The sequence below is a fragment of the Ranitomeya variabilis genome, chromosome 1 (assembly GCF_051348905.1).
Source record: "Ranitomeya variabilis isolate aRanVar5 chromosome 1, aRanVar5.hap1, whole genome shotgun sequence".
Classification (NCBI taxonomy): Eukaryota; Metazoa; Chordata; class Amphibia; order Anura; family Dendrobatidae; genus Ranitomeya; species Ranitomeya variabilis.
The window spans coordinates 966,689,715-966,833,893 of record NC_135232.1 but is presented as its reverse complement, the minus strand read 5'-3'; the positions used below and the strand labels follow the sequence as shown (position 1 = coordinate 966,833,893).

Here is a 144,179-nt window from a genome sequence, read left to right as displayed (position 1 = left end):
TGCGTACAGCACTTCTGGACGGCAACTGGCGGTGTTGGAGCCCAGGGACAGGTGGAGGAGGAGGAGGTTGGAGGAGGTTGGAGGAGGTAGGAGGGATTGCCACACACACAGCAGGGGAACAGCTGACGTTACTGAACCCCAATAACAGAGGAGCGACTGTTGACTGTGCGTACAGCACTTCTGGACGGCAACTGGCGGTGTTGGAGCCCAGGGACAGGTGGAGGAGGAGGAGGTTGGAGGAGGTTGGAGGAGGTAGGAGGGATTGCCACACACACAGCAGGGGAACAGCTGACGTTACTGAACCCCAATAACAGAGGAGTGACTGTTGACTGTGCGTACAGCACTTCTGGACGGCAACTGGCGGTGTTGGAGCCCAGGGACAGGTGGAGGAGGAGGAGGTTGGAGGAGGTTGGAGGAGGTAGGAGGGATTGCCACACACACAGCAGGGGAACAGCTGACGTTACTGAACCCCAATAACAGAGGAGCGACTGTTGACTGTGCGTACAGCACTTCTGGACGGCAACTGGCGGTGTTGGAGCCCAGGGACAGGTGGAGGAGGAGGAGGTTGGAGGAGGTTGGAGGAGGTAGGAGGGATTGCCACACACACAGCAGGGGAACAGCTGACGTTACTGAACCCCAATAACAGAGGAGCGACTGTTGACTGTGCGTACAGCACTTCTGGACGGCAACTGGCGGTGTTGGAGCCCAGGGACAGGTGGAGGAGGAGGAGGTTGGAGGAGGTTGGAGGAGGTAGGAGGGATTGCCACACACACAGCAGGGGAACAGCTGACGTTACTGAACCCCAATAACAGAGGAGCGACTGTTGACTGTGCGTACAGCACTTCTGGACGGCAACTGGCGGTGTTGGAGCCCAGGGACAGGTGGAGGAGGAGGAGGTTGGAGGAGGTTGGAGGAGGTAGGAGGGATTGCCACACACACAGCAGGGGAACAGCTGACGTTACTGAACCCCAATAACAGAGGAGCGACTGTTGACTGTGCGTACAGCACTTCTGGACGGCAACTGGCGGTGTTGGAGCCCAGGGACAGGTGGAGGAGGAGGAGGAGGTTGGAGGAGGTAGGAGGGATTGCCACACACACAGCAGGGGAACAGCTGACGTTACTGAACCCCAATAACAGAGGAGGGACTGTTGACTGTGCGTACAGCACTTCTGGATGGCAACTGGCGGTGTTGGAGCCCAGGGACAGGTGGAGGAGGAGGAGGAGGTTGGAGGAGGTAGGAGGGATTGCCACACACACAGCAGGGGAACAGCTGACGTTACTGAACCCCAATAACAGAGGAGGGACTGTTGACTGTGCGTACAGCACTTCTGGACGGCAACTGGCGGTGTTGGAGCCCAGGGACAGGTGGAGGAGGAGGAGGTTGGAGGAGGTTGGAGGAGGTAGGAGGGATTGCCACACACACAGCAGGGGAACAGCTGACGTTACTGAACCCCAATAACAGAGGAGCGACTGTTGACTGTGCGTACAGCACTTCTGGACGGCAACTGGCGGTGTTGGAGCCCAGGGACAGGTGGAGGAGGAGGAGGTTGGAGGAGGTTGGAGGAGGTAGGAGGGATTGCCACACACACAGCAGGGGAACAGCTGACGTTACTGAACCCCAATAACAGAGGAGCGACTGTTGACTGTGCGTACAGCACTTCTGGACGGCAACTGGCGGTGTTGGAGCCCAGGGACAGGTGGAGGAGGAGGTTGGAGGAGGTAGGAGGGATTGCCACACACACAGCAGGGGAACAGCTGACGTTACTGAACCCCAATAACAGAGGAGCGACTGTTGACTGTGCGTACAGCACTTCTGGACGGCAACTGGCGGTGTTGGAGCCCAGGGACAGGTGGAAAAGCAGAGGAACACAATGTAGGCCGAAGCCTGAGAAAGTCGAAAGGGAACCTTTAACCCCCCCCCAAGGCGTTTGTAGCTGAAAGAGCCAGCTTGTGCAGCACAAAAGATGCAAAAGGAAAAGGTGGCTCTTTTCATCATGCTCCTTGCAAACACAGAACTAAACACTTATAAAATGTGTCCCCTGCAACCGTAAAACCGTCCTGGAGGTGGGACTTTCCTTCGTAATGTGGCGCAGCACAGCCGTCATTCCTACCCCCCAGGCGACGCGCACTGGCTCCTCAGCGTTGTTTGATTCCGTCCCGGAGCCTGCGCTGTTATGTTATCCCGTGGCCAGGCACACTTAGCGCTGCCCGTCTTCTGGCATCATTTGGTGTCAGGATGGCTGCGCCTGTGCGGCCGCGCTGGCCGAGAGCCCGCCTCGCAGTGTCTTCTGATTTAATCCCACTGGGGGCCTGGGATCCATGGACATGCGCAGTGCATATCCTCGCCTCTCACTCCCCTCCCTACGGCTTCTTAAGACTGTGCGGTGTCACGGCCGTGGCATGCTATTAGGGACCAGCTGACACCGAACAGTCTGAAGAAGCCATAGGGAGATGAGTGAGAGGTGGAGGTTCAGATATGCACTGCGCATGTCCATGGATCCCAGGCCCCCAGTGGGATTAAATCAGAAGACACTGCGAGGCGGGCTCTCTGCCAGCGCGGCCGCACAGGCGCAGCCATCCTGACACCAAATGATGCCAGAAGATGGGCAGCGCTAAGTGTGCCTGGCCACGGGATAACATAACAGCGCAGGCTCCGGGACGGAATCAAACAACGCTGAGGAGCGGGTGCGCGGCGCCGGGGGGGTAGGAATGATGGCTGTGCTGCGTCACATTACGAAGGAAAGTCCCACCTCCGGGACGGTGTTACGGTATCAGTGGACACATTTTATAAGTGTTAAGTTCTGCGTGTGCAAGGTGCTAAACAAAAATATCTACCTTTTCCTTGTGCAGCATTACTGCTGCACAAGGTGGCTCTTTCAGTAACAAACGCCTTGGGGGGGGGGACAGATTCCCTTACATTTCAGTTGTTGTGTCAGCGTGGCGGTCGCATGACACATTGCCGGCTACACAGCTGGGGATCAGCTGACGTTACTGAAACCCAATTACACTGGGTCGTATGTTTTGACTGTGCAGACGGCACTTCTGAGCCTCAACTGGCGGTGTTGGAGCCCAGGAATTTAAGTTCAGGTGGTAGAAAGATAAACACAACAGGAGACCTGGATAACGTATACAGTGACCTAATTATTTAATCAGGAGGAGGAGTGGCAAATTCCTGCGAGATCCAGGCCTTGTTCATTTTCAGGAAAGTAAGCCGGTCAACGTTATCGGAGGATAGTCGCATGCGACGGTCAGTTAGTACACCACCTGCAGCACTAAAGACACGTTCCGATAATAAACTGGCCGCAGGGCAAGACAGCACCTCCAATGCATACTGGCTTAGCTCTGGCCATGTATCCAGCTTTGAGACCCAAAACTTGAAAGGGGAAGAGCCGTCTGGGAGTACAGCAAGAGGGCAAGACATGTAGTCTGTCACCATCTGACGGAACCGTTGCCTCCTGCTGACTGGAGCCGTCTGTGATGGTGTAGACTTTTGTGGGGGGCACAGAAAACTGTGCCACAGTTGGGCCATACTGGTCTTGCCTTGGGCAGAGGCACTGCTTCTGCTCCCTCTTTGTGCAGAGCCTCCACCACTGCCTGGACGCACTGAGCTGCTTTGGAATGCACTAGCAGAACTTCTCTCAGTTGGAATGGAGAAGATGATGGAATTGACCAGTGTGTCTTGGTACTCCCGCATTTTTCGCTCCCGGTTCAACGGTGTGATGAGGCTTTCTACGTTGTCCCGGTAGCGAGGATCGAGGAGGGTGAACACCCAATAATCAGACATGTTGAGAATGTGGGCGATGCGGCGGTCGTTTCTCAGGCACTGCAGCATGTAATCCACCATGTGCTGCAGACTGCCAACTGCCCAAGAAACGCTGTCCCCTGCTGGAGGCGTGATCTCTGCCTGCTCGTCATCACCCCACCCTCGCTGTACACACTGAGTACTGGACAATTCGGTAACTCCCTCCTCTGGATGGACGTCTTCCTCCTCCATTGACTCCTCCTCATCCTCCTCACAAACTGTCCCCTGCCTACGCGTTTGTGAGGAACCACGTGGCGCTGACTGTCCAGAAGATGATGGAAATGGTGAATCCTCATCCTCCACCTCTTCCACAACATCATCCCTTAGCGCTTGCAGTGATTTTTCAAGCAGGCAGATAAGGGGGACAGTCATGCTGACTAGTGCATCATCTGCACTCGCCATCCGCGTGGAATAATCAAAGGGACGCAAAACCTGGCAGACGTCATTCATAGTGGCCCACTCTGTGGTTGTGAAGTCTGTACGGCGCTGACTGCGACTTTTTTGCGCCTGAAGCAGCTGGTACTCCATTACAGCTTGCTGCTGCTCACACAACCGCTCCAACATATGTAACGTGGAATTCCACCTGGTAGGTAGGTCACATATGATGCGATGTTCCGGCAGGCGGTGTCGGCGCTGCAGAGCCGCAATGCGCGCTTTTGCCGTGCTGGAACGCCGCAAGTGAGCACACTCTAGGCGGACCTTGTGCAGCAGTGCATCAAGATCCGGATAGTCCCTCAAAAAGCTCTGCACGACCAAATTGAGCACATGTGCCAGACATGGGATGTGAGTGAGGTTGCCGAGGCCCAGAGCTGCCACCAGATTTCGGCCATTATCACACACTACCATGCCTGGCTGGAGATTCGCTGGCACAAACCACACATCGCTCTCCTGCTTGATGGCATTCCAGAGCTCCTGCGCTGTGTGGCTACGATTCCCCCAAAAAATTAATTTCAACACGGCCTGTTGACGTTTGGCCACGGCTGTGCTCATGTCGGTCGTAACAGGTACACGTTCATCACGGGTCCATGTGGAGGTGGACTGTGACGGCTCCTGCAGCGATGATTCTGAGGAACTGGTGTAAGAGGAGGAGTCAATGCGTACAGAATGGATTCCTGCAATCCTTGGAGTGGGCAGGACACGTCCTGCGCCACTCGCACGGTCTGTACCCGGCTCAACGACATTAACCCAATGGGCAGTGAGGGAAAGGTATCGCCCCTGTCCATGTTGACTGGTCCACGCATCGGTGGTGAGGTGGACCTTGCTACTGACGGCGTTCAGTAGCGCGTGTTTTATGTGTCCCTCCACATGCTTGTGCAGGGCAGGGACGGCTTGCCTGCTGAAGTAAAAGCGGCTGGGCACATTGTACTGTGGGACTGCCAATGACATCAAGTCACGGAAGCTGTCAGTCTCCACCAGCCTGAATGACAGCATTTCCAGTGACAGAAGTTTGGCAATGCCTGCAGTCAGAGCCTGTGCTCGTGGGTGGTTTGACGAGAAAGGCCGCCTTTTCTCCCATGCCTGTACTACCGATGGCTGTAGACTGGGCTGGGAGTGTGTGGATGACTGGGAAAGTGGTGCTGCGGGTGGAATTACAGCGGGTCTCTGGACAACAGGGCCAGAGGTTCTTCCACGGCGATCCTGGGAGGAAGCCGAACCAGCTGCGTGTGAGCTAGAGGAAGAGGCAACACGAGCTGAAGAGGTGGTAGCTGCCGCTGTTGGTTGGCCTACCTCTTCAGTGTGTTTTTCTAACTCCGCCGGGTGCCTGTTGCGCACATGTTTCCACATGTTGGAGGTATTGAGGTTGCTGACATTTTTCCCTCTTTTGACTTTTTGATGACACACCTTGCATCTGACATAGCAAATGTCATCTGCAACTGTGTCAAAAAAGGACCAGGCACTGCAAGTCTTGGGAGCGCCCTTTTTGGCTTTTGGAAGAGACATGCTCCTAACGGGTGCCAAAGTGGAGGCTGCAGGATCCGCAGTCTTCCCCCTCCCTCTCCCTCTTTGGGCCGTACGGGGAATCTCTTCCTCAGAGCTGCTCCCACCACCTTCCTGTCCCTCACGCCAAGATGGGTCGAGGACCTCATCATCTACACTACCCTCTGCCCCCAACTGCTCCTCCTGGGTAGTCTCAGCAGCAGAGCACGCACCAGTAAGTGGCACCTGAGTGTCATCATCAGCTGATGCGGCCTGCGATGTGGTGACCGGAGCCACTGGCCCACCCGCCTCTTCAGAGGAAGACAGAAAAAGCTGTTGGGCATCACTGCACCCTGCCTCTTCTTCCATTTCTCCAATGCTGCTTGGCTGGCCCCCTGTTTCCAAGCCAAGAGATTCAGAGAACAGAAGTAGAGACGGCTCCTGTCCTGGGCTCTCTGTCTGCCTGGGCAATTTGGCAGGTGGTGAAGAGACAGATGGCTGCTCTCCAGTGCTCTGTGTCTGAGAGGATGTGGCACTAATGGAAGTTGATGCATTAGCTGCCATCCATCCGACAACAGCTTCAATTTGTTCTTGACGCAGCAGCGGTGTACGGCGCTCTGACACAAAGCTGCGCATGAACGACTGTTGCCTGGTGAAAGTGGGTGCTGATGAGTCACCGGTGCCCGCAGCAGGCACAGAATCCCCACGTCCCCTCCCTGCTCCGCGCCCACGCCCACGCCCACGTGCCTTACTCACTGCCTTCTTCATCTTGGTTGACTGATAAAGATAAGCAGAAAAGTACTAACGGATTTGTGTGCTTATTCCTGAGCAACTCCTCCTAACAGGTATAAGAAACACTAATTTTCTAAAGTGTGGACTAGACTTTAATATGAGCTAATGTGGCCTACACAAATGTAAAGTGGTGTAACTGGTGTGTTTGGTGAACTTTATTATTTATTTATTTTTTGGGGGCTGAACTGACAACAGATAGAGCTGCAGTCACACAGAGACCGTGCAGACAGACGTAAACGGCGCTGCAAGGCCCAAAAACCCTCCTCTACGTTATCCTATGTAGTGTTTTTCCACAAGTTAGCTGGAGACGGGTGGAAAGACACTAATAGGATTTTTTAAAATAAATTAGCAGCAACCTACACTACTTGGAAAAAAAAGAAAATTGATTTGGCGGTATGACGCAGTGAACAACCCTGAGCTGGAGACAACCAGGCTATGGCTGCTCACAGACTACAGGGCGAGCTGCAATCACACGGAGACCGTGCAGACAGCCGTAAACGGCGCTGCAAGGCCCAAAAACCCTCCTCTACTTTATCCTATGTAGTGTTTTTCCACAAATTAGCTGGAGACGGGTGGAAAGACACTAATAGGATTTTTTTAAATAAATTAGCAGCAGACTACACTACTTGAAAAAAAATTAAAATTGATTTGGCGGTATGACGCAGTGAACAACCCTGAGCTGGAGACAACCAGGCTATGGCTGCTCACAGACTACAGGGCGAGCTGCAATCACACGGAGACCGTGCAGACAGCCGTAAACGGCGCTGCAAGGCCCAAAAACCCTCCTCTACTTTATCCTATGTAGTGTTTTTCCACAAATTAGCTGGAGACGGGTGGAAAGACACTAATAGGATTTTTTTAAATAAATTAGCAGCAGACTACACTACTTGAATAAAAATTAAAATTGATTTGGCGGTATGACGCAGTGAACAACCCTGAGCTGGAGACAACCAGGCTATGGCTGCTCACAGACTACAGGGCGAGCTGCAGTCACACGGAGACCGTGCAGACAGCCGTAAACGGCGCTGCAAGGCCCAAAAACCCTCCTCTACTTTATCCTATGTAGTGTTTTTCCACAAATTAGCTGGAGACGGGTGGAAAGACACTAATAGGATTTTTTTGAATAAATTAGCAGCAGACTACACTACTTGAAAAAAAAAAAAAAAAAAAGAACAGTATGAGGCAATGAACCACCCTCCCTGAACTGAATACAACCAGCTATGGATGGCCTATGTGGCTGCACTCAGACTAGAGAGTGGGCTGCACTCACACACACACACACACAGACCTTGCAGATCGCTGTGAAAACAGCGCTACAAGGCAAAAGCAAGGTGAATAGTAGGTGAACACAGCGGTTGCTAAATTAGCCTTTGGAAAGCACAAAGAAGCAAATCGCTATCTCTAAACTGTCCCTCAGTCAGCAAACAGCATCCTGTCACTAACTGAATTCACAGCAGAGTGATCGCAAAATGGCGCCAGCGACTTTTAAACTGCAGCATGACATCATTTCAGCAGCCAATCACAGCCTTGCCAGTAGTTTCATGCCCTCCATGCTAAACAGGATGTGCCCACACTTGGAATCATTCTCATTGGCTGAATTTCTGCATTTTGAATCTTGGAACTTCCGATTCCGGTATCCGATACGCGGCAAGTATCGGAATCCCGGTATCGGAATTCCGATACCGCAAGTATCGGCCGATACCCGATACTTGCGGTATCGGAATGCTCAACACTAACTGCTAGTGCGTCGTATATCAGGCAGCCACTTTCTGCCACGTTCATAGTGTTGTGTTATACCACAGGGCCAGAGTTAGGGTTTAGTGTCTCCCCCCAAAAAATGGAGATTAAAATTCTCACACAGTGTATATTCAGCTGTACTGCTAGTGCATCGTATATCAGGCAGCCACTTTCTGCCACGTTCATAGTGTTGTGTTATACCACAGGGCCAGAGTTAGGCCATGTGCACACGTTCAGTATTTTTCGCGTTTTTTTCGCTATAAAAACATGATAAAAACACGAAAAAAACGCTAACATATGCCTCCCATTATTTTCAGTGTATTCCGCATTTTTTGTGCAAATGTAGCCTTTTTTTCCGCGAAAAAATCCATCGCGGAAAAAAAAGCAACATGTTCATTAAAATGCGGAATTGCAGGGGATTCCGCACACCTAGAAGTCCATTGATCTGCTTACTTCCCGCACGGGGCTGTGCACACCATGCGGGAAGTAAGCAGATTATGTGCGGTTGGTACCCAGGGTGGAGGAGAGGAGACTCTCCTCCACGCACTGGGCACCATATAAGTGGTAAAAAATAAGAATTAAAATAAAAAATAGTCCTATACTCACCCTCGATGTCTTCCCGCCTCTCCGCTACATGCTGCCGCTTCGGTTTCTGTAGCTGGTGTGCGGTGAAGGACCTGCCGATGACGTCACTTTCTTGTGATTGGTCGTGAGCGGTCATGTGACCGCTCACGTGACCGTGACGTCATGGAAGGTCCTGCGCGCACACACCAGCTATAGGAAGAGGAACGGACGCCGCCGAGGAGATGTCTGGGTGAGTATAAGCATTTTTTTATTTTTTTTATTATTTTTAAACATTCTATCTTTTACTATAGATGCGGCATAAGCAGCATCTATAGTAAAAAGTTGGTCACACTTGTCAAACAGTATGTTTGACAAGTGTGACCAACCTGTCAGTCAGTTTTCCAAGCGATGCTACAGATCGCTTAGAAAACTTTAGCATTCTGCAAGCTAATTACGCTTGCTGAATGCTAAAAAAAACGCGAAAAAAAACGAAAAAAAAACGCAAAAAAAAAATGCGGATTTCTTGCAGAAAATTTCCGGATTTCTTCAGGACATTTCTGCAAGAAATCCGGACGTGTGCACATACCCTTAGGGTTCAGTGTCTCCCCCCAAAAAATGGAAATTCAAATTCTCACACAGTATATATTCAGCTGTACTGCTAGTGCGTCGTATATCAGGCAGCCACTTTCTGCCACGTTCATAGTGTTGTGTTATACCACAGGGCCAGAGTTGGGGTTCTGTGTCTCCCCCCAAAAGCAAGTCATCTTTCAGGCAAGCTATGTGTCAGCAGGGGAAGGTGGGGCAAAAGAATGTGAAATCCATGATTGGTTAATTTAAATGAAGGTTAGCTAATCAACATTTTTGGTAGCCAGACGTGTCCTTTTTTCGGTCAGTATTGAACCAGCAGCACTGAACACTCTTTCTGAAGGCACACTGACAGCAGGGCAATCGAGGTCCTGTAATCCATATTCTGGCAATTCAGGCCAGGAGTCTAGTTTAGATGCCCAGTAATCAAAGGGGAATGACCTATGAGGGAGAACATCGATAAGGGCGGAAAAGTAGTTTGTAACCATACTGGACAAATGCTGTCTCCTGTCACTTTGAATCGATGCAGCTGTCCCTGTCGTGTCAGCGGTCATTGCGAAATCATTCCACAACCTTGTCATAAAGCCCCTCTGTCCAACGCCACTTCGGATTTCTGCACCTCTAGCACCTCTGCCATGTTGACCCTGCAGCTCGTGTGAGAACCATCACCGCCGCTGTGTGCTGGGAATGCCTGAACCAAACGGTCTACAAGAGTTGCTTGTTTGGTAGCCAATATTTGACCTAGCTTCTCATGTGGCATGATATTTTGCAGTTTTCCTTTTTATCTTGTATCCATGAGGCAGGCCAACCAGTTGTCGTCATCGGTCATCATTTAAACAATGCGGGGGTCCCTTTTTAGGATACGCAAGGCATACTCAGCCATGTGGGCCAATGTTCCAGGTGTCAATTAACTGTTTCTGCTGGGTTGAGGACCACTTTCTTGCAAATCAACATCACAAGTGTCCCGCAATAAACCTGTACCAGACCTTGCAATGCCACCAGTTTCTATTGCCACCTGAGAATCATCCTCCTCCCATGCATATTCATCCCCATCATCCTCCTCCTCATCCTCTTCGGCCTCCAATTTGTCCTGGACAGTTCCCTGAGCAGACAATGGCTGACTGTCATCAAGGCTTCCCTCCTCCTCGGCTGCAGACGCCTGCTCTTTAATGTGCGTCAAACTTTGCATCAGTAGACGCATAAATGGGATGTTAATGCTTATGATGGCGTCGACCACTGCACACCAGACAACTCCATGTCTGCCATCCAACTGCCTGCCCGTGTATCCTCCCACAAATTAATTACAGCACGCCTCTGTTCACACAGCCTCTGAATCATGTGCAGTGTGGAGTTCCACCTTGTTGCAACGTCGATTATTAGGAAGTGCTGGGGAAGATTCAGCGATCGCTGATAGTTCAGCATACGGCTGGAGTGTATGGGCATCCGGCGGGTGTGCGAGCAAAGTCTTCGCACCTTCAGGAGCAGGGCTGGTAACTTTGGATAATTTTTGAGAAAGCCCTGCACCACCAGGTTCAAGGTGTGAGCCAGGCAAGGTATGTGTTTCAGTTCTGAAAGGGCTATGGCAGCCATAAAATTCCTTCCGTTATCACTGAATACCTTGCCTGCCTCAAGATGTACACTGCCCAGCCATGACTGAGTTTGTTGCTGCAAGTACTCCACCAGTACTTCCGCGGTGTGTCTGTTGTCACCCAAACACTTCATTTGAAACACAGCCTGCTGACGCTTACCACTAGCTGTTCGATAATGGGACACCCCGTGTGCAACACTGGCAGCTGTGGATGGAGTGGTAGGGCCACTGCGCTCTGTGCACGAGCTTTCGCTTCTGGAGGAAGAGGAGGAGTGGCGAACGCCTTATGCCAACTGTTTCCTGAGACTGAGGGATAGGCTGAACTGTCCCACTATAGCTGCCCCCTGTGGACCCTGCATCCTACACATTAACCCAGTGCGCCGTGATGGACACCTAACTTCCCCGGCCATGCCTACTGGTCCATGCATCTGTTGTGAGGTGCACCTTTTCACTGACTGATTGCCTCAAGGCATGGAAAATGCGGTCTTTGACATGCTGGTGGAGGGCTGGGATGGCTTTTCTCGCAAAGAAGTGGCGACTGGGTAGGTCATAGCGTGGTACTGCGTGGGCCATCATGTCTTTGAAAGCTTCGCTTTCAACCAAACGGTAGGGCATCATCTGTAATTAGATTAGTATAGCAATGTGGGCGTTTAAATCCTGTGTACGCGGATGAGAGGATGAGTACTTTCTTTTCCTAACGAGAGTCTCTTGTAGGGTGAGCTGGACTGGAGAGCTGCATATGGTGGAACTAGCGGTGGTGGTGGTGGACATGGCGGATTGAGAGAGAGTTTGTTATGGTGTTCTTGTTGTTGGCCTACATACAGTCTTTCCTACCAATAACCTTGTGATTCCCTGACTGCTTTGGCCTTACGACGATACCTCCACATTTGCTGCTGGTGGTGTCCTAACCGGTGGGCTTACAGTGAGGGAAGCAATGTAGCATTGCTGACTACCTTCATTCCGAGCAGGTGCACCAACGGTACGGGACGTTTGGTAGTTAGTCCAGGCTTGCAAGTGCATGCTGGTTAAATGTCTAAGCATGCACGTTGTATTTAAATTTTGAAGATTCTTCTCTCTGCTAAAGGTCTTTGAGCATTTCTTACAGATAACTTTTGACTGATCATTCTGATCTTGGTTAAAAATTTACTACACTACACTCTTCCTACTATCGAAAACCTTTTCAGGCATTGTGCGCTGTGCTACTTTCACCGAATGGCCACGCTCTCCTAAAACTGTTTTTGTTTTTCGCAAACATTTTTGGCCTGATACGGGCCTGCCAGATGACAGCTGTTGCAATGTAGATGGCTGCTGCGGATCATCCTCCTCTTTTCTGAGCTCGTGGCAGCGGCACCCTCTTCCCCCAATGGCTGCCAATCTGGGTCAACAACTGGGTCATCTATCACCTCCTCCTCAATGTCATGTGCACCTTCCTCAGTGTCACCGTGTAAGGTGCTATAGCGTTTGGGACAGGGCACCATAGTCTCATCAGGGTCACATTCTGGCTCAGTAAACTGCGAGGGCAATGTAGTGATCAGAGTCAATGGAACAGCATCACAATCTAGCTGTGGCTGTGCATCAGTGCACTCCATGTCCGATTCTTCTTGTAATTGGCAGTGTACAATTTCCCTTTCTAACCCAGGCACGGTATGTGTAAAGAGCTCCATGGAGTAACCTGTAGTGTCACCTGATGCATCCTTCACTTTTGGTTTGGGAGAAGAACACAAGGAAACGTCTTTTTCCTGACCAGGAGCATCCACTGACCACTGGCTGCTCTTACATTTAGAACTTTGGGAATAGGAGGCGAAAGAGCTAGAGCGTGAGTCAGCAAGGAAAGACAACACTTTTTCCTGCTTCTCCAGCTTTAAAAGCTGTTTTCCTACTTCCAGGTAAGGGAGCCTTCGAGGCCTTGTGTAGCCAGACGATGATGCAGGCTGAACACCTCCAGCCTTAGTTGCTACTGTGCTTTTGCCACTACCACGAGATGCAGCACCACCAGCACCATCAGTACCAGCTGTCAACCCCCTCCCACGGCCTCTTCCACCAGACTTCCTCATTTTTTGGGGGGAGACACTGAACCACAACTCATATTACACCGGCGTAATATGAGGGGCCCTGTGCCAGTACCGCCGCCCGCGAGAGAGTGTTCCCCCCCAGCTTGAACAGTGCTCTACCACTTGCAATACTACCTCTCCCAGCTCCACCACTGTGTAGTCTGTGCAGTTAAAATCTTAAATGGCACTGCCAATACTAATTATTTGAAATGATAGATGATAGTTAAAATATACAGGGGCCCTGGCCTCCATTTAATACTTTGCGCCTACTACCACTGTCTTTATTATTTGGGCGTAATAACGGTGTCTGCCGCTGCTTCTTTTTTTTCCTTCACTGAACAAAGCTGAACTTCAACTGTTGTCCCGTTTCAAATATTAAACTGTATTTGGCCTACTTGTTGGGTATTTGGCCTAGTAACATTGTCTGCTACCGCCTCTTGTTTTCCTCTACTAAACAAAGCTGAGCTTGAAGCTTCAGGCTTTCGGCCTGTAACAACAATATGAAACTACATTTGGCCTACTTGTTGGGTTGGGCCTAGTAACATTGTCTGCTACCGCCTCTTGTTTTCCTCTACTACACAAAGCTGAGCTTCAATCTTCAGGCTTTCGGCCTATATTTAGAATATGAAACTGCATTTGGCATACTTGTTTGGTTGAGCCTACTAACGGTGTCTGCCGCTGATTGTTGTTCTCCACTGAACAAACCAATGCCGCCTGTTTACTCCTGTTACCAATTTTTAACAGCTTTTAGCCTACTTTTTTTTATTTTGGGCCTATATCTGTGTTTCCTCCTCATTCCTGCCCACTGCCCAGCCACTGCTAGATGAGTCTGCTGGTACATTGACACAGACCACTACATTCCCTGTTATGATCCGGTGACCTAGGAGCCGCATGAGAGACTTTCTCAGGAGTAAGTGGTATCTGTACTGACCGCAAACCCTAAACTGACACCGCAACTAGAAGTAGCCGTGGGGTGTGCCTGACCCATCCTAGACACCTCGACACAGCCGGAGGACTAAATACCCCTATAGGTGGAAATGGGAATTCTATCTTGCCTCAGAGCAGAGCCCCAAAGTATAGGCAGCCCCCCACAAATATTGACTGTGAGTATAAGAGGAAAGACACACGCAGGCAGAAAAACAGAATTTAGCAAAAGAGGCACTTCTAGCTAAATAGAAAAGGATAGGACAGAATTCTAAGCGGTCAGTATTAAAACCCTAAAAATATCCACAGCAGAAAATACAAATATACTACATCTAACTAAAGACATAGCAAGTATATCTGCAACTCCTGAGAATCCAGCATGACTGAAAAATCCAAACAAAGTCTAAGCTGGACAAAAACACAATGAATTGCACTGAATTACAAAGCACACTGCATGTGTGCACAGAGACAAAAAAACAGACACTTATCTTAGCTGAATTGGCAGCAGAGCATGAGGAACCAGAGAGAGATGCAATCCCTCCAAGAACAATGGACAACTGGCCAGGAGTAATGGATCCTGCAAACCTAAATACCTAGTAGAGCTGCCATCAGCAGAAACACCTGCCCTGGATTACAACCCCAAGACAACTGCACTACCACTAACAACCACCGGAGGGAGCCCAAGAACAGAATTCACAACAGTACCCCCCCTTGAGGAGGGGGCACCGAACCCTCACCAGAGCCCCAAGGCTGATCAGGACGAGCCAGATGAAAGGCACGGACCAAATCAGCAGCATGGACATCAGAGGCAAAAACCCAAGAATTATCCTCCTGGCCATAACCCTTCCATTTGACAAGGTACTGAAGCCTCCGCCTCGAAAGGCGAGAATCCAAAATCTTCTCAACCACATACTCCAACTCCCCATCAACCAACACAGGAGCAGGAGGATCAACAGAGGGAACAAACGGGCACCACATATTTCCGCAATAAAGATCTATGGAAAAGATTATGGATGGCAAAAGAGGCCGGAAGGGTCAAACGAAAAGACACCGGATTGATGATCTCAGAAATCCTATAAGGACCAATAAACCGAGGCTTAAACTTAGGGGAAGAAACCTTCATAGGAACATGACGGGAAGACAACCAGACCAAAACAACAACCCGAAGCCGGGAACCAACACACCGACGACGGTTAGCAAAACGCTGAGCCTCCTCCTGAGACAACACCAAATTGTCAACAACATGAGCCCAAATCCACTGCAACCTGTCAACCACAGAATCCACACCAGGACAATCAGAAGGCACAACCTGCCCCGAAGAAAAACGAGGATAAAAACCAAAATTACAAAAGAAGGGTGAAACCAAGGTAGCAGAACTAGCTCGATTATTAAGGGCGAACTCGGCCAATGGCAAGAAAGCCACCCAATCATCCTAATCAGCAGACACAAAGCATCTCAAATACATTTCCAAAGTCTGATTAGTTCGCTCGGTCTGGCCATTTGTCTGCGGATGAAATGCGGGAACAAAAAAGACAAATCAATGCCCAGCCTAGCACAAAAGGCACGCCAAAACCTAGAAACAAACTGGGAACCTCTCTCGGACACAATATTCTCCAGAATACCATGCAAACGAACCACATGCTGGAAAAACAACGGAACCAAATCAGAAGAGGAAGGCAATTTAGGCAAAGGCACCAAATGAACCATCTTAGAGAACCGGTCACAAACCACCCAGATAACCGACATCCTTTGGGAAACCGGAAGATCTGAAATAAAATCCATAGAAATATGCGTCCAGGGCCTCTCAGGGACCGGCAAAGGCAAAAGCAACCCACTAGCACGGGAACAACAAGGCTTGGCCCGCGCACAAGTCCCACAGGACTGCACAAAAGAACGCACATCACGCGACAAAGAAGGCCACCAATAGGACCTACCAACCAAATCTCTGGTACCAAAAATACCAGGATGGCCAGCCAATACAGAACAATGGACCTCAGAAATCACTCTACTAGTCCATCTGTCAGGAACAAACAGTTTGCCCACTGGACAGCGGTCAGGTTTGTCAGCCTGAAATTCCTGCAGAACCCTTCGCAAATCAGGAGAAATGGCAGAAAGGACCACCCCTTCCTTCAGAATGCCGGCCGGTTCCAGTACCTCAGGAGAATCAGGCAAAAAACTCCTAGAGAGGGCATCAGCCTTAATATTTTTAGAACACGGAAGATACGAGACCACGAAATCAAAACGGGAGAAAAACAAGGACCATCGAGCCTGTCTAGGATTCAGCCGTTTGGCAGACTCGAGGTAAATCAGATTTTTATGATCGGTCAAGACCACAATACGGTGCTTGGCTCCCTCAAGCCAATGTCGCCATTCCTCAAACGCCCACTTCATAGCCAACAACTCCCGATTGCCGACATCATAATTGTGTTCAGTAGGCGAAAACTTACGGGAAAAGAAGGCACACGGTTTCATCAAGGAACCAACAGGATCCCTCTGGGACAAAACTGCCCCTGCGCCAATCTCAGAAGCGTCAACCTCAACCTGAAACGGAAGAGAAACATCCGGCTGACGCAACACTGGGGCAGAAGTAAATCGGTGTTTAAGCTCCTGAAAGGCAGAGACAGCCACAGAGGACCAACTCATTACATCAGCGCCTTTCTTCGTCAAATCGGTCAGGGGTTTAACCACACTGGAGAAGTTAGCAATGAAACGGCGATAAAAATTAGCAAAGCCCAAAAATTTCTGAAGGCTCTTCACGGATGTGGGCTGAATCCAATCATGAATAGCCTGAACCTTAACCGGATCCATCTCTATAGATGAGGGAGAAAAAATGAAGCCCAAAAAAGAAACCTTCTGCACTCCAAAGAGACACTTAGACCCCTTCACAAACAAAGCATTATCACGAAGGATCTGAAATACCATCCTGACCTGTTTCACATGAGACTCCCAATCATCGGAAAAAATCAAGATGTCATCCAAATATACAATCATGAATTTATCAAAGTAATTCCGGAAGATATCATGCATGAAGGACTGAAAAACAGATGGAGCATTAGAGAGTCCGAATGGCATCACAAGGTATTCAAAATGGCCTTATTAAACGCAGTTTTCCATTCATCACCCTGCTTGATACGAACAAGATTATATGCCCCCCGAAGGTCAAACTTAGTAAACCAACTAGCCCCCTTAATCCTGGCAAACAAATCAGAAAGCAAGGCCAAGGGGTATTGAAACTTGACCGTGATCTTATTCAAGAGGCGTTAATCAATACAGGGTCTCAGGGAGCCATCCTTCTTAGCAACAAAAAAAAATCCCGCTCCCAACGGTGAAGAAGATGGCCGAATATGCCCTTTCTCCAAAGACTCCTTAACATAACTCCGCATGGCGGTATGGTCAGGCACAGACAGGTTGAAAAGTCGGCCCTTGGGAAACTTACAGCCTGGAATCAAGTCAATAGCACAATCACAGTCCCTATGCGGTGGAAGGGAACTGGACTTGGGCTCATCGAATACATCCTGAAAATCAGACAAAAACTCTGGAACTTCAGAAGAGGTGGAAGAGGAGATTGACATCAAAGGAACGTCATTATGAACCCCCTGACAACCCCAACTAGTCACAGACATAGACTTCCAATCCAACACAGGATTATGTATCTGCAACCATGGAAAACCCAGCACAATAGCATCATGCAAATTATGCAACACCAGAAAACGACAATCTTCTTGATGGGCTGGCGCCATACACATGGTCACCTGTGTCCAAAACTGGGGTTTATTTTTAGCCAAAGGTGTAGCATCAATGCCCCTTAAAGGAATAGGATTCTGTAAAGACTGCAAGGGGAAACCACAAAGCCTGGGAAATTCAAAGTCCATTAAGTTCAAAGCGGCGCCTGAATCCACAAACGCCATGACAGAAAATGACGACAATGAGCAGATCAAGGTCACAGATAACAGAAATTTAGGTTGTACAGTACTGATGGTAACTGAACTAGCGATTCTCTTTGTACGCTTAGAGCAGACTGAAATTACAAGAGAGGCATCGCCACAATAAAAACACAACCTATTCTGACGTCTGAATCCCTGTTGTTCCGTTCTAGACAGAATCCTATCACACTGCATAGGCTCAAGCATCTGCTCTGAGGACAATGCCACAGCGCGCACAGTTCTGCGCTCCCACAAGCGCCGATCAATCTGAATGGCCAAAGACATAGAATCACTCAGACCAACAGGCGTGGGAAACCCCACCATAACATCTTTAACAGATTCAGAAAGACCCTTTCTGAAAATTGCAGCCAAAGCTTCATCATTCCATTTAGTCAGCACAGACCATTTTCTAAATTTCTGACAAAACAATTCTGCCGCTTCTTGATCATGAGACGGGGCCAACAAGGTCTTTTCCGCTTGATCCACAGAATTTGGTTCATCATATAATAATCCTAGAGCCTGAAAAAAGGCATCTACATTAAACAAGGCCGGATTCCCAGATTCCAGTGAAAATGCCCAATCCTGAGGGTCGCCACGCAACAGGGAGATGACAATTTTAACCTGCTGAATGGGATCACCAGAGGAACGAGGTTTCAGAGCAAAAAACAGTTTACAGTTGTTTTTAAAACTCATAAATTTGGACCTGTCCCCAAAAAACAAATCAGGAGTAGGAATCTTAGGCTCTAAAAGCGGAGTCTGAACAATATAATCCGAAATACTCTGTACCCTAGCAGCAAGCTGGTCTACACGAGAAACTAATTTCTGAACATCCATGCTAGCACAAGTCTCTTCAGTCACCCAGAGGAAAAGAGGGAAGGAAAGAAAAAACAGACTATAGAAAAAAAAATGGCTCAGCACCTTTCTTCCCTTCTTCTGAGATGCATTTAACTCATTGTTGGCCAGTTGTACTGTTATGATCCGGTGACCTAGGAGCAGCATGAGAGACTTTCTCAGGAGTAGTGGTATCTGTACTGACCGCAAACCCTAAACTGACACCGCAACTAGAAGTAGCCGTGGGGTGTGCCTGACCCATCCTATACACCTCGACACAGCCGGAGGACTAAATACCCCTATAGGTGGAAATGGGAATTCTATCTTGCCTCAGAGCAGAGCCCCAAAGGATAGGCAGCCCCCCACAAATATTGACTGTGAGTATAAGCGGAAAGACACACGCAGGCAGAAAAACAGACTTTAGCAAAAGAGGCACTTCTAGCTAAATAGAAAAGGATAGGACAGAATTCTAAGCGGTCAGTATTAAAATCCTAAAAATATCCACAGCAGAAAATACAAATATACTACATCTAACTAAAGACATAGCAAGTATATCTGCAACTCCTGAGAATCCAGCATGACTGAAAAATCCAAACAAAGTCTAAGCTGGACAAAAACACAATGAATTGCACTGAATTACAAAGCACACTGCATGTGTGCACAGAGACAAAAAAACAGACACTTATCTTAGCTGAATTGGCAGCAGAGCATGAGGAACCAGAGAGAGATGCAATCCCTCCAAGAACAATGGACAACTGGCCAGGAGTAATGGATCCTGCAAACCTAAATACGTAGTAGAGCTGCCATCATCAGAAACACTTGCCCTGGATTACAACCCCAAGACAACTGCACTACCACTAACAACCACCGGAGGGAGCCCAAGAGCAGAATTCACAACAATTCCCCTTGCACTCTAAACAGCCTGAATCTGACCCTGCTGAAACTCAGGTTCCCCTTCCCGCATACTATACCACCTTACATGGGGAGAAAGAGGAAGGTGCAGATGAAAGTGCAGGTTCCTTCAACAGGTGGGGGGGCATACTCATTGGCAACGTCACTATCACAGGGCCCCTCATAGTACGCAAAAGTGTCTCTGCCGGTGGGAGGCGCCCCCGCCGTCAATCACAACGCCGTACTTTGAGGGGCCCTGTACCAGTGGCAATGCGAACGAGTGTGCCCCCCCCCCTGCTTGCTCAGGATCACAGCACTTGCAAAGTTGAAATACTTACCTCTCCCTGCTCCACCGCCGTGATGTAGTCCGCGTTTCCTGGGCCCACAAAAAACTTGAGCCAGCCCTACTCCCCCCACAACTGTTGCCAAATGACCCCCAAATTTTCAATGGCTAACTATTATTATAAGGTAAATTAAGATTGACAAGCTTAAGTAACAAGAATTGATGTTTTTGGCATTAAAATGGGCTCTGTTGGTGTTTTCCTGTCCTCCACTCACTGCCGACTTTGATTCTCCATTGACTTGCATTGGGTTTCGGTCGGATCCCCGACTTTTTTAAATAATCGGCCGATTTCACCCGACCCGACTTTTGACAAAATCGGGTTTCGCGAAACCCGACTCGATCCTGAAAAAGTAAAAGTCGCTCAACCCTACCATTTATGTCCATAAATATTGGAACAGTTCATAGATAAGGCGTGTGAATGTTTTATTGTCCTCTGATTGGGGTCTGGTTCTATGTTGTGATGACCCCAAGGGTCTGAGGAGCAAATTCCTTAATTGATGTAAAAAGACATAAATCCATGCAACACATTCATTCCTGCACGGAGTTTGTCAAATGTCATCATCAGCTTATACTTCCAGATTCTTCTGTCTCTCTGAGATTTGAAGTTACCTTTCAATACAAGTAATTTCATATCCATAATGCTGTGATCTGGGAGACAAAAAGATACATTTAAATTTGAACTTTTTATGAATGTCCTAATATGTAGTCAGTACATATTCCAAAGAAATATTCAAAATCCAGAAAGTGTTCCAGAAAAGCTAAACATCACGTATTGTAGCAGTTCCTTTCCTTAATAAGTCATATTGACCAAGCAGTTCCCTGGCATCATAAACTATATTCCAAAAGACCTTTTCTTATCTAACTGAATGGCCAAATGGACTTAATGCCATATTTTTACCAAACAATCTAAAACTTTTTTAGATCATTATGTAGACACATGGTCAAAATTGTTGGTACCCCTCGTTCAATGACAGAAAAATTCACAATGGTCACAGAAATTACTTGAATCTGACAAAAGTAATCTTTGAAAATGAATAAATGACAGTCAGACATTGCTTTTCAACCATGATTCCACAGAATTAAAAAAAAAAATAAAACTCATGAAATAGGCCTGGACAGAAATGATGGTACCCTTAACTTAATATTTTGTTGCACAAACTTTTGAGGCAATCAATCGATGGCTGTAACAGTCAATGGGACTTCTGCACCTCTCGACAGGTATTTTGGCCCACTCCTCAAGAGCAAACTACTCCAGTTGTCTCGTGTTTGAAGGTTGCCTTTTCCAGACAGCATGTTTCAGCTCTTTCCTAATATGCTCAATAGGATTTAGGTCAGGGCTCATAGAAGGCCACTTCAGAATAGTCCAATGTTTTCCTCTTAGCTATTCTTGGGTGTTTTTAGCTGTGTGTTTTGGGTCATTATCCTGTTGCAAGACCCATGACCTATGACTGAGACCATGTTTTCTGACACTTGGCAGCACATTTCTTTCTAGAATCCCTTGATTGTCTCGAATTTGTGCAGGGTACAATGAAATCTCAAGACTCTCTGTGCCAGATGCAGCAAAGCAGTCCCAGAACATAACAGAGCCTCCTCCCTGTTTCACAGTAGGGACAGTGTTCTTTTCTTGATATGCTTCATTTTTCCATCTGTGAACTTAGAGCTGATGTGCCTTGCAAAAAAAGTTCAATTTTTGTCTCATCTGTCCATAGGACATTCTCCCAGAAGTTTTGTGGCTGTCAACATAAAGTTTGGCAAATTCAACAATGGTGTCCTCCTTGGTCGTCTCCCATGACGTCCACTTTGGCTCATACAATGATGGTGCGCTCTGACACTGATGTTCCTTGAGATTGAAGTTTGCCTTTATCCTGTCTAGAAGTTTTGCTGTGCTCTTTTATTGCCATTTGTATTATCCGTCTCTTTGATTTGTCATCAATTTTCCTCCTGCGGCCATGTCCAGGGAGGTTGGGTACAGCCCCATGAATCTGGAGCGCCCCCACTGTCGCAGGGCCGAGGGGTACCCGGTACCGGGCCTCTCTGTCTCGGTTCTGGGATTGTCACGGTGGCTAGACCCGGTCCGTGACCCTGCTAAGGGGCGTCCAGTAAAAGTTAAGAGTGATGATATGTGGTGCAGGGTGCAACGAATAACGAGGACACAGGGTTGCAGTCTCTTTACCTCTTTACTGAAGGCTTCAGGATCCTCAATCCAGAGTACGGTTAATAAGGGCTGTCTGAGACTGGCCGGTCCGATGGCACCTCCAGAGTTCCCTTTGCAGGTGGAAATCGGTGCCTTCCTTCTAGCGCTTGTGTGTTGTAGTCCTTCCCTGCTGAGCACCACAGGATAGTCCTCACAACTGTTGTGTCTGTTTCTGATGTTCCCTCACAACTGATTTTGATGTTCTTCTCCGTCCCCCAGATGATATGGCTAGGACGCACCCGTATGACGGGTAGGCCTGGAGTTCTTCCGGGACCCTAGAGTCGCCCCTCTCCCACTGTTGCCCCCTATGTCTGCTTAGGTGATTTAGGTGAGACAGCCCGCCTATAACTGACTGTCCTGCCGTTGGTTTGAAATAAGGCTTGGAGCCAGTACTTCCTCGGCGTTTCCGGCCACCGGCTACGCGCCTCAGTAGGATGTTACCTCGATCTTACAGCACGACTCCTACTGGTGTTTTCTCCTTGTTGCTTTGATCTCGTTTCTCACTCTTCACAATAAACCTCGCTTCTTGTCCTTTCTTGGGGTACCGCCGCAATGAAGTGCAGGTGCGGTCCCGAAACGTTCTTTCTGTTCGCTAGGCCTCTGTCAGGATCGCACCCCTGACAGGGACCCCCCTGAATCTTCCCCTGCAACACCCTCTGCCTCAGGATGTTGCTTGGTTCCAACCCAGTCAGCTTTCTGTCTAACTTTCTATCTAACCCCCAGTTTTACTAGATTGTGAGGAGTGGCCTAATACATAGCACCCTTAGTTCCCCTGGAGGCCAGACTATGAAATGTATTGGTGTCTGTGATACCTGGTCAGGTGAACTCCTTCAGTGCCATCAGATGTACCATAGCCCCCCTTAGTGGCGGAGCAACAGTACTGCAATGACCAGGACTCTGGGGAGCTGCACTCTCCCCCCCCCCGGTTAAATCCAGTACTCCTGGACTGGGAAGAAAACAACAATACATGTCAGCAAAAAGACATACAATTTTGAAATGCAATAACAATTAATAAGAACAGTGCTTCCCTTTATGGGAGGTGAGGACTCTTAAACGTTACAAACATGGTTAAATATTTTAAATAACAAACTATAAATAACTTATATTACCCAACCGGGTATTCTACTAAGTGCAATTTCTGAACAATAATTTAACATTGCCTTTAAGGACGTATAAGCTGAATCCACTAAAGGCTTACTATAAAACACTACAATGCTAATCAACTTTTCTTCATTTTTCCAACTTTACATTCGCAGGACCGCCTGTCTATCTGCCCCAGGCCTACTGCCTCTCGCTCTTTTGCATGACCTCCTCGTTCCTCGTCTGGGCCTACTGCCTTTCTCTTTCTATACACAGTATAGGACTTATCAACCTTCTCTCAGCACAAGATCACTGAGCCATCTCTGTATGGCTCCTAGGAAGACTCACCGACTAACCCCGTACGGGTTCACTTCCTGTCCTCATTCTCTAACACATTATTAAACATTTCCTACAATCAACTAACTAACTACATATAACTTTTACATATAAACAGTATTACTACTTCTTTTAAGGCAACATTATACTTTAAGTGCTATTGGTGAATGTTCCCTTTAAGAGGGAACCAAGTCTCTTGGAGGTAGTGCAACTTCTCAAGCTGCAAGTTCGTGTAAGGCAGGGACTCCTGTACTGTTTCCAGGAACAGTTTCTTCGCAAAGAGTCCTTTTCCTTGTAAAACCAGTAGGGGGCACCTTTAAGAAGGTGCAAACTATTTACAATAAGTTTGTAATCATGCAGTGTTCATGATCCAGCAGTTCTTTGTAACAGTGATAAACAAAAACAAAACAAAAAGGCAAAAATAGGGATCCCGGGTAAACTAAGGGATCCCTTTAAGAGTTAACCCAGCAGGAAAGTAAACAATTAACTATTTACATTTTGTAAAGCATTTATGCTTACTCAGGTTCTGGCTGATCCGGAGGTGGCCTCCTTCCGGGCCTCACCCGGCAAATGGCCCGTGACGGTATAGAAAGGCCCGATCCTCGTCCAGGCAGAGGCAACACTCCTCTCTGGGCCACCTTCCTCGACCGGGAGCGGGCGCGACCCATAGGTGTACTGTGGGCTGGGATATCCTGGGGTTCCGCAGTGGCGGGTTCCGCTGCCTTTTCTGCAGGGGATTCGTCCTCTGGCGTTCCGGCAGCAGCCTGGAGAGTGACGCACCGCTGAATGCCCCGAGCCATCCAGCAGACCTCCCTCCTCCATCGGGTGTAGGTCACTGCGTCTCCGGGCTCTAAATTGCGGTCTCTGTCATATCTTCCACCGCAGGGCTCCACTTCCCTCCGGTCAACGCGGACCTGCAGCGGCTCTCCAATTTCCTGAATGACTCCCCTGCCCTCTCGGGAATTAAAGAATACCACTACACCCCAGTGTGACGGGGGAACCTCCTCAGCACCCGTCAGGTCGATCTGGACCGCAGGTTGGGGTCTATTCCTCCACGCCGTCATCAGGCGCCGCAGGTGTTCTGCCTCTGGCAGGATTTTCAGGCCCTGTGTCTGCAGCTCGCACGCTGCCGCGGCCGGGATGGAGGAGGCAAGGGACACCGGAGATAGGCGGACCTCCGTAGGCTGGCCCAGCCGAGCGGTCACACGAGCGTCGGCCTCCCGGCGGCGTGCTATCTGCCGGGCCTCAGCTGCAGCCACACACTCCTCAGATGGTGGCCAGTTGGGTCTGCCCGGCGGTAACTCTGTGAGGGCCAGTCCCTGCAACGATGGCGAGTCTGGGGCTGTGATGGGTAGTGCAGCCTCATGCTGGGTCGGGTCGTCCCCATGCGGTGCTTCCGACGTCGCCATCTTTGCCTCCTCCTCAGTATCTTCTTCCCGCGCTCTCTTTCGTGGGCGGCCCCGTCTCCATGGTCTCCACCCTCCAAAGAGAATGAGGAGGCGGACTGTTGTGAATTCCGTTCTTGGGCTCCCTCTTGTGGCCTTTAGCGATACGGCTGGTCTGTAGGTGGCTCAGCTGTCTCGTTTCATAGATTTATGATTGTGTACCTGGATGATATTTTGGTCTTTTCTGATGACTGGGAATCTCATGTGAAGCAGGTCAGGATGGTATTTCAGGTCCTGCGAGCCATGTCTCTTTGGAGTCCAGAAGGTTTCCTTTTTGGGCTTTATTTTTTCTCCTTCTACTATTGAGATGGATCCAGTCAAGATCCAGGCTATTCATGACTGGAATCAACCTACATCGGTGAAGAGTCTTCAGAAGTTCTTGGGTTTTGCTAATTTTTACCGTCGCTTCATCACTAATTTTTCCAGTGTGGTTAAGCCTTTGACGGATTTGACCAAGAAGGGTTCTGATGTGACGAATTGGTCTCCTGCGGCCGTGGAGGCCTTTCAGGAGCTGAAAAGTCGGTTTTCTTTGGCTCCTGTTTTGCGGAAGCCGGATGTCTCTCTTCCCTTCCAGGTCGAGGTTGATGCTTCTGAGATAGGAGCAGGGGCTGTCTTGTCACAGAGAAGCTCTGATGGCTCTGTGATGAGACCATGTGCTTTCTTTTCAAGAAAGTTTTCGCCTGCCGAGCGGAATTATGATGTTGGTAATCGGGAGTTGTTGGCAATGCAGTGGGCATTTGAGGAGTGGCGACATTGGCTTGAGGGAGCCAAACATCGTGTGGTGGTCTTGACGGATCACAAGAATTTGACTTATCTCGAGTCTGCCAAGCGGTTAAATCCTAGACAGGCTTGTTGGTCGCTGTTTTTCTCCCGTTTCGATTTTGTGGTTTCGTACCTTCCGGGTTCGAAGAACGTGAAGGCTGATGCCCTTTCTAGGAGTTTTGTGCCTGACTCTCCGGGAGTTTCGAAACCGGCTGGTATCCTCAGAGAGGGGGTGATTTTGTCTGCCATCCCCTGATTTGCGACGGGTGCTGCAGGAATTTCAGGCCAATAGACCTGACCGTTGTCCACTGGAGAGACTGTTTGTCCCGGATAGATGGACCAGTAGAGTCATAATTGAGGTTCATTCTTCAGTTTTGGTGGGTCATCCTGGGATTTTTGGCACCAGGGATTTGGTGGCTAGGTCCTTTTGGTGGCCTTCCTTGTCGCGGGATGTGCGTTCCTTTGTGCAGTCCTGTGGGATTTGTGCTTGGGCCAAGCCTTGCTGTTCTTGTGCCAGTGGATTGCTTTTGCCCTTGCCTGTCCCGAAGAGGCCCTGGATGCATATTTCCATGGATTTTATTTCGGATCTTCCAGTCTCTCAGACAATGTCTGTCATCTGGGTGGTTTGTGATCGTTTTTCTAAAATGGTCCATTTGGTGCCCTTGCCTAAGCTGCCTTCCTCCTCCGATTTGGTTCCACTGTTTTTTCAGAATGTGGTTCGTTTGCATGGTATTCCGGAGAACATTGTGTCTGACAGAGGATCCCAGTTTGTGTCCAGATTTTGGCGGTCCTTTTGTGCTAAGATGGGCATTGAATTATCTTTTTCGTCAGCCTTCCATCCTCAGACGAATGGCCAAACCGAACGAACTAATCAGACCTTGGAAACTTATCTGAGATGTTTTGTTTCTGCTGATCAGGATGATTGGGTGACTTTTTTGCCTTTGGCTGAGTTCGCCCTCAATAATCGGGCTAGTTCTGCTACTTTGGTTTCGCCTTTTTTTTGCAATTTTCATCCTCGTTTTTCCTCGGGTCAGGTTGAGCCTTCTGACTGTCCTGGGGTGGATTCTGTGGTAGATAGGTTGCAGCAGATTTGGGACCACGTGGTGGACAATTTGACGCTGTAACAAGAGAAGGCTCAGCGCTTTGCCAACCGCCGTCGCTGTGTGGGTCCCCGACTTCGTGTGGGGGATTTGGTATGGTTGTCTTCTCGTTATGTTCCTATGAAGGTTTCCTCTCCTAAGTTCAAGCCTCGGTTCATCGGCCCTTATAAGATTCTCGAAATCCTCAGCCCTGTGTCATTTCGTTTGGACCTCCCAGCATCGTTTGCCATTCATAATGTGTTCCATAGTTCTTTGTTGCGGAGGTATGTGGTGCCAGTGGTTCCTTCGGTTGATCCTCCTGCTCCGGTCTTGTTCGAGGGAGAATTGGAGTATGTGGTGGAGAAGATCTTGGATTCTCGTGTTTCAAGACGGAAGCTTCAGTATTTGGTCAAATGGAAGGGCTATGGTCAGGAGGATAATTCCTGGGTTGTCGCCTCTGATGTCCATGCGGCCGATTTGGTTCGTGCCTTTCATTTGGCTCGTCCTGATCGGCCTGGGGGCTCTGGTGAGGGTTCGGTGACCCCTCCTCAAGGGGGGGTACTGTTATGAATTCCGTTCTCAGGCTCCCTCCTGTGGTCATGAGTGGTACTGTGTGAGTTCTGTTCTTGGGCTCCCTCTTGTGGCCTTTAGCGATACGGCTGGTCTGTAGGTGGCTCAGCTGTCTCGTTTCCTGCTATTTTGGTTCCTATTTAATTCACCTGGACCTTTACTGGTTGCCTGCTGTCGTTGTATTCAGTACTGGTTCTGATCTCTCCTGGACTTCACTTGTGACCTGTCTCCTCTTTGAGAAGCTAAGTCTTGCTAGTTCATTTGCTCATTGTTTCATTGAAAATGTTTCTCACTATCTGATGAGTTCAGTCCAGCTTGCTTATATGTGATTTTCTCGCTTGCTGGTAGCTCTGGGGTGCGGAGTGCGCCCCTCACATTGTGAGTCGGTGTGGGGGTTCTTGTATTCTCTGCAGGGATAGTTTTTGATAGTGTTTTTTACTGACCGCACAGATCCCTTGCTATCTTCTGTCTATTTAGTATTAGCGGGCCTCATTTTGCTAAAACCTGTTTTCATTTCTATGTTTGTGCTTTCCCCTTAACTCACCGTTATTATTTGTGGGGGGCTGTCTAAAAACTTTGGGGTTATTTCTCTGAGGCAAGTGAGGCTTGCTTTCTCTCTAGGGGTAGCTAGTTTCTCAGGCTGTGAAGAGGCGTCTAGGATTTTAGGTAATGCTCCACGGCTGCCTTTAGTGTGTTTGGATAGGATCAGTGTTGCGGTCAGTATAGTTCCCACATCCCCAGAGCTTGTCCTATATTCCGTTTACCTATCAGGTCAGTTTTGTGATCCTTGCCACCAGGATCCATAACAGCGGACCTCAGCTGCTGACGGACACGTCCTCAGGATATAGAAATACTTAGATTGGGTGGCCATTGTCTTTCGCGCTCTCCAGCTTGTCTACGCCCACTCCACGCCCTTCTTCTTCTCCTGCGCTCTCCTTAGCGCTGTAATGGCGGCGGTTTTCGTGGGAGCTTCTGGCGGCAAGTGGCAATACACAGTCTTTGCAATAAGTCACAGTCCAAGCACAATAAATCACAGTTCCAAGGCACACATGACCTGATTCTTCAGGCTTAAGTAGATCCTGTTTGTGATGCCAAGTTGGAGCACCCCCACTGTCGCAGGGCCGAGGGGTACCCGGTACCGGGCCTCTCTGTCTCGGTTCTGGGATTGTCACGGTGGCTAGACCCAGTCCGTGACCCTGGTAAGGGGCGTCCAGTAAAAGTTGAGAGTGATGATATGTGGTGCAGGGTGCGACGAATAACGAGGACACAGGGTTGCAGTCTCTTTACCTCTTTACTGAAGGCTTCAGGATCCTCAATCCAGAGTATGGTTAGCAGGGCTGTCTGAGACCGGCCGGTCTGATGGCACCTCCAGAGTTCCCTTTGCAGGTGGAAATCGGTGCCTTCCTTCTAGCGCTTGTGTGTTGTAGTCCTTCCCTGCTGAGCACCACGGGATAGTCCTCACAACTGTTGTGTCTGTTTCTGATGTTCCCTCACAACTGATTCTGATTCTGGAGTTCTTCCGGGACCCTGGAGTCGCCCCTCTCCCACTGTTGCCCCCTATGTCTGCTTAGGTGATTTAGGTGAGACAGCCCGCCTATAACTGACTGTCCTGCCGTTGGTTTGAAGTAAGGCTTGGCCTGCAACACCCTCTGCCACAGGATGTTGCCTGGTTCCAACCCAGTCAGCTTTCTGTCTAACTTTCTATCTAACCCCCAGTTTTACCAGATTGTGAGGAGTGGCCTAATACATAGCACCCTTAGCTCCCCCTGGAGGCCAGACTATGAAGTGTATTGGTGTCTGTGATACCTGGTCAGGTGAACTCCTTCAGTGCCATCAGTCCTACCATAGCCCCCCTTAGTGGCGGAGCAACAGTACTGCAACGACCAGGACTCTGTGGCGCTGCAGATCACTCCCCTGGATAGCGCCACCCCCTGATGAAGGCAGGCGCTGAAACGCACGTTGGGTTGGAAGCATCTTTGGGACAGACTCGGATCCCCCTCTTCCTCCTCTATCTCTCTGCAGGTAATACACTATGTGATGCTATGGCAGCAATTTTTCACTTTGTGGTCACATATTCATTTGGCACAGTCCATGGCCTTTAGTGTGTTAAAGTGAAACCATTTGCACATGCACTTTAGTTATTTATCCATTGTATTTCACATCAATTGCTTACTACACTGCATATTTATTTACTTATTTATTCATGTGGGTCCATTTTTCTACACTTTATCAAATCTTTGATATGATAGCAGCACTATATTTATTACCACAAGAAAAAACACGTCTCATGGAGACAGAAGCACTAACAGTGTCCCCAGAGGAATCGATTGTTAATTTAACCGAACATACATTGACATCTGCACATTGTTCTTTGTTATCGAAAGGTTTGGGTTATTGTATCCCGGAGGAGTTTAATTTAACTGACTTTAAAATCGATTTATTTAAGGCAGTCAGAAAGATTCATTTATATAAAACATTCAGCTATAAGTCAATTACTAATCCAGCATTGGAAGGAGAGCATCCGTGTGCAATTGGCCTCTTAGGCTTTATGGCTGGGACTGAAGCATTATCAGATAACAGGGATGATGCAAGATTATTACTTTAAAGGTACCGTCATATTAATCGACGCTGCAGCGATATAGACAACGATGCCGATCGCTGCAGCGTCGCTGTTTCATCGTTGTGTGGTCGCTGGAGAGCTGTCACACAGACAGCTCTCCAGCGACCAATGATGCCGAAGTCCCCGGGTAACCAGGGTAAACATCGGGTTACTAAGCGCAGGGCCGCGCTTAGTAACCCGATGTTTACCCTGGTTACCAGTGTAAATGTAAAATGTAAAAAAAAACCACTACATTCTTACATTCTGGTGTCTGTCGGGTCCCCCGGTGTCCGCTTCCCTGCACTGTGTAAGCGCCGGCCCTAAAGCAGAGCGGTGACGTCACCGCTGTGCTCTGCTTTACGGCCGGCCGGCGCTGACACAGTGCAGGGAAGCGGACGCCGGGGGACCCTACAGACACCAGAATGTAAGTATGTAGTGTTTTTTTTACATTTACACTGGTAACCAGGGTAAACATCGGGTTACTAAGCACGGCCCTGCGCTTAGTAACCCGATGTTTACCCTGGTTACCAGTGAAGACATCGCTGAATCTGCGTCACACACACCGATTCAGTGATGTCAGCGGGTGATCCAGCGATGAAATAAGGTGCTGGTCTTCTAGCTCCGACCAGCGATGTCATAGCAGGATCCTGATCGCTGCTGCGTGTCAAACACAACAATATCGCTATCCAAGATGCTGCAACGTCACGGATCGCTATCGTTATCGTTGTTAAGTTGTTCAGTGTAAAGGTACCTTTAGTCTAACTGAGATGCAAACAGAGGTAATGTCAGGTGAATCTGATGAAATTGCTCCCTTCATAGGGGGTGTACCTTCTACTTATATGCCCCTTGTGTCTCCAGGCAATTTGGTAGATCTTTTTGAGGCACAGGTGATTAAAGACATGGAAGCATTGATATATTTGAAAGCCCCACCTAATTTAACAACTGCAGAAAAGGATGCTATGATGGAAATCAAAGGCTGGTCTGATATTATAGTCAGATCGGCGGACAAGGGTGGCAAAATAGTATTGCTACCCAGGCCCTTATATGTGGCGGAGGCAGTCAGGCAGTTGTCTGATGTAAACACCTAAGTCAGGTTAAAAAAGGATCCCACCTATTCATTTGGTGTTGAGCTTAGATCTTTGTTTAGGAAGTATGTAGATTTGAATGTCATTTCACAGAAAAAAGCGGAGAAGCTCCTGCCGGAGTTCCCCACCACCCCCACTGGTACCACATTCCTAAGATACACAAATCCCTGGTCTCCCCTCCTGGATGACCCATCATGCCCGGGATAGGGTCGCTCACTGAGTCCCTATCTTGGTACATGGATTGGTTGTTACGTCCATTGTTGAGGGGAATACCATCTTATTTGAAGGATACAAACGCATTTTTCGATAGTATACACAGTTTCACATGGCAACCTGGTTTTTCGTTAGTGTCAATTGATGTGGAAAATCTTTATACGAAAATTCCCCAGCAAATGGGGGTGGAGGTAATGGGAGAAATTCTGAATAACACTGATAAAAATAAGGATTTTGTCGATTTTGTTTGTGATAGTATGCATTTCATTCTTACAAATAATGCGTTTGTTTATGGATACGTGGTATATACAAAAGGTGAGGACCACGATGGGGACTCCGGCAGCATGCACCTTCGCTAATTTATTTTTGAGTTACTTGGTGGAGAAATTCGTATATTCCCTCAACAATCCATTTTTGAAGCACATCAGATTATATCTTAGATACATTGATGATGTATTAATGGTATGGGATTGCTCGGAGCAGCTATTCCAAGATTTTGTGCAATTCTTGAATCAGACTAATTCTATGAATGTCTTTTACGTCTGTTTTTGGTGGGTCACGATTAGAATTTCTTGATGTTTTGGTGGAGGGGGGTCAATCAGTACATCAGTGTATCGCAAACCTACAGCAACGAATTCTATGATGCACTATAATAGTTTCCATCCGATGTACACCAAGCAATCGCTGCCTTACAGTCAGTTCCTGCGAGTTCAAAGAGTTAATAATACACAGAAGGGCTTTGTGGAACAATCTGCCGACCTGTTTGGTAGGTTTAGACAGAGAGGATACCCTGAGATGGTATTGCAAGCAGCTATGGATAGAGTAGAAGGGGGAACGATGAAACAGATGGAGGGAAGGCAATGGCTAGGAAGAAGAAAGGAAAAAGACTGACTTTTTGCTTCCAGTATAGTCCTATGGACAGGCACATACGCTTGGTAATTAGGAAGAATTGGCATATTTTGGTAAGGGATAAAGAACTAGCAGACATTGTAGCAAGGGGGCCACTTATCTCGTGTAGGCGTAGTACTAGATTAAGGGACATATTAGTCCAAAATTGTATTAAGAAACAGAGTACTAATTGGTTGTAAACAGGAATACCAAAGGAAAATCACAGATGTGGACATTGTCCATTCTGTAGGTTTCACCTGACGGATCGGATTATCTGTATGGGTGCAATAAGTCATGTAGTTTCACAGGTTATATCTTGTAAAACGGATTTTGTGGTTTACGTAGTTTTTTGTCCGTGTAGATTTTTTTATATTGGCAAGACAATATGGCCCTTGTATGTAAGATTTAGGGAGCATTATAAATCTATTCTGTCAGGCAAAGGAGTGCTGCGATTAATCAGTCACATCAGAGACGCACATGGAGGAGATCCCGATGTCATGACTTTTGCGGGTATAGAAAAAGTTGTCTTACCCCCACAGGGGGGCGATCTACACAAATTACTGCTTAGACAGGAGGCAAAGTGGATCATGCGTTCAGATGCGGTAGGTCCCATGGGACTGAATGACAGAGTAGATATGTCCATCTTTTTGTAGAATGAAGTAAGGTGTGATCTAAGCAACGTGAGCCGCATGTAATTGCTGCACAGATTGATTATAATAGTCACCTGACCGCTCACATGACCGCGACGTCATCGAAGGACCTTCACTCACTGCATTCTTAGGAACGGAGGCAGACGCTTGCAGCGGTGACAGCCAGGGTTCGTCGGAGGGGTGAGTATATCCATATTTTTTATTTTTAGTCTTTATTTTTTACATGAATATGGATCCCAGGGCCTGAAGGAGAGTCTCCTCTCCTCCAGACCCTGCGATCCACATGCCGTATAAGATGACTGGGTGTATAAGATGACCCCCGTCTTATGCGGCGGGCATATCCCAAATTCGATATTTTATATGGAAAAGTTGGGGGTCGTCTTATACGCCCAGTCGTCTTATACACCAGAAAATACGGTACATTGGTTCATTTTAAAAGATTTTTAATTTATTATTACTGTTGTCAGATTCAAAGTTACTTCTGTGACCATTGTTTGTTTTTCTGTCATTAAACGAGGGGTACCAACAATTTTCACCGTGTGTATGTTTTCTGACTGTAAGTTAAATGCACTTTCTGAAACAAAGAAAGCAGTCTCCTTCTTTCTACAATTAAAAGGCGTCTGTCAACACAAAATTACTGTTCAAACCAAGCACTTGCACTCAGTCGGCAGAACAGTTCAGTGTACCTTCCCACCTACTTGATTTTCATCATTCAACCATCTCTGACTCCTGCAAAGCCAGAGATGCCTTGAACTGTTTTTGTGACCAAGGCCGGAGTCACACGAGCATAAGAATCAGATGAGTGAAATCCGTTAAAAACTTGGATTGCACTAGGACCAATGTTCTTCAATGATGCAGGTCAGATCTGTGTATTTTTCCTCAGCTCTAAGCAGACTCAGGAAAAAATCATGCGTACAGTGTATAGAGCAAAACTCGCCAATGCAAGTCTATGGGTGCAAGAAAAAAAATGGATGGCTTAAGAACCATGTATACTATTTTTGCACACACATCTCAAAGTAACCACAAAACATCATCATCATCAAGTTTTTTAAATTCACAGCCAGAATTGTCAAAAATCACAGCTGGCATCGAGTCCTGGTCTTAGTAATGTAGAGACACCTTCACTACTAAATAAGTAATCAAAAATAAAAAAACACACAAAAAATAATTTATTTAAAAAAACTCTCCCCCATACATTCCATAGTTCACCAATTTATTAAAAAAAATGTGCAGCTCCACTGTAGTCCAAGGAATCCGACGTAGTGCACTAAATCTGACGTAGTCCATCAATGGATACCTTAATCCCATAATGACCAAGCTAATTTTGACCTTAATGACCAGGCTGCATTTTTAAAATCTGATTAGTGTCAATTTATGTGGTAATAACTCTGGGACACTTCAATGAATCCCTCTGATTCTAAGATTGTGTTTTCATGACATATTGTACTTCATAATAGTGGTAAACATTTGTTCTGTATGACTTATGTTTATTTGTGAAAATATCGGAAATTTAGCAAAAATTTAAAAAAAAAATTGCATTTTTCAAACTTTATTCTTATGCCCCTAAATCAGAAACTTATGTTACACAAAATAGTTTATAAATAACATTTTTTCCATATGTCTACTTTACATCAGCACAATTTGGAAATATATTTTTTAAGTTAAAAAGGTTAATAGTTGATCTGCAATTTCTCATTTTTTCAACAACATTTAAAAAACCATTTTTAATGGACCACATCACATTTGAAGTGACTTTGAGGGGCCAAATGACAGAAAATAACCAAAAGTGACACCATTCTAAAAACTGCACTCCTCATATGTACTAAAGCAATGTGGAAGGAAAAAATTAAAATTTTACTTTTTTTACCAAAATTTTACTTTAACCTCAATTTTTTTATTTTCACAATGGTATCAAAAATTTGTTTTGCAATTTCTCCTGAGTATGACGATAAACCACATGTGGGGAAATACTATTATTTGGGAGCACTGTTTGACTTTTTGAATGCAAAAATGGCTGGAATGGAGAGCGGACAACCTATCACGTTTGGAGAACTCTTGAAGTGCCTAAACAGTAGAAAACCCCAACAAGTGATCTCATTTTGGAAACTATACCCCTCAAGGAATGTATCTATATGTGTGGTGAACACCTTGAACCCCCAGGTGCTTCACAGACGTTTATAACGTAGAGCTGTGAAAATAAAAAATCTTGTTTTGCCCACAAAAATGTACTTTTAGCCCCAATTTTTTTATTTTTACAAAAAATGTACCCTCAAATTTATTGTGCAATTTCTCCAGAGTATGCCGATACCCCATATGTGGAGGAAAACTACTGCTGGGTGCATAGCAGGAATCGCAAAGGTAGGAGTTACGTTTTGGAAAGCAGACTTTGCTGGAATGGTCTGTGGGCATCATGTCACATTTGGAGAGCCCCTGATGTGACTAAACAGTGAAAAAAACCACAGGTTACCCCATTTTTGAGACAGCTCTCCTCAAGGATTTTATCCAGTGGTATAGTGAGCATCTTGAAGCCACAGGTACAACACAGAATTTGATAATATTAGGTCATCAAATTGAAAATTGTCATTTTTTTTGCACGAAAGTGTTTCTTTAGCCCCAAATTTGTAATTTTCACAATAGATAATAGGAGAAAACAGACCACATAATTTGTTGTGTAATTTCTCTCACACACAACAATACCCCATATGTGGTCAAAAACTTCTGCTTGGGCATATGGCAGGGATAGGAAAGGAAAGAATGCTATTTACCTGGGATAGATTATCAATGGCATGTTTCATTTGAAGAGCACCTGACATGTGAAAACAACAGAAACCCTCCAAAATGACCCTATTTTGTAAATTAGACCCTTCAAGGACTTCATATAGGGGTGTAGTGAGTATTTGAACCCATAGGTGCCACACAGAATTTTCTAACATAGAGATCTGGAAATATGACATTTCAATTGTAAAAATGTAATTTTTGCATTTGCTGCAAATTTGACCCCACAATTTATTGTGCAATTTCTCCTGGACTAGGTGCTGCCCCACATGTTGTCAGAAATTACTGTTAGGCCACACATCAAGGCTAAGAAGGATGGAGCACTATTTGGATTTTGGAGCACAAAATGTGTTAGAATAGTTTGTCAGTGACATTTGTGGAGCCCCGAAGTGACAGAACAGCAGAAAAAACTCCAAAGAGACCCCATTGTAGAAACTGCACCTCTCAATGAATTAATCTTCAGCTGCAGTGACTATTTTGTAATATCCCTTATTTTCTGAAGAATTGCCAATCTGGCAGTCTAGTATCCATACATTGTGTCCCCATGCAGCATAAATCCCCCATATATTGTGGAGCCCCTTTTCTTTGTGCCCACCTTGTGCTTCTTACGATATGCACCCGTAAATTAAGTGCCTTCTCTCCATTGCATTAATGCCAAACATGTGGCTGATTACTGTGCTTTATGCACAGTAGGGCTCAGAAGGAAGGGGGCATTTGGATTTGGGAGCACAGAATTCACTGGATTTTATTTGAGGGGGTGGGAGCCATGTTGCTTTTTCAAAGTCTTTGTTCTGTAACATGAAAGCCTACTATAGTTCCACTGACAGATGACTGACCTGAGTGGGGGCTTGTTTTGTGTGTGATAAATTAGGGATTTATTTGTAACATTTTGGGGTGCATAATATTTTTCGAATGCTTCCACTATAAGGCTGGAATCATGTTCATGTGTTCTACGCTAATCACTTACATTGGAGTTTCAGTGAAAATCCCAAAAGAATGCGATTCAGATGAAACCCCCAACGGAACCACCCACCAGGCAGATGGAGACACTTCGCACTTCATTTGTTGTTAGCTCCGAAGGTATCCATCTTTCTAGGTGTGCACAGATCTGTAGTTGTCTATACTTGTGCGTTAAAAAGACACATAAAATGATGGGACACCACCAGAAGACAGACCAGTCCAAACTGACTCCATCTGCATAATAAGTAAGTGGTTCCATTGAGGGTTTTGCCTTAATCATAGTTTTGGTGGAATTTACATGGAAACCCCGACATAACTGCTCATCAGAGAGTGCAGGATAAATATAAGCAGAGCCTTATTCTGATTTTTGGGAGGTTGAATGAACAAGTAAACAACAGTACTTTGGAAATGCTGCAGCAGTGTCTACAACTTCCAGCTCGCTGACTGGCGTGAGATGTCACCACGCTTTGGAACTCAATGTTACATATGTTGGCAAGGCTTTGTGAGCAGCAGAGGGCAGTAGTTGAACACCAGCTACACCATGCATGTCAGTATTCTGGTCATCCTCTGCACACAAGAGCTGATGAGTGGGCATGGATGTCTGACATCTGTGCGGTTCTCCAAAACTTTGAGGACTCAACTAAGATAGTGTGCGGTGATGATGCAGTAATCAGCATCACTATCCCACTTCTCTGTCCACTGAAACACTCGCTGCTCACAATTAAAGAGCAGACTTTGCAGGCAGAGCAAGTTGAGATGGAGCAATAAACTATACTGGGTAATGCTACACAGCACAGCCTTATCTCATCTTCTCAATGTGGATTGGGTGACAATGAGGAGGAGGAGGAGGAGGAGGAGGAGGAACAGGAGCTGGTTGGCTGCCCTACAGATGGTACTACCCTCAACATATTCATCCCGTCTGTTCAGTGTGGATGGCCTGAAGATGAGGAGGAGAGGGAGGATGAAGAGGAGGACAAGGATGACAACATTGACAGGGCGACAGGGAAATTTTAGCTGTTGGCAGTCTGGGACACATGGCCGAGTTTTTATTCCGTTGCCTTTCCTGTGACCCCTACATTGGCCAACACTAATTCCTGGTTGGTCACCCTTCTAGACCCAGACTACAAGGAGAACTTTAAATCTCTCTTTCAGAGAAAAACATACTTTAAAGGCAATTGGGACCAAGCCACACTGTAGACTAGTTGGACAGGTGAATCCCCAGTGCTTTCTCCCCACCCAATGCCTTAAATTGACAGGTCTTTGCCTATGTGCCAGCATAGACAGAAATGTGTCAATCCAGGGCAGCAGGTGGGAGGAAGCCAATGAGTGCTCACATGTCTGACTGAAAAGGAAAATAGGAAAAAAAATTAATGTTAAAAATGGGGGTCCGACTTATAATCTAAATTTAGTTTACCGGGGGATGTGGCGGTGTTGGAACAGGGTAACAGGAGACAACCTTGTTGCTGCAGGAAGCCAGAAGCCAGAGCCTGGGAGACGGGCACACCCCTTCATCCCAACCCAGGGGCTGCAGCATCACCCCACTCCTGCCGCCACCGGCTTCCTGTAGCAGCTACCATTACCCTTGTGACCCCACTCCACTGATGTCCCCTCCCCATTTGGACTATAAGATACTCCCCATTTTGCCCCCCCCCCAAAAAAAAGTGCATCTTATAGGCCAAAATATATGATATGTTTTTCTCTGGAATGCCACAGCATTTCTTAGTCAAACATAACTGGCCGAATTCATACAGCCAGTGCCTGACTCATGCAGCCTATAGACAGGTTCACGTTAAAAAGAACATCTAGAAAGTAATTTAAAAAAAAATATTAATAGCTTAATTTTTATTAGACTCCTTACATCTAATCCTATACTATATTATAGTGATATTTAAAATGTAGAATGATTTGATTTTGTTAACTCATAGTTTAGTTTAAAGACAGCATTACCAAAACATATTAAAAATATTAGCTATATTAGTTTTCTAATGCTAGGTTTTCTGTAAAATATTACAGTAATTTCATTAACTTTCTTAATACTTATTTTATCTAGATTGTTGGAGAAAGTATTTTCTATTTATATGTTAAAACCAGGGTGAAATGTAAAAAAAAGCAAAGTAGTTTAGTGTATACAAGTAGTGTTGAGCATTCCGATACCGCAAGTATCGGGTATCGGCCGATACTTGCGGTATCGGAATTCCGATACCGAGATCCGATACTTTTGTGGTATCGGGAATCGGAATCGGAAGTTCCCAGTGTATGGTTCCCAGGGTCTGAAGGAGAGGAAACTCTCCTTCAGGCCCTGGGATCCATATAAAAAATAAAGAATTAAAATAAAAAATAGGGATATACTCACCCTCTGACGCGCCCTGGTAGTAACCGGCAGCCTGCTTGGCTTAAAATGAGCGCGTTCAGCACCTTCCATGACGTCACGGCTTCTGATTGGTCGCGTGCCGCTCATGTGACCGCCACGCGACCAATCACAAGCCGTGACGTCATTCTCAGGTCCTAAATTCCTAGAAGGAGGAGTGTAACAGGGAGTTAACTGATGTTTCTTTACGAAACAAATCCGTATGGATTGTTCCATCATTACCAATGATTATTGAAACATCCAGAAAATCAATTTTCTTCATTTCATACTTGTAGGTCAATTTTATGTTTTTATCATTGGAATTTAATTCACCCATAAACAATTTGAGATCCTCCTGTGTCCCCTGCCACACCATAATGACATCGTCAATATATCTCCACCAGGAAATTACTCCCTGACTCAGTGGATGTGGATTGGTCAAAAAAACATCCCGCTCCCATAAACCCAAAAACAAATTAGCATAAGAGGGCGCACAAGATGCCCCCATTGCAGTACCCTGTAACTGAAGAAAAAAAGAATCCCGAAATAAGAAAAAATTGTGCGTACATTAATCAAAAAGACACAAAGATCATGATCCAAACCACTGTTGTTAAGAAAGAAAGACGTAGCTTCCAAACCATCCTGGTGTCGAATGGAGGTATACAACGACTCTACGTCACAAGTGACCAGAGCCATGTTATCCTCCAGTTGTAGGCCATCCAGCTTTCTCAGGACATCAGTGGTGTCCTTGAGAAACGACGGTAATTCCTCTACCAGTGGTTTTAAATAAAAATCAATCAATTTTGAAATCGGATCACACAAACTATTCACTCCAGACACAATTGGCCTACCTGGGGGTGTGACTGGGTCTTTGTGTACTTTTGGTAATAAGTATATGCTTGCTATTGTAGGGTCCTCATTCCACAAGCCATTCCTCTGCTTTGATGTTAACACACCACTTGAGACAGCTTCCTCAAGTAAGTCAAAAAGCTCACTCCTAAATTTAGATAGAGGGTTAAAAGTTAGTTTTTTATAGCATGAAGGGTTCCTCAACTGTCTCATCATTTCCTTCTCATAGGCTTTAATCGACCATACCACAACATTACCTCCCTTGTCCGATGGCTTAATAATTACCTCTTTAAGATCTTTCAATTCCTTTAGGGCCTGTCTTTCAACATGACTGAGGTTATCCCTCTTGATGGATTCCGGGATGATTGCGATTTCCTTCATAACCAGCTGAACGAAAAAATCAATGACAGGCACTGAACTTATCTGTGGGAATTTTTTGGACTTGGGGAGGAGATACTTAGGGTATTGTTTGGACATGTCAGACTCCTCGGCTAGCTCCTCTAGAATCTGGAGTACTTCCGCCTCTGTTTCTATAGAAGAAGAGTCAACAGTTGGTTGTTGGTAATACAATTTCCTAAAAAACAACTTACGTGCAAAAAGTTGTAAGTCCTTCAAGATAGAGAAATGATCCGGAGCAGATGATGGGGAGAAAGTGAGACCCTTATTCAAAACTGCTAAATGGTGCTCTGTTAGTTTCACATTGGAGAGGTTAATTACCTTCATTACATTTCTTTGTGGTGGCTCGTCCCCATTTTCAGAGCTGGCCTTCAGCCTCCTTCTGGTGTTATACCCCTGAAAACGGTCGTCCTTCCTCCTCTGGTTAAACCGCATATGGCTCTGTTCACCCATACTGGAGGATGAAACAGATGTACCGGTACTTGACGTACTGGCCATTTCTGACACAGGATCACCTCTGTCTTGAGTATTCACATGACTCCATTTATAAATCCTATTATCATTTTTATCCTGGAGATCTCTTTGAAATTTTTTATTTTTACTGGCAGAAATTTCCTTCTCCCATCCGTCACATAAACCATCAACCTCTTTTTTGAAATTATCAAACTCATCCTGAGTACACTCCTTCTGGAGTTTATTATAAATCTCATCAATTTGCAAACCAAGATCATTGATGGATTTAGTATTGATGTCAATGAGGATAGTCATAAAAGTCACAGAACAGGTGTGGCATGCTGCCTCCCAACGAGTCCTTAAAACCACATCATTGACAGGAAAGGAAGGAAAAATTTGTACTCGTAATCCCCTTGGGGTCAAGTTTTTTGACACATAGTTTTCCAGGGACATCTTGTTCCACCATATACGCGTACGGCGATTCAATAAATTTCTAAAAGTCTTTTTCAATGCAGTCTTCTGTACTGGTTCCTGTGCTTGAGGGTTACCCTCACTAAAAACATTCTGGGCAAAAACTGTCCTAGAGGCATCTCTGCTTCTGAAATCCATATTGGACCGGGATATATACTTGACCTACAAGTAATGACAATAATACAACACCTAATGATATCCACTTAGTAAAGCCATGAAGTGAAATAATGCAGCACCAAAAAACCAACTTCACATAGGGCAATAAAAATAAAAAGCTTTATTAACCACATTACAATAAATAACACTCAAAGTCTGGGTAAACTCCTAAGACACAGGAACGCGGAGGGCTAACCAAAAAGACACTCCATAAACATAAGTATCACAAATACAGGCAATAATATGTCCATGTGATTAAATAATTGTGCAGATGATCACGATCACTTTTGTAATGGTGCATTAAGGATGTATTTTGCACATATATTGTATACATATTTTTGTTTTCACTTTATATCTTCGATATTATATAGTTATGTCTTAATTATTACTTGTACCTCTGATATGAGGCATGGCAGGTGCACTAGTATGTACAGTTAACTACGTATCTATATGTCTTGTGTTATGTTCATTTTTATTTTTATTTTATTTTCTTTGTACTTTTGTCTTTGTTGTATTTATAATGTATATAATAATTTTTTCTAGGTTCGTTTTTCGTTCACTGCGCACTTTCTTTCACTTTCACATTTTTGTCTACAGTCATTATTTATTATTTTTTGTGCTATTAGATCATACTTAATACTTACGTCTTTTGCGTTTTATTCTGGACACTTTTGTGTCTACTCCGGGCTCTTACACTGGCTCCGTGCCAATGTGTGCGGTTGCCAGGACTACGGCATCTGGATGCTCCGGATGTGACGTCGGTAAACTTTTTTTGCGTCCATACCGTATGCTTGCGCTGATTCCACATGGTTGATTACCGTTGTCCTGACTACAAGCAGGCTCTTGGACGCACCGGATGTGACGCCAGCGGACATTGTGAAGCCGTATGTTTGCATTGGCCTCACATGGTTGATCACCGTTGTCCTGACTACAAGCAGGGACGCACAGGATATGACGTTGGTATTCTGTAGTGATTGTGCTTCCGTATTCCACCTTTGCTCCGGTGCTTGTGTTCTTGCAGGTACACGTGGCATTGTTATCTTTCATGGCTGTATGTGTTCCGGTTTTGGATGTGAGGATTTGTTGCTTTATGTTAGCGGTTGCTATGTGGTTCTGCGCATGTGCGCACAGCAGTTTGAAATTTTCAATCCCAGGGTTGGCATCTTACTATTGGGTCCCTCTTATATATATACCATCTATGGCCAGTGCCTAACCACCCCCCAGACGAAGCATTTCAGTGCGAAACGCGCGTCGGGTGATGGTGGGCTTTCAACAGTGCTCCTCTTGGTAACTATACCTTTACTCTCCTGCACATATATATATGCTTTACCTGTGTAAGGTTTTTACTATTTAGTATTACTCATTTGCACGTGATCATCTGCACAATTATTTAATCACATGGACATATTATTGCCTGTATTTGTGATACTTATGTTTATGGAGTGTCTTTTTGGTTAGCCCTCCGCGTTCCTGTGTCTTAGGAGTTTACCCAGACTTTGAGTGTTATTTATTGTAATGTGGTTAATAAAGCTTTTTATTTTTATTGCCCTATGTGAAGTTTATATGCTATTTGATTGCTAGCTGGAAGCTCTGGGGTGCGGAGTTGCGCCCCTCACATCGTGAGTCGGTGTTGGGGTCTTTTTGTATTCTCTGCGTGGATACTTTTGTAGTATTTTATACTGACCGCACAGATTCCTTGCTATCTTCTGACTTTTTAGTTATTAGCGGGCCTCATTTCCTAAAACCTATTTTCATTTCTATGTTTGTGTTTTCCCCTTAAACTCACCGTTATTATTTGTGGGGGGCTGCTTACACTTTGGGGAAATTTTCTCTGAGGCAAGTGAGGCTTTGTTTCTCTCTAGGGGTAGCTAGTTTCTCAGGCTGTGAACGAGGCGTCTAGGCCGAGTTAGGAACGCTCCACGGCTGCCTATAGTGTGGTTTGATAGGATCAGAATTGCGGTCAGTAAAGTTCCCACATTCCCAGAGCTTGTCCGTATTTTTGGGTTTACTTATCAGGTCAGTTCATGTGTTCTAACCACCAGGATCATAACAGTACAGCAGGCCCGTAAAGTGTTAATGCATCGCAAAAGAGGGATAAGAGAAGCTCTGAGGTTTTTTTTTTTTCCTCTGCAGTGTGTTTAGCCTCTCTCCTCCCCTTAATCTCTGGGTGGTTCAGGACTCAGCTGCAGATATGGACATTCAAGGTCTGTCCTCTTGTGTGGATCAGCTTGCTACAAGGATACAAAGCATTCAGGATTATGTAGTTCGCAGTCCTATGTCAGAACCTAAAATACCAATTCCTGAGCTGTTCTCTGGAGATAGATCTAGGTTTTTGAATTTCAAAAATAATTGCAAATTGTTTCTTTCTCTGAGACCTCATTCCTCTGGTGACCCTGCTCAGCAAGTTAAAATTATTATTTCTTTGTTACGTGGTGACTAGTGTTGAGCGATACCGTCCGATACTTGAAAGTATCGGTATCGGAAAGTATCGGCCGATACCGGCAAAGTATCGGATCCAATCCGATACCGATACCCGATACCAATACAAGTCAATGGGACTCAGGTATCGGACGGTATTCCTGATGGTTCCCAGGGTCTGAAGGAGAGGAAACTCTCCTTCAGGCCCTGGGAACCATATTAATGTGTAAAAGAAAGAATTAAAATAAAAAATATTGCTATACTCACCTGTCCGATGCAGCCGGGACCTCAGCGAGGTAACCGGCAGCGTTGTTTGTTTAAAATTCGCGCTTTTACTTGGTTACGTGAGGTCCCGGCTTGTGATTGGTCAGGGCGGCCATGTTGCCGGGACGCGGACCAATCACAGCAAGCCGTGACGAAATTACGTCACGGCTTGCTCTGATTGGTCCGCGTCCCGGCAACATGGCCGCCATTAACCAATCACAAGCCGTGACGTCACGGGAGGCTGGACATGCGCGTATTTTGAAAAGCGCGCGTGTCCAGCCTCCAGTGACGTCCCGGCTTATGATTGGTCACGGCGCCATGTTGCCGGGACGCGGACCAATCACAGCAAGCCGTGACGAAATTACGTCACGGCTTGCTGTGATTGGTCCGCGTCCCGGCAACATGGCCGCCATTAACCAATCACAAGCCGTGACGTCACGGGAGGCTGGACACGCGCGCTTTTCAAAATACGCGCATGTCCAGCCTCCCGTGACGTCCCGGCTTGTGATTGGTTAATGGCGGCCATGTTGCCGGGACGTCACTGGAGGCTGGACACGCGCGCTTTTCAAAATACGCGCATGTCCAGCCTCCCGTGACGTCCCGGCTTGTGATTGGTTAATGGCGGCCATGTTGCCGGGACGTCACTGGAGGCTGGACATGCGCGCTTTTCAAAATACGCGCATGTCCAGCCTCCCGTGACGTCACGGCTTGTGATTGGTTAATGGCGGCCATGTTGCTGGGACGCGGACCAATCACAGCAAGCCGTGACGTAATTTCGTCACGGCTTGCTGTGATTGGTCCGCGTCCCGGCAACATGGCCGCCCTGACCAATCACAAGCCGGGACTTCACGTAACCAAGTAAAAGCGCGAAATTTAAACAAACAACGCTGCCGGTTCCCTCGCTGAGGTCCCGGCTGCGTCGGACAGGTGAGTATAGCGATATTTTTTATTTTAATTCTCTTTTTTACACATTATTACATTAATGTTGTTGCGATACCCGATACCCGATACCACAAAAGTATCGGATCTCGGTATCGGAAATTCCGATACAGCAAGTATCGGCCGATACCCGATACTTGCAGTATCGGAATGCTCAACACTAGTGGTGACCCTCAAGATTGGGCATTCTCCCTGGCGCCAGGAGATCCTGCATTGCTAAATGTGGGTGCGTTTTTTCTGGCACTTGGATTGCTTTATGAGGAACCTAATCTAGTAGACCAGGCAGAAAAGATTTTGCTGGCTCTCTCTCAGGGTCAGGATGAAGCAGAGGTTTACTGTCAGAAGTTTAGGAAGTGGTCTGTGCTCACTCAGTGGAATGAGTGTGCCCTGGCAGCGATTTTCAGAAAAGGTCTTTCTGAAGCCCTTAAGGATGTTATGGTGGGGTTCCCCACGCCTGCGGGTCTGAATGAGTCAATGTCTTTGGCCATTCAGATTGATCGGCGTTTGCGGGAGCGCAAACCTGTGCACCATCTGGCGGTGTTTTCTGAACAGAAGCCTGAGTCTATGCAATGTGACAGAATTCTGACCAGAATTGAACGGCAAAATCACAGACGTCAGAATGGGTTGTGCTTTTACTGTGGTGACTCCACTCATGTTATCTCTGATTGTTGTAAGCGCACAAAGAGGTTCGCTAAGTCTGTCACCATTGGTACTGTACAGCCTAAATTCATTTTGTCTGTTACTTTGATTTGCTCTCTGTCATCCTACTCTGTTATGGCTTTTGTGGATTCAGGCGCTGCCCTGAATTTGATGGATTTGTCATTTGCCAGGCGCTGTGGTTTTATCTTGGAGCCATTGCAATTCCCTATTCCACTAAAGGGAATTGATGCTACGCCATTGGCCAAGAATAAGCCTCAATACTGGACTCAAGTGACTATGAGCATGACTCCTGCACATCAGGAGGTTATTCGCTTTCTGGTGTTACATAATTTGCATGATGTTGTCGTGTTGGGTCTGCCATGGCTGCAGGTTCATAATCCAGTCCTGGATTGGAAAGCAATGTCTGTGTCAAGTTGGGGTTGTCAAGGGGTACATGGCGATGTTCCTTTGGTGTCAATTGCTTCTTCTACTCCTTCTGAAGTCCCTGAATTTTTGTCGGATTACCAGGATGTATTTGATGAGCCCAAATCCAGTGCCCTACCTCCTCATAGGGATTGTGATTGTGCCATAAATTTGATTCCTGGTAGTAAGTTCCCTAAGGGTCGACTTTTTAATTTATCTGTACCAGAACATACCGCTATGCGGAGCTATATAAAGGAGTCTTTGGAGAAAGGGCATATTCATCCGTCCTCGTCACCTTTGGGTGCAGGGTTCTTTTTTGTGGCCAAGAAGGATGGTTCTCTGAGACCCTGTATAGATTATCGCCTTCTAAATAAAATCACGGTCAAATTTCAGTACCCTTTGCCTCTGCTGTCCGATCTGTTTGCTCGGATTAGGGGGGCTAGTTGGTTCACCAAGATAGATCTTCGAGGAGCTTATAATCTTGTGTGTATAAAGCAGGGCGATGAATGGAAGACAGCATTTAATACCCCCGAAGGTCATTTTGAGTACTTGGTGATGCCTTTTGGGCTTTCTAATGCCCCTTCCGAGTTTCAGTCCTTCATGCATGACATCTTCCGAGAGTATCTGGATAGATTCATGATTGTGTACCTGGATGATATTTTGGTCTTTTCTGATGATTGGGAGTCTCATGTGAAGCAGGTCAGGATGGTGTTTCAGGTCCTGCGTGCCAATGCCTTGTTTGTGAAGGGCTCTAAATGTCTCTTTGGAGTCCAGAAAGTTTCCTTTTTGGGCTTTATTTTTTCCCCTTCTACTATCGAGATGGATCCAGTTAAAGTCCAGGCCATCTATGACTGGACTCAACCTACATCGGTGAAGAGCCTTCAGAAGTTCTTGGGCTTTGCTAATTTTTAGCGGCGCTTCATCACTAATTTTTCTAGTGTGGTTAAGCCTTTGACGGATTTGACTAGAAAGGGTGCTGATGTGACTAATTGGTCTTCTGCGGCCGTTGAGGCCTTTCAGGAGCTGAAACGTCGGTTTTCTTCGGCTCCTGTCTTGCGTCAGCCTGATGTCTCTTTTCCCTTTCAGGTCGAGGTTGATGCTTCTGAGATTGGAGCAGGGGCTGTCTTGTCACAGAGAAGCTCTGATGGCTCGGTGATGAGACCATGTGCTTTCTTTTCTAGAAAGTTTTCGCCTGCCGAGCGGAATTATGATGTTGGTAATCGGGAGTTGTTGGCAATGAAGTGGGCATTCGAGGAGTGGCGACATTGGCTTGAGGGAGCCAAGCATCGCGTGGTGGTCTTGACGGATCACAAGAATTTGATTTATCTCGAGTCTGCCAAGCGGTTAAATCCTAGACAAGCTCGATGGTCGCTGTTTTTCTCCCGTTTTGATTTCGTGGTTTCATACCTTCCGGGCTCAAAGAATGTGAAGGCTGATGCCCTTTCTAGGAGTTTTGTGCCTGACTCTCCGGGAGTTTCTGAGCCGGCTGGTATCCTCAGAGAGGGGGTGATCTTGTCTGCCATCTCCCCTGATTTGCGACGGGTGCTGCAGGAGTTTCAGGCTGATAGACCTGACCGTTGTCCACCGGAGAGACTGTTTGTCCCGGATAGATGGACCAGTAGAGTTATTTCCGAGGTTCATTCTTCAGTGTTAGCGGGTCATCCTGGGATCTTTGGTACCAGGGATTTGGTGGCTAGGTCCTTTTGGTGGCCTTCTTTGTCGCGGGATGTGCGTTCCTTTGTGCAGTCCTGTGGGATTTGTGCTCGGGGCAAGCCTTGCTGTTCTCGTGCCAGTGGATTGCTTTTGCCTTTGCCTGTCCCGAAGAGGCCTTGGACACATATTTCCATGGATTTTATTTCGGATCTTCCAGTCTCTCAGAGGATGTCTGTCATCTGGGTGGTTTGTGATCGTTTTTCTAAAATGGTCCATTTGGTGCCTTTGCCTAAGTTACCCTCCTCCTCTGATTTGGTCCCGCTGTTTTTTCAGAATGTGGTCCGTTTGCATGGTATTCCGGAGAACATTGTGTCTGACAGAGGGTCCCAGTTTGTGTCCAGATTTTGGCGGTCCTTTTGTGCTAGGATGGGCATTGATTTGTCTTTTTCTTCGGCCTTCCATCCTCAGACGAATGGCCAAACCGAACGTACGAATCAGACCTTGGAAACTTTTCTGAGATGTTTTGTTTCTGCTGATCAGGATGATTGGGTGACTTTTTTGCCATTGGCTGAGTTTGCCCTCAATTATCGGGCTAGTTCCGCTACTTTGGTTTCGCCTTTTTTTTGTAATTCTGGTTTTCATCCTCGTTTTTCCTCAGGTCAGGTTGAACCTTCTGACTGTCCTGGGGTGGATTCTGTGGTGGATAGGTTGCAGCAGATTTGGAACCACGTAGTGGACAATTTGACGTTGTCACAGGAGAAGGCTCAGCGCTTTGCTAATCGCCGTCGCTGTGTGGGTCCCCGACTTCGTGTGGGGGATTTGGTATGGTTGTCATCTCGTTATGTTCCTATGAAGGTTTCCTCTCCTAAGTTCAAACCTCGTTTCATCGGTCCTTATAAGATTTTGGAAATCCTCAATCCGGTGTCATTTCGTTTGGACCTTCCAGCATCTTTTGCCATTCATAATGTGTTCCATAGGTCATTGTTGCGGAGGTATGTGGTGCCTGTGGTTCCGTCTGTTGACCCTCCTGCTCTGGTGTTGGTCGAGGGAGAATTGGAGTATGTGGTGGAGAAGATCTTGGATTCTCATATTTCGAGACGGAAGCTTCAGTACTTGGTTAAATGGAAGGGCTATGGTCAGGAGGATAATTCCTGGGTTGTTGCCTCTGATGTCCATGCTGCCGATTTGGTTGGTGCCTTTCATTTGGCTCGTCCTGATCGGCCTGGGGGCTCTGGTGAGGGTTCGGTGACCCCTCCTCAAAGGGGGGGTACTGTTGTGAATTCCGTTCTCGGGCTCCCTCCTGTGGTCATGAGTGGTACTTTGTGAGTTCCTATTCATGGGCTCTGTTGTGGATTCTGTTTGTGGGCTCCCTCTGGTGGTTACTGCTGGTACTGGGTGACTTTGGTGGGTTGCGGCCTTTGGTTTCCACCTGTCCATCAGAGGCTGGGTGTTTCCTATTTTACCTGGCCTTTCTGTCATTCCCTTGCCGGCTATCAATGTATTCAGATGTGCTCTGTTTGGTTCCTGCCTACCTGCTCCCAGATCTTTCAGGATAAGCTAAGTGCTGATTTTCAGTTGTTGGTTTTTTTGTCCAGCTTGCTTATTATGTCCCTATGCTAGCTGGTAGCTCTAGTGGACTGAGGTTCTCCCCATGTGCCATGAGTTGGCACATGGGTTCTTGTAATCTCAGGATGGTTTTTTTTTTATTAGGGTTTTTTGCTGACCGCTCAGACCCCTTTTGTATCGTTCTGCTTTCTAGTTTACAGCGGGCCTCAATTTGCTGAACCTATATATATCATCTCTATGTGTGTGCCTTCCTCTCATTTCACCGTCAATACATGTGGGGGGCAACTATACCTTTTGGGGTTCATTCCTCTGGAGGCAAGTGAGGTCTTTATTTTCTCTGCAGTACTAGTTAGCTCTTAGGCTGGTGCGTGGCGTCTAGAACCAACGTAGGCACGCTCCCTGGCTATCTCTAGTTGCGTTTGTCAGGCGTAGGGCAGCGGTCAGCCCAGGTTCCATCACCCTAGAGCTCGTCCGATATTTTGTATTACTTTGCTTGTCCCTTGCTATCCCTAGCCATTGGGATTCATGACAGTATAGCCGGCCCACAAAGTGTTAATTGTTTGGGCTGAAGCAGGAGAAAAAGAAGTGTTTAAGGGAAATTTATTTATTTTTATTTATTTTTTTTTCCTTCAGAGTTTTGCTGCCTAGCCCTTAATTGCTGTTTAGCTGCTTCTTACCTCCTCTTAACCCTTGAATGGCTCTGATATTAGCTGTTTAACATGGATGTCCAGAGTTTGGCTTCCAGCCTGAGTAATCTCGCGGCAAAAGTTCAAAACATACAGGATTTTGTTGTTCACACTCCCATGTCTGAACCTAGAATTCCTATTCCAGAGTTCTTTTCTGGAGATAGATCTACCTTCCTGAATTTCAGGAACAATTGTAAATTGTTTCTTTCTTTAAAATCTCGCTCCTCTGGAGACCCTGCTCAACAGGTCAAGATTGTAATATCTTTCCTGCGAGGCGACCCTCAGAATTGGGCATTTGCATTGGCACCAGGGGATCCTGCATTGCTCAATGTGGATGCGTTTTTTCTGGCATTGGGATTGCTCTATGAGGAACCCAACCTGGAGATTCAGGCTGAAAAGGCTTTATTAGCCCTCTCTCAGGGGTATGATGAAGCGGAAATATATTGTCAAAAATTTCGGAAATGGTCGGTGCTTACTCAGTGGAATGAGTGCGCCCTGGCTGCAAACTTCAGAAATGGTCTTTCCGAGGCCATTAAGGATATTATGGTGGGGTTCCCTACGCCTACAGGTCTGAATGAGTCGATGGCTATGGCCATTCAGATTGATCGGCGTTTACGGGAGCGCAAACCCGTGCACCAGTTGGCGGTGTCTTTTGAACAGGCACCTGAGACTATGCAATGTGATAGAATTCAGTCCAGAAGTGAACGGCAAAATTATAGGCGGAAAAATGGATTGTGTTTTTATTGTGGTGATTCAGCTCATGTTATATCAGCATGCTCTAAACGCACAAAAAGGGTTGATAAATCTTTTGCCATTGGTACTCTGCAGCCTAAGTTCATTTTGTCTGTGACTCTGATTTTTTCACTGTCTTCCATTTCCGTCGATGCCTATGTGGATTCGGGCGCTGCCCTGAGTCTTATGGATTGGTCATTTGCTAAACGCTGCGGTTTTAGTCTGGAACCTCTGGAAGTTCCTATTCCTCTGAAGGGAATTGACTCTACACCATTGGCTATGAATAAACCGCAGTATTGGACACAAGTGACCATGCGCATGACTCCCGTTCATCAGGAGGTGATTCGCTTCCTTGTACTGTATAATTTACATGATGTACTAGTGCTTGGTCTGCCATGGTTACAAACTCATAATCCTGTCCTGGACTGGAAAACAATGTCTGTGTTAAGCTGGGGATGTCAGGGGGTTCATGATTATGCACCTCCGATTTCAATCGCTTCATCTACTCCTTCTGAGATCCCTGCGTTTTTGTCTGACTATAGGGATGTTTTTGAGGAGCCTAAGCTCAATTCGCTCCCTCCGCATAGAGATTGTGACTGTGCTATAGAATTGATTCCTGGCAGTAAGTTCCCTAAGGGTCGTTTATTTAATCTGTCACTGCCAGAGCATACTGCTATGCGGAATTATATTAAGGAGTCCTTGGAAAAGGGACATATTCGTCCATCTTCGTCCCCTCTGGGAGCAGGTTTTTTTTTCGTGGCAAAAAAAGATGGTTCCCTGAGGCCTTGTATAGATTATCGCCTTCTGAATAAGATTACAGTCAAGTATCAGTATCCATTGCCATTATTGACTGATTTGTTTGCTCGCATTAAGGGGGCTAGGTGGTTCATGAAGATAGATCTTCGCGGTGCGTATAATCTGGTGCGGATAAAACAGGGTGATGAGTAGTGTTGAGCGATACCGTCCGATACTTGAAAGTATCGGTATCGGAAAGTATCGGCCGATACCGGCAAAGTATCGGATCCAATCCGATACCAATACCCGATACCAATACAAGTCAATGGGACTCAAGTATCGGACGGTATTCCTGATGGTTCCCAGGGTCTGAAGGAGAGGAAACTCTCCTTCAGACCCTGGGATCCATATAAATGTGTAAAATAAAGAATTAAAATAAAAAATATTGCTATACTCACCTGTCCGACGCAGCCTGGACCTCAGCGAGGGAACCGGCAGCGTTGTTTGTTTAAAATTCGCGCTTTTACTTGGTTACGTGAAGTCCCGGCTTGTGATTGGTCAGGGCGGCCATGTTGCCGGGACGCGGACCAATCACAGCAAGCTGTGACGAAATTACGTCACGGCTTGCTGTGATTGGTCCGCGTCCCGGCAACATGGCCGCCATTAACCAATCACAAGCCGTGACGTCACGGGAGGCTGGACACACGCGCTTTTTAAAATACGCGCATGTCCAGCCTCCCGTGACGTCACGGCTTGTGATTGGTTAATGGCGGCCATGTTGCCGGGACGCGGACCAATCACAGCAAGCCGTGACGTAATTTCGTCACGGCTTGCTGTGATTGGTCCGCGTCCCGGCAACATGGCGCCGTGACCAATCATAAGCCGGGACGTCACTGGAGGCTGGACACGCGCGCTTTTTAAAATACGCACATGTCCAGCCTCCCGTGACGTCACGGCTTGTGATTGGTTAATGGCGGCCATGTTGCCGGGACGCGGACCAATCACAGCAAGCCGTGACAAAATTACGTCACGGCTTGCTGTGATTGGTCCGCGTCCCGGCAACATGGCCGCCATTAACCAATCACAAGCCGTGACGTCACGGGAGGCTGGACACGCGCGCTTTTTAAAATACGCGCATGTCCAGCCTCCCGTGACGTCACGGCTTGTGATTGGTTAATGGCGGCCATGTTGCCGGGACGCGGACCAATCACAGCAAGCCGTGACGTAATTTCGTCATGGCTTGCTGTGATTGGTCCGCGTCCCGGCAACATGGCGCCGTGACCAATCATAAGCCGGGACGTCACTGGAGGCTGGACACGCGCGCTTTTTAAAATACGCGCATGTCCAGCCTCCCGTGACGTCACGGCTTGTGATTGGTTAATGGCGGCCATGTTGCCGGGACGCGGACCAATCACAGCAAGCCGTGACGTAATTTCGTCACGGCTTGCTGTGATTGGTCCGCGTCCCGGCAACATGGCGCCGTGACCAATCATAAGCCGGGACGTCACTGGAGGCTGGACACGCGCGCTTTTTAAAATACGCGCATGTCCAGCCTCCCGTGACGTCACGGCTTGTGATTGGTTAATGGCGGCCATGTTGCCGGGACGCGGACCAATCACAGCAAGCCGTGACGTAATTTCGTCACGGCTTGCTGTGATTGGTCCGCGTCCCGGCAACATGGCCGCCCTGACCAATCACAAGCCGGGACTTCACGTAACCAAGTAAAAGCGCGAAATTTAAACAAACAACGCTGCCGGTTCCCTCGCTGAGGTCCAGGCTGCGTCGGAGAGGTGAGTATAGCAATATTTTTTATTTTAATTCTCTCTTTTACACATTATTACATTAATGTTGTTGCGATACCCGATACCCGATACCACAAAAGTATCGGATCTCGGTATCGGAAATTCCGATACAGCAAATATCGGCCGATACCCGATACTTGCAGTATCGGAATGCTCAACACTAGTGATGAGTGGAAAACCGCATTTAATACGCCTGAGGGCCATTTTGAGTATTTGGTAATGCCTTTTGGACTCTCCAATGCTCCGTCAGTCTTTCAGTCCTTTATGCACAATATTTTCCGTGAATATCTGGATAAGTTTATGATTGTGTATTTGGATGATATTTTGGTGTTTTCTGATGACTGGGAGTCTCATGTTCTACAGGTCAGGAAGGTGTTTCAGGTTCTGCGGGCCAATTCTCTGTTTGTGAAGGGCTCAAAGTGTCTCTTCGGAGTCCAGAAGATTTCTTTTTTGGGGTACATTTTTTCTCCTTCTACTATTGAGATGGATCCCGTCAAGGTTCAGGCGATTTGTGACTGGACACAACCTACATCTGTTAAGAGCCTTCAGAAGTTCTTGGGGTTTGCTAATTTTTATCGTCGGTTCATTGCTAATTTTTCCAGTATTGTTAAACCTTTGACTGATTTGACTAAAAAGGGTGCTGATGTTGCTGATTGGTCTCCTGCGGCCGTGGATGCCTTTCAGGAACTTAAGCGCCGGTTTTCTTCTGCTCCTGTGTTGTGTCAACCAGATGTTTCACTTCCTTTTCAGGTTGAGGTTGATGCTTCCGAGATTGGAGCGGGGGCGGTTTTGTCACAGAGAAGTTCTAATGGCTCGGTGATGAAGCCATGTGCATTCTTCTCTAGAAAATTCTCGCCCGCCGAGCGCAATTATGATGTGGGTAATCGGGAGCTTTTGGCCATGAAGTGGGCATTTGAGGAGTGGCGTCATTGGCTTGAGGGTGCTAAACATCGTGTGGTGGTCTTGACTGATCACAAGAATCTCATTTACCTTGAGTCTGCCAGGCGTTTGAATCCTAGACAGGCTCGTTGGTCGTTGTTTTTTTCTCGTTTCAATTTCGTGGTTTCATACCTGCCAGGTTCAAAGAATGTGAAGGCAGATGCTCTTTCCAGGAGTTTTGTGCCTGACTCTCCTGGAGACTCTGGGCCTACTGGTATCCTTAGGGATGGGGTAATATTGTCCGCCGTATCCCCAGACTTGCGACGTGCATTGCAGGAGTTTCAGGTGGATAAACCGGATCGTTGTCCACCAGAAAGACTGTTTGTTCCGGATGATTGGACCAGTAGAGTCATCTCCGAGGTCCATTCTTCTGTGTTGGCTGGTCATCCTGGAATATTTGGTACTAGAGACTTGGTGGCCAGGTCTTTTTGGTGGCCTTCCTTGTCTAGGGATGTGCGTACCTTTGTGCAGTCTTGTGAAGTGTGTGCTCGAGCTAAGCCTTGCTGTTCTCGGGCCAGTGGGTTGTTGTTATCCTTGCCCATCCCGAAGAGGCCTTGGACGCACATTTCCATGGATTTTATTTCTGATCTCCCGGTTTCACAGAAAATGTCCGTTATCTGGGTTGTGTGTGACCGCTTTTCTAAGATGGTTCATTTGGTGCCCTTGCCTAAGTTGCCTTCCTCCTCTGAGTTGGTCCCTTTATTTTTTCAGAACGTGGTTCGTTTGCATGGGATTCCGGAGAATATCGTTTCTGACAGGGGATCCCAGTTTGTGTCTAGATTTTGGCGGATGTTTTGTGCCAAGATGGGCATTGATTTGTCTTTCTCGTCTGCATTCCATCCTCAGACGAATGGCCAGACGGAGCGAACTAATCAGACCTTGGAAACTTATTTGAGGTGTTTTGTTTCTGCTGATCAAGATGACTGGGTTGCTTTTTTGCCACTGGCCGAATTTGCTCTTAATAATCGGGCTAGTTCTGCCACGTTGGTCTCTCCTTTTTTTTGTAATTCGGGGTTTCATCCTCGTTTTTCCTCTGGTCAGGTGGAGTCTTCGGATTGTCCTGGAGTGGACGTGGTGGTGGACAGGCTGCATCAGATTTGGAACCAGGTGGTGGACAATTTGAAGTTATCTCAGGAGAAGACTCAGCAGTTTGCTAATCGCCATCGCCGCGTGGGTCCCCGACTTCTTGTTGGGGATTTGGTGTGGTTGTCTTCTCGTTTTGTCCCTATGAAGGTCTCTTCTCCTAAGTTCAAGCCTCGGTTCATCGGTCCTTATAGGATCTCGGAGATTCTTAACCCTGTATCTTTTCGTTTGGATCTCCCAGCATCGTTTGCTATTCATAATGTGTTCCATCGGTCGTTGTTGCGGAGGTATGAGGTGCCCGTTGTTCCTTCGGTTGAGCCTCCTGCTCCGGTGCTGGTGGAGGGAGAATTGGAGTATGTTGTTGAGAAGATCTTGGATTCTCGTGTTTCCAGACGCAAACTCCAGTATTTGGTTAAGTGGAAGGGTTATGGTCAGGAGGATAATTCCTGGGTGGTCGCCTCCGATGTTCATGCGACTGATTTGGTCCGCGCCTTCCATAGAGCTCACCCTGATCGCCCTGGGGGTTCTCGTGAGGGTTCGGTGACCCCTCCTCAAGGGGGGGGTACTGTTGTGGATTCTGTTTGTGGGCTCCCTCTGGTGGTTACTGCTGGTACTGGGTGACTTTGGTGGGTTGCGGCCTTTGATTTCCACCTGTCCATCAGAGGCTGGGTGTTTCCTATTTTACCTGGCCTTTCTGTCATTCCCTTGCCGGCTATCAATGTATTCAGATGTGCTCTGTTTGGTTCCTGCCTACCTGCTCCCAGATCTTTCAGGATAAGCTAAGTGCTGATTTTCAGTTGTTGGTTTTTTTGTCCAGCTTGCTTATTATGTCCCTATGCTAGCTGGTAGCTCTAGTGGACTGAGGTTCTCCCCATGTGCCATGAGTTGGCACATGGGTTCTTGTAATCTCAGGATGGTTTTTTTTGATTAGGGTTTTTTGCTGACCGCTCAGACCCCTTTTGTATCGTTCTGCTTTCTAGTTTACAGCGGGCCTCAATTTGCTGAACCTATATATATCATCTCTATGTGTGTGCCTTCCTCTCATTTCACCGTCAATACATGTGGGGGGCAACTATACCTTTTGGGGTTCATTCCTCTGGAGGCAAGTGAGGTCTTTATTTTCTCTGCAGTACTAGTTAGCTCTTAGGCTGGTGCGTGGCGTCTAGAACCAACGTAGGCACGCTCCCTGGCTATCTCTAGTTGCGTTTGTCAGGCGTAGGGCAGCGGTCAGCCCAGGTTCCATCACCCTAGAGCTCGTCCGATATTTTGTATTACTTTGCTTGTCCCTTGCTATCCCTAGCCATTGGGATTCATGACAGGGCTCCCTCTGGTGGCTTTTAGTGTTACGGCTGGTCTGTAGCTGGACTCCAGCTGCCTCGTTTCCTGCTAGGCCTGCTGCCTATTTAACTCCATCTGGACCTTTACTTGTTGCCTGCTGTCGTTGTATTCAGTACTGGTTCAGATCTCTCTGGGACTTCCCTTGTGACCTGTCTCCTCGTGAGAAGCTAAGTTCATGCTAGTCCTTTTTTGCTTATTTCTATTTGAAAATGTTTCTCAGTATGTTATGAGTTCAGTCCAGCTTGCTTATATGCTATTTGATTGCTAGCTGGAAGCTCTGGGGTGCGGAGTTGCGCCCCTCACATCGTGAGTCGGTGTGGGGGTCTTTTTGTATTCTCTGCGTGGATACTTTTGTAGTATTTTATACTGACCGCACAGATTCCTTGCTATCTTCTGACTTTTTAGTTATTAATGGGCCTCATTTGCTAAAACCTATTTTCATTTCTATGTTTGTGTTTTCCCCTTAAACTCACCGTTATTGTTTGTGGGGGGCTGCTTACACTTTGGGGAAATTTTCTCTGAGGCAAGTGAGGCTTTGTTTCTCTCTAGGGGTAGCTAGTTTCTCAGGCTGTGAACGAGGCGTCTAGGCCGAGTTAGGAACGCTCCACGGCTGCCTATAGTGTGGTTTGATAGGATCAGAATTGCGGTCAGTAAAGTTCCCACATTCCCAGAGCTTGTCCGTATTTTTGGGTTTACTTATCAGGTCAGTTCATGTGTTCTAACCACCAGGATCATAACAGACAAGGTAATGGAACAAGACAAGGTACAAGAACAAAGACACAGGGACCAGGATATTCTGCCTCCTGGAGGGCGGACAAACAAGATCAAGGGAAGGCTAGAACAAAGACACTGAGAGCAGGATATACAGCCTCTTGGAGGGCAGAGAAACAAGATCAAGGCAAGGCAAAGAGAAAAGCCTCTAGAGAAAGCAAAACACAGAGCAAGGCCTGGCAGCTCAGAAGCAAAACACTAGCTGACTTAACACATTGCACAAGCCCAGTCCACAGGGTGGAGCTGCCCTAAATACTGGAGGCCTCTTGGTAATTGGTCGGGAACACATTAGACAGGTGCACCTCGATTCCATAAGAACCAGAGAGTTCTGGCACCGCCCCCCTATGCACACAACCAGGAAGCAAGCAGAGAGCAGAGGCACAGAACATGAAGCCGCAACAGACAGAACACAACATAACATGGAGCAGTGAGTAAGATGGTGTGTGAGATATGGGAGGCCATGTAGGGATACCAGAAGAGTTGTTACAAACTGTTTACCGAAAACGGAATGAGGCCTACAAAGGAAAGAACACAGTACCTACATTCAAATATGGTTAAGGTTTAAAGAAGTTTTGGGACTGCTTTGCTGCTTTTGACACTAGGTGCTTTGACTGTTTGCAACGCATCATGAAATCTGAAGATTACCAAAGGATTTTTGGGATGCAGTATATTGCTCAATGTCAGAAAGCTGGGTTTGCATTATAGGTCATGGGTCTTCCAGCAGGACAATGACACCAAACATACTTCAAGAAGCACCCAGAAATGGCTGGAAATAAAGCTATGGAGAGTTATGAAGTGGTCAGCAGTGATGAGCGAATACATTCGTCACTATTCACTACTCGGTGAGTAATTTGGTATTCTCCTTATTATGTTAGATTGACAAGCCCAGCATGTTTAGCGCTTTATTTGCAGCCAATGAACATACTGGGCTGGCTTGCCAATCAAAGTAATGCTACCTGATCTTTGGTGTGGCATTACTGTGATTGGCTGGCCTTACAGTGTCATAGGGGATATTTAGTCCCTGTCGGCGCCATCTTGCGCACATTGCAGCCGGAAACAGCATAGAGAGTAGTGTGAGCATAAGGAGAGTGAAATGAACATATAGAGATTTTTATTTTTTTTCCAAAAAGCTCTTTTAAGAGCTCATGAGGGTGATGATTAGTTCTTTGCTAGGTGCAGATAGCGTAGGGAGAGATTTAATATGAGGGAGAGTGAAAGGCAGTCGCCTGGGTATTATTAGTTCACATCATCATTGTAAGTACATGCTGGAGATCTCTGCTATTTTGCTATTTTATTGTATAGTTTAGGATTAGGAACAAACTGTGGGATTAGGGAGAGGTATGCAGGCTTTCATCCACTACCATAATATACAAATCTGTTCTTTTTAGAGGCAAATAATATTAGGTAGTACCAGCACTTGCAAAACCAGTTGTTTTGAAGCTACATAATATATTGGTTAAATATACAGCGTGTCTTTTATCTAGCAGTTGTGCGACTGGCCCAATCTGTGCAGAGATAAGCAAACGTCACAATTTACAAGTGGCAATAATTTTAATTAGTCCACTGTTGCAGTGTGTCAGCTAGGTGATATAAAAAATACAAATTTTTTATTGGCTTAATAAATAGTGTATCTTTATCTAGCAGTTGTGTGAATGGCACAATCCAGGCAGAGAAAAGCAAATGTCACAATTTACCAGTGGCTATAATTTTCATTAGTCCAATGTTGCAGTGTGTCAGCAAGGCAATATTATTAAAAACTATTTTTCTATTGGTTTAACCCCTTTCTGACCTCGGACGGGATAGTACGTCCGAGGTCAGATCCCCTGCTTTGATGCAGGGCTCAGTGGTGAGCCCGCATCAAAGCCTGGACATTTCAGCTGTTTTGAACAGCTGACATGTGCCCGCAATAGCGGCGGGTGAAATCGCTATTCACCCGCCGCTATTAACTAGTTAAATGCCGCTGTCAAATGCAGACAGCGGCATTTAACTGGGGCTTCCGGACGGGCGGCTGGAAATGATCGCATTGCTGACCCCCGTCACATGATTAGAGGTTGGCGATGCTTCTGAATAGTAACCATAGAGGTCCTTGAGACCTCAATGGCTACTGATCCCCAGCAGCTGTGAGCGCCACCCTGTGGTCGGCGCTCACAGCACACCTGCATTTCTGATACATAGCAGCGAACATCAGATCGCTGCTATGTAGCAGAGCCGATCGTGTTGTGCCAGCTTCTAGCCTCCCATGGAGGCTATTGAAGCATGGCAAAAGTAAAAAAAAAAGTAAAAAAAAAGTGAAAAAAATAAAAAAATATAAAAGTTTAAATCACCCCCCTTTCGCCCCATTCAAAATAAATTAATAAAAAAATATTCAAACCTACACATATTTGGTATTGCCGCATTCAGAATCTCCTGATCTATCAATAAAAAAAGCCTTAACCTGATCGCTAAACGGCGTAACGAGAAAAAAATTCGAAATGCCAGAATTACGTGTTTTTGGTTGCCACGACATTGCATTAAAATGCAATAACGGGCGATCAAAAGAACGTATCGGCACTGAAATGGTATCATTAAAAACGCCAGCTCAGCATGCAAAAAATAAGCCCTCAAACGACCCCAGATCATGAAAAATGCAGATGTTATGAGTATCGGAAAATGGCACAATTTATTTTTTTTTTAGCAAAGTTTGGAATTTTTTTTCACCACTTAGATAAAAAATAACCCAGTCATGTTACATGACTATGAACTCGTACTGACCTGGAGAATCATAATGGCAGGTCAGTTTTAGCATTTAGTGAACCTAGCAAAAAAGCCAAACAAAAAACAAGTGTGGGACTGCACTTTTTTGCAATTTCACCGCACTTGGAATATTTTTCCCATTTTCTAGTACACGACATGGTAAAACCAATGATGTCGTTCAAAAGTACAACTTGTCCCGCAAAAAATAAGCTCTCACATGGCCAAATTGACAGAAAAATAAAAAAGTTAAAAAGATAAGCCAGCGTCACAATTTACCAGTGGCAATAATTTTCATGAGGCCGGGGACACACACAACGTATAAAAAAAGGGTCTGTTTTTCACGGACGAGAATCGCACAAATGTTTCCCAAACAGTGATCCGTGTGCAGTGCGAGGATGCGATTTCCTCGCATCAAATGATCCTTTTGACATCCGTGTGACATCCGTATGGCATCCGTATGCCGAGATTTTCTCGCAGGCTTGCAAAACCGACATCTAATGGATTTATGTGCTCAAATGTTCGTTAAAACATATATACAGTATATATATATATATATATATATATATATATATATACGTCATTGAGACACATATATATATATTCTGTATTTATATTTAATTCAGCGCGATATCTGTGAAAAGCCGGTAATTCAATTGCCGGCTTTTCATTTCTCCTTCCCAAACCCGACATGATATGAGACATGGTTTACATACAGTAAACCATCTCATATCCCCTTTTTTTTTGCATATTCCACACTACTAATGTTAGTAGTGTGTATGTGCAAAATGTGGGCGCTGTAGCGTGTAAAATAAAGGGTTAAATGGCGGAAAAAATTGGCGTGGGCTCCCGCGCAATTTTCTCCGCCAGAGTGGTAAAGCCAGTGACTGAGGGCAGATATTAATAGCCTAAAGAGGGTCCATGGTTATTGGCCCCCCCTGGCTACAAACATCTGCCCCCAGCCACCCCAGAAAAGGCACATCTGGAAGATGCGCCTATTCTGGCACTTGGCCACTCTTTTCCCACTCCCGTGTAGCTGGTGGGATATGGGGTAATGAAGGGTTAATGTCACCTTGCTATTGTAAGGTGACATTAAGCCAGATTAATAATGGAGAGGCGTCAATTATGACACCTATCCATTATTAATCCAATTGTCTGAAAGGGTTAAAAAACACACACACACATGATTAAAAAGTATTTTAATGAAATAAACACACAGGTTGTTTTAGTATTTTATTGCTCTCTCAATCCATCCAGAAGACCCTCGCTTGGCAAAATAATAAACCCACAACATACATACCCTCTCTGATGAACTGTCACGTCCCACGAGGTAATCCATCTGAAGGGGTTAAAATATTTTACAGGCAGGAGCCCTGCTAATGCAGCTGTGCTCGTGTCTGTAAGCCCGGCAAATGAAGGAAATGTAGGTCAATGACCTATAGTTACCTTCAGTCGCGGTGATGCGCCCCCTGGTGGATGTCCTCATATGACCTGGAGCGTGGGAAAAAGTTCCCAGGCTGCAGTTCATGAGGACACAAACAGCTCAAATTTTAAGTCCAATACAGAGGAATCATACTACAAATTACTTCGCACCAACGGTAATATCAAGATCCAAAAAAAGAAAAGTAGAGCAAGAGGAAAAAGAGGGAAGGGATCTAATAGAAATCTGAGAATATGTAAAAAAACAAGGAACCCTGAAACTAATAAACAACTAAATCCGCCTCTGGTTAAAATATTTAATTTATCATCCTCATATTTTATCCTCCTCAGAAATGGAAATTTTAAGTAGGGAACTAAACTTCTGCCCTGCTCAAGATATGAATGCATTTGATCTTTTTCTCGATTTAAATGCGTACACTCGCAAACTCACTCTTAAAAGGCATTTCTTGTTGAACGAAAAAAATGGGAACATTGGGGATCCCAAAAAAATACTGATCCCAATAGAGACAAACAAAGAAAGGGAATATATCCACAAGGAGGTACACCCAAAATCTCTATTTAATCCTCATCAACACAGAGGACCAAATATAGACACTTTTTTTTCATTAGTATCTGAAGAATTTAGGAAATGGGAAAATAATAATAATAAACATAAAATCCAAAAGCATGGAATTGGAAAAAATAAGATAAAAAAGGAGAACAATATCTCTAAAAGAGAAAAAATGGCATTGGAGGATTTGAGACAAAATACAGATATAGTAATAAGGCAAGCTGATAAAGGGGGGGGAGTAGTTGTGCAAAACAGATCTGACTATATTGAGGAAGCTTTGAACATACAGGTCCTTCTCAAAAAATTAGCATATAGTGTTAAATTTCATTATTTACCATAATGTAATGATTACAATTAAACTTTCATATATTATAGATTCATTATCCACCAACTGAAATTTGTCAGGTCTTTTATTGTTTTAATACTGATGATTTTGGCATACAACTCCTGATAACCCAAAAAACCTGTCTCAATAAATTAGCATATCAAGAAAAGGTTCTCTAAACGACCTATTACCCTAATCTTCTGAATCAACTAATTAACTCTAAACACATGCAAAAGATACCTGAGGCTTTTAAAAACTCCCTGCCTGGTTCATTACTCAAAACCCCCATCATGGGTAAGACTAGCGACCTGACAGATGTCAAGAAGGCCATCATTGACACCCTCAAGCAAGAGGGTAAGACCCAGAAAGAAATTTCTCAACAAATAGGCTGTTCCCAGAGTGCTGTATCAAGGCACCTCAATGGTAAGTCTGTTGGAAGGAAACAATGTGGCAGAAAACGCTGTACAACGAGAAGAGGTGACCGGACCCTGAGGAAGATTGTGGAGAAGGACCGATTCCAGACCTTGGGGAACCTGAGGAAGCAGTGGACTGAGTCTGGTGTGGAAACATCCAGAGCCACCGTGCACAGGCGTGTGCAGGAAATGGGCTACAGGTGCCGCATTCCCCAGGTAAAGCCACTTTTTTTCTACAGAGAAGCAGCACTGGACTGTTGCTAAGTGGTCCCAAGTACTTTTTTCTGATGAAAGCAAATTTTGCATGTCATTCGGAAATCAAGGTGCCAGAGTCTGGAGGAAGACTGGGGAGAAGGAAATGCCAAAATGCCTGAAGTCCAGTGTCAAGTACCCACAGTCAGTGATGGTGTGGGGTGCCATGTCAGCTGCTGGTGTTGGTCCACTGTGTTTCATCAAGGGCAGGGTCAATGCAGCTAGCTATCAGGAGATTTTGGAGCACTTCATGCTTCCATCGGCTGAAATGCTTTATGGAGATGAAGATTTCATTTTTCAGCACGACCTGGCACCCGCTCACAGTGCCAAAACCACTGGTAAATGGCTTACTGACCATGGTATTACTGTGCTCAATTGGCCTGCCAACTCTCCTGACCTGAACCCCATAGAGAATCTGTGGGATATTGTGAAGAGAAAGTTGAGAGACGCAAGACCAAGCACTCTGGATGAGCTTAAGGCCGCTATTGAAGCATCCTGGGCTTCCATAACATCTCAGCAGTGTCACAGGCTGATTGCCTCCATGCCACGCCGCATTGAAGCAGTCATTTCTGCCAAAGGATTCCCGACCAAGTATTGAGTGCATAACTGAACATTATTATTTGATGGTTTTTTTGTTTGTTATTAAAAAACACTTTTATTTGATTGGCCGGGTGAAATATGCTAATTTATTGAGACAGGTTTTTTGGGTTATCAGGAGTTGTAGGTCAAAATCATCAGTATTAAAACAATAAAAGACCTGACAAATCTCAGTTGGTGGATAATGAATCTATAATATATGAAAGTTTAATTGTAATCATTACATTATGGTAAATAATGAAATTTAACACTATATGCTAATTTTTTGAGAAGGACCTGTATTGTCTGATATGAGATATTACAAAATTCTAAAAGAAGATCCTACACAATCCTTTGTTCGGGACTATCACCATATGATTAAGGAAGCCTATGAGAGGAACATTCTCAATAACACAGAAAAAAGGTTTTTATCAAATCCTGCGCCAACCATGGCGTTATTTTATCATTTACCAAAATTGCATAAGAACTGTGAAAAACCACCTGGTAGACCAATTATATCAGGAATAGGGTCTTTAACTTGTCATCTTTCTCATTATATTGACTTGTTTCTACAAGATCTAGTAAAGTCTCTTCCTTCATATTTGAGAGATTCCACACAATTAATCGAGGAACTGAGGGATATTGAATGGGAAGATAATTATTCCTTTATCTCATTGGATGTAAATTCATTATATTCCAACATAGATCATGAAATGGGGGTAAATGCAGTGGGTTTTTATTTAGCAAAGACAGAGATGCTCCCCGAACAAAGACATTTTCTGCTAAAGGGTCTGAAATTCATTCTTGAACACAATGTGTTCATTTTTGAAGGCGTACTGTACTTACAGTTGCTCGGCACCGCGATGGGGGCTCGGGTCGCGCCAAGGTTCGCAAACTTATTCATGGGGCGATTCGAGTCCTCATCGTCACTTTCTAAGTCTGTTTTCTATGACAAAATAAAGCTTTATAAGCGCTTCATAGACGATCTGATTATTATATGGAAGGGGACAGAGGAGGAAGCGGCACAATTAATAAAGGAGCTCAATAATAACACCTGGGGGATTACGTTTACATCACAAATTAATAAAGAAAAAATGGTATTTCTTGATTTAGAGATCAGCCATAGTGGGAAAAAAATCATCACGAAATCCCACTTCAAAAAAGAGGATTCAAATGGCTTTTTAGATTTCAATAGTGCACATTACAAGAAGTGGAAGGTTAATATACCCCACAGCCAATTTTATCGCATCAGAAAGAATTGTACGAGAGAATCTGATTATGTAGCTCAGTCTAAAAAAATTTAAAGAAAAAAGATACCCGAATTTGATAAATGGTGCATATAGGGACAACAAAATAAAAACACAGGAGGAATGTTTAAAAGAAAAAACCAGGAAGGGGGATACTTTGACTACTGGTAAGGAAAAAAGTGATGATCGCTGGAAATTGAATTTTGTGACAACATTCAATAGGGGAAATAAAGTCATAAGAACTGTGCTTTCTAAATATTGGTATATCTTGAAGCGTGACCCTGTCTTGGGAAAACATCTCCCTGATAAACTAGGGATTACATATAGAAGGGGGAAAACTTTGAAAAATTTGGTGGCCCCCAGTAAATTAAAAAAACAGTTGGATTCAAAAAGAAAAAACATTTATAAAAATAAGGATCAAACTTTATGTGGAGTTCTTCAAGGCACCGGAGTTTTTAAACGTAACTCCAAAAAATGTTGTACCTGTGGGATCCTAGATCATGGGGCTAAAACTATCAAATGCAATAATACTGGTGATGTCTTTGAAATCTCACAAAGACTCACCTGTAGTGTTGAGCATTCCGATACCGCAAGTATCGGGTATCGGCCGATACTTGCGGTATCGGAATTCCGATACCGGGATTCCGATACTTGGCGCGTATCGGATACCGGAATCGGAAGTTCCATGATTCAAAATTCAGAAATTCAGCCAATGAGAAAGATTCCAAGTGTGGGCACATCCTGTTTAGCATGGAGGGCATGAAACTACTGGCAAGGCTGTGATTGGCTGCTTAAATGATGTCATGATGCAGTTTAAAAGTCGCTGGCGCCATTTTGCGATCACTCTGCTGTGAATTCAGTTAGTGACAGGACGCTGTTTGCTGACTGAGGGACAGTTTAGAGATAGCGATTTGCTTCTTTGTGCTTTCCAAAGGCTAATTTAGCAACCGCTGTGTTCACCTACTAATCACCTTCCTTCTGCCTTGTAGCGCTGTTTTCACAGCGATCTGCAAGGTCTCTCTGTGTGTGTGTGTGAGTGCAGCCCACTCTCTAGTCTGAGTGCAGCCACATAGGCCATCCATAGCTGGTTGTATTCAGTTCAGGGAGGGTGGTTCATTGCCTCATACTGTCCTTTTTTTTTTTTTTTTTGAAGTAGTGCAGGCTGCTGCACATTTTTTCCAAAAATTCCTATTAGTGTCTTTCCACCCGTCTCCAGCTAATTTGTGGAAAAACACTACATAGGATAAAGTAGAGGAGGGTTTTTGGGCCTTGCAGCGCCGTTTACGGCTGTCTGCACGGTCTCCGTGTGACTGCAGCTCGCCCTGTAGTCTGTGAGCAGCCGTAGCTTGGTTGTCTCCAGCTCAGGGTTGTTCACTGCGTCATACCGCCAAATCAATTTTCATTTTGTTTTCAAGTAGTGTAGTCTGCTGCTAATTAATTTAAAAAAATCCTATTAGTGTCTTTCCACCCGTCTCCAGCTAATTTGTGGAAAAACACTACATAGGATAAAGTAGAGGAGGGTTTTTGGGCCTTGCAGCGCCGTTTACGGCTGTCTGCACGGTCTCCGTGTGACTGCAGCTCGCCCTGTAGTCTGTGAGCAGCCGTAGCTTGGTTGTCTCCAGCTCAGGGTTGTTCACTGCGTCATACCGCCAAATCAATTTTCATTTTGTTTTCAAGTAGTGTAGTCTGCTGCTAATTAATTTAAAAAAATCCTATTAGTGTCTTTCCACCCGTCTCCAGCTAATTTGTGGAAAAACACTACATAGGATAAAGTAGAGGAGGGTTTTTGGGCCTTGCAGCGCCGTTTACGGCTGTCTGCACGGTCTCCGTGTGACTGCAGCTCGCCCTGTAGTCTGTGAGCAGCCGTAGCTTGGTTTTCTCCAGCTCAGGGTTGTTCACTGCGTCATACCGCCAAATCAATTTTCATTTTGTTTTCAAGTAGTGTAGTCTGCTGCTAATTAATTTAAAAAAATCCTATTAGTGTCTTTCCACCCGTCTCCAGCTAATTTGTGGAAAAACACTACATAGGATAAAGTAGAGGAGGGTTTTTGGGCCTTGCAGCGCCGTTTACGGCTGTCTGCACGGTCTCCGTGTGACTGCAGCTCGCCCTGTAGTCTGTGAGCAGCCGTAGCTTGGTTGTCTCCAGCTCAGGGTTGTTCACTGCGTCATACCGCCAAATCAATTTTCATTTTGTTTTCAAGTAGTGTAGTCTGCTGCTAATTAATTTAAAAAAATCCTATTAGTGTCTTTCCACCCGTCTCCAGCTAATTTGTGGAAAAACACTACATAGGATAAAGTAGAGGAGGGTTTTTGGGCCTTGCAGCGCCGTTTACGGCTGTCTGCACGGTCTCCGTGTGACTGCAGCTCGCCCTGTAGTCTGTGAGCAGCCGTAGCTTGGTTGTCTCCAGCTCAGGGTTGTTCACTGCGTCATACCGCCAAATCAATTTTCATTTTGTTTTCAAGTAGTGTAGTCTGCTGCTAATTAATTTAAAAAAATCCTATTAGTGTCTTTCCACCCGTCTCCAGCTAATTTGTGGAAAAACACTACATAGGATAAAGTAGAGGAGGGTTTTTGGGCCTTGCAGCGCCGTTTACGGCTGTCTGCACGGTCTCCGTGTGACTGCAGCTCGCCCTGTAGTCTGTGAGCAGCCGTAGCTTGGTTGTCTCCAGCTCAGGGTTGTTCACTGCGTCATACCGCCAAATCAATTTTCATTTTGTTTTCAAGTAGTGTAGTCTGCTGCTAATTAATTTAAAAAAATCCTATTAGTGTCTTTCCACCCGTCTCCAGCTAATTTGTGGAAAAACACTACATAGGATAAAGTAGAGGAGGGTTTTTGGGCCTTGCAGCGCCGTTTACGGCTGTCTGCACGGTCTCCGTGTGACTGCAGCTCGCCCTGTAGTCTGTGAGCAGCCGTAGCTTGGTTGTCTCCAGCTCAGGGTTGTTCACTGCGTCATACCGCCAAATCAATTTTCATTTTGTTTTCAAGTAGTGTAGTCTGCTGCTAATTAATTTAAAAAAATCCTATTAGTGTCTTTCCACCCGTCTCCAGCTAATTTGTGGAAAAACACTACATAGGATAAAGTAGAGGAGGGTTTTTGGGCCTTGCAGCGCCGTTTACGGCTGTCTGCACGGTCTCCGTGTGACTGCAGCTCTATCCGTTGTCAGTTCAGCCCCAAAAAAATAAATAAATAATAAAGTTCACCAAACACACCAGTTACACCACTTTACATTTGTGTAGGCCACATTAGCTCATATTCAAGTCTAGTCCACACTTTAGAAAATTAGTGTGTCTTATACCTGTTAGGAGGAGTTGCTCAGGAATAAGCACACAAAGCCGTTAGTACTTTTCTGCTTATCTTTATCAGTCAACCAAGATGAAGAAGGCAGTGAGTAAGGCACGTGGGCGTGGGCGTGGGCGCGGAGCAGGGAGGGGACGTGGGGATTCTGTGCCTGCTGCGGGCACCGGTGAGTCATCAGCACCCACTTTCACAAGGGAACAGTCGTTCATGCGCAGCTTTGTCGCCGAGCGCCGTACACCGCTGCTGCGTCAAGACCAAATTGAAGCCGTTGTGGGATGGATGGCAGCTAATGCATCAACTTCCATTAGTGCCACATCCTCTCAGACACAGAGCACTGGAGAGCAGCCATCTGTCTCTTCACCACCTGCAAAATTGCCCAGGCAGACAGAGATCCCAGGACAGGAGCAGTCTCTACTTCTGTTCTCTGAATCATCTCTTGGCTTGGAAACAGGGGGCCAGCCAAGCAGCATTGGAGAAATGGAAGAAGAGGCAGGGTGCAGTGATGCCCAACCGCTTTTTCTGTCTTCCTCTGAAGAGGCGGGTGGGCCAGTGGCTCCGGTCACCACCTCGCAGGCCGCATCAGCTGATGATGACACTCAGGTGCCACTTACTGGTGCGTGCTCTGCTGCTGAGACTACCCAGGAGGAGCAGTTGGGGGCAGAGGGTAGTGTAGATGATGAGGTCCTTGACCCATCTTGGCGTCAGGGACAGGAAGGTGGTGGGAGCAGCTCTGAGGAAGAGATTCCCCGTACGGCCCAAAGAGGGAGAGGGAGGGGGAAGACTGCGGATCCTGCAGCCTCCGCTTTGGCACCCGTAAGGAGCATGTCTCTTCCAAAAGTCAAAAGGGGGGCTCCCAAGACTTGCAGTGCCTGGTCCTTTTTTGACACAGTTGCAGATGACATTTGCTATGTCAGATGCAAGGTGTGTCATCAAAAAATCAAAAGAGGTCAAAAAGTCGCCAACCTCAATACCTCCAACATGTGGAAACATGTGCGCAACAGGCACCCGGCGGAGTTAGACAAACACACTGAAGAGCTAGGCCAACCAACAGCGGCAGCTACCACCTCTTCAGCTCGTGTTGCCTCTTCCTCTAGCTCACACGCAGCTGGTTCGGCTTCCTCCCAGGATCGCCGTGGAAGAACCTCTGGCCCTGTTGTCCAGAGACCCGCTGTCATTCCACCCGCAGCACCACTTTCCCAGTCAACCACACACTCCCAGCCCAGTCTACAGCCATCGGTAGTACAGGCATGGGAGAAAAGGCGGCCTTTCTCGTCAAACCACCCACGAGCACAGGCTCTGACTGCAGGCATTGCCAAACTTCTGTCACTGGAAATGCTGTCATTCAGGCTGGTGGAGACTGACAGCTTCCGTGACTTGATGTCATTGGCAGTCCCACAGTACAGTGTGCCCAGCCGCTTTTACTTCAGCAGGCAAGCCGTCCCTGCCCTGCACAAGCATGTTGAGGGACACATAAAACACGCGCTACTGAACGCCGTCAGTAGCAAGGTCCACCTCACCACCGATGCGTGGACCAGTCAACATGGACAGGGGCGATACCTTTCCCTCACTGCCCATTGGGTTAATGTAGTTGAGCCGGGTACAGACCGTGCGAGTGGCGCAGGACGTGTCCTGCCCACTCCAAGGATTGCAGGAATCCATTCTGTACGCATTGACTCCTCCTCTTACACCAGTTCCTCAGAATCATCGCTGCAGGAGCCGTCACAGTCCACCTCCACATGGACCCGTGATGAACGTGTACCTGTTACGACCGACATGAGCACAGCCGTGGCCAAACGTCAACAGGCCGTGTTGAAATTAATTTTTTTGGGGAATCGTAGCCACACAGCGCAGGAGCTCTGGAATGCCATCAAGCAGGAGAGCGATGTGTGGTTTGAGCCAGCGAATCTCCAGCCAGGCATGGTAGTGTGTGATAATGGCCGAAATCTGGTGGCAGCCCTGGGCCTCGGCAACCTCACTCACATCCCATGTCTGGCACATGTGCTCAATTTGGTCGTGCAGAGTTTTTTGAGGGACTATCCGGATCTTGATGCACTGCTGCACAAGGTCCGCCTAGAGTGTGCTCACTTGCGGCGTTCCAGCACGGCAAAAGCGCGCATTGCGGCTCTGCAGCGCCGACACCGCCTGCCGGAACATCGCATCATATGTGACCTACCTACCAGGTGGAATTCCACGTTACATATGTTGGAGCGGTTGTGTGAGCAGCAGCAAGCTGTAATGGAGTACCAGCTGTATCAGGCGCAAAAAAGTCGCAGTCAGCGCCGTACAGACTTCACAACCACAGAGTGGGCCACTATGAAGGATGTCTGCCAGGTTTTGCGTCCCTTTGATTATTCCACGCGGATGGCGAGTGCAGATGATGCACTAGTCAGCATGACTGTCCCCCTTATCTGCCTGCTTGAAAAATCACTGCAAGCGCTAAGGGATGATGTTGTGGAAGAGGTGGAGGATGAGGATTCACCACTTCCATCATCTTCTGGACAGTCAGCGCCACGTGGTTCCTCACAAACGCGTAGGCAGGGGACAGTTTGTGAGGAGGATGAGGAGGAGTCAATGGAGGAGGAAGACATCCGTCCAGAGGAGGGAGTTCCCGAATTGTCCAGTACTCAGTGTGTACAGCGAGGGTGGGGTGATGACGAGCGGGCAGAGATCACGCCTCCAGCTGGGGACAGCGTTTCTTGGGCAGTTGGCAGTCTGCAGCACATGGTGGATTACATGCTGCAGTGCCTGAGAAACGACCGCCGCATCGACCACATTCTCAACATGTCTGATTATTGGGTGTTCACCCTCCTCGATCCTCGCTACCGGGACAACGTAGAAAGCCTCATCACACCGTTGAACCGGGAGCGAAAAATGCGGGAGTACCAAGACACACTGGTCAGTTCCATCATCTTCTCCATTCCAACTGAGAGAAGTGCTGCTAGTGCATTCCAAAGCAGCTCAGTGCGTCCAGGCAGTGGTGGAGGCTCTGCACAAAGAGGGAGCAGAAGCAGTGCCTCTGCCCAAGGCAAGACCAGTATGGCCGAACTGTGGCACAGTTTTCTGTGCCCGCCACAAAAGTCTACACCATCACAGACGGCTCCAGTCAGCAGGAGGCAACGGTTCCGTCAGATGGTGACAGACTACATGTCTTGCCCTCTTGCTGTACTCCCAGACGGCTCTTCCCCTTTCAAGTTTTGGGTCTCAAAGCTGGATACATGGCCAGAGCTAAGCCAGTATGCATTGGAGGTGCTGTCTTGCCCTGCGGCCAGTGTATTATCGGAACGTGTCTTTAGTGCTGCAGGTGGTGTACTAACTGACCGTCGCATGCGACTATCCTCCGATAACGTTGACCGGCTTACTTTCCTGAAAATGAACAAGGCCTGGATCTCGCAGGAATTTGCCACTCCTCCTGATTAAATAATTAGGTCACTGTATACGTTATCCAGGTCTCCTGTTGTGTTCATCTTTCTACCACCTGAACTTAAATTCCTGGGCTCCAACACCGCCAGTTGAGGCTCAGACGTGCCGTCTGCACAGTCAAAACATACGACCCAGTGTTATTGGGTTTCAGTAACGTCAGCTGATCCCCAGCTGTGTAGCCGGCAATGTGTCATGCGACCGCCACGCTGACACAACAACTGAAATGTAAGGGAATCTGTCCCCCCCCCCCCCCAAGGCGTTTGTTACTGAAAGAGCCACCTTGTGCAGCAGTAATGCTGCACAAGGAAAAAGGTAGCTATTTTGGTTTTGCTCCTTGCACACGCAAAACTTAACACTTATAAAATGTGTCCACTGATACCGTAAAACCGTCCCGGAGGTGGGACTTTCCTTCGTAATATGACGCAGCACAGCCGTCATTCCTACCCCCCCGGCGCCGCGCCCCGGCTCCTCAGCGTTGTTTGATTCCGTCCCGGAGCCTGCGCTGTTATGTTATCCCGTGGCCAGGCACACTTAGCGCTGCCCGTCTTCTGGCATCATTTGGTGTCAGGCTGGCTGCGCCTGTGCGGCCACGCTGGCCGAGAGCCCGCCTCGCAGTGTCTTCTGATTTAATCCCACTGGGGGCCTGGGATCTATGGACATGCGCAGTGCATATCTGAACCTCCACCTCTCACTCATCTCCCTATGGCTTCTTCAGACTGTTCGGTGTCAGCTGGTCCCTAATAGCATGCCACGGCCGTGACACCGCACAGTCTGGAAAAGAAGCCTTAGGGAGGGGAGTGAGAGGCGAGGATATGCACTGCGCATGGCCATGGATCCCAGGCCCCCAGTGGGATTACATCAGAAGACACTGCGAGGCGGGCTCTCGGCCAGCGCGGCCGCACAGGCGCAGCCAGCCTGACACCAAATGATGTCAGAAGATGGGCAGCGCTAAGTGTGCCTGGCCACGGGATAACATAACAGCGCAGGCTCCGGGACGGAATCAAACAACGCTGAGGAGCCGGGGCACGGCGGCGGGGGGGTAGTAATGATGGCTGTGCTGCGTCATATTACGAAGGAAAGTCCCACCTCCGGGACGGTTTCACGGCTTCAGGGGACACATTTTATAAGTGTTTAGTTCTGTGTTTGCAAGGAGCATGATGAAAAGAGCCACCTTTTCCTTTTGCATGTTTTGTGCTGCACAAGCTGGCTCTTTCAGCTACAAACGCCTTGGGGGGGGGGGTTAAAGGTTCCCTTTCGACTTTCTCAGGCTTCGGCCTACATTGTGTTCCTCTGCTTTTCCACCTGCCCCTGGGCTCCAACACCGCTAGTTGCCGTCCAGAAGTGCTGTACGCACAGTCAACAGTCGCTCCTCTGTTATTGGGGTTCAGTAACGTCAGCTGTTCCCCTGCTGTGTGTGTGGCAATCCCTCCTACCTCCTCCAACCTCCTCCAACCTCCTCCTCCTCCACCTGTCCCTGGGCTCCAACACCGCCAGTTGCCGTCCAGAAGTGCTGTACGCACAGTCAACAGTCCCTCCTCTGTTATTGGGGTTCAGTAACGTCAGCTGTTCCCCTGCTGTGTGTGTGGCAATCCCTCCTACCTCCTCCAACCTCCTCCAACCTCCTCCTCCTCCACCTGTCCCTGGGCTCCAACACCGCCAGTTGCCGTCCAGAAGTGCTGTACGCACAGTCAACAGTCCCTCCTCTGTTATTGGGGTTCAGTAACGTCAGCTGTTCCCCTGCTGTGTGTGTGGCAATCCCTCCTACCCCTCCAACCTCCTCCAACCTCCTCCTCCTCCACCTGTCCCTGGGCTCCAACACCGCCAGTTGCCGTCCAGAAGTGCTGTACGCACAGTCAACAGTCCCTCCTCTGTTATTGGGGTTCAGTAACGTCAGCTGTTCCCCTGCTGTGTGTGTGGCAATCCCTCCTACCTCCTCCAACCTCCTCCAACCTCCTCCTCCTCCACCTGTCCCTGGGCTCCAACACCGCCAGTTGCCGTCCAGAAGTACTGTACGCACAGTCAACAGTCCCTCCTCTGTTATTGGGGTTCAGTAACGTCAGCTGTTCCCCTGCTGTGTGTGTGGCAATCCCTCCTACCTCCTCCAACCTCCTCCAACCTCCTCCTCCTCCACCTGTCCCTGGGCTCCAACACCGCCAGTTGCCGTCCAGAAGTGCTGTACGCACAGTCAACAGTCCCTCCTCTGTTATTGGGGTTCAGTAATGTCAGCTGTTCCCCTGCTGTGTGTGTGGCAATCCCTCCTACCTCCTCCAACCTCCTCCAACCTCCTCCTCCTCCACCTGTCCCTGGGCTCCAACACCGCCAGTTGCCGTCCAGAAGTGCTGTACGCACAGTCAACAGTCCCTCCTCTGTTATTGGGGTTCAGTAACGTCAGCTGTTCCCCTGCTGTGTGTGTGGCAATCCCTCCTACCCCTCCAACCTCCTCCAACCTCCTCCTCCTCCACCTGTCCCTGGGCTCCAACACCGCCAGTTGCCGTCCAGAAGTGCTGTACGCACAGTCAACAGTCCCTCCTCTGTTATTGGGGTTCAGTAACGTCAGCTGTTCCCCTGCTGTGTGTGTGGCAATCCCTCCTACCCCTCCAACCTCCTCCAACCTCCTCCTCCTCCACCTGTCCCTGGGCTCCAACACCGCCAGTTGCCGTCCAGAAGTGCTGTACGCACAGTCAACAGTCCCTCCTCTGTTATTGGGGTTCAGTAACGTCAGCTGTTCCCCTGCTGTGTGTGTGGCAATCCCTCCTACCTCCTCCAACCTCCTCCTCCTCCACCTGTCCCTGGGCTCCAACACCGCCAGTTGCCGTCCAGAAGTGCTGTACGCACAGTCAACAGTCCCTCCTCTGTTATTGGGGTTCAGTAACGTCAGCTGTTCCCCTGCTGTGTGTGTGGCAATCCCTCCTACCCCTCCAACCTCCTCCAACCTCCTCCTCCTCCACCTGTCCCTGGGCTCCAACACCGCCAGTTGCCGTCCAGAAGTGCTGTACGCACAGAGCCAAACACCTCGCCAATGTGTTAGTGGGGTTCAGCACCGCCAGCTGTTCCCCTGCTGTGTATACGGCAACGTGTACTGCGACCGCCACGCAGGCACAACAAGTTAAATGTAAGGGAACCTGACCCCCCCCCCCCCCCAGGCGTTTGTTACTGAAGGAGCCACCTTGTGCAGCAGTAATGATGCAAAGGGAAAAAGTGCCTCTTTTCGTGATGCTCCTTGCACATGCTGAACCAAACACTTATGAAATGTGTCCCCACACAGCGTTAAACCGTCCGGTAGGTGGAACTTTCCTTTGTCGTGTGACGCAGCACAGCCATCATCTTTACCCCCTTGGCGCCGTGCGCCGCCTCCTCAGCGTTGTTTGAATCTGTCCCGGAGCCTGCGCTGTTAGGTTAGCCCTTGGCCATGCACACATGTTGCGCTGCCCGTCTTCTGACCTCATTTGGTGTCAGGCTGGCTGCGCCTGTGCGGGTGCGCTGGCCGAGATCCCGCCTTGCAGTGTCGTCTAATGTAATCCCACCGCGGGCCTGTGATCCGTGCCCGTGCGCAGTGCATATCCTCTCCTCTCACTCCCCTCCCTACGGCTTCTTCAGACTGTGCGATGTCAGCTGGTCCCTAATAGCATGCCACGGCCGTGACACCGCACAGTCTGAAAAAGCCGTAGGGAGGGGAGTGAGAGGAGAGGATATGCACTGCGCACGGGCACGGATCACAGGCCCGCGGTGGGATTACATTAGACGACACTGCGAGGCGGGATCTCGGCCAGCGCACCCGCACAGGCGCAGCCAGCCTGACACCAAATGAGGTCAGAAGACGGGCAGCGCAACATGTGTGCATGGCCAAGGGCTAACCTAACAGCGCAGGCTCCGGGACAGATTCAAACAACGCTGAGGAGGCGGCGCACGGCGCCAAGGGGGTAAAAATGATGGCTGTGCTGCGTCACATGACAAAGGAAAGTTCCACCTACCGGACGGTTTAACGCTGTGAGGAGACACATTTCATAAATGTTAGGTTCCGCATGTACAAGGACCATAATTAAAAGAGCTAAGTTTACCTTTTCCAGCATTAGTGCTGTACACAATGGCTCTTTCAGCTACAAACGCCTGGGGGGGGGGGGGTTAAAGGTTTCCTTTCAACTTGCTCGAGTGCAGGCTTCGGCCTACACTCCGCTCCCCCTGCTCCTCCTGCTGACCCTGGGCTCTAACACCGCCAGTTTTTGCCCAGATGTGGTAGCTGCACAGAGAAAAACACCAGCCAATGTGTCAGTGGGGTTCAGCACCGCCAGCTGTTCCCCTGCTGTGTAGCCGTCAACGTGTCCTGCGACCGCCACGCAGACACAAGAACTGAAATTGAAGGGAACCTGTCCCCCCTCCCCCAGGCGTTTTTACGTTATCCAGCCACCTTGTACAGCGGTAATGCTGCATGTGTGCAAGGTGGCTCAGAAACGTATTCTCCTCGCACATGTGGAACTGAAAACACGTCTGAAATGTGTCCTCTGTGTGACCATTTAACCGTCCCGGTGGTGTGACTTTCCTTTGTAATGACACGCTGCAACCCCCTTGGTAGCGCTGCCCGTCTTCTGGCATCATTGTTTGGCTGCCTGCGCCTCTGCGGCCGCCCTGACCCACACAACGCCCCTCGGTGTCTTATTTATTGGGACTGCGAGGGTGTGATTGATGGGCAGGATCAGTGCATCAGTTCGTCTGTCCCTCCTCTCCTTCCGCCTTCTTCGGACTGTGCGGCTTCATGGCCGTGGCATGCGATAAGGGATCAGATGACGCCGCACAGTCTGAAGCGGGTGTAAGGACCCGAGTGTGAGAGGCCAACATATGTGCTGCGCCAGGCCCTGAATCCCAGCCCCGCAGTGTTTTAACAATGTTAAGACACTGCGGGGCTGGGATTCATGGGCATCGCGAACCGCACCGGCCGACATTACATGATGCCAGAAGATGGGCAGCGCTAACGGCGCTAGGCCAGGGGATAACACGACAGCGCAGACTCCTGTACAGCAAATAACAACGCTCGGGAGGCTGCACCCAGCACCAAGGTGGGATTCTTGACACCTGTGCTGCGTCTCATTACAAAGGGAACTCTCGCCTCCATTACACAGTTTGACTGTATAAAGGGCTGAATGTTATACGTGTTCCATTCAGCGTGTGCAAGGAGAAAAATTACAAGAGCAACCTTTGACTTGCGCAGCACTGCTGCTGCATAAGCTGTGGCTCTTCTACTTTGTAACCCCTGAGGGGGGGTTAAAGGTGACTTTTGAAATCGGTTCAATTAGGCTTCGGCCTACACTCTGCTCCACCTGCAGAGCCCGGGCTCCAACAACGCTAGTTGCTGTCCGGAAGTGCTGGCTGCACAGAGCCAAACACCTCGCCAATGTGTCAGTGGGGTCCAGCACCGCCAGCTGTTCCCCTGCTGTGTAGCCGGCAACGTGTCCTGCAAAAGCCACGCAGACACAACAGACCCAAAGCTGCCGCCAGTGCAGGCTTCGGCCTACACTCCCCTCCCCCTGCTCCTCCTCCTCCTGCTCCTCCTCCTGCTGACCCTGGGCTCTAACACACCGCCAGTTGGGGCCCAGATGTGCTAGCTGCACAGAGAAAAACACCTCGCCAATGTGTCAGTGGGGTCCAGCACCGCTAGCTGTTCCCCTGCTGTGCAGCCGGCAACGTGTCCTGCAAAAGCCACGCAGACACAAGAACTGAAATTGAAGGGAACCTGTCCCCCCTCCCCCAGGCGTTTTTACGTTATCCAGTCACCTTGTACAGCGGTAATGCTGCATGTGTGCAAGGTGGCTCAGAAACGTATTCTCCTCGCACATGTGGAACTGAAAACACGTCTGAAATGTGTCCTCTGTGTGACCATTTAACCGTCCCGGTGGTGTGACTTTCCTTTGTAATGACACGCTGCAACCCCCTTGGTAGCGCTGCCCGTCTTCTGGCATCATTGTTTGGCTGCCTGCGCCTCTGCGGCCGCCCTGACCCACACAACGCCCCTCGGTGTCTTATTTATTGGGACTGCGAGGGTGTGATTGATGGGCAGGATCAGTGCATCAGTTCGCCTGTCCCTCCTCTCCTTCCGCCTTCTTCGGACTGTGCGGCTTCATGGCCGTGGCATGCGATAAGGGATCAGATGACGCCGCACAGTCTGAAGCGGGTGTAAGGACCCGAGTGTGAGAGGCCAACATATGTGCTGCGCCAGGCCCTGAATCCCAGCCCCGCAGTGTTTTAACAATGTTAAGACACTGCGGGGCTGGGATTCATGGGCATCGCGAACCGCACCGGCCGACATTACATGATGCCAGAAGATGGGCAGCGCTAACGGCGCTAGGCCAGGGGATAACACGACAGCGCAGACTCCTGTACAGCAAATAACAACGCTCGGGAGGCTGCACCCAGCACCAAGGTGGGATTCTTGACACCTGTGCTGCGTCTCATTACAAAGGGAACTCTCGCCTCCATTACACAGTTTGACTGTATAAAGGGCTGAATGTTATACGTGTTCCATTCAGCGTGTGCAAGGAGAAAAATTACAAGAGCAACCTTTGACTTGCGCAGCACTGCTGCTGCATAAGCTGTGGCTCTTCTACTTTGTAACCCCTGAGGGGGGGTTAAAGGTGACTTTTGAAATCGGTTCAATTAGGCTTCGGCCTACACTCTGCTCCACCTGCAGAGCCCGGGCTCCAACAACGCTAGTTGCTGTCCGGAAGTGCTGGCTGCACAGAGCCAAACACCTCGCCAATGTGTCAGTGGGGTCCAGCACCGCCAGCTGTTCCCCTGCTGTGTAGCCGGCAACGTGTCCTGCAAAAGCCACGCAGACACAACAGACCCAAAGCTGCCGCCAGTGCAGGCTTCGGCCTACACTCCCCTCCCCCTGCTCCTCCTCCTCCTGCTCCTCCTCCTGCTGACCCTGGGCTCTAACACACCGCCAGTTGGGGCCCAGATGTGCTAGCTGCACAGAGAAAAACACCTCGCCAATGTGTCAGTGGGGTCCAGCACCGCCAGCTGTTCCCCTGCTGTGCAGCCGGCATCGTGTCCTGCAAAAGCCACGCAGACACTTGCTCTTGTACCTTCTGCTCCCCATCCTGGTTCCAGTACCGTCAGCTGGTTCCGGGCAGAGCCTTTGGCTTAGGTGCCTCCCTTTGGTATCCGAGTTCCACCAACGTCAGGTGGTCCTTGGTAGTGCTTTCAGGCACGGGTACCTCCTGCTTAGTAACCGGGTTCCAGTAACGTCAGCTGGTCCTCGGTAGTTCCATTGGCTCTTGGACCTTCGGCTACCCATCCGGGTTCCAGCACCGTCAGCTGGTTCTCGGCAGTGTCTTTTGCTCTTGTACCTTCTGCTCCCCATCCTGGTTCCAGTACCGTCAGCTGGTTCCGGGCAGAGCCTTTGGCTTAGGTGCCTCCCTCTGGGTATCCGAGTTCCACCAACGTCAGGTGGTCCTTGGTAGTGCTTTCAGCACAGGTACCTCCTGCTTAGTAACCGGGTTCCAGTAACGTCAGCTGGTCCTCGGTAGTTCCATTGGCTCTTGGACCTTCGGGTAGCCATCCGAGTTCCAGTTCCATCAGCTGGTTCTCGGCATTTTCTCAGCCTTCTTGTACCTTCTGCTACATTTCCAAGTTCAAGAGACTAAACACAATGACCCAGAAGACCACCCCTAAGATGACGACGACACCAGAGACGACAACCACCGTGATGACGACGACCCTGGAGACGATGACCCCGAAGACCACCCCGATGACGACGACCCCGGAGACGACGACCCTGAAGACCACCCCGATGACGACGACCCCGGAGACGACGACCCTGGAGACGACGACGACCTGGAAGACCGAGAAGCAGAAGAACAAGAGGCTGCAGAACAAAGAGCAGAAGGACATTAAGCATAACACAAAATATCAGAGCAAAAAATATTATGTAAATTATAAGCAGAAGAAGACTAAGCAGTGTATGGGGGTGAGTCCGTTCCTCCTCGTGGTGCCCCTGGATAAAGCCTGATGCTGCAGGCCAAACTGAACGCGGACAAATGTAACTGTTTTGTGACAGGCAGAACGGAAGGTGTAATCTTCAAACTTTTATAGATAACAACTACGGGAATGCCTGTCACAAATAAGAATATGATGAAGAAGTTGAATATGATGAAGATAATAGTAAAATAAAAAGAATATGAACAATGTAACCCAAAAAATAATAGGTAGAAGATGAAGAAGAAGATGAATAAGGTGAAGAAGTTGATGTCAAAGAAGCTGATGATGAGGATAATTAAGAAGAAAGCGTGGGAGAAGTAAAAAAGAAGGTGAAGGGCGTGGAAGTAGTGAAACATCAATATCTGACATAAAAAAAAAAAAAAAATCCTGCTATTCTATTACATTGGGCTAAACCTCTGTCCCTTTAATATCTCCGCCACGTCCCCCAATACATCCTACAATATTCTTAGTTGTTTTCCTTCATGTAGAATGAACCTACAAGTGTATAAAGGGTTTATTTTAATTCCGATATTTTCGTCCCATTGACTTGCATTGGGATCGGGTATCGGTATCGGATTGGATTCCGATACTGTGACGGTATCGGCCGATACTTTCCGATACCGATACTTTCCGATATCGGAAAGTATCGCTCAACACTACTCACCTGTAGTAGTGATCATGTTGTATATGTCATCACATGCAGTTGTGGTTTGCAATATGTGGGACACACTGTACAGACACTGCGCTCCCGCATTAATGGCCACAGAAATAGAGCAAAAAACGGCTTTTTAAAACATAGTCTCTCAAGGCATCTGCTACTTAAACATAATACAATTTTTAACATAAAAGTAACTCCAGTGGAGCAGATACCTTCTGGAGCTGCAAACAGGAATGCTCTTTTAAATAGGAAAGAAACGTTTTGGATATATTGTTTGGGAACATTATTTCCAAATGGATTGAATGATATCATAGAGAGAGTGTAAAGGTTGTTTTGTTTTTTTTTTCTCTTTTCTTTCTTTCTTGCATCAATGTTAACAAGGCTGTATCAATCAGTGGGTGGGTGTTTTCCTGAACTTGGTCCACACCCCAAATCAAGTTTCTGAGGCTGGGATAAAAGGTTTGATACTATATATAAGTGTAATTGAATTTTATACTAGTAGGATTTGTACTGTGTTTTTATGATACCTGAAGAAGGATATATACTGTATCCGAAACGCGTTGTATCTCTTCTATTTTAAGTTATGAAATAAAAAAATATAAAATATCATCTTTGGATGCGAGTCCTGGGAAGCGCTGCCATTCGTGGGCTGGATGTGCTTTTCTTGAATTACTCATCCTGTGTGAGCCTTACTCTGGCTCTTTCACTTGGATCCACCCGAGGCAAGCTGCAAGCCCTGTATATTGAAAAGTATCTCAGAAGGAATTTTGAGGATACATAATCTAAAGCCATTTCAGTCTTTTATCAGGTGAGTGCATAAAATTGTGCACCCTTTAAAGACTATAATATTGTGTTTACGCACTTAGGGCGCCGCGATTTGTCTGTTCTTCTCTCCCAAACAGGATTTTTTTGTATATGGTTTACTGTATGTAAACCATGTCTCATATCATGTCGAGTTTAGGCAGGAGAAATGAAAAGCCGGCAATTGAATTACCGGCTTTTCTCTAACACCGCTGCGTATTTCTCGCAATGCACACGCATGGTCCGTGTGTAATCCGATTTTTTTCTCGCACCCATAGACTTGCATTGGCGAGTCTCGGCTGAGATACGCTGACAATCGCAGCATGCTGCGATTTCACTCGGATCCTGAATACGGTGGAGAAAATATCGGATGATGGGAGCTGCACCATAGATTAACATTGGGCCGAGTGCTATGCGATTTTTTATCGCATAGCACTCGTCCGTATTACGGTCTAGTGTGACCCCGGCCTGAGTCTGCTGCTGATGCAGTGTGTCAGCAAGGCGACATTAAAAAAACACTAATCTGCTATTGCTGTGTTTTTATAAAGCTGATATCTGAAAACAAATAAAAATAACCACGCATTGCTAAAGTGAATTTGTACATATCACCTCTATGAGGGTACTTGTGAAAAATAAACCCAGGACTTTTTTTTTCAAAAGCATAACACATTCAATATGAGACAGGGTGACGCTAAGTGTTAAGTGTCGAGTTCCTGCCGCTGCACAGGGGGAATCTTGAACCACCTCTGCTGCAGTCTTCCATTCTTTTTCAGCCACAGTGGAGCCTGCTCAGCGGAGACGTCGGTCCCAGCGTCTGGCTCAGGCAGATACTGTGTGCTTGGTTACTGCTGATCTTCCAGGCTCAGACATTGTAACCAGCACTGTTCTGCGGCGAGCAGATGCTCCTGGGACTAAGTCCTGCTTTTCCGCTACTGAGCATGCCCAGGGGACAACCTCTCATTGGAGGTCGGGGGTAACATGCTCAGGTCCTGAAGCAGTTCCTATTGGACCACTAGGAAGGTCCTGGAGAGCTTTCTCTATAAAAGGTTTGCATGGCCGCATGGCCATGCGCTAGTATCAACCTATGTTTATGAGCTTAGCTACCTTGTGGTCTGTGTCTGCATGTGCTCAGGGTCAGCTGTATAGCCTCTAGAATTCCGGCACCTCCGGAGAGGAGTTTGTGTGTGTGAATTTAGGGCTGGCGTATAGCCACTAGAATTCCGGCACCTCCGGAGAGGAATTGTTTGTGTGCTGATGCTGACTGTAAGACCACTGTATGCTATCTGCTGTTAGGGAGCTGTGATCCTCTGTGAAGTTAACAAGGCACAGCGTTATCCTAGTCCCGGCGACTCTGTGAAGCAACAGAGTTCACTCCTATACAGACCGGGTGAAGGAACCCGTGTCTATTCTGGCGTTGTACCACCATATAGTGCCGCTATTTACTAGCAGCAGCTTCCACTCCTGCACGGTGGACCCCGGGCTGCGAACGCACCCATATTATCTCAATATTTACTTGGTTCGTTCCGCCAGCCCTAACACTTAGGGACGTGGATGTAGTGGTGTCCGCCAAGGCCGTGTGACAGATCAGAAGGTGACTTTTTCTAGCTTCCTGTCAAAATTTGGTCAGTGCGCTACACCACTGACGAATTCAGACAAGTGAGAGGATTTTGTGGGTTGGATGGCACACAAAGACTCCAATGTGTTGATAAGCAGCACCAAGAGGTCTTCCACACAGTCCAGTCTCAGTAGCCAAGAGGCTGGGCCTCTGAATCCTCAACCTGGTCGTCCTTCCTCCCACAATCAAGAGTCCGAGGAGACATATGATTTCAACACCGGACACTCTGAGGAACTGTTTACATTCCCTTGTAATTTGTCCAGCCTCTCAATGTGCACCATTATTGAGGGTCATGAGGAGGTGGAGTGCAGTGATGCTCAAACATTTGAGCACCCATGGCCAGGAAGCCACGTTGTGGAAGGTCAATTTATGTCTAAAGTGGTGGAGGATAATAATGATGCAGAATTGCCATCAGGTCAGCCTAAAGTCACAATTCAGAAGCAGGATCAGATTGATGAATTGAAAGATGACATGGTCGATGATGATGCCACTGATTCAATAGTGCATAAAGGGCTTCCAGCACTGCATGCAGGCATGCTAGCATCGTGTGTGTGTATACACGTATACGTATACGCTTCCACTCTGTTTGCACGTGTGTGCGGCGCTGTTTACCGGTTACTGTGTGTCTAGACAGGCATTGTAGATTGGGTAATCCTCACTTGGCTTAGCATCTGTCTCTGGTCGTGTGTGCGATTAGCACAGCTGAGTTACAGAGCAAGCTCAACCACCAGCCTAGACATTCCTGGGAGAACGATGGAGTTCTACACCTAGTTTGCCATTTGCTTCTACTTCTGCAGGTTTAACAGGGTATTGCAGTCTTCTTATATTTTCTGTGCCACTCTGTGGTTAGCTGAGCTTGGTACTTATATTTTCTGCGCCACTCGGTGGTTAGCTGAGTTAGTTACATAGTTACATAGTTACATAGTTATTTAGGTTGAAGGAAGACTGTAAGTCCATCTAGTTCAACCCATAGCCTAACCTAACATGCCCTAACATGTTGATCCAGAGGAAGGCAAAAAAAACCCATGTGGCAAAGAGTAAGCTCCACCATGGGGAAAAAAATTCCTTCCCGACTCCACATACGGCAATCAGAATAGTTCCCTGGATCAACGCCTTATCAAGGAATCTAGTGTATATACCCTGTAACATTATACTTTTCCAGAAAGGTATCCAGTCCCCTCTTAAATTTAATTAATGAATCACTCATTACAACATCATACGGCAGAGAGTTCCATAGTCTCACTGCTCTTACAGTAAAGAATCCACGTCTGTTATTATGCTTAAACCTTCTTTCCTCCAGACGTAGAGGATGCCCCCTTGTCCCTGTCTCAGGTCTATGATTAAAAAGATCATCAGAAAGGTCTTTGTACTGTCCCCTCATATATTTATACATTAAAATAAGATAAGATCACCCCTTAGTCTTCGTTTTTCCAAACTAAATAGCCCCAAGTGTAATAACCTGTCTTGGTATGGCAGACCCCCCAGTCCTCTAATAACCTTGGTCGCTCTTCTCTGCACCCGCTCCAGTTCAGCTATGTCTTTCTTATACACCGGAGACCAGAACTGTGCACAGTATTCTAAGTGTGGTCTAACTAGTGACTTGTATAGAGGTAAAATTATGTTCTCCTCATGAGCATCTATGCCTCTTTTAATACATCCCATTATTTTATTTGCCTTTGTAGCAGCTGCCTGACACTGGCCACTGAATATGAGTTTGTCATCCACCCATACACCCAGGTCTTTTTCATTGACATTTTTGCCCAGAGTTTTAGAATTAAGCATATAGTTATACATCTTATTACTTCTACCCAAGTGCATGACCTTACATTTCTCCCCATTAAAGCTCATTTGCCATTTATCAGCCCAAGCTTCTAGTTTACATAAATCATCCTGTAATACAAAATTGTCCTCCTCTGTCTTGATTACCCTGCAGAGTTTAGTGTCATCTGCAAATATTGAAATTCTACTCTGAATGCCCCCTACAAGGTCATTAATAAATATGTTAAAAAGAAGAGGGCCCAATACTGACCCCTGTGGTACCCCACTGCTAACCGCGACCCAGTCCGAGTGTGCTCCATTAATAACCACCCTTTGTTTCCTATCCCTGAGCCAGCTCTCAACCCACTTACACATATTTTCCCCTATCCCCATTACTCTCATTTTATGTAACAACCTTTTGTGTGGCACCGTATCAAAAGCTTTGGAAAAGTCCATATACACTACATCCACTGGGTTCCCTTTGTCCAGTCCGGAACTTACCTCTTCATAGAAGCTGATCAAATTAGTCTGACATGAACGGTCCCTAGTAAACCCGTGCTGATACTGGGTCATAAGGTTATTCCTCTTCACATACTCCAGTATAGTATCCCTTAGAATGCCCTCCAGGATTTTACCCACAGTAGAGGTTAAGCTTACTGGCCTATAATTACCAAGTTCAGTTTTTGCCCCTTTTTTGAATATTGGCACCACATTTGCTATACGCCAGTCCTGTGGTACAGACCCTGTTATTATGGAGTCTTTAAAGATTAAAAATAATGGTCTATCAATGACTGTACTTAGTTCCTGCAGTACTCGGGGGTGTATCCCATCCGGGCCCGGAGATTTGTCAATTTTAGTGATTTTTAGACGCCGCTGTACTTCCTGCTGGGTTAAGCAGGTGACATTTAATTGGGAATTTTTATCACTAGTCATTTTGTCTGCCCTGGGATTTTCTTTTGTAAATACTGATGAAAAAAAGTCATTTAGCATATTGGCTTTTTCCTCATCCTCATCCACCATTTCACCCAGACTATTTTTAAGGGGGCCAACAATGTCATTTTTTAGTTTCTTACTATTTATATAGTTAAAGAATATTTTGGGATTATTTTTGCTCTCTCTGGCAATGAGTCTCTCTGTCTCAATCTTTGCAGCCTTGATTTGCTTTTTACAGAATTTATTTAATTTTCTGTATTTATTTAATGCCTCTTCACTACCTACTTCCTTTAATTCTCTAAATGCTTTCTTTTTGTCCCTTATTGCGCCCCTTACAGCTCTATTTAGCCATATTGGTTTCCTCCTATTTCTAGTATGTTTATTCCCATACGGTATATAGGTACTTATATTCTCTGTGCCACTCGGTGGTTAGCAGAGTTTGGTACTTTTATTTTTTAGTGCTGCTCGGTGGTTAGCTGAGCTTGATACTCTGCATCCTGTTCACTCTGTGTGGTTTTAACGCAGTGCGTTCACTAGTTTTTTATCCATCATTATTCACACTAGCAGCAGTTATTCGACCCCGTGTTGCGATTGCACTTTAAAGTTTAATTTAATTTAGTGCAATCTGCCAACCCTAACACCCATCTTAACCTTTTGTAATAACTGTAAAATGTATTGTGAGAACCCCATCACAGTGTCTTTCAGCTTGTATGATACAGACTTCTTGGGTAATTTTTTGAAAACTTTGCACATTGCGCAATGGTGAAAATTGTACTCCCTAACTCTACCTCTGGTAACAACTGCAAAATGTATTGTGATGTCCCCATCACAGTGTCTTTCAGCTTGTATGATAAACCTTGGGTAATTTTTTGAAAGCTTTGCACATTGCGCAATGGTGAAAATTGTACTCCCTAACTCTACCTCTGGTAACAACTGCAAAATGTATTGTGATGTCCCCATCACAGTGTCTTTCAGCTTGTATGATAAACCTTGGGTAATTTTTTGAAAGCTTTGCACATTGTGCCATGGTGAAACTGGTACTCCCCATCTCTACCTCTTGTAACAACTGCAAAATGTATTATGAGGTCCCCATCATGGCCTCTTTCTTCTTGTGTAACACAGACCCCTTGGGTATTTTTTTTAAATCTTTGTCCATTGTGCAATGGTGAAAATTGTACTCCCTATTTCTACCTCTTGTAATAACTGCAAAATGTATTGTGTCCCCATCAGTGTCTTTCAGCTTGTATGGTACCCCTTAGGTAATTTTTTGAATACTTTGCACATTGTGCAATGGTGAAACTTGTACTATCTATCTCTACCTCTTGTAGTAGCTGCAAAATGTATTGTGAGTTCTCCATCACAGCCTCTTTCAGCTTGAATGATACAGACCCCTTGGGTAATTTTTCAGAAACTTTTGCACATTTTACAAAGGTGTAACCTGTACTCCAATCTGTACCTCCTGTAATAACTGCAAAATATATCGTGAGGTTCCCATCACGGTGTCTTTCAGCTTGTATAATACAGACTTCTTGGGTCATTTTTTGAAAACTTTGTACATTGTGCAATGGTGAAAATTGTACTCTCTATTTCTACCTCTAGTAATAACTTCAAAATTTATTTTGAGGCCCTTATCGTGGCCTCTTTAAGCTTGTATGATACAGACCCCTTGGGTACCTTTTGAAAACGTTATATGTTGTGCAATGGTGAAAATTGTACTTCCTATCTCTACCTCTTGTAATAACTGCAAAATATAATGTGACGTCCCCATCACGGCCTCTTTCTTTTGTGGGAAACAGACCCTTTGGGTATTTTTTTAAAAACTTTGCTCATTGTGCAATGGTGAAACTTCTACTCCCCATCTCCACCTCTTGCAATAACTGCAAAATGTATTATGATAAACCTTGGTTAATTTTTTGAAAACTTTGCACATTGCGCAATGGTGAAAATTGTACTCCCTAACTCTACCTCTGGTAACAACTGCAAAATGTATTGTGATGTCCCCATCACAGTGTCTTTCAGCTTGTATGATAAACCTTGGGTAATTTTTTGAATACTTTGCACACTGTGCAATGGTGACATTTGTACTCCCCATCTCTATCTGTTCTAATAACTGCAGAATGTATTGTGAGGTCCCCATCATGGTGTCTTTCAGTTTGTATGACACAGACCCCTTGGGTAACTTTTTTTAAATTTTGCACATTGTGCAATGGTGAAAATTGTACTCCCTATGTATAGCAATGATAATAACTGCAATATTTATTGTGAGGTCCCCAGTGCGGTCCATTCAGCGTGTATCTGGTAGCCTGATTTTGGGTCTGCAATTGGACATTTTGGAACATCAGTGCAATAACCTCTTTCTGACCTCGGACGGGATAGTACGTCCGAGGTCAGATACCCCACTTTGATGCAGGGCTCCGGCAGTGAGCCCGCATCAAAGCCGGGACATGTCAGCTGTTTTGAACAGCTGACATGTGCCCGCAATAGTGGCGGGTGAAATCGTGATTCACCCACCGCTATTAACTAGTTAAATGCCGCTGTGAAACGCAGACAGCGGCATTTAACCGGCGCTTCCGGCCGGGCTGCCAGAAATGAGCGCATCGCCGACCCCCATCTCATGATCGGGGGTCAGCGATGCTTCTGAATAGTAATCATTGAGGTCCTTGAGACTTCTATGGTTACTGATCGCCGGTAGCTGTGGGTGGCGCTCATAGCACACCTGCATTTCTGCTGCATAGCAGCGATCTGATGATCGCTGCTATGTAGCAGAGCTGATCGCGTTGTGCCAGCTTCTAGCCTCCTATGGAGGCTATTGAAGCATGGCAAAGGTAAAAAAAAAAAAAAAGTAAAATAAAATGTGAAAAAAAATAAAAAAATATAAAAGTTTAAATCACCCCCCTTTCGCCCCATTCAAAATAAATCAATAAAAAAAATCAAACCTACACATATTTGGTATCGCCGCATTCAGAATCGCCCGATCTATCAATAAAAAAGCATTAACCTGATCGCTAAACAGCGTAGTGAGAAAAAAATTAGAAACGCCAGAATTATGTTTTTTTTGGTCGCCGCGACATTGCATTAAAATCCAATAACGGGCGATCAAAAGAACGTATCTGCACCAAAATGGTATCCTTAAAAATGCCAGCTCGGCATGCAAAAAATAAGCCCTCAACTGACCCCAGATCATGAAAAATGGAGACGCTACAGGTATCGGAAAATGGCGCAATTTTTTTTTTTTTTTTAGCAAAGTTTGGATTTTTTTTCACCACTTAGACACCTAACATGACTAGGTTCTTTTTTATCTATGAACTCGTAATGACCTGGACAATCATAAGGGCAGGTCAGTTTTAGCATTTAGTGAACCTAGCAAAAAAGCCAAACAAAAAACAAGTGTGGGACTGCACTTTATTTGCAATTTCACCTAGTACACGACATGCTAAAACCAATGACGTCGTTCAAAAGTACAACTCATCCCGCAAAAAATAAGCCCTCACATGGCCATACTGACAGAAAAATAAAAAAGTTATGGCTCTAGGAAGGAGGGGAGCGAAAAACGAACACGGAAAAACGGAAAATCCCAAGGTCATGAAGGGGTTAATATGCTCCACAAACTTCTTTGGTTTCAACCTTACACAGAATAATATGAGTAATGAAACATGCTCTATATATATGCCGCTAGTTCAAAAATCTTACCACACATCCCTTTATAAAGGGAAATTCTACATAATACCTCTGTTAGCATACGCCATATACTGCTCACATACACAGCACCCCACCCGGTAGGTGAGCAAAATGCATGTGTACAAAGTCTGTCTGAGAGTGAAACCACTGGCCCTTCCCCTGTGTTATGGCCTTCCCAATTTGCTGTCCAGAAAGCAGGTGCCGATGCCCCTTGCCCACAACCTGCAGATGCACACAACAGTCAGCAACCATGTCCAGTTTGTTGTCCCAGAGCAGCATTCAGTTGTCCCTTGTCAGCATATATGTCTGTTCATAAATTGTTAGTAAGATAGGGCAAACATATTCGTTACCACTTTATATTGTCCGGTGCTGGACAAGACCACTGCTGGCTTTTCCAGGCTGGCTCCTAAATCAGACTTGTTTCTCTTTGTTAAACTGTCACTTCCCTTAAATTTAATAAATTTGAGTCCCAAAAAAATGGTGGTGGGGTGTTGCCCAGTTTTTGTACATTTTAAGCACGTCTAAGAGAATGGGTTAATACGCTACACAGACCTATTCAGGCCGCAGCCTTACACATATTGGAACATGGTCACTGCCATGCTAAAGCCTTTACCTGAGCTCTGTAGCTCGTCACTCTCTGGAACATATCCTGTAATTTCTCCATTGTGGCTCAAAACCATGCAAAAGATACATTCTGCATGGTTGGGTAGTTTCCAGATGAAGTGCTTAGGCTTGTGCAGATTGGTCAATGGCACTCCTGTCTCTTTCCCTTGAGGAGGCTGCTTCCAAGTAAAATGAGGCTTGTACTTGTTCCTAACATAGGTTTCAGGCCTCATAGACTAACCACAATACAGGCGCTTGCTTGCATACACTGTGTTCCGAATTTAATTCTAAAGCTTTTGGTGTCTGGTAGAATCTAATTTACTGACATTGAGCATACAGCTCCCCCGACTACTGTATTATATGCACCTTACAGCAGCTTCACCCGCTATGACAATGGCCCCATTAGTATCCAGTGGTCAAAATAAACTGTGGAGCTCATAAAACTCAGGATTCATGGCACCTGCTGGCCCTCTGAAACTTTCAAGCGAGGGACATATAATGAATTGGCAGTAGACGTAGCGGTGGTGGCGGGCAAAGCCCAAAATTTAAATGGACATGTTTTAGCTGGCATTATAAAGTAATGGGGAATATGTATTCCACTCTCTAGCTAACTATTTGAAATGAGGGAGGGACCTCCCAAATATAGGAGTGAGAGCCCAAACAAATGTTAATGGAAAAAATAAAGCCAAAACGCTCTGAATGAATATATGGCAAAGGGGAGGTATAATTTTTTAGTTTCTTTTTTTTTAATTTTGCATTATATACATGTTAAATGAAGGAAAAAATGTTTCTTAGCATTTTTCCTTTTGAAAAAACTGTAGGCTTGGTTTGGTAGGTCTTTTTATAAATCGGTAAAACCAATGCAATAGCTTGACATCATTATTCCCAGATACCATATGTGAGTCAGAAAGGTATGCAGCCATCTTTTCCATTCTGATCCCATTTAGTTTGAGCTCTTTCCCATCCATTTCAGCTTTTTTCCTATGCCCACAGACTTGTTTGTTGGGTCTAGCAGAAAAATATTCGACTTTCCCATTGACTTGCAATGGATTTGTTATTCGGTCCGAATACACGGATATTAGAAATTATTTCTGCCAATTTTCCCTAATCCGACTATTCCACTATTTGCTCATCACTTGTGGTCAGCAGTGAGTTCAAGTCTAAATTCTATTGAACTCCTGTGGAGACATCTTAACCACTTAAGCCCCAAGGGTGGTTTGCACGTTAATGACAGGGCCAATTTTTACGATTCTGACCACTGACCCTTTATGAGGTTATAACTCTGGAATGCTTCAACAGATCCTGATTCTGACATTGTGTTCTCGTGACATATTGTACTTCATGATAGTGGTAAAATTTCATTAAGACTTGCGTTTATTTGTAAAAAAAAATGGAAATTTGGCGAAAATTTTGAAAATTTTGCAATTTTCCAAATTTGAATTTGTATGCCCTTAAATCACAGAGATATGTCACACAAAATACTTAATAAGTAATATTTCCCACATGTCTACTTTACATCAGCACAGTTTTGGAACCAAATTTTTTTTTTGTTAAGGACTTATAAGGGTTAAAAGTTGACCAGCAATTTCTCATTTTTACAACACCATTTTTTTAGGGACCACATCTCATTTGAAGTCATTTTGAGGGGTCTATATGATAGAAAATAACCAAGTGTGACACCATTATAGAAACTACACCCCTCAAGGTGCTCAAAACCACATTTAAGATGTTTATTAACCCTTCAGGTGTTTCACAGGAATTTTTGGAATGTTTAAATAAAAATGAACATTTAACTTTTTTTCACACAAAATTTATTTCAGCTCCAATTTGATTTATTTTCCCAAGGGTAAGAGAAGAAATTGGACCCAAAAAGTTGTTGTGCAATTTGTCCTGAGTACACTGATACCCCATATGTGGGGGAAAACCACTGTTTGGGTGCATGGCAGAGCTCAGAAGGGAACGAGCGCTGTTTGACTTTTCAATGCAAAATTGACAGGAATTGAGATGGGACGCCATGTTGCGTTTGGAGAGCCACTGATGTGCCTAAACATTGAAACTCCCCAAAAGTGACACCATTTTGGAAAGTAGACCCCCTAAGGAACTTATCTAGATGTGAGAGCTTTGAACCCCCAAGTGTTTCACTACAGTTTTGTAACGCAGAGCCGTGAAAAATAAAAATAATTTTTTCCCACAAAAATTCTTTTTTAGCCCCCAGTTTTGTATTTTCCCAAGGGTAACAGGAGAAATTGGACCCCAAAAGTTGTTGTCCAATTTGTCCTGAGTACGCTGATACCCCATATATGGGGGGAAGGAAACTACCATTTGGGCGCATAGCAGAGCTCGGAAGGGAAGGAGCGCCATTTGGAATGCAGACTTAGATGGATTGGTCTGCAGGTGTCACATTGCATTTGCAGAGCCCCTAATGTACCTAAACAGTAGAAACCCCCCACAAGTGACCCCATATTGGAAACTAGACCCCCCAAGGAACTTATCTAGATGTGTTGTGAGAACTTTGAACCCCCAAGTGTTTCACTACAGTTTATAACGCAGAGCTGTGAAAATAAAAAATAATTTTTTCCCACACAAATTTTTTTTAGCCCCAAATTTTTATTTTCCCAAGGGTAACAGGAGAAATTGGACCCCAATAGTTGTTGTCCAATTTGTCCTGAGAAGGCCGATACCCCATATGTTGGGGTAAACCCCTGTTTGGGCGCACAGGAGAGCTTGGAAGGGAAGGAGCACTGTTTTACTTTTTCAACGCAGAATTGGCTGGAATTGAGATGGGACGCCATGTCGCGTTTGGAGAGCCCCTGATGTGCCTAGTCAGTGGAAACCCCCAATTCTAATTGAAACCCTAACCCTAGCCCCAACCCTAACCCTAGCCCCAACCATAACCCTACCCCTAGCCCTACCCCTAACCCTACCCCTAACCCTAGCCCTAACCTGAGCCCTAAACCTAGCCCTAACCCTAGCCCCAACCCCAGCCCTAACCGTAATGGGAAAATCGAAATAAATACATTTTTTTAATTTTATTATTTTTTCCCTAACTAAGGGGGTGATGAAGGGGGGTTTGATTTACTATTTATAGCGGGGGATTTTTTGATCGCTTTTTATTCCGATTTTTGTGAGGCAGAATGACCAAAAACCAGCTATTCATGAATTTCTTTTGGGGGGGCGTTTATACCATTCCACATTTGGTAAAAATGATAAAGCAGTTTTATTCTTCGAGTCAGTACGATTACAGCGATACCTCATTTATATAATTTTTTTATGTTTTGGCGCTTTTGTACGATAAAAACTATTTTATAGAAAAAATAATAATTTTGCATTGCTTTATTCTGAGGACTATAACTTTTTTTATTTTTTCACTGATGATGCTGTATAGTGGCTCATTTTTTGCGGGACAAGATGACGTTCTCAGCAGTGCCATGGTTATTTATATCCGTCTTTTTGATCGAGTGTTATTCCACTTTTTGTTCGGCGGTATAATAATAAAGCGTTGTTTTTTGCCTCATTTTTTTTACCGTGTTCACTGAAGGGGTTAACTAGCAGGCCAGTTTTATAGGTGGGGTCATTACAGATGTGGCGATACTAAATATCTGTACTTTTATTGTTTTTTTTATTATTTAGATAAAAAAATGTATTTATGGGAACAATATTTTTTGTTTTCTTTATTTAGGATTTTTTTTTATTATTATTTTTATACATGTGAATTTTTTTTTTTTTATAACATTGCCCCGGGGGGGGGGGGGGCAACATGTTATAGTGACAGATCGCTGATCTGACACTTTGCACAGCACTGTGTCAGATCAGCGATCTGACATGCAGGGCTGCAGGCTTACCAGCGCTTGCTCTGAGCAGGCGCAGGTAAGCCACCCCCCTGCAGGATGCGGATGTAGCCCCCTGGCCATTTTGGATCCGGGGCCTGCAGGGAAGCATGCATGGAGCCCCCTCCCTGCGCGATGCTTCCCTATGCCGCCGGAACACTGCGATCATGTTTGATTGCAGTGTGCCGGGGGTTAATGTGCTAGGTGTGACCGCTCCTGGCACATAGTGCCGGATGTCAGCTGCGATAGTCAGCTGACACCCAGCCACGATCGGCCGCGCTTCCCCCTTGAGTGCGGCAGATCGCATATGACATACTATCCCGTCACTGGGAATTAAGTCCCAGGTCACCTTGACGAGATAGTATGTCATATGGGATTAAGAGGTTAAAATTGCTGTTGGGAGAAGGCAACCTTCAACTATGAGAGGCCTGAAGCAGTTTGCAAAAGAAGAGTGGTCCAAAATTCCAGTTGAGAGGTGTAAGAAGCTTGTTAATGGTTATTGTGAGTGATTTGTTGCAGTTAGTTATTCCAAAGGTTGTGCATCCAAATATTAAGTTGAGGGTGCCAACAATTTTGTCAGCCCATTTTGGGGGTTTTTTGGGGACCAATTTGCCTTGTTTCTCTATTTTTTTGTGGTGTTCCAATACACACAAAGGGAATAAAGGGAATAACAAAGGGAATAACAAAACATGTGTAATTGCAATAATTTTCTGAAAAAAAAATTCTGAAAAAAATGTCAAGGGTGCCTACACTTTTGGCCATGACTGTATAAACCAGTGGATAGTTTCAGATTGATGAGCAAGAGACTTTGAAGTCTCTTCTATAGAAACACCCACTTAAATCTGAGTGAAATGCATGTTATTGATTTAAATGGAAAGGGACATCCATAAACTAGTATCAATAATAAATGTGGCTAGATAACTGATCATTTGGAGTTCTAATTAAAAATGAAAGCATCCTCATTACTTAATATTTGCAGGCATGGTGTAAATGTTTATGTAAAAACTAGACTGTGGCCCGATTCTAACGCATCGGGTATTCTAGAATATGCATGTCCCCGTAGTATATGGACAATGATGATTCCAGAATTCACGGCAGACTGTGCCCGTCGCTGATTGGTCGAGGCAACCTTTATGACATCATCGTCGCCGTGGCAACCATTTCGAAATCTACGTCGATACTGTGCCCGTCGCTGATTGGTCGAGGCCTGACGGCCACGACCAATCAGAGACGCGGGATTTCCATTATGACATCATCGTCGCCATGCTGTGCCCGTCGCTGATTGGTCGAGGCCTAGCGGCCTCGACCAATCAGAGACGCGGGATTTCCAGGACAGGCAGACAGACAGACAGACGGAAAAACCCTTAGACAATTATATATATAGATATTTCAGCCTTTGTAGCTATTAAAGAAAAAGAAAATAAAATGTGAAAATTGTAGCATATGCAAACATTTTGCATGGGTAATCTTACAATGTGTTTGCAGCTTCCTTAAAAATGGATGTTTGTATACCAAGGAGTGCGAGGAAGTTAAGGGCTAATTAAGGACTGACTAAATCCTGCTCAACCATTTAAGGTACCGTCACACTAAACGATATCGCTAGCGATCCGTGACGTTGCAGCGTCCTCGCTAGCGATATCGTTTAGTTTGACACACAGCAGCGATCAGGATCCTGCTGTGATGTCGCTGGTCGCTGAATAAAGTCCAGAACTTTATTTGGTCGTCCGATCGCCGTGTATCGTTGTGTTTGACACCAAAAGCAACGATACCAGCGATGTTTTACACTGGTAACCAGGGTAAACATCGGGTTACCAAGCGCAGGGCCGCGCTTAGTAACCCGATGTTTACCCTGGTTACCAGCGTAAAAGTAAAAAAAACAAACAGTACATACTCACCCAGCGTCATACCTCCCCCAGCGTCTGCTTCCTGACACTGACTGAGCGCCGGCCCGAAAGTGAAAGCACAGCGGTGACGTCACCGCTGTGCAGTTAGGGCCGGAGCTCAGTCAGTATCAGGAAGCAGACGCTGGGGGACGCGCAGGTGAGTATGTACTGTTTGTTTTTTTTACTTTTACGCTGGTAACCAGGGTAAACATCGGGTTACTAAGCGCGGCCCTGCGCTTAGCAACCCGATGTTTACCCTGGTTACCCGGGGACCTCAGCATCGTTGGTCGCTGGAGAGCGGTCTGTGTGACAGCTCTCCAGCGATCAAACAGCGACGCTGCAGCGATCGGCATCGTTGTCGCTATCGCTGCAGCATCGCTTAATGTGACGGTACCTTTAGCAGCATTACAGAAAGTACAAAATGCAAACAGCTGTGCAGCAGATAAAGGAGCAGAGAAAGTGATGACAATTGGCAGATAATGATAAGTGTGTATAGGTAGTCTATGGCCCCAGGAGGCTGCCCAGTTTACAATCATCCATTATGGTCTCCATAACAGTGTCACTAGACTTCCAATCATATAGTTCAATCCAATATTCAGTATCTTGTCCCGAATGTTATGTATTAATGGACAGATGTTTGATTAGAGGTGTGTTTGCGAAGTGGATGAATCTTCCAAATAATGTTTTGTTTTTTTTACCTATTGTTCAGTGTACAAAGCATTTGTACTGCAAATTCCACATCATGGCTGTCTCCAACAGTCATGGCACACAATTTACATAGCTACATGGAAATGCCACTGTAACATGCCACAGCTATATCATTTTCCAACAACTTTATTCAATGTTTTTCAAGAGATTTTATGATCAGAAAATGACCGACTGTTTAAACCAGGATTTACATTAAATGTATTTGTTAAAATGTCATGGTTTATATTAATAAATATTTGAAATCTTACAATTTTCACACTAACCACTGGAGCAATTCTAGACTCTTCCTACCTGATGCCTGCTGAAAATATTTCTTTATAGATTAGGAAGTATGTCTTAAATAATCCCAGTGGCCAATATGAAAATTGCAAAATCTCAAATTTTTTATGGTAATAAAGATTTTGATATTAAAAATTGCCAATATGGGCAAAAAAAAGTTAAAAAGTTAAAATAGATTTAACATAAAAACAATGCAATACATCATATTCTGATGATACATTCCCTTTAATATCCAATCATCCAGAAAAGACTATTGTATGCAGCCTTAAGGACAACTATTATTTTTCTTCTTTCTTTGTAAAATATTAAGCAATGATTGAAACATTTCCTGGAGTGAGGAAAATGTCATGGAGTTACAATGTCAGCTATTAACTTTCACAATGTAGGAAGCATTCTACAATAATGAAAGCCATTATAATGTACTGCTAGAAAAACACATACTCATTACATTAGAATTCATTATCAGTTTAGGGAGTTATGCTTTCCAGTAGGAGACAGAGCTTGTTTTTAGTATTTGAAGTTATTTCACCTGTAGCTATACTACAGTGGGCTGAAAGCCTAGAGGGTACATATGGCGAAGGGTTAAATCATTTACTAGAGAGAATGCAAATACCGAGGTAGGAAGAACGGAAATTATTTACTTACAATATTTGCTGAAATCTACTATTCATCAATCATTACATATAACCACTTTTTATCATAGTTCACATTTGGTTAAGAAGAGTTTTACCTCATTTTGAGAAAAATATTTTAAACAATTACCATTTCAACTTCCTATCATGTTCTTTTTTTTTTTTTTCAAAGGCTGGTATTCTAAGGCCAATTCTGTCTTTTCTGCCACCAAAGATAAAGATTAAAAAGCTAATTTCACCCCTACGAAAAAATATTTGCTAACAAATCTACATAAAAATAAACAGTCGTTATATGTTGAATATCACTGTAATCATAGTGACCTATACATTAAAACTATACCATTATTTATTACAAATGGTGCAGGCTGCAAGAACAAAATATAAAAAAAAAAATCAGAATTGCTGGATTTTGCTCATCCAGCCTCACAAATAATTACCGTAATTTAAAAGTGCTAAAAAAAACTTTATGTACCCCAAAATGCCACTTACAGTTAAACATGCAAAGAAAAAGCCCTCCTGTAACTCTTTCTATGAAAAAATAAATTATGGGTCTTGAAATATGGTGAACCCCCCAATAAAGATGTATTTAAAGAATTGTTTTTGTGTGTGTAAGAATAGTAAAGCACAAAAAACTATAAAAGGTGTGTATTATTAGCATATTGACCTGTGGAATAAAGTAAATGTCAATTAAACAAAATAATGAAGTGTTTAAAAAAAATTGAATTGTTTCTTCTGTATATCCTACCTACAGAAAAGTGTAAAAAAAGAAATATTGAAACTTTTATGTATGTATGTACCAGTAAATGGTATAACTGAAAACTACATCTTGTCTCACAAAAACTAAGACCTCATAGAACTGCATTGACAGAAAACTGTAAAACGTAAGGCTCTCATAATATACGGTGACATAAAAACAAATGATTTTTCTAAACAGTGTATTTATTGCACAAAAGAAGGAAAACAGAAAGTAAAATGTATAAATTTGGTAAAGCCATAATTGTGCTGACCAACTGAATAACATTAAGACCTTATTTATAAACCACATTAATAGCAGAAAATATAGAACATTAAAAAACAACATCAGAATTTCAGTTTTTTTCTATTTATATCAAAGAAGACTTACGGTAATAAAAAGACAGGTAATACGTTATATAACCCTCTAAATGCTGCCACTGACAAATGCATCTCATCCTGAAAAAAATCAAGCAGCTCTAACAGTGAAAAAAATATATTGTGGCTTATGAAATGTGACAATAAAAAATAAAAAAAATGCTCTGTCCTAAAGCAACAAAATAGCAAAGTTGTTAAGGTATTAATGTCATCCATAATCTGTACAATTCAATTGAAAAACACAATTAATTTTTTATAGGAGTGAAAAGAAAAGCAAGCATATAAAATAAGGTGATTGTATAAATATGAACATCCTTAATCTAATAGTTTGCTGAAGTACCCTTTGAATTTATGACCGAATTCAACATTTTTGGGTAGGAGTCTATGTGCATGGCACATCTAGAATTGTTAATCTTTACCCACTTTTATATGCAACAGTGCTGAAAATCTGTCAAATTTTGTGTAGAGCACTCTTCAAATCAACATACAGATTTATAATTGAATTCAGGTCTGAGCTTTGCCTGGGCCATTCCAAAACCTTTATCTGCAGATATGCTTAGGGTTGATGTTGTGCTGAAAAATGAATTTCCTCTTCATCTTCAGCTTTTTAACACAGGCCTGAAGATTTTGATGCAAAATTGATATTTTGTACTGTTTATAATTCCCTCAACTTAAATCAAAGCCCCCTTTCCAGATGCCAAAAATCAGCTCCAAAACATACAGTGGTGCTCAAATGTTTACATACACTGTCAGAATTTTTGATTTCTTGGCCTTTTTTTCAGAGAATATGAATGATAACATCAAAACTTTTTCTCCACTTATGGTTAGTGGTTGTGTGAAGCCATTGATAGCCAGTGATAGAAAGCAGAGGGTGGCTATAAATGGTATATTCTCTAACTGGGTCGATGTGACCAGTGAGGTACCGCAGGGGTCCTCGTTGGGACCTGTTCTCTTCAACATATTTATTAGCGATCTGGTAGAAGGTTTACACAGTAAAATATCGATATTTTCAGATGATACAAAACTATGTAAAGCAGTCAATACAAGAGAAGATAGTATTTTGTTACAGATGGATCTGGATAAGTTGAAAACTTGGGCTGAAGGGTGGCAGATACAGTTTAACAATGATAAATGTAAGGTTATACTGTTGTGAAATTGGATTTTGGGCTCCCCCGGTGGCCACTGGTGGAATTGAACTGGTGTGCATCATCCTCTCTGTTCACCTGTTTCCATCAGGATGTGGGAGTCGCTATTTAGCCTTGCTCCTCTGTCACTTCCATGCCGGTCAACATTGTAATCAGAAGCCTTTCTGTGCATGTTCCTGCTGCTAGACAACTCTCAGCTAAGTTGGACTTTAGTCCTTGTTTGTTTTTGTATTTTGTTCCAGTTCACAGCTGTAGTTTCGTTTCTGTGTCTGGAAAGCTCTTGTGATCTGAAATTGCCACTCTGATGTTATGAGTTAATACTAGAGTCTTAAAGTAATTTCAGGATGGTATTTTGATAGGGTTTTCAGCTGACCATGAAAGTGCCCTTTCTGTCTTCCTGCTATCTAGTAAGCGGACCTCAATTTTGCTAAACCTATTTTCATACTACGTTTGTCATTTCATCTAAAATCACCGCCAATATTTGTGGGGGCCTCTGTCTGCCTTTCGGGGAAATTTCTCTAGAGGTGAGCCAGGACTATATTTTCCTCTGCCAGGATTAGTTAGTCCTCCGGCCGGCGCTGGGCGTCTAGGGATAAAACGCAGGCTACGCTACCCGGCTACTGTTAGTTGTGCGGCAGGTTTAGTTCATGGTCAGTTTAGTTTCCATCCTTCCAAGAGCTAGTTCTTATGTTTGCTGGGCTATGTTCTCTTGCCATTGAAAACCATAACAGTTTGACCGGCCATAAAGGGTTAAATTAATTGACAGAGAAAGGAGAGAAAAGAGAAGTCTGCTGAAGATTTTTTTTTTTTTTTTTTTCCTTCAGTTCTGAGTGTGCTTGTAATTGAATCTCTTGCAAGTCTGCCTATATTGCAGCCTTTCTCTCTCTCTCTCCTTCTAATCCTGGAATGGCTCTGTGTTCACCTGTTTAAAATGGATATTCAGAGTTTAGCTGCAGGTTTGAATAATCTCACCACGAAAGTTCAAAATTTACAAGATTTTGTTGTTCATGTTCCTATATCTGAACCTAGAATTCCTTTGCCTGAATTTTTCTCGGGGAATAGATCTTGCTTTCAAAATTTCAAAAATAATTGCAAGTTGTTTTTGTCCCTGAAATCTCGCTCTGCTGGAGATCCTGCTCAGCAGGATTGTGATTTCCTTGCTCCGGGGCGACCCTCAGGATTGGGCTTTTGCATTGGCTCCAGGGGATCCTGCGTTGCTCAATGTGGATGCGTTTTTTCTGGCCTTGGGGTTGCTTTATGAGGAACCTCAGTTAGAACTTCAGGCGGAAAAGGCCTTGATGTCCCTATCTCAGGGGCAAGACGAAGCTGAAATATACTGCCAGAAATTCCGTAAATGGGCTGTGCTTACTCAGTGGAATGAGTGCGCCCTGGCGGCGAATTTCAGAGAGGGTCTCTCTGATGCCATTAAGGATGTTATGGTGGGGTTCCCTGTGCCTGCGGGTCTGAATGAGTCCATGACAATGGCTATCCAGATCGATAGGCGTCTGCGGGAGCGCAAACCTGTGCACCATTTGGCGGTGTCTACTGAGAAGACGCCAGAGAATATGCAATGTGATAGAATTCTGTCCAGAAGTGAACGGCAGAATTTTAGACGAAAAAATGGGTTGTGCTTCTATTGCGGTGATTCAACTCATGTTATATCAGCATGCTCTAAGCGTACTAAGAAGCTTGATAAGTCTGTTTCAATTGGCACTTTACAGTCTAAGTTTATTCTATCTGTGACCCTGATTTGTTCTTTATCATCTATTACCGCGGATGCCTATGTCGACTCTGGCGCCGCTTTGAGTCTTATGGATTGGTCCTTTGCCAAACGCTGTGGGTATGATTTGGAGCCTCTTGAAACTCCTATACCCCTGAAGGGGATTGACTCCACCCCATTGGCTAGCAATAAACCACAATACTGGACACAAGTAACTATGCGGATTAATCCGGATCACCAGGAGATTATTCGCTTTCTTGTGCTGTATAACCTACATGATGTGTTGGTGCTTGGATTGCCATGGCTGCAATCTCATAACCCAGTCCTTGACTGGAAAGCTATGTCTGTGTTAAGCTGGGGATGTAAGGGGACGCATGGGGACGTACCTGTGGTTTCCATTTCATCATCTATTCCCTCTGAGATTCCTGAATTCTTGACTGAATATCGTGACGTTTTTGAAGAACCTAAGCTTGGTTCATTACCTCCGCACCGGGAGTGCGATTGTGCCATAGATTTGATTCCGGGTAGTAAATACCCTAAGGGTCGTTTATTTAATCTGTCTGTGCCTGAACATGCTGCTATGCGAGAATATATAAAGGAGTCCTTGGAAAAGGGACATATTCGTCCTTCGTCATCTCCCTTAGGAGCCGGTTTTTTCTTTGTGGCTAAGAAAGATGGCTCTTTGAGGCCGTGCATTGATTATCAGCTTTTGAATAAAATCACGGTTAAATATCAATATCCGTTGCCACTGCTGACTGATTTGTTTGCTCGCATAAAGGGGGCCAAGTGGTTCTCTAAGATAGATCTCCGTGGGGCGTATAATTTGGTGCGAATTAAGCAGGGGGATGAGTGGAAAACCGCATTTAATACGCCCGAGGGCCACTTTGAGTATTTGGTGATGCCTTTTGGTCTTTCAAATGCCCCTTCAGTCTTTCAGTCCTTTATGCATGACATTTTCCGTGATTATTTGGATAAATTTATGATTGTGTATCTGGATGATATTTTGATTTTTTCGGATGACTGGGACTCTCATGTCCAGCAGGTCAGGAGGGTTTTTCAGGTTTTGCGGTCTAATTCCTTGTGTGTGAAGGGTTCTAAGTGCGTTTTTGGGGTTCAAAAGATTTCCTTTTTGGGATATATTTTTTCCCCCTCTTCTATCGAGATGGATCCTGTCAAGGTTCAGGCTATTTGTGATTGGACGCAACCCTCTTCTCTTAAGAGTCTTCAGAAATTTTTGGGCTTTGCTAACTTTTATCGTCGATTTATTGCTGGTTTTTCTGATGTTGTTAAACCATTGACTGATTTGACTAAGAAGGGTGCTGATGTTGCTGATTGGTCCCCTGCTGCTGTGGAGGCCTTTCGGGAGCTTAAGCGCCGCTTTTCTTCCGCCCCTGTGTTGCGTCAGCCTGATGTTGCTCTTCCTTTTCAGGTTGAGGTCGACGCTTCTGAAATCGGAGCTGGGGCGGTTTTGTCGCAGAGAAGTTCCGATTGCTCCGTGATGAGACCTTGTGCTTTTTTCTCGCGTAAATTTTCGCCCGCCGAGCGGAATTATGATGTTGGGAATCGGGAGCTTTTGGCCATGAAGTGGGCTTTTGAGGAGTGGCGTCATTGGCTTGAGGGGGCTAGACATCAGGTGGTGGTATTGACTGACCACAAAAATCTAATTTATCTTGAGTCCGCCAGACGCCTGAATCCTAGACAGGCGCGCTGGTCGTTGTTTTTCTCTCGGTTTAATTTTGTGGTGTCCTACCTGCCGGGTTCTAAGAATGTTAAGGCGGATGCCCTTTCTAGGAGTTTTGAGCCTGACTCCCCTGGTAATTCTGAACCTACAGGTATCCTTAAGGACGGAGTGATATTGTCTGCCGTTTCTCCAGACCTGCGGCGGGCCTTGCAGGAGTTTCAGGCGGATAGACCTGATCGTTGCCCACCTGGTAGACTGTTTGTTCCTGATGATTGGACCAGTAAAGTCATTTCTGAGGTTCATTCTTCTGCGTTGGCAGGTCATCCTGGAATCTTTGGTACCAGGGATTTGGTGGCAAGGTCCTTCTGGTGGCCTTCCCTGTCTCGAGATGTGCGAGGCTTCGTGCAGTCTTGTGACGTTTGTGCTCGGGCCAAGCCTTGTTGTTCTCGGGCTAGTGGATTGTTGTTGCCCTTGCCTATCCCGAAGAGGCCCTGGACGCACATCTCGATGGATTTTATTTCGGATCTTCCTGTTTCTCAGAAGATGTCTGTCATCTGGGTGGTGTGTGATCGTTTCTCTAAGATGGTCCATTTGGTTCCCCTGCCTAAGTTGCCTTCTTCTTCCGAGTTGGTTCCTCTGTTTTTTCAAAATGTGGTCCGTTTGCATGGTATTCCGGAGAATATCGTTTCTGACAGAGGTACCCAATTCATGTCTAGATTTTGGCGAGCATTCTGTGCTAGGATGGGCATAGATTTGTCTTTCTCGTTTGCTTTCCATCCTCAGACTAATGGCCAGACCGAGCGGACGAATCAGACCTTGGAGACATATTTGAGGTGTTTTGCGTCTGCAGATCAGGATGATTGGGTTGCTTTTTTGCCTTTAGCGGAGTTTGCCCTCAATAATCGGGCCAGCTCTGCCACCTTGGTGTCTCCCTTTTTCTGTAATTCGGGGTTTCATCCTCGATTTTCTTCTGGTCAGGTGGAATCTTCGGATTGTCCTGGAGTGGATGCTGTGGTGGAGAGGTTGCATCAGATTTGGGGGCAGGTAGTGGACAATTTGAAGTTGTCCCAGGAGAAGACTCAGCTTTTTGCCAACCGCCGGCGTCGGGTTGGTCCTCGGCTTTGTGTTGGGGACTTGGTGTGGTTGTCTTCTCGTTTTGTCCCTATGAGGGTTTCTTCTCCCAAGTTTAAGCCTCGGTTCATCGGCCCGTACAAGATATTGGAGATTCTTAACCCTGTGTCCTTCCGTTTGGACCTCCCTGCATCTTTTTCTATTCATAATGTTTTTCATCGGTCATTATTGCGCAGGTATGAGGTACCGGTTGTGCCTTCCGTTGAGCCTCCTGCTCCGGTGTTGGTTGAGGGCGAGTTGGAGTACGTTGTGGAAAAAATCTTGGACTCCCGTGTTTCCAGACGGAAACTCCAGTATCTGGTCAAATGGAAGGGATACGGTCAGGAGGATAATTCTTGGGTGACTGCCTCTGATGTTCATGCCTCCGATTTGGTCCGTGCCTTTCATAGGGCTCATCCTGATCGCCCTGGTGGTTCTGGTGAGGGTTCGGTGCCCCCTCCTTGAGGGGGGGGTACTGTTGTGAAATTGGATTTTGGGCTCCCCCGGTGGCCACTGGTGGAATTGAACTGGTGTGCATCATCCTCTCTGTTCACCTGTTTCCATCAGGATGTGGGAGTCGCTATTTAGCCTTGCTCCTCTGTCACTTCCATGCCGGTCAACATTGTAATCAGAAGCCTTTCTGTGCATGTTCCTGCTGCTAGACAACTCTCAGCTAAGTTGGACTTTAGTCCTTGTTTGTTTTTGTATTTTGTTCCAGTTCACAGCTGTAGTTTCGTTTCTGTGTCTGGAAAGCTCTTGTGATCTGAAATTGCCACTCTGATGTTATGAGTTAATACTAGAGTCTTAAAGTAATTTCAGGATGGTATTTTGATAGGGTTTTCAGCTGACCATGAAAGTGCCCTTTCTGTCTTCCTGCTATCTAGTAAGCGGACCTCAATTTTGCTAAACCTATTTTCATACTACGTTTGTCATTTCATCTAAAATCACCGCCAATATTTGTGGGGGCCTCTGTCTGCCTTTCGGGGAAATTTCTCTAGAGGTGAGCCAGGACTATATTTTCCTCTGCCAGGATTAGTTAGTCCTCCGGCCGGCGCTGGGCGTCTAGGGATAAAACGCAGGCTACGCTACCCGGCTACTGTTAGTTGTGCGGCAGGTTTAGTTCATGGTCAGTTTAGTTTCCATCCTTCCAAGAGCTAGTTCTTATGTTTGCTGGGCTATGTTCTCTTGCCATTGAGAACCATAACATTATACACATGGGAAGAAGGAATCAATATCACCATTACACACTGAATGGGAAACCACTGGGTAATTCTGACATGGAGAAGGACTTGAGGATCCCAGTTAATGATAAACTTACCTGGAGCAGTCAGTGCCAGGCAGCGACTGCCAAGGCAAACAGGATCATGGGGTGCACTAAAAGAGGTCTGGATACACATGATGAGAACATTATACTGCCTCTGTACAAATCTCTGGTTAGACCGCACATGGAGTGCAGTGTACAGTTTTGGGCACCAGTGCTCAGGAAGGACGGTCACAAGGGGGCATTCTCTACTTCTGGAGAATAGAAGGTTTTTCCACCAACATAGAAGAGGATTCTTTACTGTTGTGGCAGTGAGAATCAGGAATTCCTTGCCTGAGGAGGTGGTCATGGCGAACTCAGTCACGGGGTTCCAAGAGAGTACTGGATATCTTCCCTGAGCGTAACAATATTGTATTTTACAGATATTAGGTTTTTTAGAAGACCGTAGATCTGGTGATTTATTCTGATGGAATATAGGCTGAACTTGATGCACAAATGTCTTTTTTTCGGCCTTGCTAACTATGTTACTATGTATTTATTGTCAAACTTCTGTATTTTCTCTATTTAAATCACAATGACAACCCAAAACATTCAAATGACCCTGATCAACAGTTAACATACCCTGGTGATTTTGGCCTGATAACATGCACAGAAGTTAAGACAAATGATTTGAATGGCTACTAAAGGTAACCTCCTCACCCGTGGACCTGTGTGCTTGTAATCAGTGTGTGTGCATAAAAGCTGAGTGAGTTTCTGGGATCCAGACAGACTCTTGCATCTTTCATCCAGCCACTGACATTTCTGGATTGTGAGTCATGAGGAAAGCAAAAGAATTGTCAATGGATCTACAGGAAAAGGTAGTTGAACTGTATAAAACAGAAAAGGGATACAAAAAGATATCCAATGAATTGATAATGCCAGTCAGCAGTGTTCAAACTGTGATTAACAAATGGCAAATCGGGGGCTCTGTAAAAACAAAATGACGGTCAGGTAGACCAATAAAATTTCACCCACAACTGCCAGGAAAATCATTCGAGATGCAAAGAAAACCCACAAATAACATGAGCTAAAATACAGGACTGTCTGAAGACTAGTGGTGTGGATGTTTCAAGATGCACAATAAGGAGGCTCTTGAAGAAGTCGAGTCGCCAGAAGAAAGCCATTACTGCTCAAATGCCACAAAGTATCTCACCTACATTACGCAAAACAGCACAGAGAAAAGCCTCAAAACATTTGGAACAAGGTAATTTGGAGTGATGAAACCAAAGTTGAACTTTTTGGCCACAACCATAAAAGTTACATTTGGAGAGAGGTCAACAAAACCTATGATGAAAAGAACACCATTCCTACCGTAAAGCATGAAGTTGGATTGCTGATGTTTTGGGGATGTGTGAGCTACAAAGGCACAGGAAACTTGGTCACAGTTGAAGGAAAGATGAATTCAGCATATCAGCAAATATTGGAGGCAAATTTGGAATCATCAGCTCGGAAGCTGCACATGGGAAGTACTTGGATGTTCCAACATGACAATGATCCAAAACAGAAGGCCAAGTCAACCTGTCATTGGCTGCAGAAGAGCAAAGTGAAGGTTCTGGAGTGGCCATCTCAGTCTCCTGACCACAATATTATTGAGCCACTCTGGGGAGATCTCAAGCGCTCAGTTCATGCTAGACAGCCCAGGAATTTACAGAAACTGGATGCTTTTTGCCAAGAAGAGTGGGCACCTTTACCATCTGAAAAAATAAAGAACCTCATCTACAACTACTACAAAAGACTTCAAGCTGTCATTAATATTAGAGGGGGCAATACATGGTATTAAGAAATGGGGTATGTGAACTTTTGATCAGGGTCATTTGGATGTTTTGGGTTGTGATGATTTATGATTTAAAAAGGGAAAACACAGTAGTTTGACAATAAATGGCTTCACACAACCACTAACCATGAGTGGTGAAAACATTTTGATGTTGTCATTCATATTCTCTGAAAAAAGGCCAAGAAAACAAAAATTCTGCCGGGGTATGTAAACTTTTTAGCACAACTGTAATGCTACCTCCACCATGATTCGCTGTGAGTAAGGCTATTTCTTGGAGACGCGCAGTGTGACCTTTGCACCAACAAACCTTTTTGAATTATAGACAAAATGTTCAACTTTGATCTCAACAGATAATAACAGATTTTCAGACTTGTTTTCAGAACACTTGATATAAGTTTGGGAAAAACATAGTCAGACTTGGATTTGTCTTTCATCAATTTTTGGGGGACATCTAGGTCCTTACAAAACAATGTGTACACTTCTCCTGACTGATAACTTTCAGCAATTAAATCATTTTGCTGTGTTGTAAGCCATTTAGAGACCATGGCTTTTCCCATACAATGCAACATGGAAAATGTCATGAAAATCCTACTAAAACAGGTAAACTTTATATGGGGTTAATCATAATCTAAAAGCACCTGTGTACTGACTAATAATTAATGAGTTTAAATGTGATTGAGTAATTCTGAACACAACCACATCCTTAATTATGAGAGGGTATTTGCACTTATGCAACCACATTAATTTAGTTTTGTTATTATTTCCCCCTCAAAATGATTTTAGTTTCTTTCTCAATGGATTAGTACAGATTATGGGTTACAAGTGTAAATGATTATGAATGAACACCCACACAAGTTTAAATTGGTCAGAAACTAAGAACCAAATAAGAAGGTGTTAGGGCTAGTGGAACGCACCGAGTAAATATAGATGTTTATTATTATTGATGCGTTTGCAGCCTGGGGTCCACCGTGCAGGAGAACCTGCTGCTAGTAAATGGTGGCACTATTTGGCGGTTGTAGACAACCTCCTCGCCGGAGGTGCCGGCATTCTAGGGGCTTATTTCAGCCGAGTCCCTGAACACATATAAATGACCACACTGGCGCATGCACGTAACAGATTCAATACTAGCGCATGGCCGTGCGGTCATGAGAGCCTTAAATAGCTGCAGCAAGTACAGGACCTTCCTAGAATGACCAATGAGAGGCTGCTACAGAGCCTGAGCACCTTCAGGACCTTCCTGGGGGACCAATGGATTTAGCTGCAGTATCTGAACATGTGACCCTCGATCTCCACTGAGAGATCTTACTCTGGGCATGCTCAAAACGAGAAAAGCAGGACTTAGTCCCAGAAGCGTCTGCCCAGCACTGACTTCAATGGCAGAAGCTGGAAAAGCAGCAGTAACCCTTTGTACAGAGTCAGACTGAGCGAGACGCTGGGACTGACGTCTCCGCTTAGCAGGCTCCACTGCGGCAGGAGAAGAATGGGAGACCGCAGCGGAGATGGCCCGAGATTCCCCCTGTGCAGAGGCGGGAACTCGACCCCTAACAGAAGGTATGCCCCTATCAATCGTGTACTAGAAAATGTAAACAACACAAGCAAACATGAACTACCACGCTGCAGGAGGCCAAATGAGCACTGCTCAAGTAGAACATAAAAACGTGGGCAACTAATGAACAAAAATGAAAGAAAAGTGAATCCAGGTATCGAAGAGTGGTGATCACATGTCAGGGTAATGGCAGATAGCCAACAGCTTACAATTGAAATAAATGTATCATAATATATCACAAGGGCTGGAGGAACAATGTAATGTAAAATCTACCTGTGGCAAATGAGTAGAACCAACCAGGCTGATAAAAAGTAGGTATGTTGTATGTGGTGAAAATGGTAAGGAATGGTTAAAAAAATACAGTAAATGTATACATGAGCCTGTTTAGTAAAAGTGCCAATAGGGCTGTTTAACTGCTCATATTTTTAGAAATACACTGAAACTTATTGTTGATTAAGTGCTAGAATTAAAAAAGTACTTATTAAAACGAGGCTACCCTGATGAAATAATGAGGCCAATGATAGAGAAAAAGTAGATCCACTATTTTTAAAAGGAAAAAGTATAAAGCTAAGAACCATAGATGTTTTTTCTCTTTTCGCTACAGCCCTACGGCCTCAACAAAAAGAAGTAAAATTAAAAAGTGGCATATGATAGAAAAAGATCCAGTTTTGGGAGAAGCAGTTGAAAAGAGACCTACTGTGAGTTTTAGATGCACTAAAAATGTTAATGATTTTTTAACACAAAATGAATATTGTTCAACCAAAAATGACTGGCTTCGATGGTCTACTCCAAAAGTTCATTTCAAATATTGATCATATAACAAATGCAAATGATTGTTGAATAAGAAGCTCTCTCAGATGGGTCCCAAAATCATACAATGAAGCAATTTATATCATGCATAATGAAATATGTTGTATATACTATAAAATGCCCTTGTGGCTTTCTCCTGTATATTGGTAATCCATAAGAAGCATGCAAATACTCTTGTGAGAACATTTTCCTGATGGCATCAGAACAATATAGAACACAATGCACGGATCTAACGATTATCTTCAGCCATAGGTGAATTAAAATTGGCATTGAGCAAAGCCCATAGCAAACTGAACCACTTCTTGCCGATGGTCTAATCTGCTGAGCCAGAAGTCCATTGAATTGAAGCTCAGGGTATCTGCTGTTTAAATTTCACATTGTAGGTCCATCTGGACCTGGTTGGTGTTGAGGCAAATTTAACATCTGGCCCATTATGCAAATTTACTGCAGTTGCTGGTGGCTCGACTAATTGTTTTACACTCACACAAGCAGAGGAGCGTTGCCTCTGGGAGAGTGAACAGGAGTCTCCTGTTGGTAGACTGTGCTACGAAAACTTCACCAACCAGGGAACATAGCTTATCCTGGTAATATATCAATTTTGACTTCATTTTTAAAGCTGTGAAAAATTGCTGTTAAAGAGGTATTTTCACCTCTAAGATTCTATCCCAATATGTAGTATGTGTAATAATAATATTAGCAAATACCTAAAATAGAAATGTAATATAGTTCTTCTTATAAGCTATGTCGCTTGTGGGCATTGCAGTAGCTTAGGTATCCATGGATATGACCACACATATAGTGACAGATAGTTGTTTGTAGTCGTAAATTCATAATCATGAATATTTAAGCTACTGCAATGCTCTGAACATGGGGTATGCGAAGAACTATACTATACAGCTCTAGCAAAAATTAAGAGAACACCGCATCAAAACCCTGTCATGGGCAGCCCAATCTCCAGACCTGAACCCCATTGAAAGCCTCTGGAATGTAATCAAGAGGAGGATGGATAGTCACAAGCCATCAAACAATGAAGAACTACTTACATTTTTACACCAGAATCAGTGTGAAAGACTGGTGGAAAGCATGCCAAGACGCATGAAAGCTGTGATTAAAAATCATGGTTATTCCACAAAATATTGATTTCTGAATAGGGTTGAGCGAAACGGATCGTTCATTTTCATAAGTCGCCGACTTTTGGCAAAGTCGGCGTCTCATGAAACCCGACCCGATCCCTGTGTGGGGTCGGCCATGCGGTACGCGACTTTCACGCCAAAGTCGCATATCAATGACGCTAAAAGCGCCATTTCTCAGCCAATGAAGGTGGACGCAGAGTGTGGGCAGCGTGATGACATAGATCTCAGTCCCCACCATCTTACAGAAGGGCATTGCAGTGATTGGCTTGCTTTCTGCGGCGTCACAGGGGCTATAAAGGGGCGTTCCCGCCGACCGCCATCTTACTGCTGCTGATCTGAGCGTAGGGAGAGGTTGCTGCCGCTTCATCAGAAGCAGGGATAGTGTTAGGCAGGGTACATTCACCCCCAAACCGCTTGTGCTGTAGCGATTTCCACTGTCCAAAACCACCTTTTGTTTGCAGGACAGTGGAAGCTACTTTTTTTTTTCCTCAGCGCTGTAGCTCATTGGGCTGCCCTAGAAGGCTCCCTGATAGCTGCGTTGCTGTGTGTGTATGCCGCTGTGCAAACCAACTGCTTTTTTCAAAGCACAAATCCTGTTGTTCCTTCCTTTCTGCACAGCTATCTTGTTTGTTTGTCCACACTTTTGTGTGCAGCAGTCCTTTTTATAGCTGCCTGCCATACTTTTCTGAGATTACTGCAGGGAGATAAAGATTGGCAAGTCTGCCTCTGTGCCAGTGCTGTGTGTGGCATCTGTCTCTCATTGTGTGCCACAGATAACCTAGTGGTGTAATATTGGTTTTTTTTGTTTGTTTTTTTTAAATTCTCCCTGAAAAAAAAAAAAAATAGTGGGAGATAAAGATTGGCAAGTCTGCCTCTGTGCCAGTGCTGTGTGTGGCATCTATCTCTCATTGTGTGCCACCGAAAACCAGTGTGTAATATTGGGCCATTTTTTTTTGGTAAATTCTCCCTGTAAAAAAAAAAATGAATAGTGGGAGATAAAGATTGGCAAGTCTGCCTCTGTGCCAGTCCTGTGTGTGGCATCTGTCTCTCCTTGTGTGCCACCGACAACCAGTGTGTAATATTGGGCCATTTTTTTTGGGGGGGGGTAAATTCTCCCTGTAAAAAAAAATTAATAGTGGGAGATAAAGATTAGCAAGTCTGCCTCTGTGCCAGTCCTGTGTGTGGCATCTGTCTCTCCTTGTGTGCCACCGAAAACCAGTGTGTAATACTGGGCCTTTTTTTTTTTTGGTAAATTCTCCCTGTTAAAAAAAAAAAATTAATAGTGGGAGATAAAGATTGGCAAGTCTGCCTCTGTGCCAGTCCTGTGTGTGGCATCTGTCTCTCATTGTGTACCACCAAAAACCAGTGTGTAATACTGGGCCTTTTTTTTTTTTTGTAAATTCTCCCTGTAAAAAAACAAATTAATAGTGGGAGATAAAGATTGGCAAGTCTGCCTCTGTGCCAGTGCTGTGTGTGGCATCTGTCTCTCATTGTGTGCCACAGAAAACCTAGTGTGTAATATTGTTTTTTTTTTTTTGTTTTTTTTAAATTCTCCCTGAAAAAAAAAAAAAAAAATAGTGGGAGATAAAGATTGGCAAGTCTGCCTCTGTGCCTGTCCTGTGTGTGGCATCTGTCTCTCATTGTGTGCCACCGAAAACCAGTGTGTAATACTGGGCCATTTTTTTGGGGGGGGGGGTAAATTCTCCCTGTAAAAAAAAAAATTAATAGTGGGAGATAAAGATTGGCAAGTCTGCCTCTGTGCCAGTGCTGTGTGTGGCATCTGTCTCTCATTGTGTGCCACCGAAAACCAGTGTGTAATACTGGGCCATTTTTTTTTTTTTTGAAAATTCTCCGTTAAAAAAAAAAATTAATAGTGGGAGATAAAGATTGGCAAGTCTGCCTCTGTGCCAGTCCTGTGTGTGGCATCTGTCTCTCATTGTGTGCCACCGAAAACCAGTGTGTAATACTGGGCCATTTTTTTTTTTGGTAAATTCTCCCTGTAAAAATACAAATTAATAGTGGGAGATAAAGATTGGCAAGTTTGCCTCTGTGCCAGTCCTGTGTGTGGCATCTGTCTCTCATTGTGTGCCACCAAAAACCAGTGTGTAATACTGGGCCATTTTTTTGGGGAGGGTAAATTCTCCCTGTAAAAAAAAAATTAACAGTGGGAGATAAAGATTGGCAAGTCTGCCTCTGTGCCAGTGCTGTGTGTGGCATCAGTCTCTCATTGTGTGCCACCGAAAACCAGTGTGTAATATTGGGCCATTTTCTTTTTTTTTTGGTAAATTCTCCCTGTAAAAAAAAAAATTAATAGTGGGAGATAAAGATTGGCAAGTCTGCCTCTGCCAGTCCTGTGTGTGGCATCTGTCTCAAATTATTGGGGCACAGAAAACCTAGTGTGTAACATTGGGCCTGATTTTCCTTTCAGTGTCAGGCACCTATAAAGGTATATATAAATCCTACAGAAGTTTGAGTTCACCTTATAAGTTGTTTTACAGTAACAAATACCGTTACTTTGGTTACGTTTTGCAAACAATGAGGAAGTCTAGTGGAAGAGGTCGTGGCCGTGGGCGGTCATTGTCAACTGGTAATGATGGTAGTGGTGGTGGAGCATCAGGTGGTCGTGGTAAAAGCAGTACAGCACCTAAGTCTCGAGTTGTTGAGCCAGGTTCGTTGTCTGGCTACACAAGGCCTCGAACGCTCTCTTTTCTGGGAGTAGGAAAACCACTTTTGAAGCCGGAGCAGGAGGAACAAGTATTGGCTTTCATTGCTGATTCTGCCTCTAACTCTTTCGCCTCCTCCTCGGAAAGTGCCAAATGTCAGAGCAGTGCATCGTCAGTGGATGCTCCCGGTCAGGAACAAGTCGCTTCCTTGTGTCCTTCACCCAGAACAACAGTGAAGGATGCGTCAGTCGACACAACAGGTTACTCCATGGAGCTCTTTACACATACCGTTCCTGGGTTAGACAGTGAAACAATTAACAGGCCATGCGCATTAGAAGTTGAATCGGACATGGAGTGCACAGCCACAGCCAGATTACTATGCTGTTCCTTTGACTCAGACCAGAACATTGCCCTTGCAGTGTAGTGAGGCAGAATCAAACCCAGCGGAGACTATGGTGCCCCGTCACGAACGCTATACCACCGGCTTACACAGTGACACAGACAAAGTTGCACATGACATAGAAGAGGAGGTCATAGATGACCCAGTTGTTGACCCCAATTGGCAGCCATTGGGGGAACAGGGTGCAGGTGGCAGTAGTTCGGAAGCGGAGGAGGAGGAGCCACAGCAGGCATCAACATCACAACAGGTTCCATCTGCCGGGCTCGTATCTGGCCAAAAACGCTTGGCAAAACCAAAACCAGTTGGAGGACAGCGTGGCCATCCGGTTAAAGAAGCTCAGTCTGCAATGCCTGAAAAGGTATCCGATAGTAGAAAGAGTGCAGTCTGGCATTTTTTTAAACAACATCCAAATGATCAGCGCAAAGTCATCTGTCAAAAATGTTCAACTACCTTAAGCAGAGGTCAGAATCTTAAAAGTCTAAATACAAGTTGCATGCATAGACATTTATCCACCATGCATTTGCAAGCCTGGACTAACTACCAAACGTCCCTAAAGGTTGCAGCACCCTCGGCCAATGAAGCTAGTCAGCAACGCTGCATCCCTTCCCTCACTGTAAACCCCCCATTTCCCGCACCACCTGCAGTATCTGTGCAGCTTTCGTCACCAGGCCAAAGCAGTCAGGGAATCACCAGGTTCGCAGTAGGAAACACTGCAAGTAGGGCACCGGCAAGAATACCATCTCCAACCCTCTCAGTCACCCATGTCCACCGGCACCACCGCTAGTTCCACGATCTCCAGCTCTCCAGTCCAGCTCACCCTACATGAGACTCTTGTTAGGAAAAGGAAGTACTCATCCTCGCATCCGCGTACACAGGGTTTGAACGCCCACATTGCTAGACTAATCTCATTAGAGATGATGCCCTACCGGTTAGTTGAAAGCGAAGCTTTCAAAGCGCTGATGGACTACGCTGTACCACGCTACGAGCTACCCAGTCGACACTTCTTTTCTAGAAAAGCCATCCCAGCCCTCCAACAGCATGTTAAAGACCGCATCGTCCATGCACTCAGGCAGTCTGTGACTACAAAGGTGCACCTGACAACAGATGCATGGACCAGTAGGCATGGCCAGGGACGTTATGTGTCCATCACGGCACACTGGGTGAATGTGGTGGATGCAGGGTCCACAGGGGACAGCAATATTGGGACAGTTCTGCCTAGCCCACGGTCAAGGAAAGAGTTGGCTGTAGGCGTTCGCCCCCCCTCCTCCTCTTCCTCCTCCTCCTCCTGCAGAAGCGAGAGCTCGTCCACAGACCGCAGTCGCACATCCACTCCATCCGCAGCTGCGACTGTTGCACACCAGGTGTGCCATTATGGGACAGCTAGTGGCAAGCGTCAGCAGGCTGTATTGGCAATGAAGTGTTTGGGCGACAACAGACACACCGCGAAAGTTCTGTCCGAGTTCTTGCAGAAAGAAACTCAGTCATGGCTGGGCACTGTACATCTTGAGGCAGGCAAGGTAGTGAGTGATAACGGAAGGAATTTCATGGCTGCCATAGCCCTTTCGCAACTGAAACACATTCCTTGCCTGGCTCACACCTTAAACCTGGTGGTGCAGTGCTTCCTGAAAAGTTATCCGGGGTTACCCGACCTGCTCCTCAAAGTGCGCAGACTTTGCTCGCATATCCGCCGTTCGCCCGTACACTCCAGCCGTATGCAGAACTATCAGCGGTCTTTGAACCTTCCCCAGCATCGCCTAATCATCGACGTTGCAACAAGGTGGAACTCCACACTGCACATGCTTCAGAGACTGTGCGAACAGAGGCGTGCTGTTATGTTTTTGTGGGAGGATACACATACACGGGCAGGCAGTTGGATGGCAGACATGGAGTTGTCAGGTGTGCAGTGGTCGAAGCTACAAGACCTGTGTCAAGTCCTTCAGTGTTTTGAGGAATGCACATGGCTGGTTAGTGCAGACAACGCCATAATAAGCATGAGCATCCCCCTAATGCGTCTGCTGATGCAAAGTTTGATGCACATAAAGGAGCAGGCGTCTGCAGCCGAGGAAGAGGAAAGCCTTGATGACAGTCAGCCATTGTCTGGTCAGGGCCGTGTAGAGGACGCGGTAGCGGGCGAAGAGGAGGAGGAGGACGAGGAGGATGATGGGGGATGAGTACTTCCTGGGCCAACCGAAATTAGTGGCGTTGCAAGACCGGGTTCTGTTTTTTTAAGGGAGACAAGTGACGTAGATTTGCCTGTAACTGCCTCTCAAACCAGCACAACCGCAGATTTGACAACTGGAACTTTGGCCCACATGGCGGATTATGCCTTGCGTATCCTCAAAAGGGACCCACGCATTATTAAAATGATGAGCGATGACGATTACTGGTTGGCCTGCATCCTTGACCCTCGCTATAAAGGCAAATTGCAAAATATTATGCCACATGAGAACCTCGAACAAATATTAGCAACCAAACAAGCTACTCTTGTAGACCGTTTGATTCAGGCATTCCCAGCACACAGCGCCGGTGATGGTTCTCACACGAGCTGCAGGGGGCTACAGGGCAGAGGTGTTAGAGGTGCACAAATCAGAAGTGGCGTTGGACAGAGGAGTTTTCTGACCAGGTTGTGGAGCGATTTCGCAATGACCGCAGACAGGACAGGTACTGCAGCATCTATTCAAAGTGACAGGAGACAACATTTGTCCAGTATGGTTACTAACTATTTTTCATCCCTTATCGATGTTCTCCCTCAACCGTCATTCCCATTTGATTACTGGGCATCCAAATTAGACACCTGGCCTGAATTGGCAGAATATGCATTGCAGGAGCTTGCTTGCCCAGCAGCTAGTGTGCTATCAGAAAGAGTATTCAGTGCTGCTGGTTCAATATTAACCGAAAAAAGGACTCGTCTGGCTACCCAAAATGTGGATGATCTAACCTTCATTAAAATGAACCACTCCTGGATTTCAAATTATTTTGCCCCACCTTTCCCGGCTGACACCTAGCTTTCCTATAAAAAGGTCTTGCTTGTGGACTGGTCTTACTGAGTGTTCCAATCTCTTAATTTGCAGCAGCTGTTTGTCCAGCATATGACATGTTTATACCTCCCTCAATGGGAAAACTCCCCCCACGGGGCCGTGGTCTCGCCACTTGGCGCAAGCACCCGTTAGAGTGCCGTTTGTCTGAAGAGGTGGGTGTGCCCGCTTTTGGTCGATGGCACTGCCACTGGGTCCCTCATAGTACAATAAAGTGTCTCTGGCGGTGGTGGCGCGCACCCAACGTCAGACACACCGTTGTAACATGATGGGCCCTGGGACGGTACCGCCGGCCACAAGAGAGTTCACCTCCCCCCCCAGCTCAAACTGTGCTCTACCACGTGCAAACTTATCTCTCACAGCTCGACCAATGTTTAGTCTATGCGCTGACATCATTCAATGCCTGGCACTGACAATACCAATTTGTTGACATCTATGATGCTAGTTAAAGTAGTCTGGGTCAGTGTCCTATATTGACACCAGTAAATACTTACTGCCAAATTACTATGTCAGAAACTCAGCAGATGAGCCCACCCCTGTACCTACGTATGTCACACTTTTTTTTTTGTTTTTGTTTTTTTGGCGAGACATTAGCATCTATTTATTTTTTGGGAGTACTAACTGTGTCAGACACTCCTTGCAATCGTCCTCCGCTGACCACACCAATGCTGCCTGTGTACCCCTGCGAAATAACTCTAAGTGCCTTGAGCCTATTTTTAGTTATTTTAGGCCTAGTAAGCCTGTCTGCAGTCCCTCCTTGCAATCCTCCTCCTCCGCTGGCCACAATGCTGCCTGTGTATCCATGTAACCGATTTAAAACTGCCTTGAGCCTATTTTTAGTTATTTTAGGCCTAGTAAGCCTGTCTGCGGTCCCTCCTTGCAATCCTCCTCCTCCGCTGACCACAATGCTGCCTGTGTATCCATGTAACCGATTTAAGACTGCCTTGAGCCTATTTTTAGTTATTTTTGGCCTAGTAAGCCTGTCTGCGGTCCCTCCTTGCAATCCTCCTCCTCCGCTGACCACAATGCTGCCTGTGTATCCATGTATCCGATGTAAAACTGCCTTGAGCCTATTTTTAGTTATTTTAGGCCTAGTAAGCCTGTCTGCGGTCCCTCCTTGCAATCCTCCTCCTCCGCTGACCACAATGCTGCCTGTGTATCCATGTAACCGATTTAAAACTGCCTTGAGCCTATTTTTAGTTATTTTAGGCCTAGTAAGCCTGTCTGCGGTCCCTCCTTGCAATCCTCCTCCTCCGCTGACCACAATGCTGCCTGTGTATCCATGTAACCGATTTAAAACTGCCTTGAGCCTATTTTTAGTTATTTTTAGCCTAGTAGGCCTGTCTGCGGTCCCTCCTTGCAATCCTCCTCCTCCGCTGACCACAATGCTGCCTGTGTATCCATGTAACCGATGTAAAACTGCCTTGAGCCTATTTTTAGTTATTTTAGGCCTAGTAAGCCTGTCTGCGGTCCCTCCTTGCAATCCTCCTCCTCCGCTGACCACAATGCTGCCTGTGTATCCATGTAACCGATTTAAAACTGCCTTGAGTCTATTTTTAGTTATTTTTGGCCTAGTAAGCCTGTCTGCGGTCCCTCCTTGCAATCCTCCTCCTTCGCTGACCACAATGCTGCCTGTGTATCCATGTAACCGATTTAAAACTGCCTTGAGCCTATTTTTAGTTATTTTTAGCCTAGTAAGCCTGTCTGCGGTCCCTCCTTGCAATCCTCCTCCTCCGCTGACCAAAATGCTGCCTGGGAATCCATGTAACCGATTTAAAACTGCCTTGCACCTATTTTTATTTATTTTTGGCCTAGTAATCCTGTCTGCGGTCCCTCCTTGCAATCCTCCTCCTCCGCTGACCACAATGCTGCCTGTGTATCCATGTAACCGATTTAAAACTGCCTTGAGCCTATTTTTAGTTATTTTTGGCCTAGTAAGCCTGTCTGCGGTCCCTCCTTGCAATCCTCCTCCTCCGCTGACCACAATGCTGCCTGTGTATCCATGTAACCGATTTAAAACTGCCTTGAGCCTATTTTTATTTATTTTTGGCCTAGTAAGCCTGTCTGCGGTCCCTCCTTGCAATCCTCCTCCTCCGCTGACCACACCAATGCTGCCCGTGTACCCCTGGAACCTATTTTAAAGTACATAGAGCCTATTTCTTTATTTTATGTAATATTAAAAAAGCCATGATGGACTACGCTGTCCCACGCTACGAGCTACCCAGTCGACACTTCTTTTGCAAGAAAAGCCATCCCAGCCCTCCACTAGCACCACCTCCATTGTCCATGCACTCTGGCAATCTGTGAGTACAAAGATGCACCTGACAACAGACGCATGGACCTGTAGGCATGGCCATGGAAGGTTACGTGTCCATTACGGCGCAATGGGTTAATGTGGTGGATGCATGGTCCACAGGGGACAGCCTACTAAGTCTGTCTGCAGTCCCTAATTCAAATTTTCCTCCACTGTCTAAATCTGAGCTTCGACCTTCTGGCTCTCATTAAGTGCTTTTTTAAAAAAAATTGGTGGTTAGGGCCTACTAACGGTGTCTGCCGCTCCCTGGTGTTGTCCTCAACTGTATAAAGCTGAGCTTCAACCTTCTGGCTCTCATTAAGTGCTTTTTTAAAAAAAATTGGTGGTTGGGGCCTAATACCTCTGTTTGCCGCTCCCTGGTGTTGTCCTCAACTGAATAAAGCTGAGCTTCAGTCTTTAGGCTTTCGGCCTATAGTATCAGATATTAAACTGCATTTGGCCTTCAACTTTGGTCACGGCCTACTAACGGTGTCTGCCGCTCCCTGGTGTGTCCTCAACTGTATAAAGCTGAGCTTCAACCTACTGGCTCTCATTAAGTGCTTTTTTAACACAAAATTGGTGGTTACGGCCTACTAACGGTGTCTGCCGCTCCATGGTGTTGTCCTCCACTGTATAAAGCTGAGCTTCAGTCTTTAGGCTTTTGGCCTATAGTAGCAGATATTAAACTGCATTTGGCCTACTAGTGTGGTTGGGCCCTTAAAACAGTGTCTGCTGCTCCTGGGTTTGCTACTCCACTCAACAAAGCAATGCCGCCTGTTTAGTCCTGTTACCAATTTTGAACTGCATTTAGCCTACTTTATTCTTTGGCCCTATATCTGTGTTTAGTACTCCTCATCCTGCCCATTGCCCAGCCACTGCTAGACGAGTCTGCTGGTACATTGACCTAGACCACTACATTCCCCTTGCACTCTACACAGCCAGAATCTGACCCTGCTGAAAGTAAGGTTCCCCTTCCCGCATGTTATACCACCTTACACAGGGACAAAGAGGAAGGTGCAGATGAAAGTGCAGGTTCCTTCATCAGGTGGGGGGGGCATACTCGTTGGCGACGTCACTGGCACAGGGCCCCTCAGAGTACGCAAAAGTGTCGCTACTGGTGGGAGGCGCCCCCGCCGTGCAAACACACCGCTGTACTTTGAGGGGCCCTGTGCCAGTGCCAATGCCAACGAGTGGTCCCCTCCTGCTTGCTTAGGATCACAGCACTTGCAAACTTGACATACTTACCTCTCACTGCTCCACCGCCGTGACGTAGTCCACGTTTCCTGGGCCCACTAAAACCTTGAACCAGCCCTACCCCCCACAACTTTTGCCAAATGACCCCCAATTTCCAATGCCCAACTATTATTATAAAGTTAATTAAGATTGACAAGCTTCAGAAACAAGAATGGATGTTTTTGGCATTAAAATGGGCACTGTAGGTGTTTTCCTGGCCTCCACTCACTGCCGACTATGCTTCCCCATTGACTTGCATTGGGTTTCGTGTTTCGGTCGATCCTCGACTTTTAGCGATAATCGGCCGACTGCACTCGACTCGACTTTGGACAAAGTCGGGTTTCGCAAAACCCGACTCGATCTTAAAAAAATGAAAGTCGCTCAACCCTATTTCTGAACTCTTCCTGAGTTAAAACATTAGTATTGTTGTTTCTAAATGATTATGAACTCGTTTTCTTTGCATTTATTGAGGTCTGAAAGCATTGTTGTTGTTTGTTTTTTTTTAATTTTGACAATTTTTCTTTATCAGAAAAAAAAACAATTTATTGCTTGGAAATTCGGAAACATGTTGTCAGAAGTTTATAGACTTAATTAACAATTGACATTTTACTCAAAAATATGCCTATAAAGAGAAAAATCAGACAAACTGAACATTTTGCAGTGGTCTCTTAATTTGTGCCAGATCTGTATTTCTATTTGGAGGTATTTGCTTATGTAATTATTATTACATCTACTACATATTAGGATAGGAATTTGGATATGGAAATACCTCTTTAATGTCACGGATTTCATACCACAAGAATTCACCAGCATGACCAGGCGCTCCATTTCATCAACATTTTCATTTTGATTTTCTTCCTCATTCTCTGCTTTTGACAATTTGAAAACCCATTCCACATGAAGCTGTTGCTGCCCCTTATCTTCCTCTTTCTTTTCCCTCTCCTATAAAAAGCTGGAATCGCAATAGGGTCTATTCTATGTGGATATTAAGAGATACCTGTAATCAGATTTTACTCACCAAATAGAGCTGAGGATATGTGCACACGTCAGGATTTCTTGCAGAAATTTCCTGAAGAAAACCGGAAATTTTCTGCAAGAAATCTGCATTTTTTTTTAGTTTTTTTCCCGTTTTTTTAGCATTTTGCAAGCGTAATTAGCTTGCAGAATGCTAAAGTTTTCCAAGCAATCTGTAGCATCGCTTGGAAAACTGATTGACAGGTTGGTCACACTTGTCAAGCATAGGTGGGGCACTGTTAGCAGTAGCAGCTCACACGTTTTTGCCATGGTATGGCTCTTTTTTTATCACTCAACCATGTCTGTTGCCACTGACACTCAGCATGGTTAGCCACACCTATCCCCTATATAATCTGGTTCCTGACTGAAGCACATCATCATAGTTAGCTTTTGCTGCATGGCTGGGAGGATCGTAGTTGGTAATTACATGAGAAGGCGTTTAGTGGGTTTATCTGTGACTGTTGCTTGCTTTAGTAAGTGTAATAATTCCCTTTCCTTCTCCTACTTTCATCTTACCCTATCCTCCACTCCCCAATGCATTCCTCTGTTATATGTTAGTGGTAGTTTCCATTTTCCCCTGTTCATGTTGCCTTGATCGTCTGGTTGGTGTACTATGGTGCACAACTAATCCCCTCTTCCCTGGGTGGGGGAAGGGTACAGACAGAGGTCAGATTCAGGAGATAAGGCAAAGTACGAAGCCACTGCATCTTCACCTTCAGAAGTAACCCAGGGAAAAGGGTGTGCTAGTGGCGTACCTTAGTGTTAGGGACAGGGAAGGAGCCCCTGCTGCAGGGTCACTCAACAGCAGAGTCGTGACAACTAGATTCTGTGATGGGGTGTTGATCCATGGAACCAATCTGATTGCCATATGGAGTTGGAAAGTGTTAAAGTTGGCGGATTGCGCTAAATAAATTTACTGAGGAAGTGCAATCACAACCCAGGGTCTACCGTGCAGAGATGTAAAACTGCAGCTAATGTGAACAATGGCGGGGAATGCAGTGAGCAATTGCAAGCTCGCACTGAGTTTCACATGACTCAGTGAGTAGCACAAGAGGTAGTGTCACTCCCACATGGTAACAAAGCTGATGCTCTGCAAAAGAGCTGTGTTAATCACACACAGTAATGAAGCAGATGCTCAACAATAGAGCTGTGCCACTCGCACACAGCAGTGAAAGATATGATATCCCTGTTAACTTCACAGAGGATCAAAGCCCTCTAATGGAGAAGATAGCAACAGTGGGTAGACAGTCAGCAACAGCACTCAAACAACTCCTCTCCAGAGGTGCCGGAATTCTAGTGGCATTACGCCAGTCCTGAATCCACACGAACAAGCTCCTCTTCGGAGGTGCAGGAATTCTAATGGCTAGCAGCTGACCCTGAGCACATGCTGACACAGACCATACCGTTGCAAAGTACATTCACACATGAAATTAGATTAATAATAGCGCACCGGCATGTGCCTCTGAGAACCTTTTATATGTACAGCTCAAGTCCAGATGGACAGGACCTTGCCCGTGGACCAATCCAAAGCTGCCACATCACCAGAGCAGCTGACAACAGACCACCAATGAGAGGTCACCACATCACAAGCATGCTCAGTAGGGTGATCTCTGGACTTAGTCTCCAGAGTGTTCGCTCGTCGCTGACTACAGCTGGTTACCGTAGGCTTGGCTGAAGAGCCACCAGTAGCCAGACGAATAGCACGAGCCTGAGCAAGACACTGAGACCGATGTCTATGCTCAGCAGCACTCACAGCAGTCAAAGCAGAATGGGAGACCACAGATGCAAGCAAGTCTTGGGATCTACCCCGTGCAGCGGGAGAATCCCGGCACCTAACAGGAAGTAATTTTTCAACTATTTTGGAGCTATTAATGTCTGGCCCATGGAGTTTTTGCCTTCCTCTGGATTCTCTTGAAATTGCACCCAAGGATGAGCAAGTCTTGTGTAAGTCCACAATTCTCTTCCTGATGTCTTGGCTGATTTCTTTAGACGTTCCCATGATGCTACACCAAGGAGCCGTCGTGACACCTAATGTGTCACTGGTGCTGCCTAGGGGGCACTATCAGGGGGCACAAATAAGCATAGTGAGTGCAGAAACAAGTCACGCCGAACTCAAGGACCTTACCCTAATGCAGTGGGCAGAGGACCTGCCACAGAGCAGTCACATGACCAGGGGGGCAGAGCCACAGCACATGAGTGTAGGGAATGAGACTAAACACACAGTGTGCAGGGCACAAACAGAAAACGTAGTCAAATAGAGCCGAGGATCAAAGCCAGGAGAGAGAGAAGTACCTTAAGGTACCTTCACACTAAACGATTTACCAACGATCACGACCAGCGATACGACCTGGCCATGATCGTTGGTAAGTCGTTGTGTGGTCGCTGGGGAGCTGTGACACAGACAGCTCTCTCCAGTGGCCAACGATCAGGGGAACGACTTCGGCATCATTGAAACTGTCTTCAACGATGCCGAAATCCCCCTGCAGCACCCGGGTAACCAGGGTAAACATCGGGTTACTAAGTGCAGGGCCGCGCTTAGTAAACCGATATTTACCCTGGTTACCATTGTAAAAGTAAAAAAAAAAACACTACATACTCACATTCTGATGTCTGTCACATCCCCCGCTGGCGTCCACAGGGCTAAAACTGCTTTCGGCAGGAGCGCTTGCTAATGCTACGCTGCTGCCGAGAGCTTCCTGCACTGAATGTGTCAGCGGCTCCGGCAGTAACAGCGGTGACGTCACCGCTGTGCTCTGCTTTACAGCCGGCACTGACACAGTCAGTGCAGGAAGCTCTCGGCAGCAGCGCAGCATTAGCAAGCGCTCCTGCCGAAAGCAGTTTTAACCCTGTGGACGCCGGGAGACGTGACAGACATCAGAATGTGAGTATGTAGTGTTTTTTTTTAACTTTTACAATGGTAACCAGGGTAAACATCGGGTTACTAAGCGCGGCCCTGCACTTAGTAACCCGATGTTTACCCTGGTTACAAGTGAACACATCGCTGGATCGGCGTCACACACGCCGATCCAGCGATGACAGCGGGTGATCAGCGACGAAATAAAGTTCTGGACTTCTAGCTCCGACCAGCGATATCACAGCAGGATCCTGATCACTGCTGCGTGTCAAACACAACGAGATAGCTATCCAGGACGCTGCAACGTCACGGATCGCTGTCGTTCTCGTTGGAAAGTTGCTCAGTGTGAAGGTACCTTAAGGGATAAAACAAAGAGTAAACAGGGACAAGCCAAGGGGTCTGATAACCAGGAGAGACAGAGCAGTACAAAGCAGAATGAAAAGACGGAAGTCAGAGAACAAAACCGAGTCATACACAGCAAGGCACACTAGCACAGAGGCACAACGTTTATGGACGAGAACCTGAGTCAGCAACCACCATCCGAGTATACGGAAGTATAACTGACACACAATCCAGGAACTGCCAACATTAAATAGCTGCCCCAGAACCAAAGAGAGGCGGACTAAAATTAACCCTGACCTGACAAGGATGGAGGCGGCATCATCCTGTCCAGAGTCATGACAGAAGCACTGTGTTTCAGGTGTGCATTAAAATATATCCACAGGCATGTCTCTCAGATGTTGCCAAAAAAACTGTCAGAAGCTTCCAAACACATTACATCATTATAAGGGCAGTCCAGAATTATTTAAAGCAATAGTAATCTTAGTGTATGTAAACTTTTAACTTTGCAGTAAGTAATAAAAATGCCTTAAAACATTCTCTCTCTCTCTCATTATTCTGGCATTTGGCAAATATTAATAATTATTGTAATCCTAATTGGCCTAAAACAGGAAAGGTCTATTCTGATTTCATATCAGATATTGAGAAAAACATGCATATGTGTATTTTTATATAGTGTATGTAAACTTCTGGTTTCAACTGTACATCTTTATTCTACTAAACAACTTGGAAACTTGGAAAAATATGGTGATGACTGGATCTTACCAGTGAGTGCATTTCAAAGTTGGTATTACTATAGATCAGAATGAAATACATATTAAAAAAAAGTCAAATAGTCTATTTAAGCAACTAATAAGTTAAGAAAGTGAAGCAAGGAACTGGCATAAACATTCACTGGAGGCATAACTACTTTGTAAGATACAATAGCGCAAAGAATAAAAATGTAATTTTCACAAAGAACAAAATTGTAATATCAGCGCTGCTATACATATCATTATAATTTGCAAAGTAAATCATACAATAATATAAATCCTCTTTACTATGTTCTTCACTTCAAAGTAGTTAAAATGCTTAGCAGCTATTTTTGAGCAGTGCTGGAGAAGCACATATGGTGTGCAAGATCAAACATTGTCTTAAAATCCCTAGAGAGATGATGGAGTGCTAAGATAACCTCTTTAATTTTCTGTGGGTTACTTTATGATGCTTACTCCTCATTCTTCCATGTCATTTATTTTAATAGTAAATTAAATTGTGCCATAAACTGCTTGATTACTTCTTACTTTGCCATTTAATGTTTGATACAGTAAGCAAAGCAAAAAAAAAAAGCACGCTAAGAAAATGAGAAGAAAAGCCTTTTAGTAAAAATGTTCAGATGCTGATTTATTTGTTTTACATTTTGGCAAGATTCAGTTATCTCTCTATTTCTTTATTATATGTAAAGTGATGTAATTTGGCTGTGAGATAATGCATTTAAATAATAAAACAGATTGAGACAGCAAAACTGCTTACAGTATATGCACACAGTTGTTTTATTTTTTGAGACAAAAATTCAGTTTTCTAGTGGAAACCACTCCAAGAAATGCTTCGTTAGCATATGTGCACTCGCCATTTGAAAGTGTACCGCAAAAAAGTAAGAAAATACACAGCAATGCAAAAATGAAATTTCGTTTTGTTTAGTCTTTGATTACTTCTTTTAATCACTTCAGTTTTCAGAAACAGGAGTTGAGCAGTTGAAACAGTTGTAGCATGTTCTGATGTTACAATGCTTCTTGCCAGTTAAATTTTAAATGATAGAAAATAACGCCGATAGCATAAATGATGATGAAGCCTCATCGGAAAAAGACCACTAGCTTTTTCCTGAAGTGGCTTCACCAAGGAAAATCATGGTGGATATGCTAGCATCTTAGGGACGAAGTGTGTACATACCCGTAGATATGATTGATGCTATATTTACGCAACAGGGTTCATCTGGTCCAACAGGTGTGTGGACCAGATGGCCCAGGGAGGTACCTTCCAACTCTACCATTCTATGATTCCATGCTTATATGATTCTATGATATGAGTATTTTCATCAGTATGATGATATGAGTATTCATCAGGTGTTGGCTAACCAACCAGACATTGTGATAGTAGACAAAGATCAGAAGACAGCAATGATAATAGATGTGGCAGCTCCTAGTGACTGCAACACCAGAAAGAAGGAATACGAGGAGCTGGAGAAATACCAGGGTCTCAAAGGAGAACAGGAGAAGATGTGGAAGGTGAAGGCAACAGTGATTACAGTGGTGATAGGAGCATTTGGAGCAATGACCCCTATGGTGGAAGAATGGCTACAACAGATCCCAGGAGCAACATCTGAACTTTCTGTCCAGAAAAATGCAATGCTGGGAACAAGTAAGATCTGGTGCAGAACCCTCAAATGCCCAGGCCTCTGGTACAGGACCCAAGAATGATAAAGGACAACAAAGACCACCCCCATAGGAGGTGAGAAGGAAGTATTAGTTACGGTATATACTCGCGTATAAGTCGAGATTTTCAGCCCTTTTTTTAGGCTGGAAGTGCCTTTCGGCTTATACTCGAGTCATTGTCCCAAGGGGTCGGAGGGGGAGCGGCAGCTGTCAAGTCATACTCACCTGCTCCCGGCGCGTCTCTGCATGTCCCTGTTTTTCCGGCGCCCGCAGCTCTTCCTGTGTTCAGCGGTCACGTGGTACCGCTCATTAAAGTAATGAATATGGACGCAACTCCAGTCCCATAGGGGTGAAGCGCATATTCATTACTTTAATGAGCGGTACAAGTGACTGTTGAACACAAGAACAAGCTGCTGGAGTCAGAGACCTTTGCATCGGAGAAGCTGCCAGGGACTGCGCCGGGAGGGTAAGTATACCGGGGGAGGGTGAGCATTGTGATAGTCCGCTGTCCCCGTTCCACCGCGCGCCGCTGTGTCTTCCGCATCCTCTGGCTGTGACGGTAAGGTCAGAGGGTGCGATGGCATGTTTAGTGTGCATGCCACCCACTGATTGAACAGTTACTGCAGAGAGATGGTGGTGGAACGGGGACAGGTGAACATTGCAAGTGCTGGTGTCCCTGCTCCGGACAAGAGGTATGTCTTTTTTTTTAATCGCAGCAGCAGCATATGGGGCAAATTTTCTATGGAGTATCTTATGGGACCATAATCAACCTTTATGCAGCATTATATGGGGCAAATGTTTCTATGGAGCATTTTATGGGGCCATAATCAACCTTTATGCAGCATTATATGGGGCATATGTTTCTATGGAGCATCTTATGGGGCCATAATCAACCTTTGTGCAGCATTATATGGGGCATATTTTTGTATGAAGCATCATATGGGGCCCATCATAAACTTTATGGAGCATTATGTGGGGCATATTTTATTATGGATCATCTTATGGGGCCCATCATGAACTTTATGGAGCTTTATATGGGGCGTATTTTGCATGAAGCATCATATGGGGCCCATCATAAACTTTATGGAGCATTATGTGGGGCATATTTTAATATGGAGCATCTTATGGGGCCCATCTGCCTTGTACAATAAAATCACAGCGTGAGAGGTTAGAGTAGAATAGCTAGAATAGATATATAGACATAGAATACATAGATATACAGTAGGGGCGGAAAGTATTCATACCCCTTTAAATTTTTCACTCTTTATTTCATTGTAGCCATTTGGTAAATTCAAAAAAGTTCACTTTTTTCTCATTAATGTACACTCTGCAACTCATCTTGACTGAAAAAAAAACTGAAATTTAGTAATTTTTGCAAATGCATCAAAAAAGAAAAACTGAAATATCACACAGCATTGGTCATAAGTATTGAGACCCTTTGCTCAGTATTGAGTAGAAGCACCCTTTTGAGCTCATATAGCCATGAGTCTTCTTGGGAATGATGCAACAAGTTTTTCACACCTGGATTTGGGGATCCTTTGCCATTCTTCTTTGCAGGTCCTCTCCAGTTCCATCAGGTTGGATGGTGAACATTGGTGGACAGCCATTTTCAGGTCTCCCCAGAGATGATCAATTGGGTTCAGGTCAGGGCTCTGGCTAGGCCAGTCAAGAATGGTCACAGAGTTGATCTGAAGCCACTCCTTTGTTATTTTAGCTGTGTGCTTAGCGTCATTGCATTGTTGGAAGGTGAACCTTTGGCCAAGTCTGAGGTCCAGAGCACTTTGGAAGAGGTTTTCATCCAGGATATCTCTGTACTTGGCCGCATTCATGTTTACTTCAATGGCAACCAGTCATCCTGTCCCTGCAGCTGAAAAACACCCCCATAGCATGATGCTGCCATGACCATGTTTCCCTGTTGGGATTGTATTGGGCAGGTAATGAGCAGTGCCTGTTTTTTCCACACATACCACTTAGAATTATCAACAAAAAGGTCTATTTTCATCTCATCACACCAGAGAATCTTATTTCTCATAGTCTGGGAGCCCTTCATGTGTCTTTAGCAAACTCTAAGTGGGCTTTCATATGTCTTGCACTGAGGAGAGGCTTCCGTCAGGCCACTCTGCCATAAAGGCCCAACTGGTGGAGGGCTGCAGTTAAAGTTGACTTTGTGGAGCTTTCTCCCATCTCCCTACTGCATCTCTGGAGCTCAGCCACAGTGATCTTGGGGTTCTTCTTTACCTCTCTCATCAAGGCTCTTCTCCCACGATTGCTCAGTTTGGCTGGACTGCCAGGTCTAGGAAAACTCCTGGTGGTCCCAAACTTCTTCCATTTAAGGATTATGGAGGCCACTGTGCTCTTAGGAACCTTGGGAACTACATAAATTATGCTGTAACCTTGGCCAAATTTGTGCCTTGCCACAATTCTGTCTCTGAGCTCTTTTGCCAGTTCCTTTGACCTCATGAATCTCATTTAGTCTGACATGCAGTGTGAGCTGTGAGGTCTTATATAGATAGGTGTGTGCCTTTCCAAATCAAGTCCTATCAGTTTAATTAAACACAGCTGGCCTCCAATGAAGGTGTAGATCCATATCAAGGAGGATCACAAGGAAATGCACAGCAAGTGACTGTACTGTAAAATCACAGCAGGAGCCGACATCATAGAATAGATTGATTACATACAGTATATACACATAGGACAGATATATATACACTCCCTGACAGAAGTTATGTCGCTTATCCATGTTATGCAAAGAAAAGCTTATAACCTGACGTTAAATTCATCCATTGGTTGTATAAATTATTCTTTTGAAAGCTGAAACCCTCCAAAATGTGGTTTAGGTTAAGAAAATAAATTGGCATCAATGCAAAAATATTGATCAGTTAATGGATACAGAATGGTCAGATTTTGGCAAAACATAATTTGTGTTGCCCACAGAAGGTAATGTGATATTCAAACAAATAATTAACTTGAAATGCAAATACTGTGTATGTTGCATAACATTGGTGAATGAAGTTGTGGTGCTATTAGAGTCATATTTAATATTTTGTGTGACTTTCATGAGCTTGAAGGACTGCATCCATGCGGTTCAACAATGATTCACACAATTTATTAATGAAGTCATCAGGAATAACAAAGAATGCAGTCTTACATGCCTCCCAGAGTTCATCTAGATTCTTTGGCTTTGTCTTCCAAGCTTCCTCTTTCATCTTACCCCAAACATGCTCAATTATGTTCATCCAATAAAACAGAAAAAAACAGCTTGCACTCACCAGGCCCGATGAATAATACTTCTCTTTATTAGAACATGTGCAGTAAAGACAGGGAGGATGTGCTAAATGTAGGATGACAGCTGTTTCGCGCACAACCGCGCTTCCACTGATCCTGATGGCATAGGGGAAATGAGATAACCATTTATACAAATGTAAACCCCTCCAACCTCATGACATCATACATAACAACTCCCTTTATATAGAATGTGAATACAACCATAGTGGAAAGAAAATCATTAAAACATCACTTAAAAACAATACAGCTCAATACAAAGGAAAAAAGAAGAAAGAAAGAAAGAAAGAAAGAAAGAAAGAAAGAAAGAAAGAAAGAAAGAAAGAAAGAAAGAGAGGGAGGGAAAAAAAAAGTAATGGATGTTATAACATTGATGACAAATCATAAAAAGACCAACATATCAATTTTCTCATTCAGGCCCATAGGTCCAACGGCATTAGTGCGCAATATCCATATTGCCTCACGCCTCAAAAGAAGCCTGTTCAAGTTACCACCTCGCTGTGGCATAAACACCCTTTCCAAACCTACAAAAGAGAGCGATTTAATATCGCCATGGTGTACCTGCCTAACGTGGTTGATGAGACGGGGGACACCCTTCCCTGTGCGGATCGAATTAAAGTGCTCTCGTACTCGTACAAACAGGGGGCGGTAAGTCTTCCCTTTATAATAAAAGCCACAAGGGCATAATATTGCATACACTAAATGTGTAGTTGTACAAGAAATAAACTCACGCACCACATGATTTACAGGGCCAATTTTGACGGGTTTTTTTGTCAGATGATAAGATGACAATGATGTTCATGTCTGGTGACTGGGCTGGCCAGTCCCTGAGCACCTTGATCTTTTTTACCTGGAGGAACTTTGATGTAGAGATGGATGTATGAGATGGAGCACCATCCTGCTGCAGAATTTGACCCCTTTTATGATTTGGAATATAAGAGGTAGCTAATGTTAGGGCTAGGGGAACGCACCGAGGAAAATAGTTTTTTATTGATATTGGTGCGTTCGCAGCCCGGGGTCCACCGTGCAGGAGAACCTGCTGCTAGACAAATGGCAGCACTATATGGTGGTATTGGCTAGCTCAGTTAACTAACAGAGCAGCCGTGAAAGCAAAGCTCTGTGCCCTGTTAACTTCACAGGAGCACAGGCTAACTACCCAAGAGAGAGAAGTCAGTGGTCATGCATGCACACAAAACTCCTCGCCGGAGGTGCCAGCATTCTAGGGGCTTATTTCAGCCAGGTCCCTGAATGTACTCAAACACACAAACTCCTCGCCGGAGGTGCCAGCATTCTAGGGGCTTATTTCAGCCGGGTCCCTGAACACAATCATACATGACCACACTTAGAAAGACACTAGAGCATGGCCGTGTGGCCACGCGAGCCTTTTATAGCTGCAGCCAGAACAGGACCTTCCTAGAAGGACCAATGCTGCCGCAAAGCCTGAGCACCTTCAGGACCTTCCTGGAGGACCAATGGGCTTTGCTGCAGTATCCAACCATGTGACCCTCGATCTCCAATGAGAGATCTTACCCTGGGCATGCTCAGGAGAAAAGCAAGACTTAGTCCCAAAAGCGTCTGCTCGCCGCTGCCTAGCACTGACTACATTAGCAGAAGCTGGAAAAGCAGCAGTTATCCTCCTCACAGAGTCAGATTGAGTGAGATGCTGAGACCAACGTCTCCGCTGAGCAGCCTCCACTGCGGCAGGAGAAGAATGGGAGACCGCAGCGGAGATGGCCTGAGATTCCCCCTGTGCAGAGGCGGGAACTCGACCCCTAACATTACCCCCCCAGGGCCCCCCCCTCCTTGGGCCTCGCTACACTCGAAGGCAGCAATGAGCTGCGGAGCCCTAATGTGCTCAGCAGGCTCCCAAGACCTGTCCTCAGGACCATAACCCTTCCAGTCCACCAAATAAAGTTTTTTGCCACATACCACCCTGCACCCCAAAATAGCGTTCACCTCGTAATCGTCCGTAGACGAACCCGATGTCCCAGCAGATGACTCGGAAAACCGGGACATGTGTACGGGTTTCAAGAGGGACACATGAAAGGTGTCGGTGATACCCAGGCGTGGCGGAAGGGCTAAACGATAGACCACAGGGTTAACCTGTTCAAGGACCTTGAAAGGACCCAAGTAGCGAGGTGCAAACTTAGTGGTCTCAACTTGCAGCCTGATGTTACGGGCGGAGAGCCACACCAAGTCACCAGGAGCAAAGGTCGGAGCAGGGCGCCGATGTGCATCGGCGGAAGACCTCATTCTCTCCTTGGAGGCCCGAATGGCATCCTGAGTGCGGTCCCAAATATCCCGTGCTTCCACAGCCCAGTCTGCCACCCTGGAGTCAGCGGAAGACACGGGCATAGGCACAGGTACCCGCGGATGCTGACCACAGTTGAGGAGGAATGGGGTTTGTCCAGTGGAGTCGGCTACAGCATTGTTCAGCGCAAACTCCACCCACGGTAGCAAGGATGCCCAGTCATCCTGCTTGGCTGAGACAAAATGTCGCAGATATGTGACCAAGGTTTTGTTGGCCCTCTCTACCAACCCATTCGTCTCGGGATGATATGCGGAAGAGAGATTTAACTCAATGCTGAAAAGACGACAAAGCTCTCTCCAGAACCGAGACACAAACTGGGGACCCCGGTCACTGACAATTTTGTCTGGCATGCCGTGTAGGCGGAAGATATGTTTAATGAACAACGCTGCCAAGGCCCATGCAGAAGGTAACCGTGGAAGCGGCACCAAATGCACCATTTTGGAAAAATAATCAGTGATAACCCAAATGATGGTACAGCCACGAGACTTTGGCAAACCCACCACAAAGTCCATCACGACCATTTCCCAGGGCCTGTCTGCCACCGGCAAGGGATAGAGTAACCCAGCTGGCCATTGTCGAGGAGACTTATTTCTGGCGCAGGAGACACACGCCTGAATATAATCTCTGACATCACGGACCATATGTGGCCACCAGTACGTTCTCGCCAACAGCTCAGACGTCCTCTTTGTCCCAAAGTGTCCACCCACCCTGGAAGAATGAGCCCAAGAGAGAACCTCGCAAATTAAGGGGCACAAAAGTCTTGCCCGGAGGCACAGGCTCTAGCGAAACCGGAGCTATGGTTCTCAGACTCTCGGAAGGGACAATAAGCCGAGGCTCTCCTTCCTCCTCCTCAGATGACACAACAGAGCGAGAAAGGGCATTAGCACAAATGTTCTTCTTCCCAGCGAGATAATGGAGGGTGAAATGGAACCAGGAGAAGAACATGGACCATCTGGCCTGGTGAGAATTTAGCCGCTGAGCTGTTTGCAAATATAATAAATTTTTGTGGTCCATGAAGACTTGAAAGGGAAAACGAGCCCCCTCCAAGAGATGTCTCCACTCAGAGAAAGCCAACTTCATCGCTAGCAACTCCCTGTCCCCGATGGAATAATTCTTCTCCGCTGGTGTGAAGGTCTTGGAGAAAAAGAAGCAAGGATGCTTCTGAACTTGAGCATCCTTTTGGAAAAGGACTGCTCCTGCACCAACGGATGAGGCATCCACCTCCATGATAAACGGCTTATCTACATCAGGACGATGTAGAATGGGAGCGCTAGCAAAATGAGACTTGATAGAAGAGAAGGCCCTGGAGACCTCTTCTGACCACAATTTGGGATTTGCTCCCTTCTTGGTGAGGGCTACCAAGGGAGCTACCAAAGTTGAGAAGTGGGGAATGAACTAGCGGTAATAATGAATGAACCCCATAAAGCGCTGCACCGCTTTAAGAGAATGAGGTTCTTGCCAGTCCATCACAGCTTGTAGTTTGGCAGGATCCATAGCCAATCCCTGGGCTGAGATGATATAGCCCAGGAAAGGTAAAGACTCCTGCTCAAACACACACTTCTCCAACTTAGCATACAGGGAATTTGCCCGTAAGAGGTCAAAGACTCTGCCAACATCTCTCCGGTGGGAGTCAATATCAGGAGAAAAGATGAGAATATCATCCAGATAGACTACAACCAAGGTGGAGAGCATATCCCGGAAAATGCCGTTGACAAAGTCTTGGAAAACGGCTGGGGCATTACAGAGCCTGAAGGGCATCACTAGATATTCATAGTGCCCATCTCTGGTGTTAAACGCCGTCTTCCATTCGTCCCCCTCACGGATGCGAATCAGGTTATACGCACCCCGCAGATCTAATTTGGTAAATACCCTTGCTCCCCGTAGCCTATCAAAAAGCTCAGAAATCAAGAACAGCGGGTATTTATTCTTAACGGTGATGGCGTTAAGACCCCTGTAGTCTATGCAGGGAGAGAGAGGGGATAGACACGTCCCCGATGAGGTTCTGCTCCAGGCAAGAGATCTATAGGACAGTCATAGGGACGGTGAGGTGGAAGGGTCTCCGCAGCCCTCTTGGAGAAAACGTCTGCTTAGGACCGATAGCATTCGGGAAGAGAAGACAGATCTGCGGGGATCTCAGTGGTGGAAACCTGAACGCACTCTTTCACACATCTGCCCTTACAAGACTCACTCCAACCCAATATCCTCCCAGAGGTCCACTCAATATGTGGAGAGTGAAAACGGAGCCAGGGTATTCCCAGCAGAACCTCATCCATTCCCTCGGGAAGAACAAGAAGAGAAATAATCTCCTGGTGGGATGGGGACATGGCTAATGTGAAAGGGACAGTCTGGTGTGTGATTTGTAACGAAAGTGTCGACCCATTCACCACTCTAACAGTTACTGGTTTTGTGAGCATCACCAGAGGTATATTGTGGCGCAGAGCAAAAGTAGAGGACATGAAATTTCCCTCTGCTCCTGAATCCACACAAAGCTCAACTGCAAGAGTGAATGAGTCCAACAGAATTGTCCCTTTAAAGGACAACTTGGAGGAAAAGGCCGCTGTGTCCAGTGAACCTCCTCCCATGGTCACTAGACGCGATCGTTTACCCGACCGCTGTGGACACTTGTTAGCATAATGTCCCAGTTGCTGACAATTTTTACACACCACAGGTACTCGAGTGGTCTGAGACTTAGGTCCCGCTTGAGAAACCTCCATGGCCTCATGGGAGTCGGACGCCAGAACAGGAGATTCTAGAGGTTTGGCAAAGGTGGGAGCCAGCCGAAACCTCTGCCTACACTGGGTCCGCTCAATCCTCCGCTCGTTAAAATGGAGGTCGATGCGAGTAGAAACTGTAATGAGGTCCTCCAGTGGGGCGAGAATCTCCCTGGTGGCCAAGGCGTCCTTTACATGATCAGCCAGTCCTTTCCAGTACACCGGAATAAGGACTTTATCTGGCCATTCTAGCTCAGAGGCTAGAGTCCGGAATTGAAAGGCAAACTGGCTGACCATGGACGAACCCTGAGTAATTGCCAACAATTGGAGCGCGGTATCGTGAGTGACACGAGGTCCTAAAAATACCTGCCTCAGAGCATCCAGGAAGAGAGGAGCACTCTGCACTACACGATCATTGCGCTCCCAAAGCGGCGTTGCCCACTCCAACGCCCTGCCCGACAAAAGAGACAAAATTAATCCCACTCTCGCCCGTTCCGAAGGAAAACGTGCAGCCAGGAGCTCGAGATGTATGGAGCACTGGCTCACGAATCCGCGACATAGTTTACTGTCATCAGAAAACTTGTCTGGAAGCGGGAGACGGGATATAGTCGGAGCAGGGGTGGCTGCGGACAAACTGGCTGCAGCTGCACTTGCAGCCTGAAGAGCGACAGCAGTGACGTCCACAGCTGAGGTTGTACGCTCTAGAGCCGCCAACCTTCCCTCCAGCTGCTAGACGTATCGCTGTAAACGCTGATCGTCCGCCATTTACTAGCCAGACCCTGGCGCTAGTGTACTGTTAGGGCTAGAGGAACGCACCAAGGAAAATTGTTTTTTATTGTTATTGGGGCATTCGCAGCCCGGCGTCCATCGTGCAGGAGAACCTGCTGCTAGACAAATGACAGCACTATATGGCGGTATTGGCTAGCTCGGTTAACTCACAGAGCAGCCGTGAAAGCAAAGCTCTGTGCCCTGTTAACTTCACAGGAGCACAGGATAACTACCCAAGAGAGAGCAGTCAGTGGTCATGCATGCACACAAAACTCCTCGCCAGAGGTGCCAGCATTCTAGGGGCTTATTTCAGCCTGGTCCCTGAACACAATCATACGTGACCATACTGGCGCAAAGTACAACATAGAACAATACTAGTGCATGGCCGTGCGGCCATGCGAGCCTTAAATAGTTGCAGCACATACAGGACCTTCCTAGAAGGACCAATGAGAGGCTGCCACAGAGCGCGAGCACCTACCTTCTTTAAGGACCAATGGCCTTAGCTGCAGTGTCTGATCATGTGACCCTCGATCTCCACTGAGAGATCTTACTCTGGGCATGCTCAGAACGAGAAAAGCAGGACTTAGTCCCAGAAGCGTCTGCTCACCGCTGCCCAGCACTGACTCCAATGGCAGAAGCTGGAAAAGCAGCAGTAGCTCTCTGTACAGAGTCAGAGTGAGCGAGACGCTGGGACCGATGTCTCCACTGAGCAGGCTCCACTGCGGCAGGAGAAGAATGGGGGACCACAGCGGAGATGCCCCGAGATTCCCCCTGTGCAGAGGCGGGGACTCGACCCCTAACAGGTAATACTTCTTGATATTTTATGCTATTGATATTGCCTTCCATTTTGCAAATGTTTCGCCCACCCCCATACTGAATGTAACCCCAGACCATGATCTTTCCACCACCAAATTTAACTGTTTTCTGGGTGTATTTTGGATCCATGCGGACACCAGTAGGTCTCCTGCAGTATTTGCGGCCTCTGTGGTATAGTTCTTCTGAAGATTCATCAGAGAAATCCACCTTCTGCCACTTTTCCAGTGTCCATCTGTTTAGCAGGCAGGGCCGCCATCAGGGCATTACTACTCTTACTTGTGTAAGGGGCCCGTGAGCAGAGGCAAGGAGGGAGGGCCTGGACTGACTGAGACACACTGGCAGCATGTTTGACACACTTTGGGCCCCACCTCTTTTCCTCCTGATAACCGGGCTCCAGGGACAGGGGTGTGTCATGATCTCTGCAGGCAGAGATCATAGCAAGCCTATAGAGGGACAAGCTCTCGGAAGATGGAACTATACTGACCATGAACTAAGCCTGCCGCGCAACTAGAAATAGCCAGGTAGCATTTCCTATTTATAGCTAGATGCCCAGCTCTGGCCTAAGACCTAAATAGCTAGCAGAGGGAAATATAAGACCTGGCTCACCTCTAGAGAAATATTCCAAAGAAGACAGTAGCCCCCCACATATAATGACGGTGAGTTCAGATGAAACAACAAACGCAGCAGGAAAATAGTCTTAGCAAATTTGAGGTCCGCTTACTAGATAGCAGAAGACAGATAGTATACTTTCATGGTCAGCAGAAAAACACTAACAAAACACCATCCAGAGATTACCTTAAACTCTGGCATTAACTCATAACGCCAGAGTAGCAATCCCTGATCAACGAGAGCTTTCCAGACACAGTAACAAAACTTCAGCTGTGAACTGGAACAAATAGGCAAAACAAAACATGGACAAAAGTCCAACTTATCTAGTAGTAGTCTAGAAGCAGGAACAAGCACTGAGAGGCATCAGATAACATTGTTGACCGGCAAGAAACCACCAGAGAAATGAGCTTAAATAGCGACACCCACTACTGATGGAACCAGGTGAAACAGGAAAGAGGATGACAAGTCCAATTCCACAAGCGGCCACCGGGGGAGCCCAGAATCCAAATTCACAACAGTACCCCCCCCTCAAGGAGGGGGCACCGAACCCTCACCAGATCCACCAGGGCGACCAGGATGAGCCCTATGGAAGGCACGAACAAGATCAGAAGCATGAACATCAGATGCATTGACCCAAGAATTATCCTCCTGGCCGTAACCCTTCCAGTTGACCAGATACTGGAGTCTCCGTCTGGAAACACGAGAGTCCAAAATTTTCTCCACAACGTACTCCAACTCACCCTCAACCAACACCGGAGCAGGAGGCTCAACTGAAGGTACCACAGGTACCTCATACCTGCGCAATAACGACCGATGAAAAACGTTATGAATGGAAAAGGACGCAGGGAGGTCCAAACGGAAAGAAACAGGATTAAGAATCTCCAATATTCTATAAGGGCCGATGAACCGAGGTTTAAACTTAGGAGAAGAGACCCTCATAGGGACAAAACGAGAAGACAACCACACCAAATCTCCAACACAAAGCCGAGAACCAACACGACGATGACGGTTGGCAAAACGCTGAGTCTTCTCCTGGGACAACTTCAAATTGTCCATAACCTGCCCCCAGATGTGATGCAATCTCTCCACCACCGCATCCACTCCAGGACAATCCGAGGATTCCACCTGACCGGAGGAAAATCGAGGGTGAAACCCCGAATTACAGAAAAACGGGGACACCAAGGTGGAAGAGCTGGCCCGATTATTGAGGGCGAACTCTGCCAATGGCAAAAAAGCAACCCAATCATCCTGGTCAGCAGAGACAAAACACCTCAGATATGTCTCCAGGGTCTGATTAGTCCGCTCGGTCTGGCCATTAGTCTGAGGGTGAAAAGCAGATGAAAAAGACAAATCTATGCCCATCCTAGCACAGAATGCCCGCCAAAATCTAGACACAAATTGGGTACCTCTGTCAGAAACAATATTCTCAGGAATACCGTGCAATCGGACAACATTCTGAAAAAACAGAGGAACCAACTCAGAAGAAGAAGGCAACTTGGGCAGAGGAACCAAATGGACCATTTTAGAGAAACGGTCACAGACCACCCAGATGACAGACATCTTCTGGGAAACAGGCAGATCTGAAATAAAATCCATCGAGATGTGTGTCCAAGGCCTCTTAGGAATAGGCAAGGGCAACAGCAGTCCGCTAGCCCGAGAACTACAAGACTTGGCCCGAGCACAAACGTCACATGACTGCACAAAGACTCGCACATCTCGTGACAGGGAAGGCCACCAGAAGGATCTTGCCACCAAATCCCTGGTACCAAAAATTCCGGGATGACCTGCCAATGCAGAAGAATGTACCTCAGAGATGACTCTGCTGGTCCAATCATCCGGAACAAACAGTCTATCAGGCGGACAACAATCCGGTCTATCCGCCTGAAACTCTTGCAAGGACCGCCGCAGATCAGGAGAAACGGCCGACAAAATTACTCCCTCCCTAAGGATACCTGTGGGTTCAGAATTACCAGGAGAGTCCGGGTCAAAACTCCTAGAAAGGGCATCTGCCTTAACATTCTTAGAACCCGGTAGGTATGACACCACAAAATTAAAGCGAGAAAAAAATAAAGACCAGCGCGCCTGTCTAGGATTCAGGCGTCTGGCAGTCTCAAGATAAATCAAATTTTTGTGGTCAGTCAATACCACCACCTGATGCCTAGCCCCCTCGAGCCAATGGCGCCACTCCTCAAACGCCCACTTCATGGCCAAAAGCTCCCGATTCCCAACATCATAATTCCGCTCTGCGGGCGAAAATTTGCGAGAAAAGAAGGCACAAGGCCTAATGACGGAGCAGTCGGAACCTTTCTGCGACAACACTGCCCCAGCTCCGATCTCCGAAGCGTCAACCTCAACCTGAAAAGGCAGATTCACATCAGGCTGACGCAACACAGGGGCAGAGGCAAAACGGCGCTTAAGCTCCTGAAAGGCCTCTACAGCATGAGGGGACCAATTAGCAACATCAGCGCCTTGTCTGGTCAAATCAGTCAGTGGTTTAACGACATCCGAAAAACCAGCAATAAATCGGCGGTAAAAGTTGGCAAAGCCCAAAAATCTCTGAAGACCCTTAAGAGAGGAGGGCTGAGTCCAGTCACAAATAGCTTGCACCTTGACGGGATCCATCTCAATGGAAGAGGGAGAAAAAATATACCCCAAAAAGGAAATTTTCTGGACCCCAAAAACGCACTTAGACCCCTTCACACATAAAGAATTAGACCGCAGAACCTGAAAAACTCTCCTGACCTGCTGGACATGAGAGTCCCAGTCATCAGAAAAAATCAGAATATCATCCAGATATATTATCATAAATTTATCCAGAAAATCGCGGAAAATATCATGCATAAAAGACTGGAAAACTGAAGGGGCATTAGAAAGACCAAAAGGCATGACCAAATACTCAAAGTGGCCCTCGGGCGTATTAAATGCGGTCTTCCACTCATCCCCCTGCCTGATCCGCACCAAATTATACGCCCCACGAAGATCAATTTTAGAGAACCACTTAGCACCCTCTATACGAGCAAACAAATCAGTAAGCAATGGCAATGGGTATTGATACTTAACAGTGATCTTATTCAGAAGCCGATAATCAATACATGGTCTCAAAGAGCCGTCCTTTTTTGAGACAAAGAAAAACCCAGCTCCCAAGGGAGAAGAAGATGGACGAATATGTCCCTTTTCCAAAGACTCCTTTATATATTCCCGCATAGCAGCATGTTCCGGCACAGACAGATTAAACAAACGACCCTTTGGATATTTACAACCCGGTATCAAATCTATGGCACAATCACACTCACGGTGCGGAGGTAACGACCCAAGCTTGGGTTCGTCAAAGACGTCTTGATAATCAGAGAGGAACTCAGGGACTTCAGAGGGAATGGACGACGAAATAGAAACCAAAGGTAAGTCCCCATGAATACCCTTACATCCCCAGCTCAACACAGACATTGCTCTCCAGTCCAAGACTGGGTTGTGAGACTGCAACCATGGCAATCCCAGTACCAAATCGTCATGTAAATTATACAGCACCAGGAAACGAATAATCTCCTGGTGATCCGGATTGATACGCATGGTTACTTGTGTCCAGTATTGTGGTTTATTATTAGCCAATGGGGTGGAGTCAATCCCCTTCAGAGGAATAAGAGTCTCCAAAGGCTCTAAATCAAAACCACAACGATTGGCAAAGGACCAATCCATAAGACTCAGAGCGGCGCCAGAGTCAACATAGGCGTCCGTGGCAATGGATGACAAAGAGCAAATCAGGGTTACAGACAAAATAAACTTAGACTGAATGGTGCCAATGGAAACAGACTTATCAAGCTTCTTTGTACGCCTAGAGCATGCTGATATAACATGAGTAGAATCCCCACAATAGAAACACAATCCATTCTTCCGTCTAAAATTCTGTCGCTCGCTCCTGGACAGAATTCTATCACACTGCATACTTTCTGGCGTCTTTTCCATAAACACCGCCAGATGGTGCACCGGTTTGCGCTCCCGCAGACGCCTATCAATCTGAATAGCCATTGTCATGGACTCATTCAGACCTGCAGGCACAGGGAACCCCACCATAACATCCTTAACGGCATCAGAGAGACCTTCTCTGAAAGTTGCCGCCAAGGCGCACTCATTCCACTGAGTAAGCACAGACCATTTACGGAATTTTTGGCAGAAAACTTCAGCTTCGTCTTGCCCCTGAGATAGTGCCATCAAAGTTTTTTCTGCCTGAAGTTCCAAATGAGGTTCCTCATAAAGCAAGCCCAAGGCCAGAAAAAACGCATCCACATCGCGTAACGCAGGATCCCCTGCTGGCAATGAGAAGGCCCAATCTTGAGGGTCACCCCTGAGCAAGGAAATCACAATCCTAACCTGCTGAGCAGGGTCTCCAGCTGAACGAGACTTCAGGGAGAAATAAAGCTTACAATTATTTCGGAAATTCTGGAAGCTAGCTCTATTCCCTGTGAAGAACTCCGGCAAAGGAATTCTCGGCTCAGATACCGGAGCATGTACCACAAAATCTTGTAAATTTTGTACTTTCGTGATGAGATTATTCAAACCCGCAGTTACACTCTGGAGATCCATTATTGTCAGGTGCACACAGAGCCATACAAAGATTAGGAGGAGAGAGAGAAAAAAGACTGCAGCAAGGCAGACTGGAGGGAAAAAAAAAAAAAAAAAAAATTCCAGCAGACTTCTTATAACTCTCCTTTATCAACCTGGGTCTTTAACACTTTATCTCAGGGGCGGCCGGTCAAACTGTCATGATCTCTGCAGGCAGAGATCATAGCAAGCCTATAGAGGGACAAGCTCTCGGAAGATGGAACTATACTGACCATGAACTAAGCCTGCCGCGCAACTAGAAATAGCCAGGTAGCATTTCCTATTTATAGCTAGATGCCCAGCTCTGGCCTAAGACCTAAATAGCTAGCAGAGGGAAATATAAGACCTGGCTCACCTCTAGAGAAATATTCCAAAGAAGACAGTAGCCCCCCACATATAATGACGGTGAGTTCAGATGAAACAACAAACGCAGCAGGAAAATAGTCTTAGCAAATTTGAGGTCCGCTTACTAGATAGCAGAAGACAGATAGTATACTTTCATGGTCAGCAGAAAAACACTAACAAAACACCATCCAGAGATTACCTTAAACTCTGGCATTAACTCATAACGCCAGAGTAGCAATCCCTGATCAACGAGAGCTTTCCAGACACAGTAACAAAACTTCAGCTGTGAACTGGAACAAATAGGCAAAACAAAACATGGACAAAAGTCCAACTTATCTAGTAGTAGTCTAGAAGCAGGAACAAGCACTGAGAGGCATCAGATAACATTGTTGACCGGCAAGAAACCACCAGAGAAATGAGCTTAAATAGCGACACCCACTACTGATGGAACCAGGTGAAACAGGAAAGAGGATGACAAGTCCAATTCCACAAGCGGCCACCGGGGGAGCCCAGAATCCAAATTCACAACAGGGGTGGCATTGTCCTGCTGGTCTGGAGGCATTATGAGGTGACTGCATCGCTCCTCTCCGATGTGGCCGCACTCACTGCAGCTGACGGCACAAGGTGTTTGGCAGTGGCACTAGTTCTGTGAAGACAGAGCTCGGGACTGGCTCCGCTTCCAGCACTGGCTCCATCTCCGTCATGTCTCACCCTCTACTACTCCTGAAAATGATGGCAACAGTGACCGGAGCTCTGCAGGAAGAGACTGGAGCCAGAAAAGGTCAGCAATTCTGTGATGCTGCCTCCTACTGGCTCCAGAACTAAGGCTTCTCACTGGGTTGCAGGAGGGACCCCGAGGCCCCACTATTCCTTTGGGAACAAGCTGCCAGCACTGCACTACACTACACTGCCCCTCTAGTACTAGTTTGGAAACTTCTGTGTCTCCCTGTACTCTCATCACCTGCTGCAGTCGGGACCGAGGGAGGGGGTGACCAACTGTCTGTACTGGAAGAGGAAGCAGCCATCATAGTATTCTGCTGTGCTGGGGACTCAGCCTACTGACTTCTGCCCTGGCTGTCTGATGTCCTGGGATGATGGGGCAGGCGGTGAAGGCCCTGCAGCATAGGTAAGTATATATAATAGAGTGTGTATGGTAGTATGTGTATATAGTATATGTAATATACAGTGTAGTGTGTAGTATCTGTATTTTCTTGTTTGCAAATGAGTGTGTATGGGTATACTGCAGATGGTACTTCTATATGTAATAGTGTATCTGTAGTATATGTTGTATGTAATGTATAGTGTACAGTATATATATGATCCTTGTACCTGTAGCATATAGTATATGTAATAGTGTACAGTGTATATATATATAGAGCCACGTATATGTAATAGTGTATCTGTAGTATATAGTGTATGTAATGTATAGTGTGTGTGTGTATATATATCTATATATATATATGATCCTTGTACATGTAATAGTGTTTCTGTAGTATATAATGTATGTAATGTATAGTGTACAGTATATATATGATCCTTGTATCTGTAGCATATGTTGTATGTAATGTATAGCGTACAGTATATGTATTTTCCTGCTGATAAATAAGTGTGTGAGCCTATACTGCCTATGGTTCTAGTGTATGTGTGATCCAGCCTGAAGTCACATTTAACCCTTCCTGGCAGATTCCCACTGGACCCCTGGTGTAATAGACCCCCCTGATAAAGGATCCTGTTGTGGATTCTGTTTGTGGGCTCCCTCTGGTGGTTACTGCTGGTACTGGGTGACTTTGGTGGGTTGCGGCCTTTGGTTTCCACCTGTCCATCAGAGGCTGGGTGTTTCCTATTTTACCTGGCCTTTCTGTCATTCCCTTGCCGGCTATCAATGTATTCAGATGTGCTCTGTTTGGTTCCTGCCTACCTGCTCCCAGATCTTTCAGGATAAGCTAAGTGCTGATTTTCAGTTGTTTGTTTTTTTTGTCCAGCTTGCTTATTATGTCTTTATGCTAGCTGGTAGCTCTAGTGGACTGAGGTTCTCCCCATGTGCCATGAGTTGGCACATGGGTTCTTGTAATCTCAGGATGGTTTTTTTGATTAGGGTTTTTTGCTGACCGCTCAGTCCCCTTTTGTATCGCTCTGCTTTCTAGTTTACAGCGGGCCTCAATTTGCTAAAACTATATATATCATCTCTATGTGTGTGCCTTCCTCTCATTTCACCGTCAATACATGTGAGGGGGCAACTATATCTTTTGGGGTTCATTCCTCTGGAGGCAAGTGAGGTCTTTATTTTCTCTGCAGTACTAGTTAGCTCTTAGGCTGGTGCGTGGCGTCTA

General features: G+C 45.9%; 1 protein-coding gene across 1 annotated transcript; it reads left to right on the top strand.

Annotated features, from left to right (window-relative positions):
- Nucleotides 1-61,791: 61,791 nt before the first annotated feature.
- Nucleotides 61,792-109,614, top strand: LOC143799701 (uncharacterized). The gene is made up of 3 exons (XM_077281159.1): nucleotides 61,792-62,253; nucleotides 63,914-64,210; nucleotides 109,423-109,614. The coding sequence occupies exons 1-3, from the start codon at nucleotides 61,792-61,794 to the stop codon at nucleotides 109,612-109,614; spliced, it is 951 nt and encodes a 316-aa protein (XP_077137274.1).
- The last annotated feature ends 34,565 nt before the right edge of the window (nucleotides 109,615-144,179 follow it).

Excerpts from the sequence above, each read along its gene's own strand:
- LOC143799701 (XM_077281159.1), top strand. The coding sequence starts at position 61,792 with ATGAATGCATTTGATCTTTTTCTCGATTTAAATGCGTACACTCGCAAA. Across the intron at positions 62,254-63,913 it reads AGGAAGCTTTGAACATACAG|GAAGCCTATGAGAGGAACAT; the intron begins GTCCTTCTCAAA and ends CATATGATTAAG. Across the intron at positions 64,211-109,422 it reads ATTCCTTTATCTCATTGGAT|GTCCATCTGGACCTGGTTGG; the intron begins GTAAATTCATTA and ends TTCACATTGTAG.